The 144,179-nt window shown below is 36.1% G+C and overlaps 7 protein-coding genes and 1 pseudogene across 15 annotated transcripts in view; 1 reads left to right on the top strand and 7 right to left on the bottom strand.

Moving 5' to 3' along the window:
* LOC111991527 (uncharacterized protein At2g02148) overlaps positions 1 to 4,925 on the bottom strand; it is a 15,859-nt gene extending 10,934 nt beyond the window's left edge. For 2 of the 7 annotated variants that reach the window (XM_024023306.2, XM_024023301.2), the window contains exons 1-7: positions 4,788 to 4,924; positions 4,280 to 4,549; positions 3,602 to 3,725; positions 3,043 to 3,384; positions 2,797 to 2,959; positions 2,557 to 2,680; positions 2,099 to 2,155 (exon numbers count right to left, since the gene is read on the bottom strand). In XM_024023306.2, coding sequence (XP_023879074.1) covers positions 2,099 to 2,155; positions 2,557 to 2,680; positions 2,797 to 2,959; positions 3,043 to 3,384; positions 3,602 to 3,725; positions 4,280 to 4,465 — 996 coding nt within the window. In that variant the 5' untranslated portion in view covers positions 4,466 to 4,549; positions 4,788 to 4,924. Of the gene's footprint in view, positions 1 to 2,089; positions 2,156 to 2,556; positions 2,681 to 2,796; positions 2,960 to 3,042; positions 3,385 to 3,601; positions 3,726 to 4,279; positions 4,550 to 4,683 lie in introns of all 7 variants that reach the window. The other 5 variants (XM_024023300.2, XM_024023299.2, XM_024023307.2 and 2 more) reach the window with 4 other exon arrangements.
* A 3,315-nt stretch (positions 4,926 to 8,240) lies between these two features.
* Positions 8,241 to 16,850, bottom strand: LOC111991537 (putative pentatricopeptide repeat-containing protein At2g02150). 3 transcript variants are annotated; one of them, XM_024023316.2, is made up of 4 exons: positions 14,012 to 16,850; positions 13,582 to 13,726; positions 9,757 to 10,020; positions 8,241 to 8,684 (listed from the first exon to the last, which is right to left on the bottom strand). In XM_024023316.2, exon 1 carries the CDS (start codon positions 16,622 to 16,624, stop codon positions 14,330 to 14,332), a length of 2,295 nt encoding a protein of 764 aa, XP_023879084.2. In that variant the 5' UTR covers positions 16,625 to 16,850; the 3' UTR covers positions 8,241 to 8,684; positions 9,757 to 10,020; positions 13,582 to 13,726; positions 14,012 to 14,329. The 3 variants fall into 3 exon arrangements, with proteins under 3 accessions (XP_023879084.2, XP_023879086.2, XP_023879087.2); XM_024023318.2 differs by having other exon boundaries at positions 9,757 to 9,995; XM_024023319.2 differs by having other exon boundaries at positions 9,757 to 9,824.
* A 23,058-nt stretch (positions 16,851 to 39,908) lies between these two features.
* LOC111991538 (zinc finger CCCH domain-containing protein 17) lies at positions 39,909 to 44,095 on the bottom strand. Its single transcript, XM_024023321.2, has 3 exons — positions 43,578 to 44,095; positions 42,278 to 42,388; positions 39,909 to 42,187 (listed from the first exon to the last, which is right to left on the bottom strand). Exons 1-3 carry the CDS (start codon positions 43,806 to 43,808, stop codon positions 40,229 to 40,231), a joined length of 2,301 nt encoding a protein of 766 aa, XP_023879089.2. The 5' UTR covers positions 43,809 to 44,095; the 3' UTR covers positions 39,909 to 40,228.
* Positions 44,096 to 61,142: 17,047 nt separating this feature from the next.
* On the bottom strand, positions 61,143 to 62,051 carry LOC111991508 (uncharacterized). The gene has a single exon (XM_024023283.1). It carries the CDS (start codon positions 62,049 to 62,051, stop codon positions 61,143 to 61,145), a length of 909 nt encoding a protein of 302 aa, XP_023879051.1.
* A 621-nt stretch (positions 62,052 to 62,672) lies between these two features.
* LOC111991502 (uncharacterized) lies at positions 62,673 to 95,884 on the bottom strand. Its single transcript, XM_065777546.1, has 7 exons — positions 95,585 to 95,884; positions 95,230 to 95,382; positions 94,355 to 94,963; positions 73,001 to 73,499; positions 69,567 to 69,648; positions 66,420 to 66,668; positions 62,673 to 62,894 (listed from the first exon to the last, which is right to left on the bottom strand). The coding sequence occupies exons 1-7, from the start codon at positions 95,610 to 95,612 to the stop codon at positions 62,673 to 62,675; spliced, it is 1,842 nt and encodes a 613-aa protein (XP_065633618.1). The 5' UTR covers positions 95,613 to 95,884.
* A 16,777-nt stretch (positions 95,885 to 112,661) lies between these two features.
* Positions 112,662 to 116,195, top strand: LOC112002037 (uncharacterized). Its single transcript, XM_024034208.2, has 2 exons — positions 112,662 to 113,282; positions 115,983 to 116,195. Exons 1-2 carry the CDS (start codon positions 112,858 to 112,860, stop codon positions 116,086 to 116,088), a joined length of 531 nt encoding a protein of 176 aa, XP_023889976.1. The 5' UTR covers positions 112,662 to 112,857; the 3' UTR covers positions 116,089 to 116,195.
* A 37-nt stretch (positions 116,196 to 116,232) lies between these two features.
* LOC112002033 (ABC transporter C family member 10) lies at positions 116,233 to 124,316 on the bottom strand. The gene is made up of 12 exons (XM_024034204.2): positions 124,193 to 124,316; positions 121,799 to 123,854; positions 120,417 to 120,737; positions 120,230 to 120,316; positions 119,271 to 119,858; positions 119,014 to 119,178; positions 118,392 to 118,686; positions 118,006 to 118,220; positions 117,626 to 117,931; positions 117,386 to 117,449; positions 117,059 to 117,298; positions 116,233 to 116,613 (listed from the first exon to the last, which is right to left on the bottom strand). Exons 2-12 carry the CDS (start codon positions 123,686 to 123,688, stop codon positions 116,501 to 116,503), a joined length of 4,284 nt encoding a protein of 1,427 aa, XP_023889972.1. The 5' UTR covers positions 123,689 to 123,854; positions 124,193 to 124,316; the 3' UTR covers positions 116,233 to 116,500.
* Positions 124,317 to 134,342: 10,026 nt separating this feature from the next.
* LOC112002070 (ABC transporter C family member 10-like) overlaps positions 134,343 to 144,179 on the bottom strand; it is a 10,986-nt pseudogene continuing 1,149 nt past the window's right edge.

Here is a 144,179-nt window from a genome sequence, read left to right as displayed (position 1 = left end):
ATAGAGCTTTTGAAGATTGGGAGCTAGCTGCATTTTATTCTCTATTCCAGCTTATCCAAACTCATATTCCTTAAGGTGATAGGAGTGATACTCTTGGCTGGCGGCTAAAAGGTGATGGCAAGTTTGACATTCGGTCTTATTACCATGCAATTCGGGGTGCTTCGAATTCTTTGTTTCCTTGGAAGGGTGTTTGGAAACCAAAGATTCCTAGGCGAGCGACGTTTTTTTTGTGGACAACTGAACATGGTCGGATCCTCACTTCGGATAATCTAATGCTTAGGGGTTGCTCGTTGGCTACTTGGTGTTGTATGTGTTGTTGTAATGGGGAGTCGGTAGACCACCTTCTTCTTCATTGTCCTATTACTCATTCCCTATAGACTTTTATGCTTCAGGCTTTTGGTATTCATTGGGTTATGCCAGGTTCAGTGGCAGGTTTGTTATCTTGTTGGCATCAGTGGCTTGGGAAACTTAATTCGGACATTTGAAATTTGGTTTCAGGGTGCTTGATGTGAATTGTGTGGTTGGAACGAAATCGTAGTTCCTTTGAGGATAATAAGAAGACAGTGGATGAGTTAAAGGTTTTGTGCCAATGTAGTCTTTTGGAGTGGTCTCGTTGTTGGGGTTTTACTGATTGTTCTTCTCTCTCTAAGTTTATGCTTTCCCTTAGCTTAGTTTCCTGATTACTCTTTTTGTTGTGCTGTTTGTTCTGTTTTTTTCTTGTTGTTCATCATCATGAACAACTTGTACTTTTCCTTATTTTCTCATTAATAATAGTTTCTTGATTACCTATCAAAAAAAAAAAAAATACTCATTTGATAGGCAATTAACTTCACATTCCATCAACCAATAACTCCATTAGAAAGACATCCAAACATAATTGTTATTATTGATGATTCCAGCACCAAAATCCATCCCCCTTCTCTTTCACCATAGTTTCCCACTTGGTCTTCTTCAAATATTGCAATAACCCTCACTTTGCATTCCTACAAGCCAAACAAAAGAACAAATTCCTTCACTTCAAATAAATCACCGTTTCTGGTTCGAGAAGGGGTAGTTCAGCATATATAATCCTGCCTAGGCATCTTTGCAGAGATTTTTATTTTTTTTTTTTTTAATAAGTATGGCCTTGCAGAGAGGTTCCAAGAGAACTTCCAAACATTCAATGACAATGACAACTACCCATGTACTTACAGACCAAGTTCAGTTATATATTATTACTTGTTAGAGAATCAATCAAGAAAACTAGAAAAAACCCACGAACTGCTATGTTGTAGAAAGACATCTATATATATATATTAATAGCCAAAGCTCAGAGAAAATCCAATTAGATTAGATTTTAATTGGATTCTCAATTTTGCACCACGTGTCCTATTTAATTTTTAATTTTGTGCAAAGTGAATAATTGAGTGAAAAAATTGAAGAGTCCAAATCCAAATAGATTCTAAATTGGATTTCAATCGAAGTCCAATTTTTCACCACGTGTCCATTTATTTTTTAAATTTTTGTGGCAAGTAAATTATTTGGTGAAAAAACTAAAGAGTCTAAATCCAATTAAATTCTAAATAATATATATATATATATATATAATGAGAAACCATTACATATTTTAGAAATGTATGGTTTAAAAAAAGTGTAAGCTCTATGAATAATTTGAATCTCTTCTATAAAAAAAATGTATAATTGTGATTGTTTTTAATTGTACCCGTGCATATGCACGGGGCTACACACTAGTATATGTAATGCTTGAATCATAAATCTTGCTACAATATTGACCATAACCTTAGCTAATAAGCTTAATAGAGACACAATCTTATCTAGACACCTGACTTGCACCAAATGCAAACCAGAATAGGATGTGAAAAACAAGCAAGGCCAATTTAATAAAATCTTTTTGCTAAGAAAAGATCACAAAGCCTCGACACATATGACTTAGTAATAAATATTTTTAAAATTAGGTATAGCTGGATTCTGAACGTTAGCCAACTCCCATGTAGATGCAGATGTGGCTATTTATAAAATGCAACCATATATTATCCCATTAGGAAATAGATAATTATTGCATAAACTTGAGCAAGAAAGTAACTCTTACATCACTTACAGAACGGAAACCTTGAGCAGAAGCCAATGAAGAAGAATTATCCGGAACAGGAAATGTCTGAAAAAGCACATCAGAAAGAAAAAAGGTTAACTCCACCTTAAATTTACTCAATGTGGCACAGCGATCAGGATGTGTTACATGCCACTGCAGTCACATTTCCCAATCTTTTCTTTACATAATCAATGAACAAATTTATCATTGTTATGAAGACAACAAAAGGTTGAAATAAAACAGACTGTGGAAAAAAATAATAATAGTAATAATCTGATCATCAATTGGTTGTCCTATCTAGAGGATGAATTCTACCTTTCGTCCTTCCTTTCTTTCTTTCTTACTTTCATCCTATTTTCCTTATTAAGGACCTTCAAATTCTTTATAGAAAGCAATTAAGCCTTATAATTTCCTGCAGACATCTAGATGACCTAGTAGATTGATAAATGGAGGCATATCAAACTTACAGGCAAACCAGGGATATTAGACATGGAGTTTGATGCAACACGTCTGTACTTGTGTCTTGGAGAGTAAAACTTATAGTCTCTAGGAGAGACAGCTACTTCACTTCGACCAGTCAACCGTTTGAACCTGCACTCAAGAGCCAAAAAAAAAAAAAGAAAAAAAAAAGAGATATAAAGGCACACCACAAAGAGTGAAGTGGAAATGCACCCCTTCTCAACATAATAAACAAACGTATAACTTACCACTCAGCATCATCAATAGGCATGCTATTTGGTTTTTCAACAATATCCAAACCATTGACTACGACAAAACGAACTCGCTTCTCTTCTTGTATAACTAATTCTGGAAATCTTGTCCTAGTTTCAAGAGAAGTTGCCAATTCTCTTCTTTTGAACGTACATGGTCCTGCAGACAAAAGTATAAAGATACAGGAACTTAAATAGCAATAAATCACAATAAAGTCATCCTAAAGAAGGAAAATGCAATACCTTTTTTAGGAAATTTCTTAGCTAGCCTTCTATACAAACCACCAGCTGCCTCGAGGGCTACTCCAATGGTCTTGTCACGAATACCATTCAATGAAACAAGCCTGCTATTCACATCAGCAACTAGAGTTTCGTACATATTTGCCACGTACATCAAGGGTAAGGCAAACCTCGGGTCACCTTCATACTGGACCTCTCTCGTCTTCCTCTTATTTAGTTTATCTTGGCCAGACTGCCCAGTATAGTCAGCCTCAGAATCAGGCACCTCAGTGACATGATCAAGAATGAAATGATCCACAATAATTTGTAGAAATCTTGACCTAGCTGATTCAATAGGCGAAACATCTGGTTCAAAAATTCTAATCAGGCATCATCCAATTTAAGGGACAAAGAGCACATAAAAATTCAAGTTTTTTTTTTAAAACAATGAAATCAATCATTATACCTTCTATTGTTAGGATATCATAGGGGGACCTTGAAGACAGGCATCATCCAATTTAAGGGACAAAGAGCACATAAAAATTCAAGTTTTTTTTTAAAACAATGAAATCAATCATTATACCTTCTATTGTTAGGATATCATAGGGGGACCTTGAAGACCCATTGTTGTCAAGGCTAGAGCGATCATCATCAACTCCTACACCATGAAGCGGCAAAGAGTTCCTATAGGATTCATGCATACAGTCCTAAAAAAAATATGATATCAACATAGAATTTAATTAATTACTTTGCATATAGGTATAGCATAGAGCTTATAGAAACAAATCCCATGAAAAATTCTCATTAGCCAATGCATTCATCTTACTTTTTTTTTTCTTTTATAATAAATATAATAGGATTTATTAGGAAATTGATTATCACACACTATTTATTGTATATTATCTGTACACATCACAACATTTCACATTTTAAAGGTGAACATCATTAAAAAATAAAGAAATTATAGACATTGCGAGTATAGAGTGCATATCTATCCAGCCCGCCCATGATAATTGTTACTTACCATCAAGTCAAAACACTAATTTGTTTGTCGGGTAGACGGAAACTTTATCAAATGAGCTAACTCGAACCTATGTCTAATTAATATCCCTTCTTCATTTTTAATTAAATAATAAATAGAACAAGCCCTTTTAAGCTTGAACAACAGTAAACTCAGTTCAGTCACTCCTTTCCTATACTTTAAGAAAAGGGGAATTGAAGAAGAAGAAGAAGAAGAAGAGGGAGAAAGTAGAGTACTGACAACGGCATTGGAGTGGTGGTCCAAGGAGTCATCCTCGTCGGTGACGGCGTCGCGATCGACATCGCTAATGGAATCGATGTCGGTGGGGCGAGCGTCGACGGTGTTGAGGTCATGTAAAGGGCTTCCGATGAAGGAATTGGCAGATCTCAGATTGTACTGCTGCTGTACTGGAACCCTACTCCCCATTTATCTCTCTATCATTACAATACGTACCCAACTATCCTTATCTTCTTCTTCTTCTTCTTCTTCTTCTTCTTCTGCGTCTGTGAACTGTGAAGCAGAGAAAGAGAGATTATTAGTGGAACACACATGAAGAAGAAGATTATTGAAGTTGTTTTGCTTTTGTTTTGAAAAAAACAAACAAACAAACAAAAAATGGGAACAGGAAGAGACTAGTAGACTACTACTACTACTTCAACGGCTATACAGACTGAGAGAGAGAGAGAGAGTGAATCCAAGCCTGAGGTTGAGGGTCAGGTCAGGAAAGGTAGAGAGAGAAAGACCGTACCCTGAGGGTTTTTTGGGATTAGAAAACAAGAGCGGTTTTTCCAAGCCTAATTCCGATCTCCACACCACCTCCCAAACCAGTAGGCTTCAATATTACCATTTACTTGCTACTTGCTGCTACTATTACTTACTAGTATTCTAGTCCTTTTACCTCGCTTCTCCCTTGGCTCAATTGTTACTATATATGTAAACAGTTCTTTTTCTTCTTCTTATTTACTATTTTTTGTATTTAAAGTTGTACATCACCGGTTATGATATATTATTTTTATCTTGAATTTTTTATTTTTAAAAAAATTTAGATATTTTATTAAACAAAAATGGCAAATTTTACTTACAAACTTAATTGTAATCAATTGCTATAGCTTCACTTAATATTTGTTTATTGGATATTGTGCTTACCCAAAATATGGTTATTGGGTTCAACCTCTACTTGAGCTCACAATCTATTTGTATTGTGAGTTTTAGATTTTCTATTATGGGTGATTCTGTACTTGGCAACTCAAATACACCTCTATTTTCGCAAGCCTTCTTCCTCACAGAATCTCTCCTTCGTTCTCTTTGAGTATTTGCTCTCTTCTCTTAGTATTCTTCCCAGAGTTGCTAACCCCCCCTTTTTCTCATTCTCATCTCTTATTTATAGCTCAAGATGAGTGAAATGGTTATGATTACTCTAGGTTATTAGTGGGTTTTGAGGTCTAATTCCATTACTTTTAAGTGGGTATTTAATTGGGAATGGGAGTAGTGGCTTTTGAATTGGTTCCCACCCCAAAAGGGACGTTTGGCAACAATATTTTCCAAGGCTATGCCGAGCAGCTAAGATATAGTATTCCCAAGAAATCACGTTTCTGGCCAATATGTGTTGGTCAGGTAGGTCTCTGGCTATGAACCATGAGGTGCACGATTCAAGTATAGTGGTATGGATCTCGGGCCCATGGCCTCAGCAGGCCTTGCTTCGGACAAAAGGGTTAGAACTATGGGCCACATTGTAGGGTTGAAGTTCGTGGCCCAAGTAGGCCTGGGGACCCATGTGCTGTATAGATATGAATTTTGATAAATCTATTATTAGATTACATTTTCTTCTTATATCATTTGTGCTTGAAAAAATTTCAAAAAATTAAAGATAAATGGATATGTCATTAATCAAATGTTTAAATTTTAAGTTTTATAGTATAAAATTATGCATAAAAAATAAGTTTATGTATCGAATAGTAAATAATATCCAATTTAGTAATAAATTTAATATACTTGTTAAGAATACAAATAACATTCAATTATTTTCAAAATATATAGCTACATTAATTTTGCTAATTTTAGTTGTAGTCATTGGCTACAACCAAGTTTGTAGTCAAACTTTATATATATATATTGTGGTGGTCCGTTCCCAATGACCTTAGGTTGGTTGAGCTTAGACCCCTAACTTACTTGTATTTTGGATTAGGCTTATCCCACAATGGGAGGTTCAAGGAAGTGGTTAGTGATAATTAGGTGATACGGTTTTTCCTCAGTGCTAAACTACCTCAAGTTCAGTTCGGCCATGAAGGTTACCACATAGTTGAGCCCCCACTATATAGTCCGAGCCAGACTTTCTTCTCCCTATAATAGATTTTCCTCTCGTCTCTCGTGTCTCTCTCCCCTAATTTTTGTTCCAACCCCTTCTTCTTACCCCTACCTCCTTATTTATTCCCTTTTTTAGGTGGGGTAGTCATGATGGAGGAATATTTGGCATGTCAGTGGGTCCCTTCCATATCGTATCACATGTCAGAGGGGACCTACCTCCTGTTGTTGAAATGACTCCCTAGTAACTTGTGCTTGACGCCAGATTTTATTGCTTAGCAAGCAAATTCCCCTAAGTTATTATCTCCTATTCTCGGCATATCTTGGATATATTCCCTATATACTCAATTAACTTGCAAATGCTCGACTAACTTCCAAATGCTTGGCTATATGGGCTCAAATTGGGCCGAAGTTGTCCCAATGGACATGGGGCTGACACAATTCAGGGGTCGGCCTGCTAATCTTCGTCCGTACACACACACACACACACACACACATATATATTAAGTTGTAATTAGTGAAATATAAGGTAAGACATAAAAAGTGAAATAGAATATTTGTATTCAGTAGACAATGAGAGAGGGAGAAGTGAAATTGGATCTTGGATATTATTTGAGTTATTTTTCTTTGAAATTTATGGTAGAAAAAGAAAATTTTAACTATTTATTATTTACCTTTTATTAAATGGAAGGAGTTATAGATATTTAGAAAGGAAAAATATCCGTTTGCACTCCTTTTCATCTACTATTTCACATTAATATCTATAACTGATATGTAAATGTTCAATATTTAAAAATATTTCCGTTTTAACACGTGAAAGTAGATATGAAAAATAAGTATAATGCTAGAGATACAAACTATTTTATTAAAAAAAAAAAAATTACAAACCATTGATGTAGTGAGTGATTATTAGTAAATAAAAAAAAAATTTAAATTGTGGGTTCAGATGAAAACAAATAAAAAGTTGACCACATTATCATTTTGTAAAAATGTTGTAAAATATTTATAACTGTAGCATTACTCAAAAAATAAATGTGCGAGTATAAAAACTCATTTATGAATTATTATGAGTCTAAACCCTGAACCTATCTTTGGTTGACTTGGCTGTTTAATATATCATTAATATAATAGTATTTGAAAATTAATATAATTAAATATGCTTTTAAATAAAAGTCCCCAAAAAAAAAAGAAAAAAAAGAAAAAAAAAAAGCTTTTACTGAAGTTATGTACATTTGTAATCAGATTTCAATTGTGTACATATTCTAATTGACCAAGAACTCCAAGATAAAATGATAATGACGTAGTATAGTTGTTGAAAACGAAGAGGGAAAAGAGAAAGAAGATTATAGGATATCTTAGGACAGACAAGTTCAAATAGTACAAATGGGTTCTGCACTCTGTTCTGTTGTAGGACCACAGAAACTACAAAGAATGGCCCCTGTAAAACTAAAACCCCACTGCATTTTTGTAGTCAGTATATTATGGGATTATTAACAATGCAATGAAGCTGTGTCTAGGAATTGCTTTTGAAGGTGAAATAGAAATACACCTGGTTTAAACAAGATTCAGAGATCTAATAACTAACTAAACAACTAGCAACATTCATGCAAAAGGAATTCAATCCTAAATACACAAAACTCCCACTCTTCATCTTTACCCAAGGAATTGGCATGCCACCACTCCTTCTCACACCCTCCAACCGTATCTCCCCATTTCAAGAGTACAACAATAAACAAGAGGATATGTAATAACTTACAATTCACAGCAAAAAAATGCCAAGAACTAATAATCTAATGCACAAGGGAACACGTTTTCTTCACAATGAGATCATTTTTCCATGACCAGCGCCAAAAGGAAACTGCATTTGACATTACAAAATCAACATCTTTTTGCTAGTAACTACAAAAAAATATCAAAATATTATTTAACAGTGGGTCACGATTTGTAAGATTGGCATACAGTATAAAAATATATTAAATAAAGGCATAATCCAATTAAAATTCCAGCATCATGTAACATAAACAAAATCCTTTTTGAGGTGAGCTTGGCGCTTATACATATGACTTATGAGCTTCATCCAATCATTTCTTTATTTTAAGTGTTGGACAAAAAGGCCAACCGTTACAGCTTGATGCACATATCTTTTGTTTATAACTTGCTAGAGTGCTGATTTGTTATGTTAGAGCTCATTGTTGCCAAAGTGGCACAGTTTCACCAACTAAATAACTTGCTTTTTCTGTAGATGCTTGAGCCTTACTGGTCATGCAAGTGGGCAGCTAGAACAAGGCCATCGGCATTGCTCATCTATGAAACAAATCAGGTGCTCAAACACAGCACAAATGTCCTGCAGTATGACAACATTAAAGCATTATGATGTTGATTTGCACTTTACCAAAGTATGGAACAAAAGCCTAAGCTAATATAACAAAAGCATTTTCTAACATTAAATCAAACAGAAAATCCAAAAAGCTCATTAAATATAATGCAAAAACCTCCTATTTTCATAAACAATGCTCCCCCCCCCCCCCCAACCCAAAAATTCCCCACTCCCAAAAGGGAAGGAAAAAAAAAAAAAAAAGAAGAAGAAGGTTTTGAAAATGTCAAAAACCTTTTACACCCCACCCCCCAAAAAACACACCCCCCAAAAAAAAACTGAGGTTTTGTAGCTCAGTGGCATTACTTTGTCTCTTTTATAAGGAGAATCAAGTTTGAATACCCCCTCTCCCACTTCTTGCAACAATTGAATTATCAATATAAAAAATAAAATAAAATAATCCAAAATAACATCATATAGTATTTACTAACCTGACTGGTTATATGGTAAGGAAATCAAGAAAAATAAAATAAAATTAATTACCTCAAGAGGCTAAATGGCATTTCTGAAATAAGGAGGAGGTTTGGGACATTCCTCTAAACTTCGACATAGGTTTAGCATAATTTACCTTTTCTTTAGTAACAATACATAAATTATAGTTTTATTTTTTGTTTACCTGAATAAATAAATAATAATGCAAAAGCAAGGTTACTTATGAAAACTCTTCAAAGGTATTTGTGGTAAATACAAGTTTCTAGTAATACCCTTTAGGAAACCCCATAAAAGCCAAAATAAAAGAACACACCCACACACACACATGAAAATATTTATATGGAGAAATCACAGGTGGAAATCCTTTAAATAAAACCCTAACTCTTTAACCCAAAGAAGGATGAAAAGAGCAAAGCATAAAATCAATAATGCCAACATTTGGATTTTTAAGGAAAACCACCTACAATGGCATATTATGCAGGTCCAATACCAAAGTCAGAGTAAAAGATAACAAAAAAGAAAACAAACACTGCAAACAGGGCCAAGAATCATCTCATTACTTAGTGAGTAAACCAAGGAAATACCCAAATGGGTATGTCAACAACGTCACCTGTTTGTGCTTGTGTGCATGAGCAAGGGAGTTAGGGACCGGCCCGCACTTGCAGCTTTCCAGATTTTCTATTAGAAAAATTGCCACATTACTGCCAGAGATATTGCCAGACTTAACATACAGCATACTAGAAGAACCCAAGATACAGGAATAAATGTGGCATTGATCTTCCCTAGACCCTCAAAGTCTTTGTTTGAGTGAATAATAAGGCACATGTAAACACAAATGCCTCTTGGAACCTAGGTGCAAAGCGCAAGCATGCCCCTGATTTAAGTAAAGTGCACAATTTTAAAAAATAATGAGGTAAATTAGAAACCAAATGTTAACAGAGAATATGACAATCAAGTTATCAAGTAATCATATAAAATTTAGACAAAGCATTTTATAAATTCTCTTGTGCATCATGATATTTATGATCAAAATGAAGTACCTGGTAGAATCAAAATATACCCAAAAGGCAAAGACCAAAAAATACATTAGAATGTTAAGAGTGACTTCTATGCTTAACGTAAGCAATGCAATCATCTTCACTAAGCATAAAACCATCATCATTGTCATCACAAAATTTGTAACTCACATCGTCCACTTCATTTATACGCCCCTCTAGTGAGCCCCCTCTTGACCACATGTTAAATATTTCTTCTTCAACTCCAGCAGCTCTAATAACATTACCCCATATCAAGTAATCATCATCATACACAAGAACATCTTCAGCACATTCATTGGGTTCTTCTTCTTCTAGTATTCAAATCAACCAATCATTTCTATCATCTGTATCTTTCATAAAATTGAACCATGTGGTCCCTTTGATTCCACCCCCCCCCCCCCCCCTTCTTCTAGAATTCATGAGGGGTAGGCTAATGTATAGTGTATCACCATAAAATTGGGATTTGTATAACTAATCAAGGATTCAAGGGATCACATCAATAGTATAAAGAGAAATAAGTCAATTATCTTTTCCCCAAAAAAAAAAAAGGTGCAAAAAAGCATGTTTACGTTTACACCAACTAAAAAAGTGCGCCAAAAATACACTTCGCTTTAGGTCTAAAAAGCAATTAACCCTTGGTGCTTTGCACTATAAGCATGCTTTAACAAACAAAAATATCAAGCACATTTTTCCCTTTAAAAAAACAAGCAAAGATTTTTATTTTCTTTTTATTCTTAAAAAGTTTCTTTATTTGCTTAACCAAACTGATGTGGTAAGTGCAAAAAAAAATATTTATTTTAATTTAGTTCTATTTATTATTAGAAGTCAATTGTAATGGATATGGTTGGTTAGGAGTTTAAGGAGACTGCTTGTAGATTGGGTGACGTTAGATGTGGTAAGAACAGCAGAAGTTGTGGTGATATTTTGGTATAAAAGATTGGTAGAGAAGGTATATGTTCAGGTAGGGGTTTACTCACTACTCAGTTTCCTGTTTGTTCAAGAATGTAAAGGATGGATTTCAGTAGATTTTTTTGGGAGTTTATGGCCTAAATGAAAATAAGTTGTGGAATGGGTTGTAAACAGAACTAACAGGGGTGTTTCAGAGCTGGAATAAGGCATGGTGTGTGGCATAAGATTTTAATGTGGTGGCGTGGTGTGATTCCCAAGTGAGAGGTTACATTGTGATTAGATATCTCATGCAATAATCAAGTTTTCAGATTTCATTAGGGATTTGAATTTAGTGGATTTACCATTGGAAGTAGGTTAGTTCACTTGGTCAAATGCCCATGCTCCACAGTCTATGTCTAGATTTGATAGATTCTCAGTAAAAATGAAATGGGAGGAATATTTCCAAAAATGGTTAGAGATATTTGAATTATCAAGATAGAAAGGGTTCCCTTCAAATTTGAGAATATGTGACTTAAGCAGGATGGGTTCAAGGAGAGAGTGACAGTTTGGCAGGAAGGATATATTTTTGAAGGAGGACCTAGCTTTATCAATGCAAGTAAGTTAAAAGGTCTTAAGGAGGATTTGAAGGAGTGGAACAAAATGGAATTTAGAGATGTGGGGATAAGAAAGAGGAACCTCTTGGACAAAATTACAAGGTTAAATAGGAAGGAGTAGATGGATATCAGCCAAAGAGAGTATACAAAGCGAAAAGTTAAAAGCTGTGTTGGGTCATGCTGCACAAATGGAGGTCTCTTGGCATCAGAAATCCCATGTATTGTGGTTGCAAGAAGGGGACAATAACAATAGATTTTTTAATGGGATAGCAAACTCTCATAGGAGAACAATATAACTGGTGAGTTAGAGGTGGATGGAGTGAATGTGACAAAGGAGGAAGATATCTGGGCTGCCATAGTAGGTTTTATGAATCATTGTATAAAAATGCTGAGTGGATGCCACATTTGGATGGTTTGCATTTTCCTTCTATTGATGAAACTGATAGAGGGTGGTTGGAAAGGGAGTTTGATAGAGAGGAATTTTTGGAGGTGATGAGGCACCAAGGCCTGATGAGTTTAATATGGCTTTTTTCCAACAGTGTTGGGATATTGTGGAGGAAGATGTTTTGGCATTTTTCAATGAGGTATTTTCTTATTGTAGTTTTAGGAAGTCTATAAATGCTTCATTTATTTCCTTGATACCACAAGAGGTTGGGGCACGAAGCTTGAAAGATTTCAGGACCATTAGTTTATTGGGAAGCTTGTATAAAATACTAGCAAAAGTATTGGCTAACAGACTTGTAACATTTGCAACGCTGATTCTGCGAATTAATTTTCTAATTCCAGATGAATTTATTGATGAGGTGGAATACAATGCTTCTTTGTTCTAAATGCTACCAAAGGTAATTCTAGAACAATTTTAAATTCTTATCCTTCAACACTTCAAAACTTGAGGTCAAGCTTTCTCTAGTTAAGGAAGTATGATGCTGGAGGCACAAAAAATATTTATTTTAATTTAGTTAAAATCAATTCGTTTTTGCATTGGTCATTTGTATCTTATTTTAGGTCTTGGAAGTTTGGCAGGTTATTAGTATTTTATTAATTTCCTAGAGTCAAGGTAATTTTTGTAATTCAATAATTGAGATTTTCCAAGTCAATTGGAATTAGGGTTTCCAAAATCAACTAGAATTAAGTTTAGTAGTCTAGATAAGTATAATATTGTACTCCTATAGTGACAGTTAATAGTTCAATCAATTGAATAAATTTCTCCTGTAACTTTTCCAATTGTATAGTTCTAATCCCAACCAACCCTACATGCTAACTGCTAAAGATTTTCATCTCTTGCTTGATGCTACCTCCAAACAAGCCTAGATGCCAACTCTTAGGTTGCCTGTCCTTATTTTCATACTGCATTGTTGTGGTTTTTGTTGGATCCCAAACCTTGCCTATCTCCCCTTAAAATTTTTGCTTTTGCTTTTAAAAGCAAACCTAGTACTTTTACCATGCTAACCAACAGTACATAAATTTTTTACATCTGCGTGTTTATTAAGAATAAAAAGTATCCTGGAAGATGGGTAATGCCCAGATTATCCCTTCCCCCCACCCACTCCACCCAACAAAAAAAAGTCTATGCCCTGAATAGCACTTTTTAAGATGATATAAAAAAAAAAGTAATAAATGTCAATAATTTTAACAAGAGCTGTCAAGATGACCTTAAGCAGCCAAAAAAGCCATCCTTCAGGCTACAACACATTTCAAATAAATGATCAGAACAAAATCATGATATGGATAAAGGCAAATGAGATAGAAATTTGATCTAATTTGTTTTCTATACAGAATAGCTTCTTGAGGTAGATGCTACAGCATATATGATAAAATTGCTCGTTGATCATTGTAGATAAACAACAGCGTGAATAACATAAAATGTAGTAGGATTTCAGTAGAGCAGTGATGTACCTTGCTTCTCCTAGCAATCAAAGCAACATCCAATTCAACTGAACTTGTTTCTTGGATACATACAAATGCTTTCACTTGATTGATTCCCCAAAAATTACTTAGTTGAGCCTAGACATAGCATCCTTCCAGCACAAGAACCACCCAGCTGCCACATATTCTATGAAAGTAAGTCCAGGAAATTTTAATTCTTATAAGTAGTAAGTCCAGGAGATATTCTCTTTTAAGGTTTAAAAAAATGCAGGAAGGATTTATGGCTACTAAATTTGGTTAATCTGTATTTATAAACTAATGCTGACTATAATTTATAGTTGTATTACTTATCAAAAAAAATAATTTATAGTTGTATCATATGCTTCTAATTACTCCTTTCTTTCTTTTCTTTTTTCCTTTTTTTTTACCCTGTAATGATGGGAACAAGCTAATCACTCACCTTGACAGAAAATTAAAGGCTGATTTCTCTGATGATGGTCACTTGAGAACTTTAAACCAAAACCCCATTCTGGTGGGAGAATTTGCATGGCAAGACCAGAAAGAACTTTAAATATGATAAACAATAAGTATTAGGAACAGCCTAATTAATCAAGAACCCACAATTTTGCAACATCATGCCATCTAGTCAGAAACCAGTGAGGAACTTTGTATTCTTGGGTCCTTGTACTTCCACTTAGGAAAAGGTATAACCATTATGGGGTTCTGATTCAAATATTCAATGGAGCAACAAACTAAGGATTACCAAAATTGTTCTCTCTCAAGTTTGTAAATTAGGAACCTCAAGATCACCACTGCGAGTAAGTAGACCCCTATTCACCATTTCATTTTGCAAATCAATAGCTTCATCCATATTCCCTAGCTCATAATACTTCCGCAATAGACATATACACAGAATCTCATCAGGAATGATACCCTTCCCTATCATCTCATCAAGAAATTTTCTTGCTTGTTGCACCTGACCACATTGGGAAAATCCCCAAATCAAGGAAGTATAGGCAGGCAGATCAAACTCCAGACCCAAATCAATCATTCTGTCTCGCAAACTCAAAGCTTCCTGGACATTACCATGCTTTAAGTTCCCATCAATTAAAGCGGTGTAAACATTTTTATCAGGAATCATACCCTTGTCCAACATGTCATCAAACAGCTTCTTGGCTGCTTGGATGCTATTATTTTTACAAAGACCATCAATTAGAGCTGTATAAACTGCAACATTAGGCTGAATACCAATGTCAGTCATGTTGCCAAAATACTTAAGTGCCTCTTCAACCATACCCTTTTTGCACAAACCATCAATTAGTGCACAATAAGTAACAACATTGATCTCAATACTTAAGTCTTGCATTTCTTGTAGCAGATTGAGTGCCTCTGTGGTTTTTCCTGCCTTGAAATAAGCATCCATAAGTGTTGTGCATATAAAATGATTTGTACTTAGACCAAAGCCCTTCATTTCACCTATCACAAGCTCACATTCTTCAAGCTTATTTTGGCAGCACAGACACCAAATAATTGTCCCATACAGCAGGATATCAGGCTTGATGCTTTTCTCCTTCATTTCTTTTAAAATATGCATGGCACTCTCCATTTTCTGAGCCTTAATATACCCATGAAAAAGGGCAGTATAAGTTTTCTGGTTAGGAATTACTCCAGCCTTCAGCATTGCCCTAAAAACTTCTTCTGCTTCCTTTATCCTCCCATCTTCACAAAGTCCATCCAGTAAAGCGGTGTAGGTGATAATGTTCAAGATAACTCCTGCCTGCAACATCTCATTAGCCAGCTTCAATGCATCATTTAGATTATGTAATTTACAATTTGCATCAATCAGAGAAGTGTAAGTAAATTCATTGGGCAAAAGACCAACTCGTCTCATGTCCACAAAAAATTTAATTGCCTCTTGCATCATCCCTTCCTTACAAAAAGCATCTATTAACGTGCTATAGGTTACAACATTCGGTTTCAATCCGTTGATCTTCATCTCACGAAGAAACTCAAAAGCCTGAGGCATTCTATCAAATTTACAAAAACTATTAATTAGAGCATTATATGTTATTACATCAGGTTCACAACCCACATCCTTCATTTCTTCAAAAATACAAACCGATTCATCTAACAACCCAACCTTTCCATGCCCATCAATAAGAGAATTATATGTGACACTATCTGGCACAAGGCCCATCTGTTTCATTTGTTGAAACAAGCTTCTAGCTGCCCCCAAATCTCCTTCTTTGCACATATAATCTATCATTATATTATATGTGAAAACTGAAGGCTTAATCCCAGCCCCAATCATTTCCTTAAAAAACTTCCTTGACAATTCCCCTTTCCCTGACTTTGAAAGCCCGTGCAAAAGTGCATTACAAGACCGTGTTTTCGGCAAAACCCTATAGTTCTTCATCCTTAAAAAACACTCACTCGCTTCCTCAAGCATTCCCACCTCAACTAAAACACTAAACAAAGCATCAAACACTCCGAACCCCGGAACACAAACATTCCTCGTCGACCACAACACATCAAAAACATCACAACCGGGCAAAACCCACCTCAACAAAACCAACTCTCTCATAATCTCATGTGCATCAGAGTACATTCTTTTATAAAACAATATATGAATCAAGACACAATACGACTCTGTGGTGTGGCGAAACCCAATTCGGGTTCCAGCCCATTTGAAGAACCTACAAGCTAACTTAGGATCCCCCTTCAATTCCACCAAAACCTTAGACACCCAAATGGGCGCCAAAGCTGAATCAAACAAACTAAGAATCCTATTATTACCATCCCACTGCTCTTGTTGAATAATAGTACGAACTAATTCTTTATTTATATCATCAAAAAAATAGCTGGGGTTTGATTTTGAGGCAAAAGGGTATCTGATTATGCAAAGAAAAGTGGTGAACCAAATCCAAGGGCAAACAGTGAGAGAACCATGAGATGATGAAACAGTGAAAGGGCTTACTCGGTGAGAGGCTCTGCGACCAACGTGGAAGAGAGTGCGCAGAAAGAGTAGCATCTTTGATAGGAGAAAACCAATAACACCTTCAATGAGATTCATTGTTTTGGGTTTTGGATGTACCAGAACAATGGGTGTTCATAGCTTTTTGTTTTCTTTTTGGGTTTTGGGTTTTGAAGGAAAAATGGAAATGGTGGTGGTTTAGGCTAGGGTTTATGGGCAACTAAACTTAAAGTATAGTGCGTTGAGGTTTTTTTTTTTTTTTTTTTTTTTTGAGCAAAAGGACGTCTTGAGGTTTTTGAGCTATCAGATTCAAAATACAGCAAGCATTTGCATTACAATACATTTGTTTCAGTTATGACTTATGAGGAAAACTTGAAAATGGGCCATAACTCCGAGCCCAATTGAGCCAGTTGGTTCTGTTTAGTTTATGTTGGGACTTCGGAGTTTGGAGTAAGAAAAATAAACTGTCGAAATTGGTTTTGCTTTTTGTAATTTTCCGTTTCGGGGAAGAAAAACTTAAATCATGTCTTCATCCAATGAATTCAATTTATTCCATTCAAGTCTTCCATCCAACTTCTTTGCAAAAACAAAAAAAAAAAAAAAAAAAAAAAAAAAAAAAGTCTTCCATCTAATTTTGTATAAAAAATTGCCATTAAAAAAATTTCTCACATGTGAAAAAATCTAAAAAATTAATAAAAATATTTTAAAGAATTTTTTTTGAGAATTTTTTTTTTCAAAAAAACTTTTTTCATTAATTAACTACACACTTTTTTTTTTAAGGAAAAAGACGAAGCAATATTATTCAAGATCACAACTAACAAAATGAAGAAATATCTGATGGAGCAGACTCCATTCAAACTAACAATGGAAAGGACAACCTAGCTCTCCTGAGTAAAGTATGGGCTACAGAGTTACCCTGACTCTTAGTGTGAGAAAAAAAAAAAAGAGTTCTTAGAGTATTTGTAATAGACATGATGTCTTTAATAATATGACCAATGGCCGAAAATGAAGAGCCCCTTGCTATGATAGAGTTGGAATCCATCTTTGATTCTCCTTCAAAAACTGATTGGGCTATTCCTAGTTCAACACCCTTCATGCTGCAAGGGCTTCTAATGCTACAATAGATAGGGGTAGAGAATTTTTTTCTGATAAAGCTACTAGAATTTCACCATTTTCATTCCGAACTATTAGGGATGACAAAACCTACCCAACCTGCGGGTACTCGACCCGACCCGCAAAACAGTAGAGTTGGGTTTGGGTTTTAAGTATCAAACCTAAAACGGGTTCAGGTCGAGTGCGGGTTTTAGTAATACCCACCTCGAACATGAACCTGACCCAATTATAGTTAAATTACTAAAATGCCCTAACTATATATAACCCTATTTTTAAACCGTAAACCTAATCAATCTCAGATTCTCATTTCTCATCTTAGCCGCCTCTTTCCACTCTCAACTCTCAAGCTCAAGCCTCAAGCTCTCACTCGAACTCTTTCCGCCGCCAACTAGTCGACCACACCCTCACACTCACTCACTCAATCAGCTGCTGACCACACCTTCACTCTCACTCTCTCAATCTGTTGTTGTTTCTCACAAGTTTATCTTTCTCAGCTTCTCATTCTCCACTTTTCTTTTCTATTTTTGGGTTTGTTACTTGGTTTCCTAAGACCTCTGCAATAATTTCTTGTGGTGTTGAAGGTGTTGGTAGTGTGAATGGTCGAATCTGTTATGTTGGATAGGTTTTATTTTTTGTGATTTATGCGGTAGTGGATGGAAAACTACGGTGGGCTGAATTTTTGAGGTTTGTAATTGCTAGATTTATGGGTTTTGGTGGTGGTAGGAGGCAGCGTGGCTAGGTTTTTTGGTTGGGTGCTAGGTTTGAGGTTTTTGCAGTACAACAATGGTGAATCTAGTTTTTTAAATTGCATTTGGATTGTTGGGGGTTAGGCTTATCCTTTGGATCCTTTTTTTTTTTTTTTTTTTTTTTGTTGCTTTTAATTTCATAGATCGGAACATAAGATTAGAATCTTTGAGTTTGAGCTAAGTGAAATCTTGTGATTTGAGTGAAATCATGTAATCTTTGAGTTTGGTATCTTGTAATCTTTGAGTTTGTAATCTTGTAATCTTTGAGTTTGGTAATCTTGTCATTTGAAGGAAATTTATATTACAAATTTTTTGATGAACAAATCTATATTACAAATTGGGTTTTATTTTGTGTTTGTGATTTTGGACCGGGCATGATAGGATGGGGCCTGTAGGGACCCTACAGGGCGGGTTTGGGGGTTAAAAAAAAAACCCGTTTATTAAACAAGGCAGGTTCGGGTAACGAGGGTAGGCCTGCAAGATGGGTTTGGGCATAAAGAAACCCACCTCAAACCCAACCCGTTACCACTTTTATGAATTATCACCCCAATCCTAGCTTCCCTAGTATCTTCAAATACCGCCCCTTCATAGTTTGTTTTGAAATTACCGATAGTTGAAGGTTTTCGCTTGACAATCGCTAGTGGTTTCTTGTCATTCGGTGTTGGAGAGTTTTGTTGAAATCAAAGAGTTACATGTCTGCTGACTCAAAGATCCTTCCCACGGGAAGACTTGGTTCCTTAAGTTTGATCTTGTTCCTATGAGACCAAACAAACCAAGCTACTGAAGAAAAAAGTTCCAACTTCCCTGGGTGTTGCCCAACCACTTGTACCAGATCAAGAACTAAATAGCTATGTGGAAAATCTTGGCGAACCCAATTGAATGTTGGATCCCAGACTTGATTGAGCACTAAGCAATCCCAAATGGCATGAAACTTGAACTGATGAACCTAAGCTACAACTCACATTCTCAAGGACTTTCCACTTTTTGAGATTTACCATGGTTGGTAGCGCCTTTGAACAGGCTCGCCATAAAAAAGTTTTAATTTTATTGGGCACTCTCAATTTCCAAATTCGAGACCAAAAAACTTTTTAACTTGAGCTATCCGAGTTTGAAGCTTTGAACCTCTGAGAATCTTCACACAGGAGCTGATATCCTCTCTTAACAGAGTATTTGCCATTCTTCCTTCTAGTCCATGTAATCCAAGCCAGACGATAGGTGTCAAGTGGAAGTGTAGTGATGTATGTAGCTGAGGCATCCTAACAGGCAGGTAGACTTAAACCTTGTTCCTACATGACTCGATCAATTCGATCAGGCATAGTAACACAAATTGGTATTACCTTTATACGTTGGGTTTTGAAAGGCAAGAAATGGTGGTAAATTAAATTGCTATTCCAGCCTCTCCAATCATGATCTAACAAATTCGCCACCACTGCATCCTCTAGAAAAACCACCCAAGGTGAAATTATTTTTGCAGAGTTAGTAATAGGTATCCACTTATCATTGTAAATGTGTATACTCTTCCCATTCCCCACTCTCCACACCAATCCGACATCAATGACCTTCTTAGCTTTCAATATACTTTGCCAAGCATAGGATCCTGAGAAAGCCTTTGCGTCAAAGATAGTCCCTCTAGGAAAATACTTAGCTTTGTCTAGCCAACATCACTTTGTTAAATTTCACTAGATCTTTAAAACCCAATCCTCCCACATTCTTTGACTTACAAAGAACCTCCCATTTTTTGCAATGTATTTTTGGATTGCTCTCCTCATTGATCCCTAAATAATTTTCTGATTTGGGACTTAATCTCATAGCACAGGCCAATTGGTAATTCGAAACAACTTATAGTAATTGTTGGAATAACTTGAACCATCGCTTTGAGTAAGAACTCTCTCCCTGCTTGGGATAATAACATCTCCTTCCACCCTTGGAGTTTGCTCCAAACTTGCTCCTTAATATAATTAAGGCTGGCCTTTTTGTTTCTCCCTACCATAGCAGGTAAGCTAAGGTATTTCATATATTCTTTGACATCTGTCATCCCAAAAAAATCAATGATCTTAGATTTTCTTTCTTCCTCCATTGCTTTACTAAAGAAGATACTGGTCTTGTCTCTGTTTATTTGTTGTCCAGATGCCTATTCATACGAAGCTAATATAGTCTGAATGAAATTTAAATAAGACATATTTGCCCTACAAAACAACAAGCTGTCATTGGCAAAAATTAAATGAGAAACTTCAGGACTAGATTTGCATAAAGAAAAGCCTCTGATTGAATCTTCCCTAGCTGCCTTTTGCAACATCCAGTTTATCCTTTTGGAACAAAGTACAAACAGATAATGGGATAGTGGATCCCCTTCCTTTATCTAATCCCCTTTGAAGGTTTGATGTCTCTCTTAGGTTCACCATTCGCCAAAATAGAGTAGGACACTGTGATAACACATTCAAGTATTAAGGCCACCTATTTATCACAAAAACCCATCTTCTCCATAGTTTTCATCAAGAATTTCCATCCAACTCTATCGTAGGCTTTACTTATATCCAATTTCATAGCCATAAAACCCACATTCTTAGATTTCTGAATTTTCATATGATGTAATGTCTGAAAAGTCACCAGGATATTATCTAATATGGACTTCTTTGACTAGAAGGCACTTTGAGATTCAAAAATAATAGATGTTAGAATTTTCTTATGCCTATTAGCTAAAGCTTTAGAAATAAGTCTGTACAAGATATTACAAGGTGCAATAGGGCAGTATTCAATTACCCGAGTGAGACTTTTAACCTTAGGGATAAGAATGATAAATGTACGATTTATGGAAGGAGGAATAGAATCTATATTGAGGCAGTGAAGCACGACTGTACAAAATCATCCCCAATAATTGGCCAAAACTGTTGGAAGAATAATGGTGGCATTCCATACAGCCTTAGTGCCTTCAAAAGTTCCATTTGCCAAAGAGCTTCTTCTACCTCAGCCCTCCGAAATTCTACAGCCAAATACAAATTCATCTCTTTCGTGACAGACTTCGGTGTAGCCTCCAAAACCTGTTCAAATTGTCTCGAATTTGCTGAAGTAAACAACACTTGATAGAAACCTACCAAAATATTCGAAATGCCTCATCCGTGCACTTCTTTCCTTTGGAATTTTCCAAGCAAATAATTTTATTTCTATGATATCTATGTGTTACTCTGTTGTGGAAATATCAAGTGTTACTATCACCTTCATGCTACGAAGCATGGGTGTGGCTCCAGGTTGCCACACCCGTACCTGTCTCATTTCGATGTGCTAATTCGCACTTGACACACCAATTTGTCTCTTCTTCTTCTTTTTTTTTTTTTTTCGTTGTCGATTCAAGCCAAAACTGACCAAAATCTACCAAAATCCACTAAAGTTGGCCAAGAAACTGGCTAAAACGGCCCCAATTTGGTCTAATTCTATTCGAATAAGAAGAGGAAGAAGAAGGGTCTGCTACCAAAAGATCTGTGAGGAAAAAAAGGGAAGGAGAAGAAGAAATATCTACTACCAAATGATTTGTGAGGAAAAAAAAAAAAAAAAAAGAGAAGAGGATGTGGAGACCTTCAAATAGAGCCTTGGAATGTGATATTAATAAAGCAAGCACGTGGGTAGTGGTGGGACATGGCAATGGAGCTTCTTAGAAGCTTCCTTGTTTATAAACACCCCAACACATTTGTTTATATATAATAAAACCCCCAAATTTTAATATCTTTATTATGATTTTTATAAAACACTATATTAAATTCAACAACATATATCATTTAGCTTAATAATAGCCAAATAATTTAGTAATTGTATCAATTTAAATAATTACTTATCATTAAAAATTAATATTATTATGCAAAATTTATCCCCTAAATATTATCTATAAATATTAAATTGATCCCAAAGGTTTTTTTAACCACTATTGCTCTTAAATTGGTATATGTTTACCATTATTTGAAAAAAATATGCTTAGCAATATATAGAAAATATAAATAAAAATAAAAATTTATTAATAATTTATTAATAAACGTATCCTACCACACCCACATCTTACTTTTTCAAAAATTGCCAAGTCGCCGCACCGCACCGGAACCCAAATCCGCACCGGTGCTTCCTAGAAGGAGCCACAATGCTCAAGAGTGTTGTTTCCACATCTTCTCTTCTTTGATTAGTGAAAGTTCAAAATGCGTGTAAAACACCTTTGAACGTTTAGATCCCAAATTACAAAATATCAATTCAAGCTTATTATCAAACAATTAATGTGCGGAACATGAACATAAGCTAAATATAGAATTGATAAATAATCTAAGCCAAATATAATCACATCCACAATAGAAAATAAAAGGCAAAGATAAAAGAAGAGAGATGCAAACACAAGGACAACACGTGATGTGTTATCGAAGAGGAAACCGAAGCTCTCGATGTAAAACCTCTTCGCCGCCCTCCAAACTGTAAATAATCCACTAAAGAATGTAGTTGAGATACATGAACAGCAGAAGACCCTCCAAGCCTAATCTACCCAGTGTACCTAAGCCCTCCAAGTTTCTTGCTCCAACAAGATTGCGCTGAACCTATTTCTTCTTTAGCTTACCGGATTCCGCTACTAGACCATAGCATCAGCCAATAGACATTGGTTCCTTCCAAACTGCTTCCCTTAGCACCAAATGTACATTCTCACTGACGTGGGTGTGATAAGGTAAGGATTTGGTCAATGTCCTCTCAAGGGTTTATCAATGGAGAGAAAGAGAGTAGAGGAATTTGATGAGTCTCTTAGGTAAAGATTGTGGATGAGGCAATCTTGTTTTCTTTAAGGTTTCTCTCTCAAAATTCTCTCTGGAAGCTCTCTTAATTTCGTGGGTATAAGGGTCTATATATAATGGTAAGTGTTTGGAATATGAAGAGTCAATTTTTGCCAAATAGGGTAACTTGGCGGCTTGGCCTCGCGGCTTGTCTAAGTCGTGAGTTCAAGTCGCGAGGTAATGACCTGGCCAGCCTGGGACTTTTGTCCTGCAATGCGACAGCTGGCGCGACCCTTCAACTTCCCTGTGTGCTTCTCATGTGCCTGCAGTTGGCAACTTGCCAGTCGCGAGTCCTAGCCGCGAAACTTTGCTTCTTTGCACAAACTTGAGCTTTTCTTTATACTCTCTTCACACACTACCCTTACATAAATCCCACATAAATACAGGGTTACTAAGTGCTAAATTACAAGTAAATTGGCATGGAATAAAGCCAACAAGATGGTTGATAAATTTCAACCTTACAATCTCCCCCTTTGGCTATTCTGTGACAAAACCCTAAAACAAACTCTAGACTTAACGTGTGAGTTGGGAACAGTTGGAAAACTCACTCACACGTTACTCTAGAATCTGTGAAGCTTTAGAACCATAAGAACAAGAACTCCTAAAACACAACAACACAATAAGTTCATTGTATGCAGAAAACTTGTAATGCATATGGAGCAAGCATAATACGATCAAGCACAATGGAACAAAACAATAGACCATAGCAAGACCAAAACAAGCAATCACTACATACAAGTGATCACAATGTTCATTCACACTTAGAACGAACATTCGGACATTCAAGTAGACAAACACAAGGCAAATCACTTGAATGACCAACACTCAACCAATGCACAGTACATGAAGTATGTGCATCTAGGAAAAGTCCTATAAGGGCACAAGAGTGACAGTACTTGAAAAGAAATGCATAACATTAAGTTAGAAGTACTGGTTTAGCAAATCACACAGGCTGCATAAAGCATGGTACAAACCACAAAGGCCTACAAGTGTGCATACACAACCCTAAAAACTTACAAAAGCAACATGGGTACAAACCATAAACAAAAACCTTAAAACCTACAAAGGTAGTAGGTACAAACCACACACATACAGAAAAACATCATCAATATATACATAAAACTAAAGTTTTAAAACATAACATATCCATGAGTTTTGAAACCAACCATAAACCACAAAAGTATCAAACTAATAACGAAAACATAAGCATTAAGTAAACTGGCACTCCCCCTCAAAAATGGTACTCCCCCTTAAGAGCTGCCACAAATTCTCCTCCTTTTGGGCATGAATGGCCAAAGGGTCACTGTTGTAACTTGGTGAAAATGCTATCAACTTGTGCTGCTAAAACATTGATTTGGTCCTACATGACTGCCATTCTCTCTGACTGCTCTCTCTGGCCTTCTTTGAGAGTCTTTTCCAATTCCTCAAGGCACTTGTGGAGGTTCTCAAATAACATCTCTAACCTATCAGGTTGAGGGGCAGACTGTGCTTATGTAGTGCTAGGTTTTTGTGATACATGGGGGCATGTACATGTGTATCTGGCTCAAGAGTAGATGGAGTAGTAGGAGAGAAATGTGCACTCTTTGGAGTTTTGGATGAATGACTTCTACTAGCTTGTAGAGTGGACATAGAGATTGGTCAAGAACGAGCAATTATTTTCCCAACTGAGGGAGGAGTGACACCTTCACTTAGAATGAATTTCATAATGAGACTGCAAAATGGAAGGCACCCTCGTGCTACTGTTCAATATAAAAGATATAAAAGATATGGGCACAGATGTCAATGGTGGTGCCTGTGATGAGATCACATAGAAATTGAGCCCTTCCAAGGTTGATATACACCGTGTTGGTCAACAGATAGAGGTTGGTAAACATGATCAACTTCAATGTTGTCAACTCAGGTGTAAACTTGGTAGTACTTGTGGATGTGCCGGCACTAGAGATGTCATGGCCAGGACCAAGAACTTGGAGAATGTCGTGAATCACTGGATGCGATCATCATAAGGAGTTAGGTTAGCATTCTCAGGTCTAGTGATTTTGAGAAGTTCAGCTATGGTGTCCAGACTGATGATGAACTCCATTCCTCTTACCATACAGTGTAGTTCACTTTCAAGATCAATTGTGTTGGCGAAACACTCCTTCACTAGTTCAACCATTAAATCAACAAAATTTCCAAATAGTTCTGCCCAATCTTTTGCCTCGAAGATTCGAGGGATAAAAGTGGTTTCCAAAGTGTCAAATCTGACCTCCCGTTCCACTATAGGAGTTGCCCGGTAACAAAAGCTTGAGTAAGCATATAGGTGCTGAAGAGTTCTGAACAAATCACTATTGAGTTCAGTAAATGGCTGTGATGAAGAACGAACGTGTTCGTTTTGCAATAGGTAATGTTTCCTCTTCTGTCATAACCTCTTTTCCTTTGGAAGATCGTCGAGACATCTGTAAAAGAGCAAACACACAGCAAAGTACAAAATCCACAACACACTCATTTTGTTAGATTTAGTCAAGAGATGAGAGTACAAAGACCAAACAGACTTAGAAGACATAGAATCACAGAACGAGTACTCAGTCAATAATGTGACAGATTAAGCATTTCTAAAGACCTGAAACACACGAAACAGGAAACATATGCTAAACACACAGAGAGTAATAGGCATTACAGCTCACTCTGTCAAAAATGAGTAGCAAAGTGTCACAGACAATAGACATTTCAACACAATATCATGAAAGTGATATGCACAGACAAAAACAATCAAGGTAAGAAAACTCAGATAAGTCAAAACACCATGTGAAGCAACTCTGAACAAGCCATTGGCAACAAAAACCCATTTAACAAACCCATCCAAAAGACCAAAATATTCACAACAAAAATAACAGTCAAACAGATGACATTCACTATAATGAACAACCCAAAACTAAACACCCCAAAGCAGGAGCAAACAAACCCCAAATAGCAGTACCCAAAGATTTGAGCATACCCATGTTCGAACAAATGTAGTACAAACGCCCAACAATTTCTCACTTGACAGACAACACATCAGTATATAAAAAAATGAGAATATTAGAACACATACCTTTTTCTTGAAGATAGAGGATTGGGATTTGAGCAACAATGGCGGTTTGAAAGTTGAGAATACTGAGTGTGGGTGAGGTACAGTTGAGGGAGAAAGTGAATAGTCACATAAAGGTTCGTGGGAAACTTTTTTAAAAACATTTGAAAACTGACCCAATTTTTGCAAAACACGCAATTTTCGCGACTGGGGTGAGTCGCCATCAAGTCGCCAAGGTGAACTGCTAGAACACTCAAAACTAAATTTTTAGAAAAATTTTCTAAGTGTTTTTCTCGGTTAGAAGGTCTACTCGCGAGAGAGTCGCGAAAATCTCTATGTACCCCTCACGACCGGACCTTCCACCCGCGAACAAGTCACCACATTGAGCCGCGAAAACCACAAAAACTCAAATTTTTGAAAAATTTTCTAAGTCTTTTTCGCGACTGCAGCCTTGACTTGCCAGTTATCCGCGAAAAATCTCGGAGTAAGCTCGCGGCTTGGGCATGCCACTGGACCTACCCGCGACTGAGTCGCCAAAACAGGGCAACACTGTTTTTGAAATTTTTGACAATTTATCAAAAACAAAATACTTTCCAAAAACAAACTAAAACACTTAAAAATCTTTTCGTGTTTGATCAAGAAAGATTGAGCTTGTGAAAACACATTTAAACAAGTACAATCACACAAATGAATATGGCATTCATTAAACATAGGCTTGTGTGTTGTGTGTGAATATCAAAAGTGAGATAGTCCTTAGTCTAATGTGAAGCTTCAATGATCAATCCAATCAAAGCATACACAACTAACACTAGATAATGTGACCCATCTCAATTATAGAAATGTGCATATATGACCTCCCACATAAACTTGAGTACAATACTTTAAAACTTTTCATTTGGCGTCATTTTCAATATATCATTTTATCTTTTTGAAGAAAACATATCTTATTGTGAAACTGATGCCTGAAGTTTTCAATATTTCAATTTGATGATTTAGCCTTTGGTTTTTTGGACATCATAAATTTTATTTTGGTCGCTTTCCCTTTTTCCTAGTCAAATACTAATATGTGCGACAGGTTTTTACAGCTCAATATCTCTTTTCATTTAGAGATTTACATTTGGTGAACTCTTTAATTAAAAGCAATAAAATTAAAAGTGGGAAGATATATAGACACAAGTTTATGCATGTCTCAAGATCAACAAAACCATTCACTAATTATTCATGACAAGGTTAAAGATCTATTTACCACAGTCACATAAATTTCAGAATTTCTTTTAATTTATATGAGTGCATGAAAGACAACCTAAGCTTGTTAAATGCACAAAGCCATTAGTACAAAGGTACAAGGCAAAACATGCTTTGAGACAACACTTAACAAAGTTGATCAGACTTTTGAACTTTCTACTTTTTATGTGTTTTTGGATTTTTAACATAAAAGTAATGAAAGATTAATCAAATGCAATGGAAAAACATTTAAACACAAAACAAATGCACAAGCAATAAAACAAAACAAACAAAGGCATAAAGCATGCAACAAAACATATTCACAAAGCATAGGAAGAATTGATGCATGAACATGTTATGATGCTTATGCATGAGTATCCTTCGTCACCCACACATCACGTGCATTTAGGGTGATATCCTTTATGGATTGGGTATGAGAGTTTGGACTATCAAACTTTCGTGTGAAGCTTTCCAAGCAATTTGTGAAAGCACCAATCATCTTCATCATGTCCATCATTCCAGGATCATGGTTTTGACTTATTGATCGCTCACCACCCCAAGATCTCTCATCATTTCTCCTTCCACGTGATTGAGGAGCGCTTGCATTGTTCAATGCTCTCAGCTTATGGCAGTTGTGTTTAGTATGTCCTTGCATTTCGCAATAGTGATAGAGATAGTTCGTTCAAGGACCCTGCTGTGATCTTGGAAGTGATCTTCCTCTAGCTCCATATCTGAATTCTGATTGATTGCGAGACTTATTGAACACTCGTTGATCGGCCACTTTCTTCTTCTTCTCAGCCTTAACTTTCTCCAGAATAGGTTCTTCCACAATCAGCTCTTTTGCCTTTACAAACTTCACTTCTTTGACGACCTTGGCTGATGAGCTACTCCCTCCGGTGTAACCCAATCCGGACTTATCTGAAGAAGGTTTTTGAGATGAAATAACATCTTCTAACTTCTTGGAAGAGACTCTCTCTTTCTTGGCATGAGCTTGCACTACCTCTTGCTCAAGAAATCTCACTTTTGTGTAAGCTTCTGATAGCTCACCATTTAGTGTTTCAATCTCACACTTCGCCTCCTTGTATCGTGCCAGAAGACTTTTGTAATCTTCCTCAGCCCTTTTCATCTTCTTAATGGTTGCATTATCCACCTTAGCATATTCACCGGTCTTCTCAAAGAGAGAGTTGTAATTCTCTTGCAATCCCACTGTTTCTCCAACTTCCTCATCTTCAGAATCCTTAACTATTCCCATAGTCTCCAAATTAGAATTCTCACCAAGTTCCTTCATGAGTGTACTAAAGTCATCTGAGGACTCCACATGTGCAATGGTCATGAATGCGGAATAGTTTCCTTCTCCGTCACAACTCTCTTCAGAATCAGAACTCGAAGAATCTGTATCACTCAGCGTTGTGGCATACGCCTTGCCTTTTCCTCTCAAGAAATTGGGACACTCCTTCTTGAGATGTCCATGGCCATTGCATTCATAACACACAATGTCCGATAGAGATTGAAAATCCTTCCCTTCTTTCCTCATAAACTCTTTCCTATCACCTCTTGAAGATGAAAATTTTCCTCTGTTGAATGGTTTCCCAATGTTCTTCATCTTCAGAAACTTGCAAAAGTTTTTCGCAAGATATGCTACTTCCTTCTCCACTCCATCTTCTTCGGAGGGATCATCCATTCTTTCGGTGATGGTTTTGAAAGCAAGCGATTTACTCGTCTTGTGGGAAAGTAGTCCAAGTTCATATGTTTGGAGAGACCCAATCAACTCCTAAATTTTGATCTCATCCAAGTCTTTACTCTCTTCTATGGCTGTGACTTTTGCTCTAAAACTTTTAGGCAAGGACCTCAAGATTTTTCTCACCACCTTAGTATGTTCAATCGTCTCACCAAGATTGAACTTAGCAATGATAATTTCGTTGAGCTACCCATAGAATGGATCAAACGATTCATCTTCACCCATTTTGAGCTCTTCAAACTTGGTGGTAAGCATTTGGAGTTTTGTGTCCTTCACCTTCTTAGTCCCCTCATAAGTTGTCTCTAAAATCTCCTAAACTTCCTTGGCAACAGTCATATGAGATATCCTATGGAATTCATCTGGAGACACACCACAGAAAATAGCATTTAAAGCCTTACTGTTAGCATTGGCTGCCTTATCTCAAGTAGATTTAGCAGCCTCCGGTCTAATCCAACCTATTTCAACTGCATCCCACACGGTGTCATCAATAAAGCATAGAAATGCCCTCATTCTAACTTTCCAAAAGGCATAATTTTTACCATCAAAAAATGGTGGAACATTTAAGGATTGAGATCTATCCATCTCAAAAAGAGTCAAGGATCACACTCAGGTATTCAAACCACAGCGAGTATACCCGCTCTTATACCAATTGAAAATTCAAAATGCGTGTAAAACACCTTTGAATGTTTAGACCCCAAATTACAAAATATCAATTCAAGCTTATCATCAAACGATTAATGTGCGAAACATGAACATAAGCTAAATATAGAACTGATAAACAATCTAAGCCAAATATAACCACATCCACAACAGAAAATAAGAGCCAAAGATAAAGAAAGAGAAATGCAAACACAAGGACAACACGTGATGTGTTATTGAAGAGGAAACCGACGCCCTCGGCGTAAAACCTCTCTGCCGCCCTCCAAGTGGTAAATAATCCACTAAAGAATGTAGTTGGGATACATAAACAGCAGAAGACCCTCTAAGCCTAATCTACCCAATGGACCTAAGCCCCCAAGCCTTTTGCTCCAACGAGGTTGCACAAAACCTATTTCTTCTTTAGCTTACCAGATTCCGCTACTAAACCATAGCATCAACCAATAGACATTGGTTCCTTCCAAACTGCTTTCTTTAGCACCAAATGTACCTTCTCACTGACGTGGGTGCGGTGAGGTAAGGATTTGGTCAATGTCCTCTCAAGGGTTTATCAATAGAGAGGAAGAGAGTAGAGAAATTTGATGAGTCTCTTAGGTAAAGATTGTGGATGAGGCAATCTTGTTTTCTCTAGGATTTCTCTCTCAAAATTCTCTCTAGAAGCTCTCTTGATTTCATGGGTATAAGGGTCTATATATAGTGGTGAGTGTTTGGAATACAAAGAGTCAGTTTTTGCCAAATAGGGTAACTTGGCGGCTTAGCCTCGTGGCTTGTCCAAGTCGCGAGTTCAAGTCGCGAGGTAATGGCCTGGCCAGCCTAGGACTTTTGTCCTGTAATGTGACAGCTGGCGCGACCCTTCAGCTTCCCAGTGTGCTTCTCACGTACTTGCAATTGACAGCTTGCTAGTCGCGAGTCAGCCACGAGTCCTAGCCGCAAAACTCTGCTTCTTTGCACAAACTTGAGCTTTTCATCACACTCTATTTACACACTACCCTCACATGAATCCCACCTAAATACAGGGTTACTAAGTGCTAAATTACAAGCAAATTAGCACGGAATAAAAACAACAAGATGGTTGATAAATTTCAACCTTATAATTAGTAACCTATTTATTTCTTTTTTAAACCTCAAAACCCAATCCATTCTCCCCCCATGCATTGCTGCCTCATCAACTTGATACAGTTGCTTTTCTTTTTTTAATTAAAAAAAAGGGGTAATATTGCCAATAGCAACCTTACTCCACCATTTCAATTTAGACTGACAATTATTGATTTTCCCTTCCACCTGCATCATAGGCTGACATGTGAGGTCATAAAGCCAGGTTGCTCAATTGTGTCTCTACAACCTTCCTTCTCCAGCTACATATGCTCAAAACGCCAAGACTTTTGTCTACTTTTAGAAATACTAGTAAGGTAGGTAAGTAAAGGTTTGTGGTCCGAGAAACCACTCTCCAAAAGAACCACCTTGGTAGCTAGGAACATTGCCAACTAGTCCATTGTAGCCATCGCCCTATCCAACCTTTCCCAAACTGTAAAATTATCTTGATGCCCATTACATCGAGTAAACTTACCTCCTTCATACCTTAGATCACGAAAGGCACATTCATCTAATACATCTCTAAAATCTTGCATCTGTCTAGCTAGTCTCAATCAACCACCTAATTTCTCATGGCTTCTAGCAATTTCATTAAAATCTCTCACACAAAAGGTCTGTTTGGATACCGCTTATTGCTGAAAACTAAAAACTAAAAATATTGTAGCAAAATAATTTTTAAATGTGTGAATAGTGCCGTGAGACCCAATTTTAAAGTTATATTTGCTGAATTATGTATTTGTGGGTCCCGTGAATAGTGCACGGGACCCACAGAAAAAAACGTAGATGGGTAAAGCAACACAAAGGCGTTGCTATCCAAAGCCATGGAATAGAATGTTTTGCTTTCAACCTTCGTAAACATGACCAAGACACTAGACGTTTACTAGTATCTCATTCACAACAAAAACCTGTAAAACGCCACTCGTCCTCCTTGCCTTTATTGATAATTCCATCAATATGGCTAGAAGAAAAAGTATGCGAATCAAAGTCACAATCCTACTTCCAAAAACATTGCCACACCACACCTCTTCCATCTCTTGAGACTTCAATCAAACCACCAAATTTAAATTTTGCCCAAATTCCATCTAGCCTAACTTTATCCAACCATGTATCGACTAAAACATCACTAAGGGATCTTGTTCTTGGATTAAGTTGTCAAGCTCTTGCTCTGTCTAAGGGTTCCCAAACCCTGATAGTTCCCACATAAGAGATTTATTGGTCTTGGCATGGCTGCAAAGCAACTGCACCATTGAAATAGAATTCTCCTTATACTTGTGAGAAACCACCCTACATTTCCTTGGTAATTCACAACAATTCAATTCAACATGAGTACATTTCGATAGGGGAAAAAAAACTCATTGATGATTCAATAGTAGATTCTATCCTAGGAATTCTTTTCCATGCAAAAGTTTTTGATACCTCCAGCACTGGTCCATATGTGATATTATTTGTTATCTCAGAAAGGACTCTCAGGGGAGCATGTATGGATGAGGGTAGGAGATTAGCATGTACCTTAGGATAGAGTCCATACAACGTGGGATACTTGGTTTGCTTTTCCAAAAAAGGTTCAAGATTACATACCTAATTTTGATTAACACATCCGCCATTTATAACACTTCTTGGAGTGTCAAACTTCCTTAACTCAAGCTCAATCTTTGAAATCTTGCTATTTAGCAAATCTCCATGAATCTTTTGATTTTTCCAACCGAAAAGGAATTTGAATTCAAAAATTTGAATCATCCGGAATTAAATTTTCATTAATGTTTGCCCTAAAATCCACAATTTCCTTATCCTCGGTTTGGACCTCTAGAGAAGAATTTTCTAGAAACACCTTCGCCACCCCACCTCATTTTTGACTCCTCAGAGTAATGGTGGACAGGCCTCCCTTTTTCTTGGAATCATAGAATCCTGACACCATTATTACTGATTTTTTGAAAAAGGGGTTGGAGGAGCATGAATCCAAGCTCCATACTTTTGATCTTCAGTCTCTAATGTGACATTACTTTCTATCCAAAGATCACAATCTTTATCGAAGTGGTTTAGGCACTCATACCAATAAAAAATATTTAGCAACCACTCGTATTTAAATGAGACTCACCCATCCTCATCTTGTTCAATAGCAAAAACACGACCCTGGCAAAGAGGTAAAGCTACATTCTCTCTAACTCATACTTTGATAATACTTCCTCCCTATACCTCTGAATTATCAGTTCATTAATCCACTTCCCCCACCACATTGCACAAATCTTCAACTACTCCCCGATTTAAGTAACAAACTAGAATATCATGGACTTGAACCCAAAGTGATACCTTATCAAACACTGGGTCATGAATCAGGGTATCAATTTCATAACATTGGAGGATGACAAGATATTTTTCGAAACTCCATGGTTCGCTCCATAGGATTTTATCCACCTCCTTGTTGTAATCAAAGATAAAGAGAATAACATGGTCTCCTGCATTTCTCACCTTAAAGACATTCCTAGATCACCAAAGTGGATTGAAAGTCCTTACAATTGCCTCCGTATTGAAAGCTCATTTCATAAGAAATTTTGTGGCAATAATGAACTCCTCTGAACCCCTTTCTTTCTCTAAACCTAATCTCCCTTTCATTTAGAGAGAGATTACTCCAATGTTTTGTTAATCTGTCCATAGGAAAGAATGGAAGAGAGATCACTCAATGTTTCCCTAAAACCCAAAGAAAAATAAACCCACAAACCCTACTAGTAACAGTGTTACTCTAGGGAGCAAAGCCTTACTAGAAGGGATGACAATTCTATAGCCTAAGAGAAGTTGGTCTGACCTAGCTATCGATGCCTTGCGGCTGCTTGACCACCCATCGTGGCGACGTTTGTGCGCTTCTGTGGAGGAATGATATGGAAGTGTGTCGTACCTTGGGTGTGTGACTGGAATATGAGTTAATTTTAAGGAAATTACCAATGGTAAGTGAAATTGCCACCAATTATTGGGTTTTTCTAGGTGTGATTAGTCACCTGACTCTATTTGATTTTATTACCAACCCTAGGCTAAGAAAAATGCCGTTTTTCCTAATCTAATGTGGATGGGTAAAAAATCTTGATTCTTGAGTTCGAAAGTCAGGTTATGTGTGGGGAAGGTGTTAGGCACCCCATAACGCTTGTCCATAGACAGTCCTTTGTTTTGATAAAATCATAATTTTCAAACAATGGCAGTTGAAAACGAGCTATTGGCATTAGCTTCTTTAAGGGAATTGGGCTTTGAGGTTTGAATTTGAAAAGGGTGTGGTCTCGATCGATGCTTTCCAAGAGTGTTTGGAATCGTTGCCAAATTTCCACGACGAAAATCCGGCAACATTTCACCTTGTTTTCGTGGCGAAAATCCAGCAGTGTTTCACCTCAAATGCATCATAGCACACAAAACACTATTCTCACCAAGCTTTCTACGTGAGAATATGGAAACGAGGATGCCCCATTTTCACAGCGAAAATCTGACAGAGTTTCACGTTTGGTGCGCTATAGTGCACCAACAAGGTTTCATGCCTACATATGCGGCACATGCCAACATGCTTGTGCTAGGACGAGTCAGAGCCCCTCGAAGCATTATGCACATTGATACGTGTCACATACACGGGGAAACTGATGTCACTTGGTGACATGGATCAAGATGATCACACCGCGATGACTATGCATACAGTATGACATGAATATGCACCTACAGCAATCGCCTTAAGCACATACTCATGCCACAAGGTCAAGAGCACTCATGGTCAGAGAGGGTCACTCTCGTAGCCATGAGAGTCCATCATACAAAGTGCACAATCACCCACACACATGCGGGCATATATATATATACACACACACACACATACATACATCATGCACAATGCTATCGCAAAGAACAAGAAAATAAAACAGAAATTGCCAACGTTCCAAAGGTATGGCCCAACAACGTACAGGAAATGTAAAACAGACATTGCTATACCCAGAGAACGCAGCCCAAGCATTAAGTATGAAAAGTAAAGGATACAAGGAGAGGGGGAACCCTAATACATGCTCTAGAGAATAGGCTTAGAGAGAAAGAGAAAGAGAAAACCACTCCGGAGGGGCTAGGCCCCCTAATCTATTGAACATTGCCCTCTGTGTGATTGCATCTCCTTGCTTGCATCCTTGCCCATTTTGCTTGCGCCTAGGAGATCGCACTCTTGCTCCAAGTGTCCATGCTCTATGCGTGTATATGTGATGACAAAAGAAACAAACCAGCAGACAAGCAAAGAAACAAGTAAAAAGTAAGCATGCTAAAAGACGAGCTATCAAAAGGTGCCAAACAGGGGCAAACAAACATGTGAAGCACACAGAGAGGCAAACAAACATGTTATCAAACAAAAGAGGGTGTCCTAGGAGGAAAAATGGTGGTTTGGATCGAGTGTCCATAATTCCATTGGATTGGAGTATGGACAACACATAGACTCATGCATGAACATGTAGGCAATTGTGTAAAGTTGTAAAGAAGCAAAGGAAGCCAAACGGGTGGCATAAAGCAAGCAAGACAAGCATATCAACATCGCACAAAGTGGAAAAAGGTGTGAAACAAACACACCAACACCATGGAGGTGTATCTCACAAATGGTAACATCCAAATAATCCACAAGAGGGATGGATGCAACCACGCAAGCAAATGGCCTCAAAGTCCAACAAACACAAGCCCACGAGGGCACAAAGCATGGCAAAGCCTAGATCTAGACATGCAAACATGGATATAAAGCATAGAAGCAAGCAAGCAAACATGAATATGCATAAAGGAAATGATCCAAACCCTTTAATATAGGCCTAGGTGTATGGATATTGGCCTAGACCACAAGATCTAGATCTACACCCCACCAAAAGGACCAAAACACAAGAAAAGAGGGATAGCAAGAGATAAAAAGGCTTTAGAAGCACATGGCATAACAACCAACATGTAGATCTAGACACATGAACAAGGCATAGAGCACTCAAAGATATAGATCTTAAGCCAAGCATGGCAATGAACACATAAACAAGTAGATCCAAGCATGAACATGGCAAAAAGCACACAAACACATGGATCTAAGCACAAACACAAAATTTAGGCATATCCTAGCCGAAGAAGGCTAGGCCAAAATCATCAAAGCATTAAAACATGGTAAAAAGCAAGGAGACATGCTAGGAAGTAAGATAAAGCAAGAAACAAGCTAGGAAAAGCAATAAAGCATATTATGAACAAAGATAAAGCAAAGGGTGTAGATTGTAGCTAAAATGTAGAGAAAAGAGAGAGAATCTACCCAAAACTCAGCTCCAAAATGCCCAATTTTTCCTTTTTTTTTTTAATTTTCATTGGGGGGGGGGGGGTGCCTTTTAGTGGCCGTCGGCCAAGCTCCGGCGACCACTTAGTGGCTGCCGCCTTGTAACGGCTTGATGGAGGCTTTACCGGGATTGGATTAGGTTGATCTCGGTTTTCCTGGAAAGGTATAGATGTGTAGTTTCTGGAAAGCTAAAGAACTTTGAAATCTAACGGTTGGATCAAAAGTTATGGCCTAGGGAAGTGAGCTGATGCGCCTTGCACTGTTTTCAAAATATCTCGACCATTTTGACTTCAATTTCGACCCATGAATAGTCATTGGAAAAGGAATTCAATAATCTTTGTAATGATGCTGGTTTCAACCCATTCTGATGGTCGAATCAAAATCAGGGTTTTCGAGGCCCTTGGGTTAAACTTTGTCAAAGTTAACAAAAATCGCCGAGTAGGTTAAGTTTGATGTAGAAACATGAAAAATGTTATTTTGGGATGGTTTTAACCAACTTTGACTTTAGTCAACCTAGGGTTGACCAAGGTTATTTTTGGTCAATTTGACATAAAATGGCACCTTGAGTACTCTAATGCCCGAACAGGTTAGGCCACGTCAATCTAGATGTTTCCGCGGCCCTTTGGAGAAAATTTAATATTTTTGAGATTTTCAGGATCTGGCACGCAAATTGAGAATGGACAAAACACGATATCTACACCAGCTTTCTTAATGGCATAGAAACTCTTTCAAATACAGCTCAAATACCCATTGATTATTAATTAACTACACATTTAATAGCAATTTTTAACAAAATTGGTCAAAAGACCTGAATTGAATAAAGGAAAAAGTTTGGCTACAACTTCCACTAAAAATCTAACGTTTAATTGTAAGTTCTTTATATTCTTGAAACACATGTCAAATTTTATGTCAATCGGATATAATTTATTACTATTCAATCTATAAAATTATGCATAATTATGCATAATTTTATACTACAAAAACTTGAAATTTAAAATTTGGGATAATTACACTAAACCCACCTGTGGTTTGGGCAAAAATCACTTTGCCTATCCGTGGTTTGAAAAGTATCACTTAACCTACCTGAGGTACATTTCGTTTGTTTTCCGTAGCCCACCTCAATTAAAATCGGGAGTAAATAGGTATTTTTGCTCAAATTTTATATTTCTCTCCTCTCAAAACAAAAAATAGCACAAAAATGGAAGGGAAACAAGATCAAAAGGGAGGGACCAAAACAAAACCAAGATCCTCAATTTCAAGAACAATAGAGTTGAGTCTTCAATTTCAAGAATAGTAGAGTTGAGTCTTCAATTTCAAGAACCATACCAAAAAAGAAAGGTTCAAAATTCTCAATCTTTTTCCGTTAATTTTCCCAATAAACAAACACAAACCTTTTTTTGTTAGTGATAATAGTAATTAATTAAACGAATTAAAAAAAAAATAATAACAATAACAACAACAACAGCTGAGAAGAGTAAAGCTGAGAGAGAGTCTTCATATTCAAGAACCACCCCAAAAAGAGAGAGAGAGAGAGACCTGGCGAAGCTTCGCTTCGATATCTTCGACAGTACAGTTCTATGGGGACTTAGACTCGGAGAGTCTTCGGCGAAGCTTGCGAGGCAATTTGGGCGAAGAAGAAGAAGAGGACGAAAATGATGTCGCACCAATGTCATCCAACGGAAAGTCCATTACCATCGCTCCTCCAATAGCCCCCACTTTCCTTTCTCTTCCTCCTTCAGGCAACGACGACGACGCAAATTTCTCCTTTCTTCGCCTTTGCAGTGGTGGGTTCGCAGTGGTTTGTGGGTTTTGAATCACTAGTTCTGGGTTTGGTTTTGGCTTGAATCACTGGTTTTAGGTTTTGGTTTGAATCATTGATTCTAGGTTTTGGTTTGAATCACTAGGGGTTTTAGTTTGAATCACTGATTTTCGGTTTATTGGTGGCGGATGGTTACAAAGTTCTGGGTTTGTGTACTGATGTCATTGCCGTTGTTTTGTTGATGGGTTTGTGGCTTTTGTTGATGGTCCGTGGTTAATGGTCTGTGGACGGTGGTTATGGGTTCGTGGATTTTATTAATGGTTAGTCGTCGGTGATCATTTGTCGTTGGGTTTCATTCAATTTTTTTTTTTCACTGACTAAAGTCGTGTTCTTCATTTTTTTTTTCTTTTTTAATCCGAAACTCAGGGAAAGGGACGAGTGAATAGAATATCACCACCGTTGGTTTCGATATTGTATTGTTCGTGTAGGTTGATTTGGGTTTTATTTTTTTGGTATGTTCTTCATGTTCAAGATTGATTTGAATTGAGAGAGAGTCCCATATCACTTTTTGATCTTGTTTCTCTTACATTTTTGTGCTATTTTTTGTTTTGGGAGGAGAGAGACATAAAATTTGAACAAAAATCCTATTTACCCCCGATTTTAACAGAGGTGGGCTACGGAAAACAAACGGAACATACCTCAGATAGGTTAAGTAATATTTTTCAAACTACAGGTAGGCAAAGTGATTTTTGCCCAAATCACAGGTGAGTATAGTGTAATTATCCCTTAAAATTTTGATTGATGACATAACTATTCATCTTTGATCTTCTGAAAATTTTGCAAGTATGGACAATATAAAAAGAAAATGTAATCTAATGGCAAATTTGTCAAAATTCATTTCTAATAAAAAAAAAAGGGGATAATTACAGTAAACCCACCTGAGGTTTAGCCCATTTTCACTTTGCCTACCCGTGGTTCAAAACTTATCACTTTGCCCACCCGAACTTCAATCCGTTACCCCCCCCGTTACCCACCTCACCCTCAGACGTTAGAAAAACATATTTTTAAGGAAAAACAAACATAACAAAGATCAAAAAGTTAGGGTTTTTATTTCTTAAGAACGCTTGGGGATCCATTTTTCTAACTTGGCCTGAAATCCCACCACAAATGATCAACCTTGGCCTGAAATCCAAGGCCTTTTCCTCTAACTTATCATAATTGATATACCCAGTTGTGGAATTCACCTTATAAGGCAAACTCTCGAAGTAAATGGAGGTAGCAGAGACCTTCTTCCCACCAGAGGTGTAATACCCATGTGTCAAATGACCCCAAGATGGAAGATCCAAACCCATGATACGATCATGTGGTTGAAGCACAACGGTGTAGGCAGCGAAATTAGCTGGTGAACCTGAATATGGCTGTACATTGACACCTCATTGGGTTAGGTCGAGACGGTATGTTTGGAGGGCTCGAGATCGGCAGAGATTCTCAATCTCGTCGATGAATTCGTTACCTCCGTAGTATCGGTTACCGGGCATGCCTTCTGAGTATTTGTTGGTCAGGGCACTGCCTAAGGCTTCAATCACAGCGAAGGAGGTGAAGTTCTCGGAAGCGATTTTTTGACTAACTGACAAATTCAATGCATTTGTTAAACACTAGAAAGAACAAAGCGTATCCCCAATGTATTTGTACATAGCTCATTAAAGTTAACGGAATAGTACATGCCTCCCTCCTCTTTTTCCCAGATTAGTTTACTGGGACTTGTTGCATGTTAATTTCTCTAGTCTGACTCGTTACTTTAACATAGAAACTTTTTATTGTTGAACAAATAAATATACAAAAAATAAATAGCAAAACAAATTATCTGCAACAACGTCGAGAGACTTGAACACATCATATAGCAGAACTGAGATGGAAAATCCGAGAGAAATAGCAATTTTCTTATTAACTTTCTACTGTTACAGGCATGCACTCTGCAAGCAACTTTATCAAGAGAGTACAGCAAAATGCCCCATGCAAAAATGTAAAATTCCATTCAATCAGATTTTAAATACAATGAAAAAGTTTTGATTAATACAAGAGAAAACTTGATATCCTACTTCTACAAATAAATCCATAGCAGTTATCCTGCTCAATAAGAACCAACCACCGAAATTAAGCGTTGAAGGTCCACAGAAAATGTTTGTGGCAAACAGCAGTCCACCATCTCTCTGTAGCTCTCTCTCCCTCCCCACAATAATCAAGAGAACATGACACCAATTTTCTTGGCAAAGTCATCCCCATCTTCATCATCGAGGTATTCTTCTTCAGGGTCGGCATTATCACCTTCCTCATAATTGTACTCTCCCTCCTCATCAACTTGCTCATATTCATATTCACCATCCACATCCCTCTGATCATCAGCTTCAAGTTCCTGATCCTCAATATTTTCATCAAGAATCATCCCATCTTCTGCCTCAAACTCATTCAGATCAGGTGCTTGTGAAGGCTGGCCAGAAGCTTCATCAGTTTTTTCTGCCACTGTTCCAACTGAGACATCTGCTGTAGACTTGAAATCTTCCTCACTGCCAAACAAATGGCTGAGGGTTTCTTCCTTAGCACTTTGTGTATATGTGTTCTCAGAGCCACTTATCAAGCTTCCCTTGATTTCACTCTGATTGTTGTCTTCTTTATAGACAGATGAATTGCCACTCCCAGAAGCTCCAGCTCCTCTTTTTCTCTTGAGAATCTCACTAAGAGGCTTTGGCCCTTCAAATGAAAGATCACCTTCAGATTGCTGATGATCTTCCAAGTTCTTTCGCTTTCCAAGGGATTGCTGCTCCTTGCCATCTGAACTCTTCACAACTTTCAGCTCTGCAAGACGTTTCGGACGAGCGAAATCACCGCTTTCATCTGTTATTTCTCTCCAAATCCGTGGACCCTTGATATTTCTTCCCTCAATATTGTAATCCTCTTGCACCCGTCCTTTTATTCTGTCTCGAAGCCTTCCCTGATGAGAGATCTGTGGCCTTCCAGGTGACAACCTGTCCCAATTTCTTCCCCTGTCCGATTCCCTTTCTGGACGCAAATCAGTACCATTCACTGGAGATCTCCCAGGAAGTTTTATTCTACCCCGGAGGCGATTACTGAGGGAGCTCTCATTTGCGGGCAAATTAAGTGCATCCCTTCTTGAAGAAGACCGGTAACTCCGCTCCTCAACATGGTTGTTGTGGCCATGACTGACAACAGATCTCAAACCATTATGTCTCCTCTGCTTGGATAAATGATGTCGTAGATCTGACTCATCAACATGATCAGGACTATCAGACTTAGGGTAACCCCTCCGCCTTTCCAGAGGAGCTGGTTCCACGAACATTCTCTCAGATGAAGCCCTGTGCTGCTCCCAGGCATACTGCCCTTGCATGTGATCATATGAGCCATGGCTTCGTGGATCAGGGAACCTTTCTCGATCAACATCAGCTATTGAATTGTAATCAGCAGAATGACTGATATCATACTCATTCACAGGGTTTAAGCTCCTTCCTTCATGACCCCTTGTTCTACCGAATTGATCTTCACCATGGTAGTAATCTGAATCACCAAGCTCATTATCGACAAGAACATCAAAGCCAGGAGAGGACTCCCTTAGAAACTCATCACCATCCTTACCATTTGGGAAGCTATAATCCTCAGGTACATGAGCCTGCTGTGAACGACTGGACCGGCTGATGGAGTTTCCATTAATAACAGGAGGAACATGTGTTGCCTTGTATCTAGAAGCCTCATCATCCAATCTTGAAGGCAGTGCTACATTCCTCTCAACACCAACTACATTTCTTGGAAAAGTAGCTTCAGTTTTTGGAGAAGGTTTAGCTTCAGGAGGTAGTCCAACTGACTTTGAAACATTTATTTGTGGAATCTTCTGCTCTAGAGTAAACTTTTCAGGGCCTCCAAAAGTCTTTTTAGGAGCTGAAGATTCAGTAACATGAATGGCTGCTGGCATCTGTGGAACTTTGTTGCTGGTGGTGGGATTTGGTCCATGTAAGAAGGCACATCTGTCACCTTTTAAGCAAAGCCCCTTTTGGTAGAAAATGCAAGGGACTGCTTGTTTACTGGAACCATAAGGAGCCTGTGCAGCAGGAGTTGCAGCAGTCGGTGTTATAGGCAGAGAAGATCCAGCAGAAGTTGCTGCTTGGGTTCCTAATGCGGCATCAAGAGGCTGAAGAGAAAATAATAGGCAGTTAGCAAACATTATACAAATAAGATTAATGTCAAAGCATTCAAAGTTCAAGTAAGAGCAGAGACTTACTGGATGCCGGAATGAACATTTGGGATTCAAGCAGTTACCATTCAACCAGTACCAGCAATCCCTTGGGTTAAGCCGGGCATAATCACTATGGCGATACTCGCATTCACTTCCCTGTTGATCACAGAAAGGAGTATCAGCAACACTATCAAATCATTATTGATGACACATAATTACTGCTGATCACAAATTTTGCAACTGTACAACATTACAAAGACACATCCATCTATGTATATTGATGCAGTATGAGGGGTACATCATAAAGAAAGTAAAAAGACATTACCAAATAAGTGCTTAACCTATTTGATTCCTACTAAACCATTGTAGATTATTAGATAGATTTTCCTCACACATACGTAGCACTTCTTGAGTATGAAATTGAAGTTAAAGCTCCTAGAATTAAACAAAAACGAGCATAAACATAACCAATAGATGGTAAATTAAATGGGTCCAGAAGCCCAACACATATTGTGCTAGATCATTTTTTTGCAAAGCTTGCTTTTAGAAAAGAGGGAAAAACAAAGACAAACACAGCGTCCATGTTTTTAACTAGCCAATGAAGGATATATTCCTCCTGCACAAACATGGCCATAACTGAGAAAAGAATTTATTCTCTAAAGGCATCATATCATAATCTCCTTTTTTTCTCCTTAAAACGAGTCTCAAATTGTTTAATTACGCAAGCAAAGTGTATCAAAGTTGCCTAGAATAGAATGCGCACACAGCACGTCCACCAAGACCCTCCTTTCTCTGGATTTCAGCATAATCAGATATACCATTTCACAAGAAATATAAATCTGTGCCATTTTAGTTACTAAATCCGACGCAGATAAACTAATTAAGCCCCTCAAAATAAGGTCATTGCTATACAAATCTCTGCACACGGTGAACAAGGTTCAATATACTAATATGAACAGATTGCTATCTGTATATCAATCAGCGTGAACCCATTTGAGTAATAACAATCCTGAGCTGAACCCATTTTGAGTAACAACAATTCTGAGCTATATAACATCAAATTTTCGCATCATGAAAATTCTAGGGTTTGGTTTCTCTCCCCCCTAAGAAACTAAAGATCCACCCAAAACAACACATAAAGACCTTAACAAGATCTGAATTAGACCCAAAATCCAAAACCCAGTTATCTTCTAAATTCAAATTGAAAGCTTCACTCCCCGAATCCATCAATCAGAAACTATAATTATAAATCTGAAACCCTAGCAAGAACAGGTGGAGCCCAAGATCCCAGAAAAAACCCTAAAAAACCCAAGAATCACATAAAAGAAAGAACGAAAAGGCAAACCTTTTTGCATGTCAAAGGAGATGCAAGAAAGTAAACGCAATCGGTGTTGCTCTTCAAGGCCTCTTCTTGAGCCGATGATATTGTTGAAGCTGCTGTATTGGGAACTTGGTGTTGTTGTTGTTGTTGTTGTTGTTGTTGTGATTGTTGAGGTGGTAGCTGTTGTTGTTGTTTCTGATGTTGGTGTTGTTGGTGTTGTTGTTGTTGTTGTGGCTGCTGTGTAGCCGCAAACATGGCGGTTCTTGAAGGAAAAAAAATCCCAAACGGATCTCTCAGTTTCAGATCGAAAAAGTCCCCACAAAGATTCAAACACGAAGCAAGAAACACAAGCACCGATCCAATCTCAGAGCCAAACAAAAACAAGAGCCGCCAGAGAGAGAAAGAGAGAGTTTATGAGAGAGAGAGAATGTGTTTTGTGATGACTGTTGAGGCTTTAAGCTAAGCCTAGTTTTTGTATTTTGTTTTTTTTTCTTTTTTAGTTTTTGGGAGAGAGTTGAGAATAATATAGATGAAGTTATTGTTGTTGACGATGTTGTCTATTTATGTATATATATGTGTGTGACATTCACATTCACATTCTCTGTGTGAAACTTGTGTACGTGGATTGTTCTGATTCGTGCAACTTTCCTGGGTTTGATTTTCGAACGTGTGTGTACACTGTTCTCCCAATGTCATAATCCGGAAAGGAAAAGGAAAGCCATAGGCTGTACATACATGTTTTTGAATGTAAACTGCCCGTTGCTTTTTACCCATTTTTGTGGGTAAAACTACTATATAAAGTGAAGTTTTACTCTCAAATCTTGTAATTCACCTCCTACATTCTTATGCTTTTAATAGAAAAAAAATAAAGGATTTAAATTCATTTTTCTCCCACTATTGAATTATAAAAAATGAAATATCTGAATTTTGAATTTTTTTTTTTATGAAGAAAATTGCTACCCTTCACAATTTTTTTACAATAAATTATAGGTGGCAAGTTGTTATTGGTTTTAGTTTGAATCCATAATTGAAATTACTTTTTTTACCAATAATAACAACTTGTCACTTAATATTTATTTTGAAAATGTTGTGAACATAATATTTCTCATCTTTTATTAATCTTATATTCAAGTTTTTATCAAAATCAAATATTATAATAAATTACAAAATAATCATAAATTTTCATTTAAATATCTTGAAACTTTTGCTAATTGAGTTTTAATGAGAGTAGTATTTTATTTTACTTTTTTTTTTCATTTTACTAATAAAATTTTACTTAAAACAAACTATGTTAATAATTTTAATGTACATATAATGATTGACAAGGAAAAATTATGTTGTACAATTTGTAATACTTATATTGAGTCACATAATGCAAACATAATGTGTATGACCTAATTTTTTATTATTAAAAAATAATGATAGATTATTAAAACAATATAAAATATGTAACTTCTCTTGAATTTATCTTGAAATGGAGAGAGAAAACGAGAGAGTGCGCTCTATGGAGGAAGAGGATTCTTTGGCTTGGAGTAACAAGAAACTAAAAGATCACCACCATTCTTCGAATGGATCACAAAAAAAATCTCATCCTTCCTTCCCAGTGACTGGATTGTACAAAGATAGACTAGTTGGAGCCATCTTGGGTGTGTTTGAACAAACGTTTGGGCTCCGTCAGCATGTGGAATGAGAGGTGGAGTCGAACATTGAGGACGAGGAGCTTTATGAAGGATTTGCAGTGATTTTTCTTTCCAAAGAAATCAAAGCAAGGATCAAAGCCCCATGGGTTTCATTCCTAATCATGAAATCGTTTGGTAAGTCCCTGAGATTCATGTTCTTATCATCCAAGATTAGAGAGTTATGAAAGCCTGTTGGCCACATTAACTGTACCAATCTTGAGAATGATTTCTTTCTTATCAAGTTTAGAGTTCAAGAGAATGTTGATAAGGTCCTAAAAGGAGGCCGATGGTTCATTGGACAACAATTCCTTACTATCCGTCTATGGGAACCCGAGTTCAAAGTAGCTACAGCCTCCTTCTCCAGCATTGCAGTTTGGATTAGGCTACCAAATTTACCGATAGAGTTTTAAGACCATGAAGTTCTGAGAATAATTGGAGAGGCAGTTGGCCCAATCCTCAAAGTTGATACTAACACCACCAATGGGGCAAGGGGAAGATTTGCTAGGCTTTGTGTGCAAGTTAATCTAGATAAACCATTGATCAAAATAGTAATGGTTCGAAAGATGGCCCAGGTAGTATTGTATGAAGGTCTAAATGCACTCTGCTTTGCTTGTGGCAGAGTAAGACATAGAAAAGAGGGATGCCCATATATAATCTGCCCTACTCCAAATAGCAACTATTAAGATGGTTCTACCTCCCAAGGGGGTGCTTCTACATCAGGGAAGGAAAAAGGGGAAGAGCCAAAGGGAGTCCTCAAAGAAATATTAGATATAGAAGAAGATGCTTATGGCCATTGGATGGTGGTTGCCAGGAGGAAGAAACCCTTAAAGCCTAAGTAGGAAAAGCAAATTGGAGGGAAAACTAAAGTTGGTGAAAGTACCTTGATTTCAATTGGAGGGGAGATGGCCCTGACTAGAAAGGACGACAAGCGTAAGGCTCACATGCCTAATGATAGCCCAAGTTTAGAGGTGGTTGAAAAGACCAAAATGTCTTTTCAAAAAAAGAAAGGCACCAAAGGGGGGGAACCAAGGCCAGGTAAGAAGCAAACTAGCAAGTTAAAGCAAGGGGGTAAAGCCAACTTAGTTACTCCGAAACAAAAAGACAATCCCTTTCAATTTAACTCTAGGATAGGCCCAAGTTCTTAGGCCAAGACCACCACATCTTAGCAAAGTCCAACATCAGTTTTTAAGGGGAAAGGGAAAGTGAAGTTGGATTCAGTGTTTAGGTTTAGAGTTTTAGACAGAAAAAATCTCCGAACATAATCTCAGTCATGGATCTCTCTTTGGGAAGGTGGGCAATCCTCTACAAGGGGAAGGTCATAACAATTAGAGACACAGTGATCGACATGATCATGAGAGATCCAATGGACATTATGGGGTGGTTCGACTGGGAATTGATGAAAGCATGGTAGAATCTTTTTCCTTTGACAGAGCAGAGCTACAGAGTGGGCTTCCTCCTTTAATTAAACACCCTCTATCGGACGAGACATGGATGTTGAAACCAAATCCTTGGTGGAGGTTTCTGATGGATAGACTTGTTGTAGTCCCCAAAAACCTGAGCACATCAGCTCAATTTGAGACAACCTCAAGTCCTTACCTCTTAGAAAAATTTATGACAGAGCTAGAAGAGCCGAATGTAGAACTGGTGATAACAAAAAGGAAGATCCTCAAGGAGATTCCAGTGCAATGTGTGTTAATATGTCATGTTCACTGAATCAAGCTCATACAATTCTCAGCACCATTGATCAGCGGGACTATGTTAGTAAAGTCCAATCAAGTGGAAATGGGAATTTTGAGGCACGCTGTGACGATCTTCCTAGAGGACATTCAAACGAAGGTGGCATTGATCAAGAAATGGAGATAGAGGGAGACGGGGAACCGATCAGCATCTAATATGTTAATTGTTTTACTAAACCACGCCCAATCATAAATATTTTGATATGGAATTGTAGGGGTACCTTGAAACCCAAATTCAAGCAAACATTTAGTAACCTTGTCAGCTGGCATAGGTCCATTATTTTGGTGATCATGGAGACCAAAATAAGTGGAAATAAGGTAGAGGAAGTCATCAAGAGCTTGCCCTTTAATGGGTACGTCTTCATTGACACCATCTGTTAGGTTCTAAAGATTTAGGTTTAAATATTTAGAATCATGTTTTTAGTGTGTTGGCAAACTGAGAACAAAACATGTCTAGTCCATGTATTAGGCAATGTTTAAAAGTGGTTGTTTCAAGGTTCAAGTTCAGCTGACTGTAGAAAAAGGAAGAAAGTTTCTGTTAAGCTCGACCGATTGATAATTAGGCTCAATCAATCAAAAATCGTAGGTACAATTTTTCTGCAGAATTTCTAAACAAGCCCAAGCCTGTGAAAACGTTTAAGGTTTCATCTAAACTTCTCCACATATAAAAGCGGAACCCTAGCCACATTTTGAAAGTGCTAAAAAGACTTATGTGTTACTCCTTGTGAGATCTAAGAGGTTTTATACCTTCTAACTACACAAGAATCTATCGGAGCAAAAACTACAATCAATCATTTGGTAGAACATAGTTGCTGCATCAAGATCATTACTGATGGTGATCTGAAATCTTTGAGTGGAATCTCAAAGTCATAAGCAAGGTGACTTGTGTTGGTGTAAATCCAAGAAGAGAAGGAGTCCATGGATTCGGAACTTGCACGTGGTCGTGTCAATAAATTACTACAGGAGGTAGTAATAAATTTAGGATTAAATCTGATTGTAAAGACTTCAATTCTCTTATAGTGGATGTATTTACCTTGAGGATAGATAGGTTAAATTCTCTCCAAGTTTTTACCTTGAAACGGTTCGTTTCATTGGTATTCTTGGGTCATCATATCGTTGTGTTATTTACTTTTCTACATCTTTGCATGATATGATTTTTTTTGTGTTTAACCTAGATCTGAATAATTAATCTAAGTAACCACTTGGTTAATATAATAGGTTAAACAATTTGGTTTTAGGGGTCTAAACATAACAAACACCATCAATTTTTTTGGGGTCTTTGGCTTCTCTAGAAAACTTCTGTGGTTTAGGTGGAGGTGCTTTCTTCTATAGTGTAAGAGATTCATGCCTTGATGCAGGTACAATCTCTATCTTTCTCCTAGATTCTTTGTGTTATGTATGCTAGTCCTAAATATGAAAATAGATGCCTTTTGTGGGCTAATCTAAAAAAGGTCTCTAAACACCATGACTTGCCATGGATTCTTATGGGAGATTTCAATGAAATGGTTGATGAAAATGAAAAACTTAGGGGAAATCCCATAAGCATTGGAAGAGTTAGAGAATACAAGGAATGCATGGATTGTTGCAATATGTTGGACCTTAGATTTTCTAGCCCCAAATTCACTTGGTCTAACCACAAGGGTATTAGGGATCTTATCCAAGAGTGATTGGATAGATGCTAGGTTAATCCCTCCTGGAAAGCCCTTTTCCCATAAGCGAGTGTGTTCCACTTGGCCCGCTTTAACTTAGATCATTGTCCTCTTTTATTGAAACTTCTAGAACCTTCTCCTTCCGGAGGGGAGAGACCATTCCGATTCTAGCCAATGTGGAATAGCCATCCTGAATATAAGGACATAATCAGGGGTACCTGGAGAGAGAAAATCTTGCATAATGTGATTGTTGAGTTTACTATCAAGGCAAAAAAGTGGAACAAAGAGGTCTTCGGAAACATATTTGCCAAGAAAAAGAGACTCATGGCCAGACTCATTGGAATCTAAAAATCTCTAGCCAATTGTCTGAATGCTTTTCTCTTGAATTTACAAAATCAGCTAACTAAGGAGTTTAACCAGTTGTTATAGTGGGAAGAGGAGCTTTGGGCTATGAAAACCAGGACCAATTGGCTAATTGCAGGAGAAAGGAGCACTATGTTCTTTCATCTATCTACCATGATTCGTAGATTAGCCAACCAGATTTCTTGTGTTAAAAACAAGGATGATGAATGGATATATAATGTTGAAGAGGTCAAACAACACTTCATAAAGGGATTTCTAAAGTTGTATTCGACTGATCTTGTCTCAAGTTCATGGGATACTAAGCTTAAGATGAACTATTGTGTGCTCACCAATGAGGAGGCGATGAACATGGCAGTGCCACCTTCTGATGCTGAGATTTTTGATGCCCTAAAAGCTATGAAGCCTTATAAAGCTCAAGGACCTAATGGACTCCACACTAGGTTTTTTTAGAAGCATTGGCTTTGTGTAGGAACTCTGTGAATGCAGAAGTAAAAAATATTTTTAAGTCTTGCGAAATGCCAAAATACCTCAACCAAACCCTCATTTCCTTGATTCCTAAACAGAAAGGCCCAGAATATTTGAGCCACTACAAACCCATTTGTCTATGTAATACTATGTACAAGATCATTACAAAAATTCTAGTGCCCAAAATGAGGCCTTTCATGCTAGCTCCAATATCTCCCTATTAGATTGCTTTGTGGTTGGTAGGCATGGTTCTGATCATGTCATAATTGCCCAAGAAAATTATCCACTCACTAAGGAACCGAAAATGGAAGGAAGGATTCATGGTGATCAAAATAGACCTAGAAAAAGCCTATGACAAGCTCAAATGGTGCCTCATTAGAAAAGTTCTCCTCCATTTTGGATTTCCCACAAACATGGTTAAACTCATCATGAGCTGCATATCGTCATCCTCCTCTTTCTTGTTGTTCAATGGAGAAAAACTTTCATCCTTCTGCCCCGCAAGAGGAATAAGACAAGGAGACCCCATATCCCCCTTTATTTTTTTGCTGTGTATGGAGTATTTGAGCTCCCAAATCTAGGACCTGTGCAATTCTAAACTTTGGACTAAAGTGAAAGCCTTATTGGCCCAAGGTTCTCTCACATTATTTTCACAAACGACTTGATGCTATTTACGAAAGCTTACACCAGAAATTGTGAAGCCATTTCCTTGGCTCTGGGTTCTCTTTGTGAGTTGGCTGGGCAGAAAATCAGTAAGCACAAATCAAGAATTTTATTCTCTCCTTATTTGAATGTACAAACAAAGCTTGATATTTGCCATCACCTAGGTATACAGGCAACCATGAACTTGGGGAGATACTTGGGGTTCCCATTATTTCACCAAGGGAGAAATGAAAATGCCTTTAACTTTGTGATTGAAAGAGTATAAGAAAAACTAGTTGGTTGGAAGGCTAAGGTTCTATCCCCTGCAGACAAAAGAATCCTCATTAGCTTAACCTCCACTCCAATTATGGAGTATTATATGCAGTGTTGTGCTCTTCCAATTAAATTTTGTGAAGCAGTGGATAAGCTAAATTAAGATTTCTTATGGGGCTCAACTCAAGAGAAAAGAAAACTCCACATGGTCAATTGGAGCATTGTCACTTTACTCAAACATATTAGGGGACTTCGCATTATGGAAATGAGAACTAGAAATAAGGATATCTTGGCAAAGCTATGCTAGCAGCTAGCCAATGAGCAAGAGGCACCTTGGGTGAAAATGCTAATGAGTAAGTACTTCACCAATTTGAGAATCTTTGAAAGGGGAAGGAAATATCCCTATTCCAAGACCTGGACAAGGTGTAAAAAGGGTGGGCCAATATTCAAGAGTGGTCTTAAATGGGTGGTCAGGAATGGTGTCTCTACTAATCTCTGGGCAAATTTCTAGTTTCCCTTTAGACCATTGAGATCTATCATCCAAGAGCCCCTAACTAGAGAAGAAGCTAATCTCACGGTAGCTGACATCAAGGATCAGGGGAGCAATTGGTACTAGAATATTCTCTTGTTTGACCTACCCAATGACATTTGTAGAATAATCCAAGCTATCCCTTTTTCCTTGGGCTCAAACTCAAAGAATTCCTCATGTTGGGCTTATTCCAAGGATGGATCCTTTTCACTCCAATCTGCATATATGATTGCGAAAGGGTTAAACCCCTTGAACCCACCTATTGACTCTTGTGAGTGGATATGGAAGATTTCAACAAGACCTAGAATCATGTTCTTCATATGGTTGTGATGGCACAATAGTGTCCTTACTTATCAGGGAATTGAGTCACTCATTCATATTCTTAGAGAGTGCTCCTATGCTAAATCTTTCTGGAGTAAACAGGGAATCCCTACTAAGTGTAAAGGCTCCTTTGACGAAACCACCATGATATGGATAAAGCTTAACTCCACCTCCAAAGCTTTTATAGATAGGTATGGCTTACCTTGGAAGGTCATATGTCCAATGAGTATTTGGCATCTATGGTTAATTCGGAATGCTTTTTCTTTTAGAACGAGAAAAATTAATGAAAACTTCCACATCCAATGTCTAAAAAAAAAGTTGCAAAATTCTTCGCTACGGCAATGGAGGGGAAGGTAAGACCTAAGGAACAACTGAATGAGGTGTCTTGGCAGAAACCACCTATGGGTTGGGCAAAATTGAATAAAGATGGGTCATCCCTATACGCACACACACACACACTCGCCTCATTGCATGCACTTTGCTCGCGCAATGATGCTTTTTGTTTTTTGTCTAGTGTCATAATTTCCCTTTAAAAAAAAAAAGGATAATTTTTTTTTTTTAATAACTAAATTTTGGATAAGTTTGTTTGAAAACATGGATTAGTAGGAGAGTATCCTATTTTGTAGGTATTTTAAGTGGAGTTTTAGATATATTTTTACTAGTTGTCCTCGAGTTTTTTCCTTGTTAAACATAAGGTTTAGGGGTATTTTTGAACCACATAAATGTATAGCCCAAATAGGAGAATCCTCTTATTAATAGTATAGATATATGTGTATATATACACACACACGCACACATGCACACGCACTAGCATCTAAGCATGCGCGTTGCACATGCTCAGAAGTTCTTCTATTTTTTTGGATAAAGGTTAATAATTTGCATCTATCATAAAAAAGGCTAAATTTTAGGGAATAGAAAGATGAATGTGAAGGGAAAAAAAATCCTAAATTTTAGGAATTCTCTTTTGGAATTCAAAATGAAATTTGTTATTTGACATTTATGACCCTATTTCTAAGAGAAGTTACTTTTCATTAATGAATGTATTTTTGAACCATATAAAATTCCAGTTCAAAGAGGAAAATCCTTTTATATATATATATATATATCTATATATAAAAGAAGGAGTTCACTTATAATAAATACAACGTGCAAGACACAATTTTTATTATGTAATATATGATATAATATTGCTTGTACATGAACTTACAGATTATACAATTTTCTTTGCAATTGTACCTAAATAACTTGATTATGGTGTTTATCAAAAAATAAAAATAAAAAACACTTGATTATAGTAGGTTTTAGTTAACTCAACTAGTAAAGTCCATTGTCCTCAAATAAGAAACTTGGGGTTTAGTCTCCTGTTTATATCAAAAATTAATTAGTATCTTAGTTTGATGATAAAGAGCAGTCATCAAGAGGTGGATATCATACGTTAAAAACTATCTCTCAAAAAAAAAAAAAAAACTTGATTATGATATAATTTCACAATCTCATACAGTATGTTAGAGGTCTTATCATTCCACATGGAACACTTATTTTATGTTTAGGAAGGTTTTCATCAGAAGTTTTGTGTTTATTACTTATAGTTAATATAAACTCATTTGAAGATGTGAATTGAAATTATTTTAAAAAGTTCATGTTCTAATCTAAACAATATTTAAAATTTAGGTTTTTATTTGAAGCCATCATAAACTATAGGGGATATTATATAATTTTATAAAGTTTTTTATAAAGAGTATCACAAGGTGAATGTATCTACTTGACTTATAAAGAAGATAGACACATCCGACTTCTAAGATTCAATTTTTATTATATAATTTATGATTTAGTGATTTGGGTCATGATTACAAAGCTCCACATAAACTAGGTGGTCAAGTTGAAAATATTTAATGGAAAAAAAAATTATATGTTCAGTCTCAAATATATTTCATTTTATTTAAAATAAGCTAAATTTCTTCCCTAGAACTTATAATTTGATAAATGTTCATCATATGAGTTGAATTGGTGATGTGATTATCTCAATGTTTACCTCATCATAAATTATGTAATAACATGATTTTCAATATGAATAGAATATTTTCATATTGAAATTAAAAATTTTAATAAATAAAATTGATTTTTTTAAACATCCATGACAAAATTGGAAATATACTATGCAATTCAAGCAGGGACCGAAATAGCATAAGACGGGAGAATTATGTATATAAAGAAGATTTTAAAATATGGATTCAAAATATATATTAAAAATTGGTCTATAACAAAAAAGAACAAAGTTTAGCTACAAAATTGGTTGTAGCCTAAGGCTACAACTTTACTCAATATCTTTTTATTGGAGGTGAATTTTGAGAATTTCACCATTGGATTACATCTCCTTCTTATATCCTCCATACTTGCAAAATTTCAAGAAAATTAAAGATCAATAGTTATGCTATCAATAAATTGTTTTAATTGTTAGTTTTTGTAGTTTAAGATTATACATAAAATATAAGTTTATAGATCATATAATAAAAAAAATATGATTGACACAAAATTTTAAATATGTATTAGAGTGTAAAGAGTATGCAATTCAACAGTTAAATCTTCAAAATATGTAGTAATGTTTATTTTATTGAGTAAGGTAGGCTACAACAAATTTTGTAGCTAAACTTTTTCCAACAAAAAAAAAAAAGCTCGACTAGCCTATTCCTCAATCAACCACTCCTCAAAAAAACAAAGAAAAAATTATTTTAGCAAAGCAAATCACAAATCCCTAACACCTTTAGCCAAAAAAAAAAAAAAAGATATCATGAAACCCAAAAGCAAACCCTATTCTACACCGTGCAAGTCACGACCACACCAATCACCCACCAGGAGCAAGATGCGTTGGATTGCACCTCCACCTTCAGTCCACCATCCACACGAATGCCAAATTGGTAGAGAAAGGCAACTGGATCTCTCTCTCTCTCTCTCTCTCTCTCTCTCAAAATGATATTGATATTCATACCGCTAATGCTATATTCCTAGTAAATATTTGTGGGAATATGAGATTATGAGAAGTTGCCAAGTTAAGAAGTGAAATCAAACATGCCTTTATTGGAAACACCAAGAGTGTCAGTTAAGTTACAAGGCTCGTGACATTTTGTGGATATATTAATATACTTCACATGATTAACTCGACCGATTTATTAAAAAATTGACCAATTTAATTGCTATGGTAATAAATTTTTAGCATTAAATTTTTTTCCTTTGAGCTTTGTGAAAAAATTGAATAATTATTGTTTGTCTAACCACATTGGTGTTATTGGTAGGGTTGTGCAAAATATTTGCTTGTGCAAGTGTAGTACGAGTTGGGCAGTTATGACCATCAAATTAGTGTGCCAGTTGACTCAAATGTTAAGATTTTTCTAACTGGTCAAGAATCAACCCACTCACCTACAATATATATATATATATATATATATATAAATATTCTTTCCTTTTTTAAAAAATATTTGAGAGAACAAATAAAATTTTAAAATAATACACATTAAAAGGTCAACTAAAAAGCTCTATTTTATGGCCCAATTAAAGAAGACATAATTTAAGTAAATGTATATTGTATAAACTTGCCAACCTGCATAACTCGTTGAGTCGAAATACCTAGATTTTTAACCAACTCATTAGTTTTTAAAAGGTTTGTGGCAAATTGGAAATTTTCCAACCCGCCAATGGTAGTTTGGTTAAGAATATTGGCTTCAACTCACCCAATGATATCCATGCACAATCCAGTTACTAGTGGTGTGTATAGTGCACAACATATTGTTTACTTGTTAGACTTCCGTGACCATCACATACCACTATTCATATATCTATATATCCATTTTCTTGTCTTGTTTTTGTTTAACTTTTTTTTTTTTACATAATAGAATCATAAATTTTGAAAATGTTGAAAACATTTTAAAATTAAATAAATAAGAGTCCGATTAACAAGTGTCCTTAGGGTATTTGGTAATAGACCATTTTAAGAAATTTTTTATACTATTTTTATGAGAAATATAAAAAGTTGTAAAAAAAAAATTAATTACTTTTTTATTTTCCCATAAAATTTTCTAAAAATATTTCATAATCCAATGCACTTAGAAGTTAGAACATCCTTTAAATTTTCCCATAAATCAATAATTGAATAAAAAATTGGAAACATAAGGTTATGTTTGGTAATAGTTTTTATTTTCTATTTTCAAAAACTTGTTTTTGGGAATATAAAGAAAAAACAATTTTCTTGTATTTTTGAAATTAAAAACATGTTTGGTTAGTTGAAATTAAAAAGATAGTTTTTTGAAGAAAAAAATAGAAAATACTAAAATATGTTGTTACTAGGATTTGATCTTTAATGTTAACTCATTAAATGAGACATATTTGTTAAATTAAATGCGTGTTTTCATTAACTTTTGAAAATTAGAAGCTGAAAACAGCATTTTGCATGTTCTCAATTTCTTTCACAAATTGAGTTTTGAGAACAGTTTTTGTTTTCTGTCCATTTTGAGTTGCCAAACAAGTTTTTTAGTCTAAAAAATAGAAAATTATTTTTAAAAACAGAAAATAAGAGGAAAAACAGTTACCAAACATACCCTAAACTTTTAGGCAATTATTAATGCATGCTCTATAATAGTATAAATTGCACCATTTACATCTAATTAACTTTTAGGCAATCATTAATTTTTTTTAAAGAGTATTAATTGCAGTATTGACATCTAATTAATAGATAATTTGCAATTAAAGTTTACACAAATATTTGTCATAAATGCCCCTTGACCCACATAACTCTCTATCTCTCTCTCTAGGGTGGTTGAATTGAGTATGTCTCTGATTTGGGGTCATTATGGAGTCAAGTGTGTCTTTTATTTGGGATGGTGGTGGAGTCGACCATGTGGTCCATGTCTCTAATTTGGGATGGTGGTGGATTTGGCATGGACTTTCTGAGTTAAATAAGAATTTGAAAATATTGTGAGTGAAAAAGTGTTTTGGGTTTGTTTAATGGTTGAGTTTTTCAAAAGGTTTGTGTGGTATATGTTTTTGATTAATCCATTTTTTAATAAAATGTATTGGGTATATCATCCTTAACTGGACCCAGTTTTATAAAGGATAAAGTTTCACAGCTTTACAAGTCACGAAACTATTCAAATTATAATTAAATCAATTGAGCAACATAATACTTAGGTAGAATAAATCCCTATAATCGATAAGTGTCTTTTTTCTTTTTTCTTTTTAATTGTTACAAAATTTAGTACATAATTAAACATAGAAGATTTTTGGGAACGTTAAGTTCCGTTTTGATAGACAATTGCGTTGAAATGTTGATATTTTGTTTTTTTTTTTTTTTTAAATGAATATTTTTTAATTAATATTAACAAGAGCAAGTTAAATTTCACAGGCTGCCAGCTATAAAACAAAGAATTAAACACATGAAAACAACAACCTCCCAAACAAAGTCTGGCTAAGGGCAGGTGCTGTCTAACAAGTTACAAGTCTCAAAGATAGCGTGTGTACACAGAAGGGGGACAAGAGTCAAAAATACGTTCTTATTTTTCGTTGTTGCCAAAAGGTAAGTATATATACATGTTGCACCTCGACACGCCAATCCCAATTTAGGATATACATGCATTTTGCACCTCAAAGCCATGCAAGCTGCAAAGCAAATCCTAACTCCCACAATTCTGCTAGAATGATGTTCATCCAAATTAGAGTACATTAATTTGAGAGCCTAATTTTGCAATTGCAACTCCTCGTAAATTTTTTACAAACGCGCTAAATCCGAAATTTCACAACAACTTATATATAAATACACCCATAGTCTAAGTGAGAAACCCAAATAGCAATATATACCATATGCAAAAAATCCAGACCCAAAGGCCCTGGGCCTAGGTTACTTCGTGAGCTCCCATCGATGTAGTTAAATTTGGAGAGAGGCAAGGAAGGAGGCACACATAAGACCTATACAAAGTTTCTTATTTGGTTTCGTCTAGGAGGGTGAAAAGAAACAGAGAATCTAAATAGGATGGAGAGTATTTCATTGATTGAATTGTGAATTACAATGAAATGAATTGAATGAATAAACATCTATACATTGCTCTGTTTATATACACAAGAAAAATAACTAACTCTACTATTGGCGCCAAAACGGTTATTTGAATGTACTGGACTCTGTACACGTGGCAAGGATGAGTAACAACTTCCTATATTTGTGGAACTGACTTCCTCAATGATCCTGGATGAAGAACTCATGATGTGGCATGGATTCAATCATCTCCAAGACTGTTGAATCAATCATGTTCTTTGATGGAAGCTTAGTGGTCTGATTAGTGTGCACCTCATCAACAAATGCTGCATTGACTGCTGCTCCTATGGCTGAGTTAGTGCACCCTTCAGCAGCACGTGCTGCACCACTGGCTAGCTGTGTGACTTTAGACTTGTAGAATATCTTTGTATTCTTAATACTCCCCCTCAAGAGGACATCTCTTGCCTTTGGATCTTCTACACTTATATGTGGATATTCCACCTTAGACACAAAGATATTGATGACACCAATTCTTCTAATCAGTCTCAAAAAACTTTCCACTCCTAAGGCTTTGGTAAATACATCTGCCAACTGATTTCTAGTTGAAACATAGAAAGTTTTGAGTGAACCATCAAGAATCTTATTCCTCACAGTATGGCAGTCAGCTTCAATGTGCTTTGACCTCTCATGAAACACTGGATTTGCTGCTATATGGATTGTTGCCTGGTTGTCACAGTACATCAGCACAGGCCTATCATGCTTGACATGTAAGTCTTGTAGCAGATGCAAAATCCAAGTCAATTCGCAGGTGGTGGTGGCCATAGATCTATACTCAACTTCTGCACTGGACCTAGACACTGTGCTTTGCTTTTTAGACCTCCAAGACACTAAAGCATCACCAAGGAATACATAATAGCCTGTTAAAGACTTTCTTGTGTCAGGGCAGCTTGCCTAATCTGCATCACAGTAGGCTTTTAGGTGCAGATCAGATTCAGTTGGGAAGACAACACCTTGACCAGGTGTTCCTTTTATATATTGAAGAATTCTAGAGGCTGCTTTCATATGTGGTGCTCTAGGTTGTGCCAAGAACTGGCTGAGTCTGTGAACTGCATAAGTGATGTCAGGCCTGCTTAGAATTAAATACATAAGCTTCCCAACAAGTCTTCTATACTGTCCTAGATTGGTAAGCAAATCTCCACTGCCCTTAGACAACTTTAGTTGCTGTTCCATTGGAGTTTGGACTGGTTTACACCCAGTCATTCTAGTTTCTTCAAGGACTTCCAAGGCATACTTCCTCTGGGTTAGGCTGATCCCACTCTTATTTCTTGCAATTTCTAAACCCAAGAAATACTTGAGTGAGCCTAGATCCTTAATGCCAAACCTTTGGTCTAAAACAGTCTTGAGAGAGGCAACACAAGCATCATCATTTCCAGTGATTACCATGTCATCAACATAAACAAGGAGTGCAGTGAATGATGACCCTTTGCTGTGAACAAATAAGGAATGATTAGCCTGAGATTGAACAAAACCAAGCTCCTTTATTGTTACTGACAGCTTAGTGTACCATTGCCTTGAAGCTTGCCTCAATCCATAGAGGGACTTAACCAATTTACATACCTTAGGAGCATTAGAAGAGGCTGAAACATTCTCCCCCTTACTGAGAAAACCAGGTGGCAATGTCATATAGACCTCTTCATCTAAATCTCCATGCAAAAAGGCATTGTTGATGTCTAATTGGTGCAAAGGCCACTGCTTGGCAGCAACAAGAGCAAGCAGTACCCTCACTGAAACTGTTTTAGCAACAGGAGAAAAGGTTTCAAGGAAATCAAGGCCTTCCCTCTGAGTATACCCCTTAGCAACCAGCCTAGCTTTGAACCTTTCAACACTACCATCAGGATTAAGCTTGACTTTATAAACCCATTTGCAGCCAATGGGCAGCTTACCAAGAGGCAAGGAGGTCACATCCCAAGTATGATTCTGCTCAAGTGCTTGGATTTCTTTGTCCATGGCAGCCCTCCAAAGTGGATCTTGAACAGCTTGGGAAAATGAGGTAGGCTCTTTGGGACCAGAACTTACAGCCAGCAGATAAGAATGGTAGCATGGTTCCAAATGAGAATAGGTAAGACATTGACCAAGATCATAAGGAGCACCTAGTGCAGTAGCAGTACAAGCATAGTCTTGTAAATAAGTAGGAGGTCTGACATCTCTAGTAGACTTCCTTAGGAGCACTGGAGGTGCTGAAGCAACTGGTGGTGATGAAGAAGGTTCTGAATCAGAATGAGGCAGCTGTGTAGGGCTAGAAAGAAGAGGATTAGAAGGTAAAGGAACTTGAAAATGTTGATGAGAAGGAGAAGGTGGATCAGTAATGTCCAAGTAGGATGACTCAGAAATGCTAACAGGAGTAACAAAGTTATTAGCATCATCTGAGCAAGAAGCCTCAACAGCAGAAGGTAGAAAAGGGTCTGCAAAATGAGGTGAAATAGAAGCAAAAGGGAAAAAATTTTCATGAAAAACCACATCCCTAGAAAGGAACACCCTGTTATTAGACAAATCAAGAACTTTATATCCCTTGACCCCAAACGGATATCCTAAGAAAACACACTTATCAGCTCTAGGTGCAAACTTAGACCTATGATTTGAAAGAGTTGAGGCAAAGCATAAGCAACCAAACACTTTTAAATGTGCATAACTTGGTGGATTACCAAACAAAACTTCATAAGGAATCTGATTTGACAAAGCAACTGAGGGAATTCTATTAATTAGGTACACAACAGCTAGTATAGCATGACCCCACAAGTTCAAAGGCAAGTGGGACTGAAACATGAGAGCTCATGCTACATTCAAGATGTGTTGATGCTTCCTCTCAACAATGGCATTTTGTTGAGGGGTTTCAACACAACTCAAATGATGCAAGATGCCTCTTTTGGCAAAAAAATCTTTCATGATGAATTCAGTCCCATTGTCAGACCTTAAGGTTTTGATTTTCTTGCAAAATTGGGTTTCCACCATAGTGCAAAATTGCTCTAAAACAGATTGTGTTTGAGACTTATGCTTTAAAAGATAAACCCAAGTGCACCGAGAATAATCATCAACAATGGTTAAAAAATACTTGCAATGATCAATGGTAGAAACAGAAAAGGGTCCCCACAAATCACAATGAATCAATTCAAAGCAAGACTTAGACAAATGAGAACTTTTATTAAAGGGTAAACGTTTTTGCTTTGCAATTGGACAAATATCACAAACAAAGTTCTCAACAGGAACAAAACTAGGTACATCACTTTGTTTTATTGAAGCCAATTTGGCATTAGACAAGTGACCCAATCTGGAGTGCCAGATGTGAACTTGAGAGTTATGAATGGAAGCAGCAATGACAGGTGCAGAAGTGCAGCTCTTGTCCAGCAAGTAAAGCCCATGAAGTTCTCTACCCAGACCAAGTGTGCTCCAATGAGCAAGGTCCTGGATAAAGCATAGGTTTCCAAAAAAAATAAGGCAACAAGCAGTGGACTTAACAAGCTAACTGACAGAAATAAGATTGAAACTAAAGGAAGGAACACATAGGACATTTTGAAGTACAAGATGTTCTGATATTTTGACAGTGCCAACATGAGTAACAGAAGCTACCTCCCCATTAGGTAAATTGACAAAAGTGTTTAGACTAGCAGTAATAGTGGTGAAACATGTGATGGAATGGACCATATGATCCATAGCCCCTGTGTCTATGACCCAATCAGTGGCATGAAAGGCTTCTCTATCAATTACTTTGGCAGAAAAAATAGAATGTTTCAAGGAAGGAGTAAAAGAAGAATTGATACCTGACATGGTATCAACAAAACCAGAGTGAGCATTGCTTGAAGATGACAAAGATGTGGAAGGCACACCAGTTGCAGCAGTTACACCAGCAGCTCCAGAAATCATACTAGAGGTAGCAGCATGTACTAACACTTGCAACATGGTGATTAGAACCTTGATCAGTCCCAGAATTGAAAAGAGCAAGTAGCTGCTCACACTGTGCCTTGGAAATAGGACACTGAGCAGGGGCATTGGAAAGAACCTCAACAGCTTGACCTTGAGGATATGAAACCTGATTAGCATTGGAATTAGGCTTCCCTTTGTGTTTGTAACCTGGTGGATACCCGTGAAGCTTGTAACACTTGTCCACAATGTGTCCAAGCATGTTACAATGGGTACACAAAGGTCTTTCCTTCTTAGGACCACCTTTAGTGCCTGAATATCCCCTGGTGTTGGCATACATTGCCACTAAATCAGGCCTAGAAGTGAAATTAGAGCCATGACTAATACCTTTGTGAGATTCTTCTTGGAGAACCAGAGTATACACCTTGCTCATTGAAGGAAATGGCTCAAGCATGAGAATATGACTCCTCACTGTCTCAAAACTCTCGTTGAGCCCCATCAAGAACCTCATCACATAAGATTTCTCATGTGCAATGTTCAGAACCTTCATTGCTCCACAAGTACAGGTTGGTAAAGGTTCATAGTGAATCAATTGGTCCCAAAGCTTCTTGAATTTTGAGTAGTATTCAGTCACTGATGATTGCCCCTGAGTTATCTGTGAAATTTCTTGCTGAAGGTTATAAACCTTTGGTCCATTTCCTTGTGAAAACACACGCTGTAATTCAAGCCACATCTCCCTTGCAGTTTCACAGTACATGATACTACTTGAAACGTCAAAAGAGTTGATCAACCAAGAAAGCACCATTGTGTTACAACTCTCCCAATCTTCATACAAAGGAGAATCATCTTCAGGTCTTGTAATTTTTCCATTCACGAAGCCTATCTTCTTCTTGGCAGTTAGTGTTAACACCATAGCCCTAGACCAAGATTGATAGTTCCTCATTCCCAAGAGTGGTTGAGTGACCAAGATATTTCTAGGATTCTCACTTGCACTAAGAAAAAATCAATTTGGAGAATTGATCTCTGTGTTGGACTGAGGGACATGTTGTGTGGATTGATTATGCGCAGGATCAGAACCACTTCTTTCAACAGAGGCCATTGATGATATTCACGAAGCTTGAATGAAATTGAAAATGAAAAACGAAGAAGAAGAACCAAAAATCCTACAAGATACAATATCGTTGGAGATGAATTGAAACCTTGCAAATCGGATCTCAAGGAATTTCTTGAAGTAATCTCTATTTGGCAAAAGGAATTTTGCAAAAGGAAAAAAATGAAGCTAGCACATGCTAGTGCTCTGATACCATGAAAAGAAATAGAGAATCTAAATAGAATGGAGAGTATTTCATTGATTGAATTGTGAATTACAATGAAATGAATTGAATGAATAAACATCTATACATTGCTCTGTTTATATACACAAGAAAAATAACTAACTCTACTATTGGCGCCAAAACGGTTATTTGAATGTATTGGACTCTGTACACGTGGCAAGGATGAGTAACAACTTCCTATATTTGCGGAACTGACTTCCTCAATGATCCTGGATGAAGAACTCATGATGTGGCATGGATTCAATCATCTCCAAGACTGTTGAATCAATCATGTTCTTTGATGGAAGCTTAGTGGTCTGATCAGTGTGCACCTCATCAGCAAATGCTGCATTGACTGCTGCTCCTATGGCTGAGTTAGTGCACCCTTCAGCAGCACGTGCTGCACCACTGGCTAGCTGTGTGACTTTAGACTTGTAGCATATCTTTGTATTCTTAATAGAGGGTCATATGCGAAGTGTTAGAGGTATATATTAGACATATATTAGCCTAATGTAATAGGCCCAAGCCCAATCCTGCTTATACTAGTAATCTAGGGTTTAGTCGCCTATATATACTCATGTTATGGTTCATTGTAACACAGATTTTGTACTACATTCTTATACAATAAAGTTGTAACCCTTAAGGGATTTCTCCGTGGATGTAGGCCGTCAAGGCTGAACCACGTAACCCTCGTGTTCTCGGTGTTCCTATTTTATGCTTCCTCTTCCGCATCCATTCTAGCATATACAACATGGTATAACATATTGCGTTTGCTAATAATGTTATTCAACACGAAGTAAAATTATTTAGATGCTATCCACAGGAACGAACCTAGGATTTTAAGCTAGTAAGGGTTGGAGTACAAAGAGAAAAAAAAAAAAAAAAATTGAACTCCAAATAGGCATCCATATAGTATTAAAAAATTAAAAATACTCAAAATCGTTATTTCTAAATACTTTAAGATGCAATCATTTACCAATGAAGACAAACAAAGACAAAATATATTTTTTTTAAATCCTTGGTTGACTATGATTTCTTTTTTTGCTTGAAGTTAAAGCGTTCACAGTGGTAGTACTAAAAATTTTAGCTTTTAGCACATTCAAAAGCTATTTTACCTATTTTACCACCTTACTTTACAATACACCAAATATCAAATGTTTTATTTTTTTATCACTTCATTTAAAATAATATAAACAACACATTAAAATAATAAAGGAAGCGAGAGAACTTGAGTTTTTTTAATTGAAGAAAGAGATATAATCTTAATAAAATATTGTATTTTATTTTTAACAACTTGCTATAGTCAACTAGTATTTATACCAATTTACTATAGTTGCAAAAAATTTAGTTTTAACTTCTCCAATAACACATGATTTTTTGGTTCTTTAGTGGTAAAGTAGTTTTTTTTTTTGCTAAAATAAAATCATAATTGTGAATGTTTTTATTATTTTTGTTAAGTTTTTTTATTGGATAATTGCTATTTTGGTGAGATTAGTTAGACTTATTAAGGAGAATGAGAGCCTGAGGTTTTGGAAGGATACCAATTATAAATATAAAATATATTATAACTAAAAAAAATATTGGACCCAGGGGGGCCCGGCCCCCTTGGGCCCCACCTAGGTTCATCCTTGGCTATCCAAGGAGAGTATTAGATTCATTGTTCTAGTTATTATTACATTACATCCTTATGTTTCGAAAAGTGATGATAATAATATACTTTGTACGGGACACACAACTGAAATCTTGTTTTGAATACAGTTGTATATAACTCATTGTGCGTTCATGGGGCATAAGAAATTACTTTGGAAGGGAGATCAATGGAGAGAAGATGTGACTTTAAAGTTTAAACTAACGTTTTTTGATAGAAGGCTAATTTGTTGCTCTGAGATTTGCTTCTTTGAAAAACAAATGGTCCCTGATTTAATTTCCTACTACCAACCAAAAAGGAATAATTTAGAATAGGTGAGCTACTTAATTAAGGTGGTTGGTAGTGTTGATTGGATTTTCTAGTAGACAAAAGAGGAATTCCCAAATATTTTCCTAAACAGTGATTTGAATATGTACAATATTATTTTTATAGAGACAACAAAGCCTTTTAGTCTTTTATAACTACTTTAACAAAACAAGCCAAACAAACAAAAATGTCATCCACAAAAAGGACGTGAGATAAAACCCCGAAGCGGATGATGAATTTTACGATCATGGACAACTTGGTCGAGGAAAGAGAGAGATGTTTGAGGCATAAAATGATGAGATAAAGGGATAAAGTATCTCCTTTATCAAGATCCAGCTTGCTTAATTGCTAGCTAATATCTCATTTTCCTTTTAGGTGTCTACATTTATGAATTAAAAAGTTATCCGAAGCCATACGTTCCGGGATGAAACCTGAATAACAAAGGTGGATTAATTGGTCCAAGAATGGTTTGATTATGACAACAATAGGTGGATTAATTGGTCCAAGAATGGTTTGATTATGACAACAATAATATTCGCTAACACTATGTAGATAGTGCTGTAACTTTTAAGGACGAAACTGTGAGATGGATTTACCTTGCCGGTGTTTGGGAATTAGCATCAATTGAGTTTTATTAATCTGAGATGACCAATTTAGAGAAATCTCCTCCAATCCATTACATAATGATTTTATATGTTTATTCTTGTGTGTTATTTAAACCAGTCACACAACTCATTAAAAAAAGTCATTCTCTTCAAATGTTGTTGGGTTGGAAGTATACTTTTTCCATCAAAGATGTCACATAAATTATGAAGTAATTATACTTTACTACTCTAATCTATATCTTAGATTACACTTTATACCCTAAACTTTTCACATACACATTTTGCACCTTGAACTATGACCCTAATATTAATGTAAAATGTGCAAATTTGTCCGCCCAAAAAAGTTTTAAGGACACCGGACATTGATTAGCATGCCTGAATTGTAAGATCATTCCTTGGAGTCTGTTGTTGAATCTTCTATAGCTGCAAAAAAAATACAATCTTTAAAGACAATAGAGCATTAACACTGGGGAATGCAAATGCCAAATGTAAATTTGGCATTTCAAGCCCCAAAGTGCTCAACATCAGGGAATGTAAAACCCAAGTATTGCAAAAAAATTTTGCAATTGTGCTATAGTGCAATTCTACAAATACAATTGCACTATAGCACAATTGCAAAAAAAAATATTAATATTTTATCTATCTCTCCATCACTAAAGCTTCACCAAACTGCAAGCCACAGCATAGCCAACCCAGCACCACAGATCAAACACTGAACCACCGTTGTAGCCAGACACCGAACCACCATCGCTACCCAGCAACCCAAGCAAAAAAACCGAGCACCACAACCACGACCCATGGCCCATGGCCACACTGACAGTGACACCCACAATCCACGGCCAAGCCGACGGTGACACCCGCAACCCACGGCCAAACTGACAGCAACACCATCAAGCATGGCCAAACCCAAAAACCCATCGGATCATAACCAACAAAAACTCATATCACGAATTCACGATCCACGACCCACGCTTTACAATCGGAGCACAGACCGACGATCCACAATTGGAGCACAGACCAGAGCACAATCAAACCCAGATAAGTAACAGAGAAGTGAGACAAGAGAGAGAGAGGAAGTGAGCACAAACCGGAGCACAATCAAACCAAAAATTTGTTTTTTATGTTTGCTTCTGGACTTAAAAAATAATATTTTAATAAAATAGTAAAATAATAGAGTTTTGGGATGCTGAAAGTATTGTAAAATTGTATGGTATAAGTGATAAAGTAACTTTTTGAAATGGTAAAATAGAATGGAGTAGCATTTCCTAATGCTAATGCTCTTACCATTTTTTTATTGAATTAAGACAGCGGCGACTGCTTCTGCTTTCGCACACACTTATTATTGCCTTGATTAATTTTCTTACGCATTTGCTACACAAGTTGTTTGTTTATTTTTCTCATATACTAACCCACAAAGTATTCATATTTGAAACACTCCCGGATTTTTTTTTTTTGTTTCTTCCAGTTTTTAAAGTGAAATTCGAGGATGGGATGCGACCAGTTTTGCGAATATATTCTGATTGCTGCTCAGTTTTTGCAGCTTCCTGATTTCTCTTTGCTTCTGCCACTGCTCGCTTTTCTTCAGCCTTGTGCCTTGCAGCTGCTAATTTATTCATAAGCCTATCTTGCGCTTGTCCCCTCATCCTTTCAACCTCTACCTGAAAGTTACACATTGTCAGTCTCGATTAACTGAATGATTTTTGTAATATCATAGATGTGAAGGCAGGACTTGCTTGTATTTTAAGTTGACAAAATTCTAGACAATCATAAATGATGTGCTTCAATATTTACCATCTATTTGATATATTTGAACATACTGAATACTCATGTAACAAGAAGCCTGTAATAAGTACAGATATCAACTCAAACATGTTGATCTAATAGAGGCTATCTAGTATTCATTTTCAAGCTCATTGAAGCGCCAAAGACAGAAAGGTGGCAAACAAAAATAACTAGCTATACTAAAGGTCCAAAAGATTTCAAGGCAAGAAAAACCTTCTTCATGACAAGGCAGGAGGCTGTAACTGATGACAATTCAAATATAAGTACAAGAACTTCTTTTCAATCTCTACCTCAAGTCCCCGACACAGTTGGGCACAAATAAAGCATCAGGTGCATAACACACTTGCATAGTGTAAATGCCCATATTGTGTCATGTCATGACAAGCAGCCACTCCAGGATTCCAAGTGATGACACCCTAGAGAATGCATTCCTTGTTTACAACACATTCCCAAACTTCAAATAATAGTATAGGATCTAGAGCATGTACCAGTACAACAATGAATAGAATAGCATGTTGCCATCTCCTCCCCAATAAAGGGGCAAGGGTGAGGTCACGAGTTCAATCTTTTATGGATGTGTGGGTTGGTTTGCCTACTACAAAAATGAATAAACCAAAGTTGAGAGTAGAATGCCTAACACATGGATCCAGAAATGAAAAAAAGAGCAGGACGCATCATACTGCCTCTTTAAAGAGTTTTTCACAGGCAGGATTTACTTAATGGGAATACCAATATGAGAAGTACGTCAATAAACAGAAGGATCTCCCCAGAATAGTGTAAAAAATCTTTTAGAATCATTCATCTATATTAGAAGGTTCTACTTGGATTTGATTTTCCTTTGTTTAACATGCTCCCATAAAAACTTGTCTAAGAAAATTTAAAGCATTCATTCGAAGGCCAGTGAAATTCCATATCAGCTTTCCAGGCTTTTAGAAAAGCTAACAAATACCTTTTTGGTATTAGAGTGAACCTGAAAGAAAATAATTGTAGAATCCCAATTCTCCGACTATAATAATCACTATTTTTAATGTAATTTGCACACTCAATAGATATGTAAAAATGTACTAAAACTGAATTAGAAGTGCACCTCAAAATGTGATTTGCAAGTTGCAACATATATTTATCAAATTCTCTTCCCCCCATTAAAATTTCCGAAGTACCCAACATTATGATTTGTAGGGTGCTGTAGCTGGCACCTGCATGCCATGTGGCTATTACCACATATCAGTGCTGAAAAATCCCAGATTTGACTCTGACTACCAACTACTTGTCATTGATTCTGCATGTATTTTACCACTATGATTCATGCATTCATCAAGACAAAACACGATTGATAGTGCTTAGTCTAACTCATAACTCATAATAAATTCATTTTCTTTGACATTTAGTTGCAACTAACAGAAGAGGATTCACAGGGTTTGATTTGCCTAGCGTAACAAGATATATGTGAGCTTTGCCATTCTCCTTGATTTTGACATATTATAGGCCTCTTTCTGGTTCTGTGCTCTTAAGATAAAGATTAAAATAAATCTCAATGCAACTCTGCAATTTAATCTATTCTTTATTGTTTATCGAGAACTTCAAATCCAAATAGGAGGCGTTAACAGTTGGCACAGCTTGATTAGCTCAAACTGGAGAGGGAAGATAAAAATAAAAACTTAATTTTGTTATGTACTAGTTCTGCAGGCACACCCACTTTAACATAAAGAGAATTTTTACACCATCTTATGTGAAATAAGATGTTAGTTTTATCTTATTTTATGGCTTCAATATACACTCCTTCACATTTCTAGCTGTCCAAAATAATTTAAGTTTTTATATAAACTAGTTCACATAGCACTATTCAATACCATTGGTATTGCAAATGATGAGTTTGATGCAAGGAACTTCAAAATCAATTAAAATTTTATTTTGTTTTTTGTTTTTGAATTTGAATTTGAATTTGGGTTTTTATTGTTGAGGGTTTCATGGGATTTAGTTGGATATTCCCATATAGTGTAATCCTTGAAACCCTATTTAACTAAGGCTCGGTAAGCTTGAACGACACTAGAATTTGAATTAAATTTTTACGAGCTAAGAATGTGTTTCTCCTTTGTTTGGTGCTGATGCCAAACACACTTAAGTGTTGATGCCTAAGTTTCTTTGCTTGGTGCTGATTCCAGGCAAGCCCCTAAGTGCCAATTCTTAGGGTTTATTATTTTCCCTGTTGTTCAGTTTTCCCCTTTATCCCCTATTCATATTGTCCGGCATCAAAGTTACAAGTCCAACTATGATTAGAATATGACGCATCCATTATATCTATAAGCACAACCAAATATGTAAAGTTTTGATGCTCATGGAAGGTAGAACCTACTAGCGGTATGCCCAGTTGCTGTCTGGTAACTTCTTCTTTTTTTTTTTCAATTGGTAAGTTACACTACAGTTAGTGGTTTTTAAACCTATGACCTCAACCTCTACAGAGCCTGTTGGCAACATGCTTAACCTTTATATTTAAAGTAATGTAGGGCTTGCATCACATCAGTATTGTTTCCACAATTTTAATATGAGAATTGAGTTATTTAGTGAACCATTCACCCTGAGGACTTGGGTGGATATAAAATACCAGATATTGAGGAGGCTATGCAGAAGGATTATATAGAAGCAGAACAACCAAGTTACAGGGTTGATTTTCCTAGGGTTCATATTTTAGACAATAGAAAGAAGACATCTCAAAATGAATGAAACCAGCATAGCTAGGAAAACAAAAGTTTTTATAGAAAGAATATATAGAGTACCTCAATTTTCCTCATTTCAGCTTCTGTTTTAGCTTTTTGATGATTCTCCCATGCCTGAATCTTCATCTCTTCACGTTTGAACCTAGGTAATTGAAGTCAAGACTTTGCCATGTCAGACCACAAACTGATAATTGGTAACAAAAACAACTTCAAGCATATGTAATGCATTTATTTTGACCAAGCATATGGGGTCTCGCCCAGGAGTGAGTAGGGTGTTACTATGGTCACACCCAGGTAGGGAAGCCACACTGGTCACCCCCCTCTACCCCCTTTTAAAAAGCATTTATTTCTTTATATGGCTGATGCTCCTGTGAACAAGTATGCTGCTTCAACAATCCAGTTGACTACAGTAAGAAAATTTGAGCTATTTTCTTATGTCACTCAAAGCACATGTTAGTATTTCCATATGTATCTATATCCAGGAGGCATAGCGCTAAGCATAAAGCATAATACTACTCGGTACAACTCAATAAGCTTCAAAGGTAATTAGATTATACAATGAATTAAAGATTCACTTGTTCCCCAATACCTAATGCTTGATAATAATTGACGAAGGAATGATAAAGAAACTGAGAGTAGAACAAGAGATAAGGGAGAAAAGAAAATCAGAGAAATCTTGTGTATTATTGATCTCAACCAATCTATACAATCGTGCTCTGGTTTATACTTGACAGAGGCTTAAGGGAGTTTCCTATCAGTTAAAACTGTTTATTGCCATTGGTGAACAGTTATATAAGAAAAAAAAAAAAAAAACTCTTTTAACAATCTTCAATAAACACGGTGACCCTATTGAGACACACGTCCCAACCGTTACCGGATCCACTAAACGATTATAAACATTCACGGGAAATTATTGTGTACTTCCGGAGTACTATAAATAGGTACTCCTTCCTCTCACATAAATGATGGGTCCCACTAATTAAATTCATGGTAGGACTCACCATTTATGTGAGAAGAGAGACTACACATTTATGGTACTCCGGGAGTACCTAATAATTTCCAACATCCACTGAGTTTTGTTAGACATGCTTTAATAGCATTTCACAAAGTCATTTACTACCGCCTGGCTTACATGATCTGTCTTTTGTATTTTCTAATGTGTAGTTTTCTTGAATTTTACATACAGGACCTATAGCACTCATAGCAATGGTGCTAAATAGCTATATTGCTATTTTTAGCACCACCAATCACAAAAATGGAGTTGCAGCAGTGGAGCTATAGCCAAAAAATTTGGCTTCTCAACTACAATGCACATTTAAAGATAGATGTGCACTGTAGCTCAAAGGTAAAATATATATATATATTATTTTATTTTGTGTTCACACTGATGGTTAGAATTTTTTTTTTTTTTTTCTTTCTCCTCCTTCCCCATTTCTACCCGTTGCTCCTCTCTCCCCTTAGTCGGTCCTCACACTCTTCATTTCTTACCGTTGCAAGCTTCAATTCCTCCACTCGTTGCCGACCCAAGCTCCTACCTAGCGCCAAACCAAGCCCCTGCACAGTGCTGACCCAAGCCGCTGCTGGGTTCGTGGTTGGGTTCAGTGCCGAAACAGTTTGTGGGTGGTCTCAGTGCCGAAATGGTTGGTGATCTTCTTCCCTCACCTCCACTCCACCGCTGGGTTCGTGGGTGGGTTGCTAGGGTCGTGGTGCGTGGTTGCTGTGTGGGTCTCTTTGGATTGCATATCTGGGTTTTAAGATTTCTAATTGTGTGTATTGTGTGCTCTTGGCTTGGGTATTTTGAGGGTGAGATTTCTGGGTTTTTTTTTTTTTTTTTCAATTGGCTGCTAGTTTTTTGGTTGAGCTTTAGGCTACTATGATGGTGGTTTTTTTTTTTCAATTGGTTGCTAGTTTTTTGGTTGAGCTTTAGGCTACTATGATGGTGGTTGTGGTTTGGTTGTGCCGCGATGGTGGAGGTGGATTTAATTGTGATTTGGTGATTTTGTTTGGTTTGGGTTGAGGAAAAAGATGGGGATTTGGGTTGGTGGTTTTATTTTTCCTTGCTGTGGACTGGTGGTGGTGGTGGTGGTGGTTGTGGGTGTGATTGTGGCTGATGGTAGAGGTGGTTGTGACTGGTTACTAAGTTTGCTGTGGAAGTTTTTATTATTATTCTAATGAGTTTTTTGTATTATTTTAATCAAATAACTAAAAATATAGATCCATTGTTGTGGGGTGTGAAGAGGAAAAATAGATAAAGTAATTTTTGTAGGTGCCAAATAACTAAATTTTTAGCTCCACTGCTGTGGATACTCTCATCTAGGCATCTGTTTGTTTATTAACACAACATTTTTTGAAAAAGTTTTCTGCATTGGTGTTTGCTGCAGCAAAAACTGCAAGTCAACATCTCAAAGCATAAACGTCTCTCTCTCTCTCTCTCAAAAAACTAACTTTTGACCAGCTGTTGACTGAACATTGACTTTAATAAAAAATAGGAAAACAAGTCCTTTTAAAAAATAATAATAATTTATTTATTAAGCTTGAAAGCGATATATAGAAGATACCAAACAGTTTGAGACATATCACCCAAAAAACAATGATATATTGTAGATACCACTCATTCTAAATTCTGGGAACTTGTCAAATTCGATATATGTGAACCTTTTTTTTTTATCAGACACTCCTAAACCAGTCGATTGTTAACACTTGAAATATACTGAATAAAGGTGAGTGTAAGAACATGAAAGCAAACCCTGCCTCACCAGGGGAAAAGCAATCTAAGGGGAAAGAGAGGGATGCCCCTCTTGTATAGCATAAAGTCCTAATTGGCCTTTAATGATAGGGCTGTAAATGAACCAAGTTGTTCATAAATAACTCGGGCTTAACTCGACAAAAAACTTGTTCATGTTTGTTTATCTACAAAAAAGTCAAGCTCGAGCCTTAGATTTAGGCTTGTTTAATGAACAAGTTGTGCCTAAGCAAACACACACACACAACCAAAAAAATAAAAGCTCAAGATATGGGCAATTAATTGGGAGTTAGGACCACCCCTCCAAACCAAATGAGCTCGATAATATGCTTAATATGAGCTTGATAATGTATTTTTGTTGGATCTTGAGTTCAAGAGCTTGATATTGAGCTCAAGAGCTTGATATTGAGCTTAAGTTTGAGCTTGAGCTCAGCTTGACTATTGAATCAAGCTGAGCCAAGCTGGGGTCAACCTTTGGAATTTTTGACAAGCTTAAGTTCAAACATTGGTTACAGGATTGGTTCAAGCTTCAGCCGAGTTTCAACATTTTACTTTTGTTGTCATCTTGAGCTCTAACATGCAATACTTGATAAGCAAGGCTTGTTTACAGCCCTATTTAACTGACCAAAGGAAGGGTTAAAAAACTAAAAAGGTGTGAGAATATATATTAGACATCCATATTGAAATTCCAAGGAGACGTGAAATGAAAAAAAAATATATATATATATATATATTCTATGTACGAAATTACCTGGCCGTATACTTGGCTTTCTCTGCATCCTCCCAAGCTGCTGCACGTGTCTCGATGACACTTTTAGCTGGTCTTTCTCCTGCTAAATTTTTTAGTGAAGTGGACGCATCCTTATCCTCCTCCTCCTTGCTAGCCCAGGCAGCAATGTTCATTTTACCCAGCTGTGTCCCCAGGACCATTATCTCTCTCCTAGTTTTCATTTGTAGCTCCTTTTCGGACAACTCATGCTTGTGAGTATCTGGATGGCCATTTGGTGGATCAGTTGGAGACGAAGCTGGGGCAGCTCTGCTAGGAGTAGATGGTCTAGAAGAAGTTGGGCTGCGCATTGGTGTTGTTGCCCTCACGGGAGTTCCAGTTCTGGAAGGTTCTTGGCTAGCAATAGGAGTCATTTCAGTGCCCATATCTCTCATTGATACAGACCGAGCTGTTGAGGGGGGTGGTAGAAATGTAGTTGCACTTTGTATGGCCACAGATGAATCATGCCGGCTGAGGTTGACTGCTAAAAGTAAAGAAAGAAAAATGCATAGAAACCAGTAAGTTCCAAGTTATTATATGTAGTGCATTTTCTACAGTATCTTGCATGAAAGTAACTTCATATTCAGAGGAACAACACCCACATTGCTTAAAATACAATTTTTCTGTTACGAAATATACTTTTCCCTTAAAGGAATTACCAGGCAGTAGAACAATTTTAACAATAATGGACCAACTTTTCCATGTCTCATTAGCTGTTCATCTTTTATTATATTTCAGTATAAACTGTCTTTTTTATAAAGAAGACTCCATTCCTGTCAGTTCATACCAAATTTTGTACAAGGTAGGTTAGACATTATCATCCCCAGCAACACTAGCACAGCCACTTTATACAACCATCTACCAAACTTAAATTCAAGAGTGTTACTAAACTTAGTAGACGATTCAGAGAATATTGAAAAGTCCACCACTGTGAAAACTTAACTTCGATCTAAGACAAAGAAATTTTAAAAAGCTTTACCAAAATGGGGCCCATGCTCCCCTTCCACAAAAAGGACGTGAGATAAAACCCCGAAGCGGATGATGAATTTTACGATCATGGACAACTTGGTCGAGGAAAGAGAGAGATGTTTGAGGCATAAAATGATGAGATAAAGGGATAAAGTATCTCCTTTATCAAGATCCAGCTTGCTTAATTGCTAGCTAATATCTCATTTTCCTTTTAGGTGTCTACATTTATGAATTAAAAAGTTATCCGAAGCCATACGTTCCGGGATGAAACCTGAATAACAAAGGTGGATTAATTGGTCCAAGAATGGTTTGATTATGACAACAATAATATTCGCTAACACTATGTAGATAGTGCTGTAACTTTTAAGGACGAAACTGTGAGATGGATTTACCTTGCCGGTGTTTGGGAATTAGCATCAATTGAGTTTTATTAATCTGAGATGACCAATTTAGAGAAATCTCCTCCAATCCATTACATAATGATTTTATATGTTTATTCTTGTGTGTTATTTAAACCAGTCACACAACTCATTAAAAAAAGTCATTCTCTTCAAATGTTGTTGGGTTGGAAGTATACTTTTTCCATCAAAGATGTCACATAAATTATGAAGTAATTATACTTTACTACTCTAATCTATATCTTAGATTACACTTTATACCCTAAACTTTTCACATACACATTTTGCACCTTGAACTATGACCCTAATATTAATGTAAAATGTGCAAATTTGTCCGCCCAAAAAAGTTTTAAGGACACCGGACATTGATTAGCATGCCTGAATTGTAAGATCATTCCTTGGAGTCTGTTGTTGAATCTTCTATAGCTGCAAAAAAAATACAATCTTTAAAGACAATAGAGCATTAACACTGGGGAATGCAAATGCCAAATGTAAATTTGGCATTTCAAGCCCCAAAGTGCTCAACATCAGGGAATGTAAAACCCAAGTATTGCAAAAAAATTTTGCAATTGTGCTATAGTGCAATTCTACAAATACAATTGCACTATAGCACAATTGCAAAAAAAAATATTAATATTTTATCTATCTCTCCATCACTAAAGCTTCACCAAACTGCAAGCCACAGCATAGCCAACCCAGCACCACAGATCAAACACTGAACCACCGTTGTAGCCAGACACCGAACCACCATCGCTACCCAGCAACCCAAGCAAAAAAACCGAGCACCACAACCACGACCCATGGCCCATGGCCACACTGACAGTGACACCCACAATCCACGGCCAAGCCGACGGTGACACCCGCAACCCACGGCCAAACTGACAGCAACACCATCAAGCATGGCCAAACCCAAAAACCCATCGGATCATAACCAACAAAAACTCATATCACGAATTCACGATCCACGACCCACGCTTTACAATCGGAGCACAGACCGACGATCCACAATTGGAGCACAGACCAGAGCACAATCAAACCCAGATAAGTAACAGAGAAGTGAGACAAGAGAGAGAGAGGAAGTGAGCACAAACCGGAGCACAATCAAACCAAAAATTTGTTTTTTATGTTTGCTTCTGGACTTAAAAAATAATATTTTAATAAAATAGTAAAATAATAGAGTTTTGGGATGCTGAAAGTATTGTAAAATTGTATGGTATAAGTGATAAAGTAACTTTTTGAAATGGTAAAATAGAATGGAGTAGCATTTCCTAATGCTAATGCTCTTACCATTTTTTTATTGAATTAAGACAGCGGCGACTGCTTCTGCTTTCGCACACACTTATTATTGCCTTGATTAATTTTCTTACGCATTTGCTACACAAGTTGTTTGTTTATTTTTCTCATATACTAACCCACAAAGTATTCATATTTGAAACACTCCCGGATTTTTTTTTTTTGTTTCTTCCAGTTTTTAAAGTGAAATGATGCAATTGTCTAGGTTAGCGGCGTGCATATTAACATTTATTTATTCCATGTAATGCTTGCTATGTCTGAAGTACTTTAAATTTTCTTCATAAGCTTTAGCAAAATTAGGTCTTAGTTTTTACACCAGGATTGTTTGATATCAACAAGATATATAAAAAGCACAGGATATGTGATAAAGAACATGATATACACGAAATATATGCCCAAAAATTGAAGACAAGATACACAGGCAAAGCCTACTCAACAAAAGGTATTTCAAATTTTAAAAGCACCAACCACAACAGGTAATCGAGGATGGGATGCGACCAGTTTTGCGAATATATTCTGATTGCTGCTCAGTTTTTGCAGCTTCCTGATTTCTCTTTGCTTCTGCCACTGCTCGCTTTTCTTCAGCCTTGTGCCTTGCAGCTGCTAATTTATTCATAAGCCTATCTTGCGCTTGTCCCCTCATCCTTTCAACCTCTACCTGAAAGTTACACATTGTCAGTCTCGATTAACTGAATGATTTTTGTAATATCATAGATGTGAAGGCAGGACTTGCTTGTATTTTAAGTTGACAAAGTTCTAGACAATCATAAATGATGTGCTTCAATATTTTTACCATCTATTTGATATATTTGAACATACTGAATACTCATGTAACAAGAAGCCTGTAATAAGTACAGATATTAACTCAAACATGTTGATCTAATAGAGGCTATCTAGTATTAATTTTCAAGCTCATTGAAGCGCCAAAGACAGAAAGGTGGCAAACAAAAATAACTAGCTATACTAAAGGTCCAAAAGATTTCAAGGCAAGAAAAACCTTCTTCATGACAAGGCAGGAGGCTGTAACTGATGACAATTCAAATATAAGTACAAGAACTTCTTTTCAATCTCTACCTCAAGTCCCCGACACAGTTGGGCACAAATAAAGCATCAGGTGCATAACACACTTGCATAGTGTAAATGCCCATATTGTGTCATGTCATGACAAGCAGCCACTCCAGGATTCCAAGTGATGACACCCTAGAGAATGCATTCCTTGTTTACAACACTGTACCCGCACCCGCACCCGAGTCCCGAAACGCACCCGTGCTTCTTAGGCAGGATCTCATGCACTCTCACATGAGGTATCTGCTTTTAGATATACTAGATGATGTCCCGCGCGATGCGCGGATACTTTATAATTTCATTTTGAAATAATTTCAAACTAATTTTTATGATCCATTAAAAATATGTAATCTTGTGGTATAATATTTACTTAATTAGCTTCAATTATATTATATTTTAAAAAGAAAAAAAATAAAAAAAGAAACATAAATTACTATAATATAATTAAGAATATGTGTGTTGTGTGAGTGAATTCACAATTATTTAATTATTTCGGTTAAGTTACAGGCACAATTATTATTGTCACATACTTTGAAAGAGAGTAAGCAATGAATGGTTTGAGAAATAGATATGAAAACTAAATATTTCATCAATATATGGGGCAAAAATTCCCTTAAATTGCCAAATCATTACGAAGTACATTCATCCAAGTAATTCTTGAATCTTTTCAGGTAGCTACAACAAAGATACTAATTGTCAAGGAGCTACATAATAGATTTTTTAATAAATATACCCTCTAGTGCAAGTAGTAAATTCCTGTATGTAAACCACCAAATTATGGCCAACACATGATTTCCCAATTAGTGTATCACTATGGAATAGAGTTTAGAAGGAAGATATTTTTGTTTAACCACAACCATCTTTATTTTTTTTATAAAAAATGAAAAGGTGATATCTCACTATTGTTCAACTTATTAATAGAAGTGTAAGAATTCATTTATAATTAATTTTCAGCATCCTTGAAGCTTCCAATACACATTATCTATGGCCAAATGCACTAAGAAATACATCTTTTGGCACCAAGACCAAGTCTTCTACTTGGAACTCTCATTATGTATTTCTCTAGAATTTACTAAATATATACCAAGATCTAATAATCTGAAAATGTCCCACACATAAGGGACATTTTTTCCACCATGAATTTTCAATCCAAGTGTTGCAAATATTTCATCAGTTATTGAAGCATTGCCTCTGGAGTAATTAAACACTGTAGTTAAGGCTTGAAAGAACTTCTTTTTTTTTCTTTTTTTTTTGATAAGTAAAGGCCTGAAAGAAAATTTTAAATAGGAGACTTTGTAAATTTTCATATAGAACAACTTTATTACAATCATGATCCAAGTTGGAGAACTAATCAATTCAAAAAGAATTTCATATAGTCGAGAGAATTAGTGTTAGTGACAAATTTTGGTAGTAATAATATTTTCAAACGTAGTCAAAGAATGTCATATGCTAAGTTGCAACTTCTAACTGGAACTGATTCATGGTCTAGAACTAAAATAAATTTAAAGAATCAATAGTTACACCAATTTTTTAGGCTGCTTGACAAAACTTAAGAAGAAAAAAATAACCTAGTAACCTTTGGTGAATAGGCATGCCAACCCTTCATTTTGAGCAACAGTTGATGCACAATTGAGATAGGTGCAACTGCAAACAATACAATTATTTGAAATTTGTTGAGTCTTTGGGGACAACGATCCAACCAAGGCTAAAAAAAAGTTCAAAGATTGGAAGGATAAGAACTAATATTAAAAATTTTCAAGTTTATAGAATCTTTATAGAGACTAAGTATTAACAACCAAATTGATAATATGCATCTGGCAAGCTATATATATATATATGTAAAACAGAAAATTATTAAAATTTCTAAGGCAACCATAAAACAATGAAAATTTTGAGTAGGAAAGACATGGAGTAGAATATATACATCATGTATAACAAAGTTAATTTTGGACTTTGCCAATGATAAGCTCTGTATGGGAAAGTTACTTGTATCTACACAGAAAATCTTGTGGCTTCTTCAACATCCAGAAATTGTGTTTCTTTGTTTAAAAATACATTTCTTATTGAATTTAAATATATAAAAAAAATTAACTACATTATGCAAAAATATATATATAAAATAAAAAACCCAAAAGTAGATTCTTTTTTTACCTTGACAGGTCATCCTTTGGCTTGAGGTTAATTTTCTGGGTTGGTCCTATATTCTTGAAATCATCATTCAGAATGTTAAAAGACTACATAGAAACCGAAGTTCAAATTCCATTTAATATTGATAGGAAATTTTTTAGAAATTGTTTTTGAAGTGCTACTTTCTATGGAAACAAAAAGGGAATAAAGCCTATATAGGTAGTAGCACGTACAGATTCAACAAAACATCATTGACACGTGCTAGAAAAGCCTCGCATGCGGAGTTGCTGAGATTCTCAAAGAAGATGATAATCTGTTTTTTTTCCCCTCCAAAAACGAATGAGAAAGAGAGAGACCTTAACATTTTATTTTTAAGAGAAACAGAGATAGAGAGATTAGGTACCTGTTGAAATTGATGCCAAGCATGGACAGCATCTTGGTCGTGAATTTGAGATTGAGATTGAAACGGAAAAGTGAAAGGCCAAAACTCAGAATAGCAAGAGGTAGAAAGCTATGAGTTTGTGTAACTGAGGAGACGTTTGGATTTTGTAAGAGTAAGGGACATGAAGAGAGAGTTGTGTTATGAGAGAGAACTTCAAAGGCACTACGTTGTTCTCTGTACATGGGGTTAATTGTAGCTATTAATTATTAGCTATTAGAGTTTGGCTAGGATTAAAAATGGGCTTGGGCTTGCTATGAACTTTGATCTTGGACAAAACACATTGTTAATTTTAAATGTCAGCCCATGTTTTTTCTAAACTACTCTATCAAAGCGCCACTTGGCATAACCTTATTCTCTGTTGCATGAAGTCTCTCCTTTATATATATTGATATTGATTGATGATGTGAGAAAAGATATACAAAGTAGTTTCCAATCATTTGTTTCATATTATTTTGGTGCGCAGGAATTAAATTCCTCTTCTTCTTCCCCCTTTCCCATTCAATAGATAAAGCTAAAATGTCTTAAAAGAAGCACTATGATGAATGCATATCTCGTTTGCTATACGAACTGGTGAAATAGCTACCGCATTACTAGGGGAAGTATCATTGGATATTTAGAGGGAAAAAGAGGACATGCAAAGATTATACCTAGAAACAGAATCAGACAGGAGAAGTAAAAGTTGCAAATCTAAAATACCAAAAAATACAAAAGCAGTAGTTAAACCATTACGACTTTTGGATAAGTAGGCTTACCTTTCACAGGAGTCTTGAGGCTATATGCAAACTATATGAAAGTAATCATACATGTATCTCAATGTACTTTGAGATTAGAAGCACTCCAACACTTATACATGGGGCCCTCTATTTACTCTCCACTTCTTGTCTTGTGCTGATGCATGGGAAATGCAGTAAAACAAGAATTGATGTTAGTATGTAAATGGACAGGATCAAATGACAGACAATCATCAAACACACTCACATATTGAAGATGTGAAAGAAGAAACAAAAGAAATAAGGGCAAAGGACACTTGAGTGGGAGGTTAGAATATTGTATATAAGTTACCTCCATTGATGAATCACTTGAGAAAGCCACATATTATTTTAGAAAGCTGGCTATATAAATTTACATGACAAAAGCCTGCAGCACCCGCATTAAAATGATGCATTAGGTTCAAAAGAAACAATTCCACATGTAAACTAATAAAGTAGGTGATATAACAGTTCACAAAAGCAGTAATCCTTCAAGACTTATACTTGAAGAAATTTATAGACCCAGTTGCCCACAACAAAGAAATTACATATGGACACCTAGCTTACCTTCTAAATTTTCACTTTGTAGCTACAGGGACCTTAGCTGGACATAACGCCTCTTGCTTCCAGCCAGTTAGAGCATCGAATGCATTGAAATGAACTTGGTGCCACTATCCACATGTTTAAGAATTAAACAACTCTCCCCGAAAACCATCTCTGGCAACTGAGAAGTCTAAAGCTTTTCTTCCTACCTGCAGCACATAACATAACCATCATGACTTAGGTGGTAACATAAACCCCTAACATATATCATCAAACTTCTTCTGGCAACATGAAGATCTCCAATTTTCCATAACTACCACCAAATAAGCCTAATTCCCAATTTGTTTTGGAGAGGCTGATTCCTTAACTCAAACACTCGACCTCTACCAAATAAAATCCAATGTGCATTTGTTTTTTTATGTCAAATTTTGAATCCCAGTTAAGGCGGCATATGATCCTAGGTTCCTAGTATAATGACAATGTCAATAGACTTTACCAATTTTCAATTTCCACATAACTACTCAAAAACTTCTCCTAACATTTTCATCACATTCAAGAAAACCTGACTGATCACCGCTTTTCGACTATATATATATAGCTAGCGATATAGTGAGAGAGAGCAAAATTCAATTTGCACAAGCTAAAATTAACACAGCAACAACGAAATCATTATATGAAACGGTTTAGTTTATGCTCTGAGTTTAGTAATTTTTAAAAGAGAGAGAGAGAGAGAGAGAGAGAGAGAGAGAGACTGACAGCTGGAGGTTGGAGGAGTTGAGAATGGAGAGCTTGCGAGTTTCGATCTCCTAGCCATGGATGCGGAGACCGCAGCGGCCGTCAGACAAGGGTTCATCACCGACGGCTTTGAGTTCCTTCCCTTCCACTTCTACTATTCGTAGAAAAAATAGCTTCAAAAAAAAGGAATCGTCTTGACTGGAATATTTCTGTAATCACAATAACAATAATTAATAGATGCTTGATCTCTACAAAGTATATTAGGTGTTATAAAACAGGTCAGTGGAAGATTTCTTTTTCTTTTTTTCTTTTTTTATAGCTCAAATCAACCAACAATATCAGAAACATTAGTTAGTTCATTTTTTTGGTAACATATATTAACATCTTCCTTTCTAAATATCAAGCTACATTTCAAAATAAAACCAGGATGCTTGAAAATTATATTTTACTATAAAGCGTGATCCCCATAGTGATTTTAGATAAAAACTGTGATAAATGGCAAATCTGTAGACATAACAAAAAACTGGAAGCTTATAAATATAAAAATGAATTAAAGCAACAAAATACCTGTAGAATGAGCTGATTCCTATGGCATGCTTACTCGGTTCAATTCTCCTAGTAATATTACCTTGTGCCAATTTTGACTCTGTTTACACAATGGGTAACGAAGCACATCAAGTACATCACCACATCAACCCAGTTGAAAATAAAAGGATGAAATTTATTGAAATGTAAGAAATTAGATAAAGGGAAAAGGAAAAGAAAAGAAAGGAGATAGTACCAGTGAGTGAGTTGTTGAACAATTGCAGCACCCAAAATCTTTAATTAAGTCCCAATTCTTATGATCAGGTTTCTATGGTTCTTCTTCATCTGAAATTTAATCACCAAAAATTATAGACGTTGAGAGAGAACAATGGAGAAGAAGAATTGAGCTTTTGGATTTTTTGTTTTTTAATTGAAGGTTGGGAGTAAAATGGTAGACTTTTATATACCTTGCTCTTTTTCAAGATCTCCTTTCAAATTGGGAATGTGAGAAATTTTATGCCAATCTTCCCCGATTTGCTTCTTGCATCTTTTTAGTAAGATGGGACATTCTATAATGTATAGTGATTGCAAAGAAGTAAGGGAACTGATTCCTTCTGGCAATGATTCCAAATTAGGGCAACCCCAAATTCCAAGAAATTGAAGAGATATAAGTTTGCAGATCCACTCCGGTATAGCTATCAAACTAGGACAGTGCGAAATATCGAGATTTTGTAGAGAGCTAACATATTGAAGTCCCATTGGGAGAGAGACCAACTTTGGAAGATCATAGAAATGCAAAGTGAAAAGGGTCCTAAGTCCTTGCCATTCCATCTCATCCCAATCATTGGATAAATCAACCACCTCAGAGTTTTGAACATTCAAATATTGAAGTGCAGTAAGATATCGCATGCCTTAAGGAAGAGGACATTTGTCTAGAGTTAGAGTACAGAGAGAAATGAGATTTGGTAGGCACTCCTCTGGCAAAGCTTCTCCCATGTTCTCTATTTCCATGTATCTTAATTTGGAGAGAGGGGCAACAATTGTAGAAGGAGGAGAAGAAGAAGAAGAAGCGATTGATGGTAGATTCCCTGAAGTCTTGTTGTTTATCATCATCCTCTCCAATGACTGCTTCAAGCTACACTCGAATAGCTCCAATCTTTCGAGATATGGAAACAAAGGAAAGGAAGTCAACTGAGGGCAATACCGAATTTGTAAATCAGAAAGACGAGGAAATGAAGGAAGAGAATCCCTCCTTCCCCGCCACCATCCCTTTAAATTAGGGCAATGGCAAATATCAAGTTTCTCCAAAGATGGGTAGAATAAAGAATCACCGTTATCTCTCTCTGAATCTGATATGTGCTCTAAAGAATCCAGTGTGCATAAATGGATAATTTTGAGAGAAGGCAATTGGTCCAACGGTGGAAGATAATGGCATTTTTCACAAGAATGTAATTCAAATTGGACAAGATTTGTGAGCATCCAAAGCCAAAGTGGAAATATCACTCCCCCGTACCAATTTAAACTCAATGCTTTTAGATTTATATGTGGTTGTAAGGCTTCCACTGCTGACATGTCACAAAAAACACCCGTCTCATCAATGTCTACTCCTACCCAGCTTAAGTCCAACCTATCAAGACGTTGTTTCTCTTTTAAATTTGCATCCTTATACTCTAATGCAGCATCCTTTACTTGTTTGAGATTTTCAATTGAGAGATTTCCTCTTAGCTCATTTAGCTTGTCAAGTTCCTTCAATCCACCGTAACTCCTAGGCATTGAATCGATCCTACCCTTACTCATCACAAATCTTGACAATGTTTGTAGATTAGTCAATTGGCCCAGTCCATTTGGCATATGAGTCAAACGCGAACACCCATTAATCTCAAGAAACCTGAGGTTGATTAATTTGTTAATATCTTTTGGCAATTCTTTAAGGTTTTTACACCCAGAGAGTTTAAGTGTTTGCAAATTGTACAACTTGACAATAGAATTAGGAAGCATCTCAATGTCTTTATTCTTAGAAAGATCGAGATATCTTAGATGCTTCAACTTTTTGATAGAACTTAGAATTGTTTTACTCTCTATGTTATGCAAATCCAGCAAGCGTATGAACTTAAAACTTGCAATAATTTCACTGTAAGTTGAATCATTTGATTTTATGGTATTATTCTTTGGTTGACACGGCAAAAGAAATGTTCTTATCCTTTTTGCTTTGCATAATGAGCTTGGAATTTCCGATGATGAGAACAACGTATCTTCAAATGACACATAACGAGTTTTCTCTGCAATGACTTTCACTTTTGAATTAATGGTGGTGCAATCTAATCCTGTTACTTGTATTGCTAAATCATGCATGAGATCATGTATCTTGAATTTTGAAATATTGCCAAGTTCATCTTTTTCAACTTCATGAAAGAATGATCTCCAATACAAATCCATAAAATACTCATCACCAACATCTTCTGGACATTGATTTTCTTCATACAAGATGAAACCTTGCGCCATCCACATATTAATCAAACCTGACTTGTCAATCTTGTAATCCTTTGGAAATAGACTACAATAAGCAAAGCATTGCTTCAAGTGTGAGGCGAGATGACCGTAACTCAACATTAATGTTGGTAAAATGTCACTTTCATTTTGACGTATTTTCGAAAGTTTTTTTTTTTTCAAATAATGACCACTCAATTTCTGATTTTTTAAAATACAACAGACCTCCTATTGTTCTTATTGCAAGTGGAACCCCTACACATTTTTTTAAAATTTCATTCGCAATTTTTACAAAGCTTTCACTCTTCGGCTCTTTCCCCTCTTCAAATGCCGTCTTCTTAAATAAAGACCAAGCATGTTGTTTATCTAAACCCTTTAACACATACAGTTGCATAGGTTGTGTAATCTTTGCCACAAGTTCACTACGTGTTGTTACTAAGATTCTACTGCCTATTGCACCACCCATTAAAATTATTTGCAATTCATTCCATTTTTCACGATCCTCGTTCCACACATCATCCAACACAATCAAGTATCTTTTTCCATTAATTTCGTTTTGGAGACAACTGACTAGCGTGTCCATTTCAAGGTTTTCTGGTTTCTTACTTGTTACACGCTCCAAGATTTTCTCAACAATTATCTTCACATCAAAATTATCAGAGACACACACCCACACTTTTAGCTCAAAATGTTTCTTGATTTGTTCTTCATCACGGAAGACAAGTCCAGCTAATGTGGTCTTTCCTAGTCCTCCGATACCAACTATCGCAAGGACCGAAACATTCTCTTTAGCATTGGGATCCAACAGAGATCCAATAATAGCCTTCTTATCATCCTCCCTCCCTATAACTGCTTCAGCATGTGAAAGAGAATGAGTCTCCCTTCTTGCCTTATGCCTGACTTGTATCTCCTCACAACGTTCATCCAAGTGAAACTGCCTGTCCGCAGCTATAGCAACTAGCCTCTCCCTCATCTCCTTAACCTTATGACCCATTCTAACACCATATGCAAGCTGATTAGATTTGGAAAAGAAGATGCGTACCTTTTTTGCCTTCTTCTCCCGGGTCATCACTTCCCGTCGCAAGGCCTCAGTGGAGATTTCATCCAGCAAGTCATCTGCATCACACATGGTACACTGGTGTTAACTGGTATCGAAATATTTCGTTTTCTTAACTAAATTAAAACAGCCTCAGGTACGCGCGGTATTAACTCCCTTGTTTAAGCTATATGTGTCTTTCACTATTTTTTTTTTTTTTTTTTTTTGATAAGGGTGTCTTTCACATTTGACTATAAAAATGATATTCTATTATAATTTTTTTAATGACCGTTTCAAAACCCGCCCTTCTTATTATTGAAATATCAAAGGTTGAAAAAAAGCTATAGTCAAGAATAGAAGCATTGAAGATGCACATTATAGTGAAGAACGACAGTCGTTTTATATGTCTACTTGAATATGAATAAAATGGTAAGCTACAGGTCATTCTACTTATGATTATATTAGCATTAGTGTAGGTGACAGGTGTTTTTTAATTGGTTTCTTGTAAGGTGATTAGTTTGTATCTTTTCCTCTTACTCTGTTCAGTATATATATGACAGAATCTCTAGAACTTAGTTCATCATGTGAATATAGAAATCATTTCCAAAGTATTGGATCATCTTCAAGTTCTATGGTTTCCTCAAGCAAGTTTATATTAATAAAAAAGAATAACCCATAAAAATAATTTAAAATTTTTTAATGCACCACACTTGTGAAGGTTGTTATGTTTGTGTGTGATAATTGAATGATGAACGGTTGATGGGAAAATTAAGACTTGTTGTACAATATGTATGTATTCAAAAGATATTAGTTTGAGTTTGTGTATATAACTATATATATAACTTTTGGAGTTTTTTTTATTAATTTAAGAAATGTGAATTATTTTGTAGCTAGGTTTCTGTAATTATGAACCTGCACTGAGTTGTTGACAACATAAGCACCTATGTCTAGTATTAACAGTTTATATCTCTAGCTCTTAGCAACCCAAACGTTCTAAGTTAGACAACACTTCTAAACCATGGAAAAGAATAGAAGTTAAATACTTCTTCCCATTATATTTTATTTTATTTTGTTATAGAATTTTTTTTTAATAAATGCTTTCTTGCAAAATATCTATAATATGTGTATTATTAACTCTAGTGCATCACATGAGTTTGCATGTAGTATTAGTGTGTGTGTGTGTGTGTGTCTATTATATATACATATAATATTTTGAGAACTCTTATTATATTATGGGTGTAACGTTAGAGGCAATTGTTAACAAACTATTATAAAAAAGTTTTGATACCACTTTTATGGGAAATAGAAAAAGCTGTAAAAACATTAATTGCTTTATTTTTTCTTTTCCCATAAAAAATTTCTTTAAATGGTTTATTAACAAATACCATTAGGTCATTCATTAACATTTCCCTTATATTATTACCACATGTCAAAGCCAACCTTTTTTCAACATTTGGATCTCAACTCTCAACTAGTTCGCCAATTATAAAATATTTCTTTTAATGAGTATTTTAAATAATAAACCAAGAAAAAATGCAATTGACATAGGATTATTATTGATATTGCCTGAACAAATACCCATCCCTTTGCCAAGTCATCATCTTTAGTATCAGTTTCATTAATCCAACCCCACAAACCCGCCTCCCCTTTTTCAGGTCATAAATGTCTTTGATGCATAGTATCTCCCATTATCATACTTCAACCAAAGAGTGAATCCAATTAGATTCTAAATTATATATATATATATATATATATGATTGTTTTTAAATGTACTCATGCATATGTATGGAGTTACACACTAGTATAATATAATGGACCTGCAAGCACACAACATTTATCACCTTCTACTTCTAGTGTTAAAAATATTTCTAATACAATAAAAAAATTTATAGTTAAAAATATTTCTAACACAATAAACAAATTTATAATTTAGTGATGTTGTTTTGAGTTCAAATCTTCAATTCATCCCTACTTATTGCTGGATAAAAAGAAAAAGAAAATATAAAATATTCATAATATGAATTTAACTTCATCATAGCCAAACGGCCCAATTATTTTATCCATACTCCTATAGAAAAATCATATTTTTTTTAATGGATCTTATTAATTAGTCATTAATAAACCAATAGCAATTAATCATTTAGTTCATGATTAATTTATAATATGTCTACTAAATTCGATCCTTTAATGATAGATCCAAATTGTATTTTGTAGTGTGAGTGATATGACTCATGGTTACATTGGATATGATGCAATAAATGAATCAATCATCGTGCCCAGGGGTGTTCACTAAACCGCACAAACCATAAAATTCGCACCAAAACCGTTCGCAAAATAGCATAACCGCACCGAACCGCAGGTAACAGTGCATCGCACCATATAATGCAGTTCAGTTTGCGGTTTTATAATAAGAAAACCGCATCACACAGCATCCTCTATGGGCCTGTTTGGATAAGCTGTTTCAAAATGTGCGTTTTAAAAATTAGCGTTTTTAAAACGTGCGTTTTTAAAACTCCATTTTAAAAGCCACAAATAAGTGTTTGGTAAAAATGTGAAAAAATGCGTTTTCTATTTTTAAAGTCATATTAAGCGTTTGGATAAGCTGTTTTAAAAATAGTTGTTTTGAGTGTAAATAACCAAAAAGGATTTAACTATTTTTTGAAGGTTATATTGTCATTTTTCCCGTGATCAGTGTTTTTTTATTATTGAAAATATGTAATTAAGCTTAACAATTACATTAATACTAACAACAATAATGATGTTTTCGTTGTTGAAATTCATGGAGAGAAGTTTATAAAATTTAAAATATTAAAAATAACTCATTAAGAAAAAGATATTAAAATGATTAGGAAAATAATTATATTAAAATGTTAATTGCCAACAATATAAGTAATAGACAATCCATTATAATAATAAAAAAGCTCTTATCCGAAAAAATTAAAAACCAAAACACCAAAATAGAAATAATAAAAATATTGTTTACAACCCACAAATGGATCGAGCTATTTTGTCACGAACAAATTTCATCTCCTCATCTTGTATATTTTCAACATTTGCCTGTCTGCTACTACCTTCTCCACTACTATTGCTTCTTGGTCTGTCCAAGTCATGTTCATCCCAATTTGTAGTTCCAAGACATATACAGAAGAATCCGTTGTACATGCCACACTTTCAGATATTCATTTCATACATTCTACATTTGTTTCTAATATTTGTTAGAATTTTTTCCTAAGTAACTAGAATTTATATTCTATTTTAGGACTGCATTGGTGCCATTGACGGTACGCATATCCAAGTTGTTGTTGGAGACGACAAAAAAGCTCCATATTATAATAGAAAGGGTGTGACATCTTTTAATGTGATGGCAGCATGTGATTTTAATTTACTTTTCACATTTGTTATGGCTGGATGGGAGGGTGCAGCACATGATACGCGTATTTTCTTAGATGCTATCCGTCGACAATCTGTCAACTTTCCAAAACCACCACCAGGTATATAAAATTTTTATATATTAAATATGTATGAAGGATATTATTTTTAAAACGCACATTTTGAAACAGCTTATCCAAACAGGCCCTATATCTCTCTCCACTTTTCTTTTTCGTGTTTTACATTTATAGATTGAGATCAGGTACATGCAATTACTTCATTTCCTTCTCAGATTTTTTACATTTTAAATTTTTTAACTTTAACTTTTTACTTCATTTTAATATATATTTTTTAATTAAAGGTTGAGATTCAAAGTTGCAAAAGCAACTTTCAATCTCAATCATTCATTGTTATTGCATCTAATTTTTTTTTTATTTAATGGTTGAGATTGAACAATCTCAACCATCCAGTGTTATGCATCATGTGAAAATGCCTTAGGTATTGCATCAGATAAAATGTCTTAGGTATTGCATATAATCTCAAACCTCCATTTACGAAGATTCTTTCTTCACACAAATTAAAGATCATATGATTCATCACGTGCAATACTCTATCATAATGACTAGGGAGTGAGCTTCACTCATAGGTCCAACATAGAGGTTCCACCCCACCCGTGTGTGAAAGACAGGGGAGGATTTTAATGGGTAGACAATGGCGGGTGCACATATACTTAGGGTTGTCCCCTAACTTTAAAAATATATATTTGTATATTTAAAGTATATTTTTACCTATTAAATTTACTCTCAAAAACATTTTTGCACACACATCCACCTAGGCCAAAATCAAATAACAACACAGATAAGCCTATTTTAAAATCGAACAACACAAATCACAAATATCTCTTTCACGCATGATACTGATTGTGTGCATTATTTTTATTTTTTTATTTTTGTTATAAATTTGTGTGAGTTGTAATGTATGTAAATGTGCACATGTGTGTGTGTGTGTGTGTGTGTGTGTATAGTACAAATATAATATAATTATATATAATTTAATAATTAGAAAATACGAAGAGTTTGTTATATGTGTATATTGTTATCCAATTATAATAACTTTTTGTTATAAAATAAGTGATTCAAGAAAAAAAATAGTAAAGTTTTTTTTTTTTAGAGAGTTTTAACTTATGGCATCCGCTCCTGATAATAGCTCTTTATTATCAGACCAAGATATCAAGCAGTTTTTGGTGTAGGCAGGGATTGAATTCCAGATCTCTTATACAACCATCAAAGACTTTACCAGTTGAGCTAACTGGAACCTACAAAAAAAAAAAATAGTAAAGTTAGTAATTGTTCAAGCATACACTTAGTGTATTGTTTATATACGGATGAGTGTGACTATGTGGGCAAGTGGGTTGATTTTTGTCATCTAGTTTACAATATTTTTATAAAAAAATAATGCCAAATAAATAATGATAACTGCATAAAAACAAAAATGCTATACAAACTTAACAAAATAAAATGGTTACACCTACACATATTGACAATAAATAATAACAACTGATAATAAACTATCTTTACGATTTATAATAAACTATCATGTAACGATTTCAAAATATGAAAACTCGTAAAGAATTCAACTTGTTGTGTTAGACTTAAAATTGAAAGGAAAGAAAAGATGATATTGATGCCTAGAAGTTAAATATGCCTTGATAACAGGTCAAAATATAGAGAGTATAATAAATAACTTCTTGTATCCTAAATTTTTTTGAATCCAACATAATTACATTTTGAGCAAAGTTTAGCAACAAACTTGGTTATAAACTAAGGTTATAACTCTACTCAATATTTTTTATTAGAAGTAAATTTTGACAAATCAATGAATTACATTTTTTTTTTTTATTCTCTATACTTGACAAATTTTAAGAAAATAAGAGATCAATAGTTATACCATTAATCAAATTTTTAAAACTTTTAGATTTTGTATCTAAAATTATACATAAAAAAAATAATAAGTTTATGGATTAAATAGTAAATAACATCCTGTAAAATTGTAATTTACAACTATTTTTGTTAGCTTTAATTTCGTGCCAAATTTGATTGTAATTTCTTCAATCATATTTCCCTGTATTTATGTGAGTTTTTAATTGTAAGGAACAAGTGTGAGAGAGTATGAAGACTAAAGCTTGAAAGGATGAACAAGTGGATTTCGCAAGTGTCTAGCGAGAAGCACAAACACTGACCACATCTAATCTGAGTGTTAAGTGAAATTTTGGTGTTGCTGGGAAGCATTAGAAGGAGCCATTCATTGGCGGATGCAATCGGGTTGAATTGTAGGATTCGAGAAAGTTAGANTTCTTCTGTATATGTCTTGGAACTACACTAAATGTAGGGTCAGAAGGCTTGAAGATATCCATTGACATTATGTTAAGGTGTTTCAGAACTCTATGAAAATGTCTGTGTATAGTCTCACCAGAATGTTGGAATCTTTCTTGAGCCATCCTATAACAAGCTCCTTGTCCAAGTATCATTAAACATATACCTACTGACTCTTCAAGCCTAATATGCCTTGTGTGCTGAAGTCCATATGTATGTTGTAAAACATTACACAATTGAAGGAAAACTTGTGGCTTCATTCTAAACATTTCGTAACATTTCGTTTCATTACCCGTCAAACAATCCATTAACCACATATAGCCAGTTTGTTCAGAATCTCTACAAGGTTGTTTATCAATATATTTCATATAATATGTCACTGCAACATGACATCCAGCAACAGCAAGATCATATAATTCCTCATCATCATATTCATCATTTTCCACATCATAAGACTGATCTTCATCACTATTATCAATATGATCATTGTAATCCATAGGAATATCACCTAAAATATTATAGCAATAAATTAGATAAATCACAATAAAGAAAATGAGTAAACATTTAAATGATAGGTACTATAGTGTGATAGTGTGGTTATTTGCTAATATTTGTAAATGTATGCATTGAGTGGATATTTGTAGATATTTGTAAATAGGCATTGTGACAATTGTAGGCTTGATATTTGTAGATATTTGTAAGTAGGTGTAAAGGTGTGCACAAGTGGTGCGTATATTGCTACAACGGTGTGCATGTGTAGGTATGACAGTTATGTGTGTAAGAGTGTGCAGGGGAATGTGCGTGTGTGTGTGCACAGGTAAATTACTAAACGGAAATAAATTGTGATATAGAGCCAATTAAAAAGAACACACTAATAGCCACATTGGAAGGCTCATATCCTTGGGGTGGGTGTGCATGCATGTGCTAGTGCATGTTTGCAGGTGGTTGGGTGTGGGTGGACAGGCATGTGTATTGTTGTTGGCAAGGACAAGAAAGTTCTTAACCAAGGCCAAAACTTGTATCAGTATCTTCATATGACCTTCAACATATTTTACTAGCATAAATGGCAGACAAATTTCCCTAGCATGAGAGTAAAAGGCAATCAAAGGTCTAAGCCACCAAATTTAAGATTATCTGTCACTCGATTATGTCAAACGTCAAATCCTAAATTTTAAAATATGCAAAAAATAAAAAATAAAAAATTCATTCTTCTATGTCCAACAATTACTTTCGGTCTTCCAAAATTTTCTAATACTATACATGGTTACATGAATCCGTTCTAATCTCTTATAACTCAATGCAAATTTGAATGATCCCACAAGTTTTATAGTGGTAATTACAATTTCTAAAGGCTTTCAATAGTTTCCTTAAACTTCCAGAAAACATTTCCCCTTCATTTAAGAAAGCAAATTTCAACTAGGGAAATTCTTTTTGTTACTTACACAACAGAAGCACTTCGCATGGTTAAAATTAGTTATGGCCACAATAATATTTACTCAACTCAATTTTAGAAATGCTTCATATTTTTTTTCTGCATTACTTTTATGTATATTGAGTTAATGAAAGGCATCTAATTTGAACTTTAAATAACACAATACGACAAAATCAATGGTAGCCATAAAACTTGGCATGGTAAGGAACATACTAGAGTCTCACTGATAGCCTTGTGAATTAGATCCTTTAGTAGGGCATGAACCTGGAATCATGAAAAAATAAAAATGGCTCATCAGGAAGTAGGCAACGTCATTCAACAATGCAATTTTGTATATCAAGCAAAGAAACAACAGAAAAACTTGCATCTGCAGAATGACATAACTTTCAAGGCAGCTGCAGAATCACACTACTACAAACTAGCTGCCCAAAATGCATAGAAACCAGTAAGTTCCAAGTTATTATATGTAGTGCATTTTCTACAGTATCTTGCATGAAAGTAACTTCATATTCAGAGGAACAACACCCACATTGCTTAAAATACAATTTTTCTGTTACGAAATATACTTTTCTCTTAAAGGAATTGCCAGGCAGTAGAACAATTTTAACAATAATGGACCAACTTTTCCATGTCTCATTAGCTGTTCATCTTTTATTATATTTCAGTATAAACTGTCTTTTTTATAAAGAGGACTCCATTCCTGTCAGTTCATACCAAATTTTGTACAAAGTAGGTTAGACATTCTCATCCCCAGCAACACTAGCACAGCCACTTTATACAACCATCTACCAAACTTAAATTCAAGAGTGTTACTAAACTTAGTAGATGATTCAGAGAATATTGAAAAGTCCACCACTGTGAAAACTTAACTTCGATCTAAGACAAAGAAATTTTAAAAAGCTTTACCAAAATGGGGCCCATGCTCCCCACCATAATTGATATCTGAACAGAGGTATCATGTCACCCCAACTTCTTATTGTTCAGTGGTTCATTGCAGAAATATATGTTGAGGAGCTGGAGCCTTGAACAGGAGCTCATAGGAGCGCTACAGATTATATTTGAAATGATCATGTCTGTGCCTTTGGAATTCTTCTCTTGCCAGATCCTTTAATTAAATTTCTTATAGAATAAATTAGACTATAAACTAAACAGACAACAATTGCCTAAGAAGTACCAGAGAGAAGACTAAAGCAATCAATTGGATCTACAAGTCCAATAGGATGTGAAAGTCTACCATAGAGCTCAAAAGTTCTCTCTTTCTCTCTCTCTGGTGTAGTTCAAGCTACTTGCTGCTCACGCTGGTCCGGAGAACACATTTTTTCAGCCAGAACCTTACTCAACTGGCTATAATTTTGGTTACATCAGAGCTCAATCTAACTAATGAAATAACAAGAAAAGTATGAATTCAGGCGGTTTAATTCGGTAATTCCTAACTTGTCCAAACTAAAAGAGATATGGAAATACCACAGAGCAAATGATAAAGTCATCATTCTTAAAATGCATTAGACCCTGACAAAGACAAACACAGATGTCTAGTCATTTTCCTTTAAGCAAATATAAGGTAATCACATGGCCCACAACATTAGATGACTAATTGTAGAAAACATATTACAAATTGTTCTTGAAAACAGAACAATATATTTCCCTTTGGGATTGCATTCTTGGAAGAGTAAATATTTTTCTGCAAAGAATACAAGTATCCAAAAGATCACAAACAAAACACAATACTTCGAAAATAAACATGACAGTGAAAGACTGCTGAGAAGTTGAATCAAACTTAATATAATATATCCTTACTTGCAGACTCTCCAACAGAGTTCTCAATCATGAGGATGGGTTTGCCATATGAATCTGCACTTGGATACGGGTGGTCAGCCTCCCAACTGACAAACTTATTTCCCCCACACTCCAACTTAGCTTGAGTTGTATCAATCCGCTTTGTATCAGGCTCTTCAAAAGCAACCACTCTTTGATCTGGAACTTCAACAACAACCTTCGTGGACGGCTGCCAGCCCCCGTAACCAACATTACCTCCCTTTCGTGATCCAACATTACCTGTCTTTGGCCGGTTTGAAGTCGGGCTCGCTATCCACTTCTGGGCATCATCCCATTTGGATGGCGCCGGCTTAGAGAATGATCCAAGAGGAACTCGCCGGGCACCTCGTTCAGCCTTCTGGAACTCAAAAACTGACGAGGACACACTCATAACATCATGGCCACTATCATAATCCAAAGAAGAAGGGTCTTCTTGGATCCTAATCCTCGAATTTACTAATGTGTTATCTTTCATTCTACGGTCACTAATTATCTCCAAACCTAATGAATCGGCTGTGGTCGAAGCAGCACATTCAGGAAGAACACTCACAACATCTACATCTTTGCAATTATCAGAACCCATACCACCACCTGATCAAAGTTTTCCATAATTAATTAATGGATTTCAGAAACTCACTCTTTACTTAATAAATGTTTCCTATTCTAACCTACCTAGTAAAATAAAGAATCATTGAAACACTTGGAAAAAAAAAAGTGAAAACTCAAGACCCTTTATAACAAAATTCAAAGTTTTAAACTTTAAAGTTTAAACCAAAAGGCACCGCTTGTTTAGATTGTAAAATATTTTCCAGAGAAAAAAAAATTACATAGAAAAAGAGAAAAAGTCATACAAGTACCTGCATCATCATGAATCTGAGCTAAAGAATGAGATCTGGAAGTGAAATCAGATTGAAGCTCTTCTCCTTCCTTTCGCTTCCTCTCCACTCCCACTCCCACTCCCACTCCCAGAAGCATAGTCCTCAACTTTCCTGGAGACAATCCTCCACCCTATAATACCATTTTCTTTTTCTCTTATAAAAAAAAACTAAAAATACTCATACAATAGCAGATCAAATAATTGCATTGGGAAACGTAAAATCAAGAAAAGCAACATTACATAATATTTTATTGTATACTTGTATAATTTATATACTATTGCATTTATTTCACAAAACAAAGAAGAAAAAAAAAGGGGGGGGACCTGAGGTTTCTGAGGTTTTTGGATCCTTTTGTACTCCATGCTTGTGGGTTGTGTGACCTGTTATGTCACAAAGCTAAATTCGGGGAGATTTGTTGGTTGTGTACATTTTTTGTTTTGTTACTTTTTTTCTGGGTTCTCTTCGTTTTCTTTTATAGTTTGGTTTTAAGCTTGAATGGAGTTTTACACTAGTCTCGTGTACAAACAATGAAGTGACGAATACACAGAGCGAGAGAGAGAGAGAGTTTGTAGTTTGTGTCTGTGAACTGTGAAGTCAAATCGCTTCCTTGCTTTCTTTTACTAAAACAGACACAGACAGTACTCTGCTTAAGGACAATACAGTTGTAGCAGCTCAGAGAGTAATAGTACGGCTTCCAGAATCGGCTCCCCTACGGTTCTCTTTGGTCCAGTTCTTTTCAACTTTAATTTTAAAGTGCCGCAAACTTTCACTCGGGTGAGAGGAAAAAATAGTACGTGCGCTAATGGCATTATTATTAGTGGTTTGTGGTTTAGTTTAGATGAAAATTAATGCAGTAGTATATAAAAAGTTACGTTGGAGTGTTGGAGATGCAAATTTTGAAGTTACTGGTAAAAAAAAATGTGATATTAATAATTAGTTTATATAAAAGTTAATAAAAAGAGTTACTTACAATAATAGTTTGTAAAATAGTTTATAGCTTTAACATTACTTTTAATTTTATTTAACTGATTCTTCAATTTTCAAGTTTTTGATTTTTTTTCCTGTTTTTAGTATTCAACCATTGAAGTTGCTTTCAAATACGTTTTTCCTTTTTTATTGAGGTTGTACTTTATACAAGTACCATGATAGCCGAAAGCCGCACACCATGCATTTAATTTAACAATTCAAAGCATTGATTGTTCTTCACTTCTTTGCTTCACATTTTTTTTTTTTTCACTATTAATTTTTCGGGATTTTGAATTTTGATATTTATGTGAATTATAGCATAGTGTTACCCCATAATATTTTTACAACAATTTTATAATAAATATTACATGACATTTTTGTAGTAAGATAATTTTAGAAACTTGTCAATTGGATGACAGTTTAGTACACAACATTTTTATTATTAATTTGATAAAGTTTCATCAATTGGATGATAATGGAGGAAAGTGTTTTTTTTTTTTTTCCTCTTCAAGATTTGGGTGGAGTTTCATTTTCCCAAATGAGAGTGTAATTACTATTAAATTTTTAACCTACCATTAACAATTTGCTATTTAGAATTTATTGTGAAAATATAGTTGTAGTTGTATTTGATATGAATAACTTGTATACCAAAAGTTTTGTAACATAACTGACACCTTTTGATACTTTCAACAAAGATATCCAAAATCAAACCCTCCTACCCAACTATTGATATATTTAAAATTTTAAAATATATATATAATTAATTGTATGAAAATAGTTTCTTTAATTTCTTGATAAGGTCTAAGATTCAACTATTTTTTAGAGAAGAATCTAAGATTCAACTTGTTATAACTATTTTGAGAAGTAATTATGTAATATTTCTTATTTTAATTTTCTTCTTCCATTTTTTTTTCTTGAAACAAAATTTCTTCTCTCATTATTTAGGTTAAATCACATATTGCATCTTCTAACTTTAATCTATTAAGTTAGTATATTTTTATTTTAGTTATTATAGTTTCAACTTTTTTTTCATAACTTGAATCTATTTCTATTGTGATCCTGGTTTGTTCAACAGATTTAATACCACCCATAAAGGCATGGTCAGTCTTTAAATGAAACCACATAAAACACCAACAAAACCCACCTAAGAAAGCCACCTCCAAAGTCCAAACCCTTACACCCCTCAATACATTCAAAATTTCAAACACATTCAAATCCCAATAACATCATCAAACGCCAAACCCAGCATTCAAGCACCTTCAATCAAATCCCAATAGCCATCAATTTCACCAAACACATTAGAGTTTTAGACCATTAAATTTGAGCCACCTTAGTAGAGTAGTCCTCACTAATTGAGCCACCCTTTTTTTTTTTTTTTTTTTTGAGAAAAAATTGAGCCACCTTAGTACATAGTACTGTAGGAAAAATTATATTATGCCATTTCTCTCACAGCAATTGGGTTTCACAACTGTGTGGGACCCAACAGTTGTGAGAAAGATGACATATACACCCGAAACATGATATATTATCTCGTATTGTAGAGTCCCCATTAATTGACCCACCTTACCTCAATCAATGCATCAAACTGCCGCCACCAAGCAGCCTAAATTCGTGAACCACCCAGTCCAAGACATGGTGTCCATTTGAATCATGTCTACAGGTATGCGTTTCTTTTTTTTTTTTTTTTACTAGCACTTCTTGCACTGTTTATTAAGGCAAAACTACATCATTTTCAGCAGTAAATAGTAATCTAAATTTTTTTTTTTAATTTTTAGTAATAAGCTTTTAGTTTTCAGTAAAATAAACGGTATCCAAATACACACATAATGTTTGACTCAATTATATGTTTTTTTTTGTAAATATAAAACCTAATGAGTTTTTTTTTTTTTTTGGTAAATATATGTTTGGGTAAAATACTATTTTGGTCCATAACTTTAATAAAAATTTGTTTTTCATTCCTAAACTTTAAACTTTAAAAAGTTTTTTTTTTCACCTAAATTTTATAAATAGTTTTTTCAATAGTTTAAAGATAAAAATAAAGATGAAAAAAGAATATTTTTTTTTCAAATAATGTAGGGATGAAAAACAAATTTTTAGTAAAATTTAAGGATATAAATAAAATATTTTTAATAATTTAGGGATGAAAAATGAAATTTTCAATAGTTTAGGGACCAAAAATTAACTTCTTAGGCCTATTTGGTACGTGTATTTAAACAACAGTTTTCAGTTTTTTTTTTAAATACGTATGGGTGAAAAAGTATGTGAAAATACGTGTAATATTGTTTAAAAATTGAAAGGAAAATGCTAATGAATGCCCTTAAGACACTAATTAATAATTTATTTAAAGAAAGTTTTTTATAGAAAATAAAAAAAAAATAATTAATATTATATCAAACAGGGCCTTAAAGTTTAAAATAAAAATACATACCTTTAAGAAAGTTTACGGACCAAAATAATATTTCACCCTATATATATTTTTTATGTTTATTTTTTAATTTGTCCAATTACAGTACAATTATTTTCAAAATCTAAATGTAGAGGGGATGACAGTATGACACGCCAAAACAAAGAGATGCTACATGAATCAAAATCACTTCAAGACGGACCCCTCGCTCCATGAGCAACATTTTTCAAGAAAAAATAAAAGGGAGGAGAGAGTCGTTTGTCCAAAGGAAGAAGAAAAGTATGTACGAAGTGTCCAATGACTTTGACCGGACCAAATTAAAGTGATCAAAAGACGATACTGTCATTGATACAAAAAAGACAGCCGAATCAACCTATTGAATCTTACGAATTGAGAAAGATTTCAAATCCTTTCCTACCAGCATCGACCAGAAAACATTCTATAAAGGTGAGACAATGCTGTGAATGTACTGTCACGTTAATGAAGCTAGCCGATATCCGTGCTCTTTGTTGTATTTTTTTTTTTTGCCAGTCATGTTCTTTTTGGTAAATAAGCCATTATCCATGTTACCTCCACTTCACTTTTGACCAATCAAATCTTATTCAAACCCGTGAATTAATGATTAGTCTTCATGATTAATACTTAAAAGAAAAAAAAGAAAAAAAAAACCTTCATGATTAATCTAATAAAAGAATCTTTTTGTTTGGGTTTCATCCAACTGCGTATTAAAATATTTGCACACAAATTTTTAAACACTCTAAAATACTTATATTTTTTAGTTAAATAATGTTAAATTTAAATACACAAATTGGTTAAAGGAGTAATTTACTATTTTTTTAACAAACTTCATGATAAATCTATATTATTTATAAAAGAATTTTTTGTTTGGATTTCATCATCTGCAAACTAAAATATTCTCATACAAATTCTTAAACTCACTAAAATACCCATATTTTCTAGTTAAATAAATTTAAATTTAAAAACACAAACTGGTTAAAAGAATAATTTACTATTTTAAAAAAATCATAAATTTTAGGCTTTCAAATTTTTATCAAGTTTCACGTTGAGAAAAATCCTAAAAATTAAGATACTATCTCTGTAAGGACTCAAAAAGAAAATCCCATGCCCACCTAGAATAGTGGCCCCTAGTCCTTCAAGCCAAGCCCAACACAATGAATTTTTAAGAAAGTGGGCTTGTGAGTCAACTGCAATGCTAAGAAAATTACAAGCTTAGGATCAATAGAACCAAAGCGGTTAATATGAGTGAAAAGATTAACAATTCAGTATAAGCTCCTCCTCAGGCAAGTCCAAGGATGGGTTTCTTATTAATAAACAAGGGTGATGTGTTTGCAGAATGATGCCATACTCTCTCCATATCTTTTCTCTTGTAAGGGGTTCATCCCCTCTTTTTGTGGGATTCTTTTCCCTATATAGTCTCTTCCACTGCATCTCAGCCCTCCATCTGTACATCTTAGGAGAACAATTTGGATGTTTGTCCCATCAAGACCCTTCTGGAGGTGGTAAAGAGAGCTATGAGCTGTGAAGTCACTGTTCAGGTATCTTTTCCTCATAAATGCGGCCAATTTAGTTGATGCAGTGCATTAAATGTGGAGGTAGTAGTCACCTTCCCAGATATTTCCCCCCTTATGTTGCTTGCATGATTCTGTTGTCTTTCCTAAAACTTTACTTTCCAGTGTAGAGAGTTATATAAAGTACTCCCAAGGTGTATTTGCTCTTCGAGATTCTCAGTCGACGGACTAGTCTGCCTTCTCTTCTTGGACTTCTCATTCACAGCTTTCGCTTGTTTCTGAATGATCTTGACATCTTCCCTCCTCGAACTTAGTCCACGTGTTAGACTTTGGTTAACATATATGTGGATCTTTGATCATCCTCGGACAGGGCCCACGACCTAAAAATGTGCTCGGATCATTTACCCCCACAATCTCTATCTCACTTTTAAACATTATTTCACTAAATCCAAAAAAAAAAAAAACTTAATCGCACACTCAAAGCGCGTATGATAAGTCTAGCATACTTAATACTTATATCCTCCTATTATAAAGGGTTCTAGCCTTCTAGGTTTATAACCCTATCTCAAACACAAGTGGATATTTTACAAATTTTTTTTTTAATCTCAACAAAATAAAATTATTTGGAAGTAAAAAAAAAAAAAAAAAAAAGAAGGCTAAAACTACTTTCATTTATCGAGATTTATTTGCCTCTAGCTAAACTTCCATCTCTTAAGAAACACACAAAAATACTCAAAAATCATCATCAAAATTTTCTTTTTATCTCCATGACTCATACCAATATCATACTAAATACTTGTGGGGGGATGAGGATCTAAAATAGTTAATAAAATAAGCAAGGGCATTTCCGAGGAGGTGAACTTCGCAAAGTATCCTTAGAAAGAACTTATCTAACTAATAAAGAGTACGAATCATTGCAGTTGATAAGGGTGCCGAGGACTCCTACTTAACCTCGAAAGGCCAAGAATCAAGAATGAAGGGAGCATGGTACAATCTGAGGGGGGACAAAGGTAACATGGTATTGAACAAGGAAGAGAAGAAAAAGGAAGAACAAGGCAACCATCCCCTCTGCATAAAATCCACTGCAACTACTTAGCTAACCGCATTAATGGGGAAATGACCATGAATAGTGTTCCCATAGTTAATACTTCAGTGTAAAAACCTTGTAGTAAGATCTTGAATATGGGACAAGTATCAAGAAAGTCTAATCATGACCCTCCAAATGTAAGATCCAGATGCATCTTTGCTAAGTTATATAAAGCCAAGAAGCACTTGGATCAACGGGAGGTCCAATTTGGAAGAGAAAAAGAGAGAGAGAGAAATCATCCAATTGTAACATCATCCTCGGACTAAACCCGAGGACAAACACTTAGCCATTTTTTAAGCTATTTCTAGTTGAATATTAATCACTACACATGTAATTTTGATCTAAATTTTGCATTTTGTTTTATAGCAAGTACTTAACGGTTGACCTTGCATCCCATCTCTATAAATAAATTGTGTGAGCGAATAGTAACTAGATTAAAACCAACCCTACATATTTGTTCCACTTTTCGGCTGCCACAATACCAATAAAAAAATTACAAAGAAACTTATAAATTTTTAGTTCTAAAACATAAAAAATAAATAAATAAACAATTAACCTCGTCAATAATAAATTATAATGTTTCTTTCTCTTTCTCTTTAGTTGTAAAATAAAATATATGTATGTCTTTTCCAAACCAATATCCCAAACACTCAGGGCGTAGGGAGGGGGACGTGATCATCTTTTAAAAAATCACCACTCTCCCTTATATTTCTTGGTAAAAAAGAATTATTTTAGTTATAAATTTAAATAAAGGTCCCCATAGATATTTCCTAAAAATGTATAATGCATTTATATAGACCAATAATGCATCATTCCCACCCCCACCCCCTCTCTAATTACTCTTATCCCATAATTAGCTCATTAAATCATAACTCACCTGTGGTTAGATCAGTTTTAATAGCTTGAGTGTGTGTATATAAATAAATAAATACACACACACACACACACACACACAAATACAAGTATACAACATAACACATGTTTCTACAAAAACTTGTAAACTAAATGGTGTGGGGTGTATTGCCAAAGAAGAGTCTGTTACTTAATAGTAACCACTCAGATTGAGGTCCCATGCAATAGCTTCAATATTGGCCATCGATTAAATCTAATATTCAGAAAATTGACACATCATATGTCTAAGTTGGTGTGGGTTCTTAATTTGGATGGTACCCAGGCCTAATGATGACAAAGGGTCCTGGGCCTCCAAAGATGGAGGATTGACTATTGGTGAACTAGGTCAAGTTCTCCGTGGCCTATTGGGATTGTTATATGAACTAGTTTATGCGTATGTCACATAGAGATCCACAAGGCAAAAATGCGATTTCCTCCTAAACAATAAAATATCATTGTAAGCGCATTTTAATGTCTTAAAATGACCTTTTATCCATACAAAATGAATAAAATAATATTATTCATAATATTCACAATGAGAATGATATTAAAATAGAGTATTAGGGTTTATCTTTTATTGTGTAAACATTTAAAAAGAGTTCCTTTACTCGATTCCTCCATGATGGTTCCTTAGGAAAGATGTTGCAGTGATTCCTCCACCAGTGGTTCCCTGAGCGTGATGTCATGGTTCCCAGGGGTATTAGGTCTTTAATCCATGGAACCTAAAATGCTGGTTCCTTGAACCATGGGGCCTTTAATCTAGCAACCTGAAATGCTGGTTCCTAGGCCACAGGATCTTCCTCCATGCTTACTTGATTTTGTCCTTTTTTCTTTACTTTTGTAGGTTCTACGTAAGAACTATACAATACAAATATTCTCAAGTAATTGTTAGTTCCTAGGTTAGGATATACATTCTAAAACATATACATATATGTAAATGAACTTCATAAAAATGAGTCAGCCACGAGAATCTTGGCCCTAATTCTCACAAACTTAGTGCTTTTGCACAAGACTTGTGGGATTTGGAACTCAAGTCCAAGTAGCTTTACTTGGACATTTCTTTCCAAGGTAGTCAAGTGCGGAGGATTTTGTGGAAGAGAGTGATATCTAATGTGTGCATGTTTTTTTTTTTTTTTTTAGAGGCTAAGTGATATTTTGAAGGATCTCAAGGATATGGGACGAAGTCCTCCTCTATGGCTCTCTTGTTTTATTTTTTCTTTCTCCCTCTCCCTTGTTGAACTCTTTAATTCCCTTAGTGGACATGNTCATTTTGTCTTTGCATTACATGGATTAATTCATTCATTGCATATCATAAAAATGATCTTGAGATTCTAACAATCGCAACAGCGTTTTCAGTTTTCAAATCGGATCATTGGATTGAAAGATATCGCATTATCAAGTTTGCACAGTCAACATGCATTGTGTCAAGATAAGGTTGACTACACACAATTAGTTTAAATTAATTCTGATTGGTTAAACAATTAAAATTAATTAGATAATTCTATGATTGGTTGATAATTAGTGTTTAAAATAAGGATGCATGCATGGGAATAAAAGGGATGGTTAGATAACAATAAAATTGTGGATAATCTAAACTTTATCAAGATTTATTTTAAGGTATTTATCTTCAAGATAATTTTTCTTAAATAGCCTGAATTATCCTGAAAAGAGATGAAAATTCATAGAAGAGGATGAAACAGCGTCTGGGTACAAGGATCGGCCAAAAAACCTAGAAAAGGAGTCCAAACAGCACCCGAACACAAAAGAGTGTTCAGAGCTATAGAGCCATAGGGCTGAATTTTCATGTGATGGGCTTTGGCCCAGCAGCTCTCGGGTGACGATAAGGCACACCCTTTTTGACCTTTTCACAAAAGGATGTGTTCGAATTCAAACCCTAATCGCTCGTACCTATTTTTTAGAGTCTTCTAGCCTCTATAAATAGAGACTGAAGCTCATAATTCAGCATTTTTTTTTCCATGCTTTAAGAGACACACGTTTTGGGCTCCAAACAGCTCATATTTTTTAATCTCCTCTCTGATTTTTTGTTGAAGTTGGGGTTTTTAGGTTTCAAAGATAACTGAATAAGTTTATTTGAACCTTAAAACATCCTCTCAAGTAGAAGAGTGCTCATGCAAGAGGTTGTTTTCTAAACCCTTTTATTTTTATGCTTTTCTTATCATGATGATGTATGTTTAATTGTTTCAAATATTCATAATTTGGTTTATAAAACATGTTCTTGATTTCTTTATTGTTGGTATAATTTGTTTCTTAATTTTAAAGATCTACATGTAGTCAACTATTTTTCTTCAAATAAAACGGATCTGCATCTTTCTTACATGTAGATCTGAATTTTTCTTCAAATAAAATGGATTTGCATATTTCTTAGATGCAGATCTGAATTTTTCTTCAAATAAAATGGATCTGCATCTTTCTTAGATACAGATCTGAATTTTTCTTCAAATAAAACAGATCTGCATCTTTTTTAAATGCAGATCTGAATTTTTCTTTAAAATAAAAGGGATCTACATATTCCTTAGATGCAGATCTAAATTTTCCTCACATCAAAACTGATTTGTATCTTTCTTAGGATACAAATCTGATTTTTCTTAAAACATATGCAGATTTTTGAAATAAAGAAAGAGATCATGAATTGTTGTTTGTTTTGTTTGAGTCATGTAACATGAAATTATGTTGTGAATGAGATCCTCTTAATAAAAAATGTCTTTTTCAAATATAGAAACAAATCTGATTTTTCTGTTACATAAAAAAAACCATTTTTTTTATCATCATCAAAACAGATCTGATCTTTTACAAAACTCAAAACCATTTTTTTTTTATCTCTTAAAAACAGATCTAAATTTTTATCGCCAAAACCACTTTTTTTATCTCACAAAATAGATCTGGTATTTTGACAAACCAAAATCAATATTTTTAATCACCAAAACAGATCTAAATTTTTTTAAAAAAAAAAAAAAAAAAAAAACAAAAGAAGAGATTTCATTCATAAAAAAATTTGTGTGATTTAATTTTTATTTCACATGTTCAACATATCATTCATGACATGCATAACATAATACATTGGCCACAAGAGTCTAGAAGACCAGACTCAGTTTGGGTGGAATGGGTGCCTAACACCTTCCCATTTCGTAACCTAGCCTCTGGGTTTAGGTCTTTGGTTTAGAAGATCTAGCCTTATCTTTATTTGTTTTTGGTAGAATGTAACTAGGACAACAGGCCATGTAAATATTTGGTAGATTGTAACTAGGACCCAAAGCTATGTAACTTTTTAATTTTCTTTCAGATATGTAATTTTATTCAATCAATCAATGGAACTATTCAGTCATGTATTTTGTAATTAGTATTTTTTTTTCTTATTTTTTTTGTATAAAGAAAAATAAGTGGCGACTCCATACCACTTACCCAGAAAGAGAGGTATCTTAAAAGGTACCCGAATCTCTTTTTTAAGGGACGCTTTCATCGAGGTCTCTCACAAAGGGAAAACTTCAAGATCCTTCTTTCACCAAAAATCACTCCCTTACCGACCAAACCACTTCTCCCTTACTACCAATTCAAGATCCCATGGGCTTGGACCATGGGTTACAAAGATGATACATGGTTTGTTGGGTACTTAATGGCTTTTTCTGGGGACCTAAACATACACCTTGGCTTTCCCATGTGTCAGCCAAGGTCCTTTTCTCAAGGTTTTAAAAGGACACATCAAGGTCTTGGGCCTTGATGTTTACTCTTTTTGGTTTGGCAGTTTTCAAGAAATGGCATAGATTCCTCATTGCAATGGGTGAGCTTGGAAAGTGTCTGACCATCCTCCCACATGTCCTCTGCCCTGACCAAGATCCCTCGGTTCCTACGTCAGGTACTAAACCTGAGGACACCACTTGTCCCTTTCACTTCTCTCTGCCTCTTGATTTCGACAGGACATCTAACGAAATTTCCATCTTTCAAGGATACATATGAGTGGCTTGTTCCCAAACTATCTTCTGGGTCGCCCACATCCTTCTCAGGATCTTCTAGATTGTCCACGTCCTTCTCAGGATCTTCTAGGCTTTCTCTCAAAGGATCCGCTTCCTGGATGATTGAGATCCCACTCGTGGCCTTAGTCTGGATCCTCTTCTTTTTTACTTTTTTCTTTCTTTTTTCTTCTTTTTGGGGCTTTTGGCCTTCATGGTCCTTCTTAACTTCACGAGTTGGGCCTTCTTTTGTTAAGACCCATGGTCTTTCTTTGCTTTTCATGGAACAGGCTTCCTTGTCACATTTTGGTCTTCAACAGTTGGCGATCTATGTGCTTCAATTTCTCTCCTTTCTCTTCTCTTTTCACTTCAGAAAATCCTAGCATTCATTCTATGGGCCGCATTTCAAGTTAGACCTCATGGTATACAAATAAGGGTTCCCTCTTGCTAGTGCTACCTTTACTCACCCGTAATTTCTTTAAATAAAAAAGAAAAAATAAAAAAGAAAAAGAAAGTTAGACACACAAAAAAAAGGTACTTTTACTTATAATCATTGAATTTTAACAAGTGTATTTTTTATTTTTAAAAATTGTGTATTGTAATTCATAATAGATATTTACATTTCTTTAATCTATTTAATCTATGACCTTAGACCCTCGTTAACAAAACCTAAAAACAATAGCTAGATTTCACAAAAAATGAGATTAGAAGGTGCCCAAATTATGGTGTAAGCATTGTAATTACTTTTCAATCTAGGCAATCTCAAAGAAAATTCTCATCAAGGCTATGACCAACTTAACGAGTTACATGGGAATACATTACTACCACATTTTGGGTCTGTTTGGGATTCACTTATTTTACTGAAACTGAAAACTTTTTACTGAAAGTACTGTAAATAAAGGTAAAAGTTAGCTGAAATAATACAGTGAAACTAATGCATAGTACCAAAAAGTGCAGTGGGATTCATGAATAGTAGCAAAAATAAGCTGAATAGTAAAATAAGTTTGTAAAAATAACTTGCCAAACAGACACTTTATCGGCTAAAAAAAAAAAGAAACTTCAAACAAGTTTGTCAAATTGAAAAGAGGTTTGCCTTATCTCCTTGTGAATAGTACCAATCTTTTCAATATTGAGTTTGCCTTATTTTATAGATAAGGATTGTTATTTTGGCTATCCCAATTAATTAAAAGATAATACATTAAACTAATTCCATTTTAATTGAGATTTTAAAACTTCCTTAGTAGAGTTAAAATTTTGTATAGGTGAATAATGAAGTATAGGATACTTTAAATTTTATACACAAGTTTAGCAAGATTTATCATTAATCACAAAAAATTAATTAAATATTTATTTGTTATGTTGTTAAAATGACACTAATCATATTAATTACCTTTTATCGTAAAATTCGTAATAATTTTATTAACCAATCTTTGAATGCTATATAGATTATACCAAGCGTTCTACTTTAGAAACTTTAGAAGATTACAATAACAATACTATATAGATTATACCAAGACAGTGGCGACTCCAAGAATTTTGTCCAGGGTGTTCCTGGACAAACCAGAACAATAACCTATCTTATTCCACTTTGAACAAATTTCAGGTCATTTCGGTCTATTTAGGGTGTTTTGGGACATTTCGGTAAATACCGGCCGAAATTCAAGATTTGGCCAACATGAAGTTTGTGCTTTAAAAAATCGCTTACCCTCATCTAAGGGTACTTTGTCACTTAGTTATTTTTAGGTGACTAACATCCTGTTAGGGAATTTTGCCACTTAGGCTTCGTTAGTGACTAATATCCGTCTAAAAGAATTTTATCACTTAGCCGTTTTTAGGTGACTTACATCTAGCTAAGGAATTTTGTCACTTAGGCTTCGTCAGTGACTAATATCTGTCTAAGGGAATTTATCACTTAGCTGTCTTTAGGTGACTTACATCCAGCTAAGGAATTTTGTCACTTAGGCTTTGTCAGTGACTTACATCCGTCTAGCAGAATCTCATCACTTAGCCATTTTTAGGTGACTTACATCCAGCTAAGGAATTTTGTCACTTAGGCTTCGTCAGTGATTTACATCCGTCTAATGGAATTTTATCACTTAGCCTTTTTTCTTTTGAGTGATTTATATCCAGTTAAGGAATCTTATTACTTGGGCTTCGTCAGTGATTTACATCTGTCTAGCGGAATTTTATCACTTGGCCTTTTTTCTTTTGAGTGATTTATATCTAGTTAAGGAATCTTATCACTTAGGCTTCATCAGTGATTTACATCCGTCTAGTGAAATCTTATCACTTAGCCTTTTTTAAGTATTCTAGGCTTGCATACAATACGTTGGAATATTGGCTGAATAATGCTTTTATTGCTTTAAAATGTGAATACAATTGTACTTTACATCTATTGTTGGTATTTCTTCAAATGCTCGATATTCCATGGCCGGGGTAGCTTCTTCTCGTCCATAGTCTCCAGGAGATAGTTGCCTTGCCTTGAGTAATGGATGATCTTGTAGGGCCCTTCTCAAGTTGGTCCAAGCTTCCTTTGGGTTGGATTCTTAGTAGTTGGCATGACTTTGTGCAGAACGAGGTCTCCTATGTTGTAGTATTCAGCCATCTTCTACTGGTATTTCGTCATCTTCTATGATGCTCCGTCTCTTACTTCATCCAAACAATCCAGGTTGACTTTCAATTGATTGTCGTTGTTGTCTTCACTAAAAGCTTATCTTCTCATGTTGGTGACTCCTACTTCGACTAGAATTACTACCTCGGTGCCATAGGTGAGCCTAAAGGGAATTTCTCTTGTCGGGGTTCTTACTGTAGTCCTATATGCCCATAAGACATGAGACAATTCCTCTGGCTATGTGCCCTTCGCCTCCTCCAGCTGTACTTTGATGATCTTCAGCAGCATTCGGTTCGTCACTTCCTTCTATCCATTGGCTTGCGGATGTCCTGAAGACAAGAACTGGTTTTTGATTCCCAATCCTAAGCAAAAGCCTTTGAAGTCTTGGCTGTCGAATTGTCGTTCGTTGTCTGATATGATTGTCCATGGTATCCTGTATCTGCAAACTATATTCTTCCATACGAAGTTTTGGATCTTTGCCTCTATGATAGTTGGTAGTGCTTCTACTTCAATCCATTTTGTAAAGTAGTCAATTGCCACCAATAAGAATTTTACCTATCTTTTACCTTGGGGTAGTGGGCCTAAGATGTTAATTCCCCACTGGGCGAATGGCCATGGGGAGGTATGGGTGTTAACCTTTCTATTGGGATGCGTTGAACATTCCCAAACCTCTGACACTTGTTGCATCGTTCAACGAACTCTTTTGCATCTTTTTGCATAGTAGGCCAAAAGTAACCTGTTCTGACGATCTTACTTACCAAGGATCTTGGGCCGGTGTGGTCTTCGCATATCCCTTCATGGATCTCCTCCAGGATGTACTTAGCTTCACTTTCCTCAACACACTTGAAGTAGGGCATAGAGAACCCTCTTTTGTACATGGTGCCGTTTAAGATTGTGAACCTAAGTTGCTTTCTTACTGACTTTCCTAGGCTCCTTGATGCCTGATGAAAGTCGATCATCTCTGAGGAAAGATAGGATTGAGGTTATCCAGCTATTTTCTCTTTGAATTGCCAAGGTGTGGAACTCTTTGTGTGGGTTCTTCTTTTTTTTCTTTTTTCTTTTTTTTCGTAGTAAAACAGCACACAAGCCCAAGTTAAAGAGCAAGCACCCCAAGCCTAATGCTTTAAGGGGTTGGGCTTGGTTCACCGCAGCTAAATTGGGCTGATTTTGAACCAAGTAGGATCTGCACAGGGTGCAGATCCTACAACACATACATACTAACATACCACAAGCATATACGTATTGAATAGCAAGGAATAGTAAAGAATTAAATAAAGATGAAAAAAAGAAAGGAAAACAATGTAAAAGATGTTAGGGGTCCTTAAAAAAATGTGAAATACTTCATTGTTTTCTTAATTTTTTATGATACATCATGCTTACTAGAATGTGTTACAAGATTCAAATAAATTCAAAAATCATAGACTTGGATGGCTCTTCAAGCCTCTAAGACTTGTGAAGTTTGAATCCCGTTAAATCCAAGTGTGTTCTCTAGTGGCTATTTGAGGATCCCGGGCGTTGTTTTCCCTCTCTTTCTCTCCTTTTTTGAATTATGACGGAGTTTTCTCAAGTATTTTTACACCGATTCACTATTGTTGAATATGTCTTTCACTGTTGGCTGCTTAACCTTTTATAGTGCCACCCTAGGGTTTCTGAGGTACCATCGATTCCGTCAATTTACTCCCCTAAGTACTAGAACCAATGTTGTACCAGCAATATTGGTGGTTGGTCCCTTCCTCATTCCTTATTATTTTCTTCTTTTGAGATTCTTTCTTCAAAAGTCTCTAGCTGACTTTCCCATTCTAGGGGTCCTAAAAGGCTGACCTTTGGTCTTTCCTTCTCCAAGGCTTCTAGATTCCACTTTTTTTGACCCACATTTTGGCTGCTTTCCCTTTTGTTATTTTTTCCAAGTGAGCTGATACCTTTCTGCCATGTTGAAAGATCCCCAACCCTATTTTGTACATGGCGTCATTCAGGATTGTGAACCTGGGCTGCTCTCTTACTGACTTTCCTAACCTCCTTGAAGTCCGGTGGAAGTCGTTCATCTCTAAGGAAAGACAGGATTGAGGTCATCTAGCTATTTTCGCTTTGAATTGCGAAGGTGTGGAACTCTTTGTGTGGGTTTTTTTTTTTTTTTTTTTTTTTTTTTTTTTTTTTTTTTTTTTTTTTTTTTATATATATATATAATCATAATCTTCATACACAATGAATAGTTTTACCTCTTATTTAATGTCTATGTTATGCAAATCATCAACCAATAAATATATGATAATAGAAAAAATGTTATAGACAAGATTATGAAAAATATGATGAAACTTTTTTTTTTAACTCTTTATAAATTCTAGGGACTAAAATAATATTTTATCTAAAAAATTAATACGCGCAAAGCGCGGGTCTGCGACTAGTTTACTATTAATAACCATGACAATATGACGATAAGTTTTATTTTTTATTTATTTTTTAAAAAAAATACACTATGTAACAAAAAAGTAACACAAATATATACATGACAAAAAGAAAATTAATGACAGGTTAATGGTAAATTATTAGTACAAAAATATATACAAAACAAAAGAATGATTCATAACAGTAAACTATACACCATTATACATTTTAAACAAATATAACTTGTAACTCAAAAATGCTTAACAAGCAACAACCATAAGGTTCATAATAGTGTACAATATACACTATTAGTTGTGCCTACTGTGAATGAAAGGGTATAGGGAGAGAAGAGTGATACTATAAGATGGAGAAGTGAATAAGGTTTTGAACTTTTGATTTTGTATTTAACCAAAAAATAATTGTTTTAATGCGAAACTAGAACACACTAACGTTAGGCTGTCTACTTACTTCATATAATATTAAATTATTACTATGTGATGATGCAGAGAAAATTAGTAGGCTGAATGCTTCAGACTTTAATGGAATAATGATTGTTTGGGAGACTTGAAAAGAAAAAGACACAAGATCAAAGGAGACCAGGGTGAACCGGTCAAGAACCCTTTGATGTTTAAGTTATTTTTTCTTTCTCAAAACTCAAGAACTCCTACTTTTTGGGAATAGTCAAAACTTACTTTCATTTGATGTGAATGAGTGTTTAACTGATGATGCAGAGAAAATCAGTAAGCTGAATAATGATTGTTTGGGAGACCTAAAAAGAAAAAGACACAAGATCAAAGGAGACCAGGGTGAACCAGTCAAGAACCCTTCGATGCTTAAGTTAGTTTTTCTCTCTCAAAACTCAAGAACTCTCACTTTTTGGGAATGTTAGAACTTACTTTCATTTTATGTGAATGAGTGTTTATATAGTGAGTGTTGGAGCAGTTACTTGATTGGTAACTTCTTCAAACCATATGGGAGTTACAAGATTTAGACATAACTCCAACTGCTGTGGAAGTTAGAAGATTTAATCTTATCTTCTGTAACTACCATTGGAGGTTGAGAGTTTAGTGAGAAGTTAGTGTGGTAAACCAAGATCTCGTTTACGTTTGAAAATGGTAACATGGTTCTATTCACTAACCCTTTAGAAGTAAATCTTTCTAGGAATGGGGGTCATCCAAGCGCCTTCTTGATGGACGACCCTTACGTCCATAAACAACTGTCCTATAGAGGATGTCCATTCTCATCTACTTGACCTGGATGACCCTTATGGACAAGTTTGGAGTTGGTTCAATTCTTAGTTCACCATCACTATGTATTTAATAATATATATGAGTGCAGTGCAATGCAGTTTTCTTATCATAAAATTGCAAACCACACCGCACAATATGGTGCAATTCATTGCCACTGGTGAAGTGAAGCAATTAATCCATTTTACAGACAATTTTGGTCGGTTTGGGTGTAGTCATATGGTTTGAGTGGTTTGGTGAATAGCGTCTCTCTACCAATAATACTCCTCTTCGAGAGATAAAAATAGTTCACAAAAAAATATAAATATATGAACACGCTACTTTGGGGTGTGAGTGCTTACAGTCTAACCTCTCCAATACTAAACTCTCAATGATGAAGAAGATAATGAAACTCTGCTTGAGTTAAAAGTTCAAACTTTCCCAGTTCACTTCCACACTCTCCCTCTTAAAACTTAGCCACCACACTACACCACACCCACACCTCCAAAATTTTCAACTCCACACGCTCTCACTTTCCCAATAAATATGTCCACCATTTCTGCCTCTAATAAATTCTTCACCACCACGGCTGATACCTTCTCTTCCATCACAACGACTCCTCCATCAAATTTCCCAAAATTCCCCACCTTTCACCAACCCAAGCTTTTCCCAAAACTCCTTACTACTCCAACTCCACACCTCCTCACCCACTCTTCAAGAAAATCCCTTACACCAGCATTCTCAAAGTCCTCTGAGGAAGCAGAGGAGCTCCCAGCAGAACCAGAAGACGAGTGGCTGAACAAGCTCCCGGAAAAGAAGAAGCCCCTCTACTCTCACAGCTTGCCTTGCATTGAGGCTTGGCTTAGGAGCTTGGGTTTTTACCAGAGCAAAGAGGACAGGGCCGTTTGGCTTGTGGAGAAGCCCGAGTGGCACGCCCAGCTCTCACTGGATGTCACCGACCTCTATATCAGGTTGGTTTTGCGTTTTTGTGCATTGGTGTTATGAATTATGATTACTACATGGGTTTTTGCGCTTTTGTTGGATAGTGTTGGGGTTATGTATGTCTCTATGTGTGCTTGTATGTGTTCAATAGCTATTTGTATTGGATATTTAATAGTTTATCTGATTTTGGTGATGTGGGGTTTTGGAATTTTGGGTGGTTGATTGATTGGTGGTGTGGTTAGGAATGTGGGGTTTAAAGGTCTAAAGAAAAAAAATGTTGGGCTTTTATGACTTTGTTTTATTTTGATTTCTTGTCAGGCTGCTATAACATTATGTACAAAGCATATGAACCTTAGGCCATAGTTTGTATTTGTTTGATGATTGAGGTTGTTCTGGTTTTGATGTTTTTATTTTCCTTTTTCCCAACTTTAAGTAGATTGATGTTGGAGGTTGGAGGTTTTTCAGACACAGGGATAATTTGCAGCATTCCAATTTGCCGTTTTTATATATATAATTCCATAGTTACAATAGGGGAGGGGAGATTTGAACCCTAGACATCTCCATTAAAAACACTAGGAGGTATTACCATATTAGTTGAGCTACAAGGCTCTTGATTGCATTCCACTTTTCCATTTTATGGTTCTGACTAGTTCTAGGATTTGAGATGGTTGATAGATCGGAGGTACTAGGAGACTGGAGTGAATCAATTGATATTTTATGATTTCATATTTTGCAGGCATAGGTGTATCTCCATTTACAGTAGTTATTAAATATTGATTCATTGAATATTAGCCTTTTGCTTTTACGTGGGGTGGGGATGTGAGGGAGGGCACAGCTGCACAGAACCATAAGAGCCATGAAATTTATTGAATGAGAAGAGATTTCAATGACCTGTGCGTCAAGTTCTGTAACTTAGCTATGAAATTTATTTAGGATGGACCAAATCACTTCAACATGTTACAAGCTGCCTGTAGTTCTAGCCACTTAACCGTTTATATTTGCATCTATGTTGAAATTTGAAAACTAAGTTCAACGACTTAGATTAGACAAAAACCATGTCTGGGTGGTAGCTAATGAATTATTCTATGCACAATCTGTGATTGGAGATATTACTCCATCTCTTGCAATAAAATAGTATAAGGTTTAAATATTATTGAAGTTTGGTTGAAACCTCTCTAGAACTGCACATGTTTCTAGGTGCACTCACTTTCAAATATATGTGGGTTAGTGCCTTGAAAGTATCCACATGAACCTGTAAGCTAGTTAGAAAAGAGAGGGTTATGGTAATGGATGAGATTGAGAAGTTTCAGCTTGTTGGCAATGGTTGAGGTTAAAGAAGGGAGACAAACAGCACAGCATTTGATGTTGTTGGGGTTCCCCAGCATCAGCTCAAGTGTGTGTCTGTAAACATACTCTGTCTCTCTCTAGTCTACCTAGGTTTTATTTAACTCTGCTCATGTGCTGCAGGCTGGGGTATGATCCCAGGTCAGATCATAGGTCACTCCACATCATTGTAGCTTACTTAAAGTTTTAGAGAGCGGATGGATGTTTCTAGCATTTTTACTCTGTCTAGCTACTTGGAAGCACACCATTTATTGCATGTTATTTATGGTCTGTGCTGTATTTGAGTCAATACATAATTACCAACTATTGAATCTTTCTTGCTAAATATTTAGTTCCAAATACTGTTTTGTTTTTCTGTGTGATAATATAGCAATTAGAGGTACCCTGTTATTGCTATTGCTGGACCCATCCTACTTTCATTGCATTTGATGATTAGTCCCATGTCTGTGAAAGCAAGCTTCTTGATAGTCCTGTTGCTTGCCTTTGAATTCTCCTTTTATAGGACTGTGAATTAGGCTTTAGCTACTGAAAACTTGGAGCATGTGATAGTTTCTCCATATATCCAACGGAAACAAAGATAGGGATTTTAAATCATCACCATATATATATATGTAGCTTCTGTCAGTTTTATCTAGGGTTTAGATGTATTCTTTTGGATAGGATAAAATGGCAGAAAAGAAAATATGTGGCTGACCCTAAGTAGTTTGCTGAGTATCCATAGTTGACCTCAAGATTTTGGGACTAAGGTTTGATCGTTGTTGTTGTTTGATGTTTACTTTTGGGATGGGTCTTGGTCATGTGTATCATAGTTTTATGTCTTTGGATATCAGAAGCTATCAGTCTCAATCGTTCTCAGCAGAAGTAATGTTCTAAAAATTGTTTCTGGGAAAATACACGTTGATAAAAAATGGGAATTCCAAACATCTTGGTGGTTACAGGCCGCTTTTGATAAAGGTTTGAGGAAAAAACAAATTGGAATATAATGAGGTATGAGGATGAGGAGAGCAAATATTTATTTATTTTTCTTGCTTTTTAAGAAGAAAAGAGGAAATATATATTAAGGGGAGAGAGAGAGAGAGGTCAGTGTTCTAGTTTTGAATGTTTTTGTTTTTTTAAATTATTCACCTAATATATTGAGAGGTTAAAAATTTAACTGGAGGTCCCCCAACTTCTCTCTTAATTAAAGGAAGAAGGGTGAGGGGTTGGGGTGTCAGAATTGGGTTTCATACTTTCATCATTGGCTTATATTGAAGTCCTGTCATGGCCGTTCATTTTTGAGGATTACGAGAGTAAAATAGGAGTTAATTTGGAAATTGGAAATGAATTCACTTTTGTCTTTGATTATTTCATCTGTTTCTGAACCTTGAAAATTGCATTTGATGCAGGTATATGAAGAGGGGACCTGGGAGTCTTGAAAAGGATGTTGAGAGGAGATTTAGTTATGCACTGAGCAGAGAGGATATTGAGAATGCTGTACTTGGAGGACCTTAACTCCTATATTGATTAATCTTGCGATCATATTGTTTTATCAGCTGAATTTATTAGGTAACTTCCTACCGAGTCCTGATTTGCATGACTGGTGGACGGAATTAGAATCATTGGTGCTTTTCTATTTTTTATTTCCTTATTATTGAATGCAAAATGAAAGTAATGTTTCATGCGATAAACATATTATTTAATTGGGAACACGCCATTATTAATTTGTCTGAGACTTGGGGAGAATGTGGATGCCCCCATAAGGCTTCAGCTTTTGTGGCTCCAAAGTTATATACATCCCAGTAGGAAAATCTATAATTTCCATGAAGTTGTGTCAAACAGAACTGCCCAAATGAAAATCGTGCTGAAAATACATTTCCACCCTTCCCATGGTTTTTGAAGTCTGCATGAGAACTTATCATTAGACCTAGTGCAGTTCTGCAGACTGAGAATGGGACCAATATTCCTTCACAAGCTGCCTGAAGAGCGAACCTTCTCTCTTCATTAACTTCACAGGTGTATCATATTCCACTAGTTTTCCTGAAACAGAAATGGAAACATCTTCCTTCAGATTTTTAAACAAGGATATTTCAATATGGAAAATGATTTTCTATGGAACATCCCTTTCACTTTGCATGATTTTATTTGACCTTTAATTTACTTGACTTTATTTGACCTTTAATTTACTTGACTTTACGCTAAAGATCAGATTTTTTGGAACAGTGCATATTATGCATGTTTTTGACATGAATCCACCAACTGCAATATGACACCTACTCATTGATCTTTACAGTATAAAATTTGGTGGAATAACTACAATTCTCTTTAAGGAACAAGTCTTTCATAGTGTAGAAGGATTGTCTTTGGATTTATATTATTAAGTTTGTGTGGTCAACTTTAGCAAAGAAATTATAGAAATATTGAATATTTTGTTCTTTAATTTTGGAATCCATCACAGTCGGTTGTGGCATTTATTGTAACTTACCATCACTAATGGCAAGAACCATTGTGCAATCCATCACAGTTGGTATCCTGTGTGCCACTGTGATTACAGTACAATCTGCAAATTCAGTCCGAATAGTTTTCTGCAGAATCATATCAGTAGCATTATCAATTGATGCGGTTGCTTCATCAAGTACCAATACCCGACTTCTCCTCAAAAGTGCACGACCTAGGCAAAATAATTGCCGTTGCCCCATGCTCCAATTAGATCCATCTTCCACAACTGAGTAGCAGGTTCACAGTTGTTAATGTTCATCATAGTTTAAAAAAAAAATCAGTACATGTCACATTTTATAGTATGGAAACTAACCTAAGGAGTCTAGGCCCTCTTCTTTCTTCTGAACAGTCTCTTGTAGTTGACACTTTCCAAGAACCTTCAAAAATGAACATTGATAGATTAGTCTGTATTTGCAACCCTTGCAGAAATGTACAACCTTAAAACACTAATCACCACTTTATACCAGCATTGTTTTACTAGTGTTAGATCCATTAATTTAGTACAAAGCAACCATAGGCAGGAAAAAAAAAAAATAAAAAAAATAAGGATCACCTCCCAAATTTCTTGGTCGGAATGCTGACATAAGGGGTCCAAATTATATCTGAGAGTCCCGTTAAAAAGAGTTGGGTCTTGCGGTATTATTCCAAAACGTGACCTTAGGTCATGAAGGCCAATTGAAGAGATTTCAATGCCATCGACTATAATCTTCCCTCCAGCTGGCTCCACCAGACGGAAAAGAGCACCTATGAGAGTAGACTTCCCACTGCCAGTTCGGCCAACAATACCAATCTTGTGCCCTCCTTCAAAAGTGCAACTTATACCACAAAGAATAAGTGGTGCATTGGGCCTATATCTGACCTGTTTTCATATCAATTTTTTCAGTATGTACAAGAACACTTCCTTTGATTTAACGCCAAGTAATAATCATTTACCTGCAAATCTTGTATCTCCACGTTACCCACGGCTGGCCAATTAGTTGGGGGGCGGTTCCCTTCTATCACTTCAGGGGCTTCACTGGGAATATGCATGTATTGATTTAGCCTTTCTACAGAAATGATGTCATTTGCTACACTGCACTGCTTTTGAATTGAACGGACAAGCATCATGTTTAAGGAAAGACCATAAGAAAGTGCCATCCCAATAAATCCTGCGTTTGCAAATAAATATCATATAAGAGGGTCAGTAGTTCAATTTCATTCTAAGAATTTGATTTCCAAAAATTTCTTCCTATAAAAGAAAGCTGACATATAGATATAGTCACCAGAATGACAAATGACTGCAATGGTCATTCTTCCAAAAATAAAAAATGTATACTCACCAGGGCTAAATGTACTGGGAGGAAGCAAAACCATGCAAAGTGATGCGGAGGCAAGAACAGCCGCACTTACTATTTCTATCCATTGAATCGACCACTCATTTGCTGAAAAACTGTGGAAAAAAGGACTAGCATTTGTGTCTATGAGGCCAAGATTCTTTGTGAAGAATTGTTGTTCCTTATCAAAAGCCCTTATTGTCATGGCTCCTGCTGCAGACTCAGCCAGATGATTTGCTACAAAGGACTTGGTCGTTCCATTTATCCGCATCAATTCTTTTGCAGATGCAAAGTAATATCTCTGGTAAAAAGAAATGCAACTTTCTGTTACTTGTTAAAACAAAAGAAAAATCAATAACATTTTTGTTGAATAAAAAGTAAAAAAGGGTTCCTTGTAGACAGCAAAAGAGGATAATTGCTACTCTATAGTCAATACAATGGATCCAATTAGATCATCATTTTCCAAGGAAAGGAAAAATTGTTACTTTAGTACTTATATACTATAGGAGCATCATGTAGCCAAGGGTAATAGTCACAGATTGTCTAAAATATTGTTGATTTATATGGCATATGAAAGAGAACTGCTTCCAGAAAATATTATTCATGAAAGGACCTTGTATAGTAATACCTGTAATCTAGTTGCAAGATAAACCATTGGTATAGAGACAAACAGGACCTGCCAGGTGACAATGGCTAGTACTACAAGAGTAGAACAAGCATTGCTGGTAGATGTAACAGAAAAGACAAGGCTGAATGGGACATCAAGATCTATGATACTCAGATCATAAGAGACCTGCGCATATTGACAGGACACACGATAGAAACATTAGTTTTAGAAATCAAACAATAGGACATTGACATTTTAGAAACGTTCACTATGCCTACCCGACTAAGTATCCTTCCCAGAGGTGTGGAGTCGTAGAAAGACATAGGTGCATGAAAAAGCGAGTCTAATAGCTCTGAAAATAAGGATTCTGAAGATCTAAGACCCAAAGCAACTGTGGAAAGAGATCTACCTAATAAAAACAGTACTGAGGCCAATCCAATCACCATATAAACCAAGACCAATCTAAGTGTGCTAACATTAGAATTATCAATGTTAGCAGCCATCCAAGAATTCTGCAATATCTGAGCAGCCACAAATAAAAGTTGAGAGAGACAGGCAATAAAGAAGTACAAGAACCCTTTGTTCTGATTCAGATATTGCATGTAAGGTTTGAGGCCCATATCTCCTGTTTCTCTTTCTTCTTGCTTAATCAATTGATCACCTTTATATGCTTTTGATTCCTTCTCTACATAAGTGCTCTTAATCTCTCTGGATGATGTTCCTTGTCTATGGGTAGAACTAAAATCTGTAAGCCTTTCAGAACCTGCCGTCTCTTTGTGTGCATTAACAAGGTCTTGAAATACCTTGCTTGAGGCCAACAACTGCTGATAATGAGCTTCTTGTAGGATTTCCCCATTTGACATCAACTGTCCATAAAATCACATCAAATTGTTGTGTGGAACTAACCAATTCTAACTAAGGAAAATATCAATAAACTTTTACATAAAAAGTAAAGTAAGGATCGCTATGTTGTGCAGGTTAAGTGAATCTTTAAGTGCATGGTTATGGAATAACTAGAGATTTAAAAAAGAGAACCATGGTAACCTAATCTTCAACAGGTATTCTGTCATCTTACACAGATATTAGGGACTTTTTCCCAATGAATATAGACATGGTTGCTTTGAGAGACCTCCAAAATAGTTTTAGTGGTTCTAGGGGGAAAAAGACTAAATTCCTGTCATTAACCTCACCAAGTGCTCTGTGTACTTCAGTCTATCATTAACTTCAGTATACTAACCAAAACAGAATTGAAAGCAGGCAGGAAGTCAACTTGATGGGTCACAAGTAAGACCGTCTTTGTTGAAAGCGCTTCCATAACATATTCCTGTCACAGTTAAGTAAGCTTGCACTTGAAGTTAGAAATTGAACACAGATAGATAGTAAAAATAACAAAGATGTGGAAGGTGCTGGGAAAATACAATTACATTAAATATGCTTGTAGCAGTCTGTGCATCCAATGCACTGAATGGATCATCCAAGAGATATATGTCAGAATCCTGATAGAGAGCACGGGCTAGCTGAACGCGTTGCTTCTGACCACCACTCAAATTAATACCTCTCTCCCCTATTACAGTGAGATCACCAAATGGAAGCAACTCAAGGTCCTTAACCAATGAACACCTCTCTAGTGTTTCTCTGTATCTGTCACTATCCATAGCAGACCCAAATAAAATATTCTCCTGTATTGTCCCACTTTGTATCCATGCTGTTTGAGAAACATAGGATATCTTCCCATAGACTTTTATCTGTAATTTTAATAAATGAATCAGATTACACAGTTAGAATACTTTAACCTTTTCCAATATTAGATGGGCACTACATTTATGTTCGATGGATGTATGCTTGGGAAATGTTGGAGTGCATATAATAAGAGACAGGTCTTAAAAATTTTGACTTGGTCAGAAATTCATAGGGACAATAAACCTGTTTGATGTGCTATAAAGATTGGTATTTTGAAGGCCTATGATTCCATTAAATGGGATTTTGTTTTGCTCAGCTAAGATAATAAACCTGTTTGATGTGCAAAATACTTGATTGCGGTCAATGGAGGATTGGTGGGTAATTTCAAAGGGAAAAAAATGGTTGATACAAGGGGATGTGACTCCTTGTAATGGCCATGAAAATTTTTTACATTGAATGGGGTTTGGGTAGTGGATTTGGGTATCATCCTATGCGTGCTAAAATATAGCTCACTGATTTGTGCCTCACGGCTGGTATGGTTTTCCAAAAACTTTCCTAAGCATGCTTTTGTATGCTAGTTAGCTCTGTAAAACAGGCTAACAAAGGTAGGCTAGCTCAGCTACTTGGGTTTTCAAGGGGAATGTGATGTGTTTTGTAGGAGTAAAATTGAAGCTCAAAACCATTTATAAATGTTCCTTCACTAAAAGAAATTGGGAAGTTATTTTAAGCAAGTGCCCAATGAGAAGGCAGGTTGGTGACCAGTGCTATGAACTGGACTGCACTGTAAGGAAGCTAAATGGTGAAAAGCTTCAGCGAACTATATGCAAGCTGGCTTGGAGTGCTGTCATCCACCATATGTGGCTTGATAGGAATGCTAGGATTCACAATGGAATAGTTTGGTCAGAAGTTGACTTGGAGCAAAGTTTTGTTGCTGAATGGCTTGCTTGGAGTGAGAATGTTACAGACTATTCAAAATAGCGATCTTTATAATTTATGGAGACTACCTATCTCTGATGTTTTCCTTTAATGAAATTTCACATACATAAAAAAAACAACAAAAAAAAAAAAAAAACAAAAATTTGACCTGAATTTTTGGAAAGAAAGTAGAAGAGCTGAAGTAACTTACGGTTCCCTGAATCTTTGGAACTTCTCCGAGAATTGCTGCTAGAAGGGTTGACTTGCCTGAGCCAACTTCTCCACATATAGCCACCTTTTCACCAGGTCTAACCTCCAAATTTATGTTTCTTAGAGTAGGCTTCGGTGAATTCTCTTCCCACGAAAATTTGGCTGAGTTAATAAAAATGGTGTGATTCATGCTTTCCATGTTGCAGTTCTGCTGGACATGTGCACTCTGCAGCTCTGGTGCCTCAAGGAATTTCACAATCCGTGCAAATGCAACCTTCGCTTGAATTGTCACCCCGATAACATCAGGAATAGATGCAATAGGATCCTGAACAAGGCGAAAAGTTGCTACGAAGGTGAAAACATTATTTGCATGTAGTGGAACTCCGAGGAAATAACATGCTACAAAGGTAGCAGATGAGACCAAAACAGGGGTTGACCAAAAGAGAAGGCTATGATATGCTTTGTCTAACTGCACTGCAGATAACCATTTGAACTCCACCTTCCTTAAATTTTCTATGACTTGCTTGAAATGGGTTTCCCAAGCATACAATTTCAGAACCTTCATGTTCACTAGAGTCTCAGAACTAGCCTTCAGTCTCTCATCCTGTGACACCATTAGCTTAGACTGAGACTTATGCTGTAACTTTCCAAGTGGAACATTGCAAAGCACGGTGAGAATGATCACTACCAGTGCCGCAATTGTTGCTAGCCCCACTGCGTGGAAAAGAATTAGCAATGCAAGACATAGCTGGAGGATTGTTGTCCAAGTTTGGTGGAACCAAAATGGAAATTCTCCAATCCTGTAGGCATCTACTGTGACATAGTTCATTATCTCACCACCTGAGTGCATCAACCTCGCAGAGTTGGATAATCTTAGTTGTTTGTTATAAATGGCTGCTAAGAGCAATGACCTCACTTTTAGGCCAATAAGCCTGCTCCGGAAGTACCACTGCCTTTGCGAAATGGATTCTATGCACTTTGAAAAGAAAAATGATATTGCCAATAAGTGACCTTCATACTTGAAACTTTCTTTTCCCTCCGCAACCAAAATGAAGGCGTTCAGAAGTAGAGGACCCATAGACAGTGTGACAATCTTTAACACAGCAAAGCAACCAGACAAGAAAATTTCTTCCCAGTGGCATAAAATTATTGCCCACAGGATTGATGTTTGGGATGATGGTTCTGCCCTTTTCTGCTTATTCAATTGCTCCAAGAATAGCAAATAACAATTTTCTGCTCGATCTGCCTCACGTAACTTGGGTATATCTTCATCCTCAAGGGTTTTCTCCCTGCCCTTTTTCATCAATGGATTCAACCACCAAAATGAGATTTTACTGAAGAATCTGGCTTCAGCAAAAGGAGTAACAAGTACTCCTGAACCACTTTTACTGATGTCACTGGCCTCAAAATTCAAGGGAGTGTTGAGGTCATCTTCATTCGATCTGTTTTCCCTCTCTTCGTATATATACTTATATGAGCACAACAGCAACAAAATTGCTCCTGGAAGGGACAGAATATCTAGAACTGTCTTTACTGGAACTTTTTGGCTGGAAATGGCAGTGACCAGGGACAACACACAGACAATCCCAGCAAGCAAGAAGGCAAGAATGGACAATAGTCGCAACAGCCCTCTTGAAAGTTGTTTCCCTCTAAGGCTCACGACTAAGCCCACCAACAGCCATATGAAGCCTTGAAACAACACCAGTAACCACTGATCCAAAGGCAGAGCTATGTGGGTTTTCCTCAAATTCTCCTCTAAAATCCAGAAGGCCAAGCATAAATACACTAATCCGAGACAGCCATTGAAGATTGCAGAAACTATCTGCAAATTTGATAATCCTTGAAATTGGCCACGAATGTGATTTGTTCTTGGTGACGACTTCTGAACCATATTGTATTAGATCTTGAGTATTAGCAGAATGTCAGAACAAATTATCAATGTTTGAGTGACACATGAAGAGGGATGACAATCAAAACTAGAACAGTAGGTTTTGCCACCATTGTCTGAACAGCCAGAGCCTCGATCAATCTTTTCTTTTATCTTCCCTCTTCAAACTCTGTGTTGAATACAAGACAGACTTAAATATATAACAATAAAACAGTCAAAGCATATCTCTTTTGTACTGAATCTATCCTAAGAAAAAAGGATGCGCGTGATTGATCATGCTTGAGAGAATGCACAATCTGCACCCATCATGAAGCTAGTGACATGATCAAGTGGACTGACAACCCAAGATGACATACAAAACTTCCTTAATAGAATAAAAACTAGTTCAAAGAATGGACATGAAGTGAACCTCCATTGAGAATTGTCTGCTTGTGAAAGATGATATGTATATGATTACATATATAGAAAATTAACGAAAAAGTTCATGATTATGAAGGACATATATACCTCAATACACCAAAGCAGGCGCTTTCTCCTTTTCTTAGCTAGCCGTTTATGGTATACAGAGAGTCCGTGCAAAACTTCCTTTCAGAGAGCCTTCATCATTGAGGGCGTTTGGATTCAGCTGAAAGTTGAGTCCACGTTTTGCCTTTTTTTTTTTTTCCCTGAACATTAAAAACACATGATTTTACTGTACAGGAAAAAAAATACTGTTTATACATTGTTTAGTATTGTTTACAGCACTGTTTACGCACTAAAAAATATAAAAAATGGGTCTCACAGTATTATTTACATATTTAAAAATTATTTTGCTACAGTATTTTCAATTTTCAATTTCAACAACAATAAATTCAATCCAAACTGACCCAATTATGTTCAACAACTCATAATCTATAACAAAGCTACATGATACATATTTTACCATATGAAAGAAGAAAGAAGAATAAGAGAGAACAGTACACATTATTTGATATAGACATTAAAAATTTTAGTACTACGTGGTTGACATTGACATAAATCAAAAACTGGTCTCCACCGCTGAAGTTGACATTACTACTGGTGTACTGAGTAGAAAGTACTAACTCATGCATTGTCCCCATTGTAACGACCCCGCCCCAATTGTGTAGATATTGTCCGCTTTGGGACCCATACCCCTCACGGTTTTGTTCTTCCCCATGTTGCGCTAGGGAAAAGGCCTCTACACATTGAAGGGAGATCATTCCTTATAAACACATTTTCATGTGCTTCCCTAGGCGATGTGGGATTCCATGGATTGCAAGACCCCCTTTCGGGTCACTACAATCCACCCCCCTTACGAGCACACGCGTCCTCGCGTGTGGGACCCACACTTCCGGCTAGGGCATGGCTCTGATACCATCTGTAACGACCCCGCCCCAATTGTGTAGATATTGTCCGCTTTGGGACCCATACCCCTCACGGTTTTGTTCTTCCCCATGTTGCGCTAGGGAAAAGGCCTCTACACATTGAAGGGAGATCATTCCTTATAAACACATTTTCATGTGCTTCCCTAGGCGATGTGGGATTCCATGGATTGCAAGACCCCCTTTCGGGTCACTACAATAATCTGTAACGACCCCGCCCCAACTGTGTAGATATTGTCCGCTTTGGGACCCATACCCCTCACGGTTTTGTTCTTCCCCAGGTTGCGCTATTGTAGTGACCCGAAAGGGGGTCTTGCAATCCATGGAATCCCACATCGCCTAGGGAAGCACATGAAAATGTGTTTATAAGGAATGATCTCCCTTCAATGTGTAGAGGCCTTTTCCCTAGCGCAACCTGGGGAAGAACAAAACCGTGAGGGGTATGGGTCCCAAAGCGGACAATATCTACACAGTTGGGGCGGGGTCGTTACAGATGGTATCAGAGCCATGTCCTAGCCGGAAGTGTGGGTCCCACACGCGAGGATGCGTGTGCTCGTAAGGGGGGTGGATTGTAGTGACCCGAAAGGGGGTCTTGCAATCCATGGAATCCCACATCGCCTAGGGAAGCACATGAAAATGTGTTTATAAGGAATGATCTCCCTTCAATGTGTAGAGGCCTTTTCCCTAGCGCAACCTGGGGAAGAACAAAACCGTGAGGGGTATGGGTCCCAAAGCGGACAATATCTACACAGTTGGGGCGGGGTCGTTACACCCATTACCCATACATCAACAACTCCCTTGTCGTGGCCTAACTTAACTAAGCTCTACTAGAAATGAACATGGGCATATTGGTAACATAAATCATGCATTGATGTATGCAACGACAAGTATATTAGCTGGGTCTTTTTCTCTCAATGGACGCATGAAAACAAAATTTCATTTTTTTATAGCGTCACTTTCAGATTTCTGAAAAAAGTTGATTCCCATTTGAAACAAAATAAGTTAAAACCTTGACTACGTGTTCAAAACGCTTACTAGAAAGTAAGGATTACAAAGCCAGGTACAGAGCTTATAGATAATGATGATTTACATAAGCTAGAACTCTCTGGAATAATTCCTTGAATCTTCTAAAGAAGAAGTTTTTAGTGAAATCCGTAAGAATAGATTTTTTCTCCAAATCCTCCAATTATGTGGCAATGGCACTTTCATTTATTTAAACAAGTCAAATTATTTATTAAAAGAAAAATGTTAGAAATATAAACTATTTTATAAATATATTTACAAATTAATTATGCGTGAAATTCGTGAATTTCCCTGCAGGGGGCTTGGAGCGTTTGTCATCCTTTCGATCTCGGTCCTGTCGGGCATCTTCTTGTCGCTCCCTTTTTCTAGGCTTTTCCTCTCGGGCCTGCAAGGCGTCTTCCGCATTCATGTATTTGGTTGCCCTGTAAAGTACTTCCGACATTGTTTTAGGGTTGTTCTTGTATAAAGAGAATAGGAATTTGCCCTTCCGCAGCCCGTTCGTGAAAGCCGCTACCAGTATTTTGTCGTCGGCTTCGTCTATTGATAGCGCTTCCTTATTAAAGCGCGTTATGTAGGCTCTCAGCGTCTCGTCCTCCCGTTGCTTAATACTCATTAGGCAGGCTGTGGACTTCTTGTACCTGTGCCCTCCAATGAAGTGCGTAGTGAACTGAGTGCTCAGCTCCTTGAAGGTGCTGATGGAGTTTGGTGTCAGTCGGCTGAACCATACCCTTGCGGGGCCTTTGAGTGTTGTGGGGAAGGCCCTGCACATGATCTCATCTGCTATCCCCTGAAGGTGCATTAGGGTCTTGAAGGTTTGTAGATGGTCCAGAAGATCCTTCACGCCGTCATAGCAGTCTATATGCTGCATGCGAAATTTGTGGGGTAAGGGGAAGGAGTTCACGGCCACAGTGAAGGGCGAGTCGGTGCGGTTGACTAAATTGTCAAGATCACTGGAAACTCGCCCCTTGAGCGCGTTCATCATAACCTCCATATGTTCCCTCATTGCCTGCATCTCTGCAATAATATGTGGTGGAGTCGCATCCGTGAGGGATGGCATGCTCAAGTTCTGCCTCTTCGACTTGCTTGGGGCGTGGCTGCCTTCAAGTTTCTCTTGATTTTTCTTTGGAGCGCTGGTCCCTTCCTGATCTTCTTGTTGGTCATTCAGTGTTGCATTCTTCTGGCGCAGCTGTTTTTCTAAGTCGTGGTTTTGTTTGGTGAGACGCTCCACGGCGGCACCGAGAGTTCGAACTTGTCTCTCGAGGGCAGTCGTGGGTGGTTCCTCTCCTTGAACGTCGTTAGTAGTCGCCATCGAGCAAGTGAGTACCATGCAACCCTTTAGTTCGGAAAACGGTAGTATGGCTTAATTACTTCTTCCCCACAGACGGCGCCAACTGATGATGCCGAAAATATCACCAGTGAGCCGCACGTACTCGCACGCCCAAAATGCAACCTACACAACACAAGAAAGGGAAAAGACCTAAGCAGAGAGCACCGGTGTGGTGCCGGCCAAATACTATTTGGCCGGCACCACACCGGTGCTCTCTGTAGAGCACCGGTGTGGTGCCGGCCAAATACTATTTGGCCGGCACCACACCGGTGCTCTCTGCTTAGGTCTTTTCCCTTTCTTGTGTTGTGTAGGTTGCATTTTGGGCGTGCGAGTACGTGCGGCTCACTGGTGATATTTTCAGCATCATCATTTCCCAACACCTGAATGCATGAGTGCGGCTGTGTGAGGATGCAACATGATAAAGAAAAAGAAAAAGAAGAGGGAGTGACTTGTGACTTATGAGAGTAAAGAAAACAAGAAGAATGAGATACAAAATGAGTGAAAATTTCAGATGACCTATGTATCAATTATTTTAAATGTGATATGATTGTAGTTGTTGTGGAATTCAAATATTATTAACTGATTTTATAATTAATGAATTTTTTTGGAGTTAGTCCCTTTTTTTCTTCTTCTTTTCTTTGACAGGTAAGATAGATTTTCAACCTATTGCCATTCCTTGATGATCATTCTTTTTCTTCAAGTCAAAACATTAACTAGTTTTTGGTGTAAGAGAGGTTTGAGACTAATATTTCTTATTCGACTACAATAAAATTTAAGAGTTAAGCTATCTGGAAGTAACAAGTTAGTCGTTTTTTCCCTCAAGTTGAAAGAAAAGGGTTTTCATAGAAATCCAATCATGCTGTTCTTTTTTGTGGTTGATTCATTTCTTCATTGATTCGAGATATTGGCTTGGTAATATTTTTATGGAGTGGTTAAAAAATTGATTGGATTTTCTTGATTCTAATCCAATGGTCACAACATTTATAAGCACCAGGCTTTCCCTGGCCTTCCAATTCTTCATGATCCACTCTGTGCTGTCCTTTTCATTTTAATTTTTTTTTTTATCTCACTCTGCATCAAATAATATTTACTCAATATATAATTTTGATAATGATGTTTGTAAAACTTTGTTCCTCTAGACTTATTTAAAACCTTAGCGCATGAATCGTTATCATAACTAAATATAATTCAATATTTAGTTAGATTACTTGTTCCTGGTTTACTGGAGGAGATCTAAGTGGTGTCGGTGGGATTCCAAGAAGGCGTGAGAGGAAATGATGGAGTTGCATTGGAGACATAACTTCTAGTTGGAGAAGTGTCTTATTAATGATGATGATGATGTGGTGATGAATGATGATGATTGTGAAAAAAGAGGAAACTAGGTAGGGATGTGAAAAAGGCTACAAAAATCGCTTAGTCTATCATTAACTACTAGTTATTTAACAGTGATGATGTGGAAAATACTACAACCTACAAGTATTATTGCGAAGAGCTTTTTAATTCAATTGACACCTATCCATATGATGTTTCAATAAAGACATTCTTAGTTCAAATCTCCCCTCTCTTATTGTAAATTATTAAATTATAAAAAAAAGAATTACATATTGGCTATTGGATCTTTGGGATATTTTCCAATATTGATAAGTGGTATTGATATCATACTGAAAATTTTTGAGCTTATTTGCTTAGTACAACTTCTAAAAAATATTATAGGTACACCTATAACGTATGTCAACTTTCAATAAATAAGTAAATAAACTTTCAGCGAAAAGCTAATCCAAACACACAAGAAGCATAACCAATGGATACTTGCCAATAAGGGGCTGTTATTTGATAATCTACAGTAATTCCTACCAAATATGAGTTTGGCAAAATTTGACAACCACAATATCTATAATATGCGTTACTGCATTTCAAATCCGTTACTGCATTTTTAAAACCTGGCTACAAGATGGAAGTCCTTTAACCTCATCAGTCATCATTATCTGCAAGTTGTTCAATGAAAAATGCTGAAGTCATGGAAAGTGTGCTACAAGCGATTAAAAAAAAAAAAAGGCTACATGTCATTCTGAAAAACTGTAAGTGGTTTAAGAAAAATTTATCTACACTTAGTTTGGCAAAAAAATGGGGTACAAGTTATAGAAGGAAAGAGTGCTACATATCTTTTAGCACAAAATCACATTATTCAAGTATAACAAAGAACTTTATTTGTGGATTATGTGAGTATGGATCACATATTCTTGTCTATTGTACGTTTTTAGATTCCTGTAAACTAGATTTTTTAACCTAATTAATTAACCAAGTGAATACTAAGGTTTATTATTCAAATCTAGGTCAAAACAAAACAATCATATCATATAAATAATGCGGAAATATAAAGAACACACGATATGATAACCTAGGAAAACCAAATTTGTAAAAAAACTTGGGGAGGATTAAATTTAGCTATCCTCGAGGTAAAACAGATCCACTATGAAAGAATTGAAGTTTTTACAATAGAACTTAGACAACTAACATCCTATTGCTACTTCAAGTAGAAAACTTACTACCACAATCACGTGACAGTTCCGAGTCTACGGACTACTTTTTTTTTTGATCCATTGCAACTACAAGTTCTCCTACTTGTGACTTTGAGACTCCACTCAAAGGTTTCAGATATTCTTTAAGTTTGTTATACAGCAACTAAAGCGATCGTCAAGTTCTTGACATGAATCTTGATCTTGATAACCCTAAGTGTGTATGAAGGTAAACACCTCTAGATCTCATAAGAGATTCAACACACAACACATCAAAGACTTTAGAGAGTTTTTAGGTACAAAACTCTAGATTTACAAAAGAGGCACAAGATGCACTCTAATATCTCTGAAAAGCCTTGAAAACCCTACTTAGGGTTAGCTTATGATGTCCTTTAAATACTGGGAAAAACAAATCGCGATTTGAGCTTCAAACGAATAAGTTATGGCCTTTTTATGTTTGCTGATCTACGACTTTCGATCAATCAAATCTAATTTTCGATCGATCGATCCTTACAAAAATTGAATAGTAATTTCTTGTGTAAGGTTGAATTTTATCAACCATCTTGTTGGCTTTATTCCGTGCCAATTTGCTTGTAATTCAGCACTTAGTAACCCTGTATTTAGGTGGGATTCATGTAAAGGTAGAGTGTGAAAAAGTGTGAAAAAATGTTCAAGATTGTGCAAAGAAGCAGGGATTCGCGGGTGACTCGCGACTGGTAAGCCGCCAAAATGCAGCACACGAGTGAAGCGTGCGAGAAGATGAACAGTCACGCCAGTTAGTGCACTACAAGACAAAAATCCAGCCTGGCCATTCTGTTATCTCGTGGCTTGATCTCGCGAATTAGTCAAGTCGCGAGGTCAAGCCACCAACTAGCTCTGTTTGGGAAAAACTGACTCTTCGCATTCATTTCTCACCCCACTATATATAGACCCTTATACCTACGAAATGTAGAGAGCTTCCAGAGAGAATTTTGAGAGAGAAATCATAAAGAAAAACAAGATTGACCCATCCCTAATCTTCACTTAGAGACTCTTCAAATTCCTCTACTCTCTTCCTCTCCATTGATACATTCTTGAGAGGTTCTTGATCAAATCATTTTCTCACCATACCCACATCTATGAGAAGGTCTTTTGGTGCTAAGGGAAGCAGTTTGGAAGGGACCAATAGTTATTGGTTGATACTATGGGCTATAGCGGAATACGGTAAACTAGAGAAAAAAAAGGTTTGGCGCAACATTGTTGGAGCAAGAAGTTTGGAGGATTTAGGTACCTGGGTAGATTAGGTTTGAAGGGTCTATTACTGTTCATGTATTCCAACTACATTTTCTAGTGGATTATTGACCGCTTGGAGGGCGGCAGAGAGGTTTTACGCCGAGGGCTTTGGTTTCCTCTTCGATAACATATCGTTGTGTTGTCCTTGTGTTTGCATCTCTCTTCCCTTAATCTTTGCCATTTAATTTCAGCTGTAGATGTGATTTTATTTGGTTTAGATTGTTTATCAATTCTGTCATTAGCTTATGTTCATGTTCCGCATATTTATTGTTTGATAATAAGCTTGAATTGGTAATTTGTAATTGGGGGTCTAAACGTTCATAGTATTTTTAACGCTATTCGAACATTCATCCTGTAATTACTCGATTCCAAACTTAATTTATACCAAACTTTGAGCAAGTCTAAACTTAGACTAAATGTTTTAATCATGGTTTGCCAACATATACAAATTGAAGTTCTAATACATTAGTTTCTAAAGTCTTAGAACCTAACATATACCACAGACTAATTCTTTTTTTGATCCACTGCAACCACAAGTTCTCCTACTTGTGACTTTGAGACTTCACTCAAAGGTTTCAGATCTTCTTTAAGTTCTTTATGCAGCAACTAAAGTGATCATAAAGTTCTTGATATGAATCTTGATCTTGATAACCCTGAGTGTGTATGAAGGTAAACACTTCTAAATCTCATAAGAGATTCAACACACAACACATTAAAGACTTTAGAGAGCTTTTAGGTACAAAACCCTGAATCTACAAAAGAGGCACAAGATGCACTCTAATCTCTCTAAAAAGCCATGAAAACCCTACCTAGGGTTAGCTTATGATGTCCTTTAAATACTGGGAAAAACAGATCGCGATTTGGGCTTTAAACGAATAAGTTATGACATTTTTACGTTTGCTGATTTTTGCTGATCTACGACTTTCGATCAATCAAATCTAATTTTCAATCGATTGAGCCTTGTAGAATTTGAATAGTAATTTCCTGCAATTACTTGATTACAAACTTAATTTAAACCAAACTTTGAGCAAGTCTAAACCTAGACTAAATGTTTTGATCATGGTTTGCCAACATATACAAATTGAAGTTCTAATACATTAGTTCCTAAAGTCTTAGAACCTAACATATACCACATACTACTTTTTTTGATCCACTGCAACCACAAGTTCTCCTACTTGTGACTTTGAGACTCCACTCAAAGGTTTCAGATCTTCTTTAAGTTCTTTATGCAGCAACTAAAGTGATCACAAAGTTCTTGATATGAATCTTGATCTTGATAACCCTGAGTGTGTATGAAGGTAAACACTTCTAAATCATAAGAGATTCAACACACAACACATTAAAGACTTTAGAGAGCTTTTAAGTACAAAACCCTGAATCTACAAAAGAGGCACAAGATGCACTCTAATCTCTCTAAAAAGCCATGAAAACCCTACCTAGGGTTAGCTTATAATGTCCTTTAAATACTGGGAAAAATAGATCGCGTTTTGGGCTTTAAACGAATAAGTTATGACATTTTTACGTTTGCTGATTTTTGCTGATCTGCGACTTTCGATCGATCAAATCTAATTTTCAATTGATCGAGCCTTGTAGAATTTGAATAGTGATTTCCTGCAATTACTTGATTCCAAACTTAATTTAAACCAGACTTTGAGCAAGTCTAAACCTAGACTAAATGTTTTGATCATGGTTTGCCAACATATACAAATTGAAGTTCTAATACATTAGTTCCTAAAGTCTTAGAACCTAACATATACCACAGACTACTTCTTTTTTTGATTCACTGCAACCACAAGTTCTCCTACTTGTGACTTTGAGACTCCACTCAAAGGTTTCAGATCTTCTTTAAGTTCTTTATGCAGCAACTAAAGTGATCACAAAGTTTTTGATATGAATCTTGATCTTAATAACCCTGAGTGTGTATGAAGGTAAACACTTCTAAATCTCATAAGAGATTCAACACACAACACATTAAAGACTCTAGAGAGCTTTTAGGTACAAAACCCTGGATCTACAAAAGAGGCACAAGATGCACTCTAATCTCTTTAAAAAGCCATGAAAATCCTACCTAGGGTTAGCTTATAATGTCCTTTAAATACTGGGAAAAACAGATCGCGATTTGGGCTTTAAACGAATAAGTTATGACATTTTTACGTTTGCTGATTTTTGCTGATCTGCGACTTTCGATCGATCAAATCTAATTTTCATTCGATCGAGCCTTGTAGAATTTGAATAGTAATTTCCTGCAATTACTTGATTCCAAACTTAATTTAAACCAAACTTTGAGCAAGTCTAAACCTAGACTAAATGTTTTGATCATGGTTTGCCAACATATACAAATTGAAGTTCTAATACATTATTTCCTAAAGTCTTAGAACCTAACATATACCATTTGTGTTTGCCATTAGCTTAAAAAACTAGTTTTTTTTACTATTCAACTTATTTTTGTTACTATTTATGGGCTCCACTGTATTATTTTAGCTCCCTTTTAGCTTTATCTACAACATTTTTAGCAAAAAGTTTTCAATTTCAGCTAGAGTGAAACTACTGCTAATATTATTAGCCTTTAATTTTGAATGGAATAGTAGTTTCAGACATTGTCATCAATCTGTTGAGACTTTGGACACGGCAAAAGCCATTGTTAAGGTTCAACCCCAAAGCATTGTTGCAGTCAGGGAAACAAGTGAATACATGAATAATCCCACTTTAATAAACGGTGGAGATTGTAGTTTATAAAAGTGGAGCTCCTTAAAGTTTTAATGGAATCCATTGAATTTTGGAGAAAAGGATTTGTGCTACTCAAATATGTCTCAATACATTATGCAACCCAGAACATGGCATTCCAATTCTCTTTTTCTTCTCTCTGGCCCCATTGATATTGTACTGTTATAAATACTAAGTGTCCGTTTGGCATAATTAATTTTGCCAATTTATTTTACTATTCAGCTTATTTTTGCTACTATTCATGGGTTCTACTATATTTTTTGGTACTATTCATGGGTCTCACTATACTATTTTAGCTAACTTTTACCTTTATCTACAGTACTTTCAGCAAAAAATTTTCAATTTTAACAAAATAAGCGGATCCTAAACAGACGTTAAATATACTTATTTTCTCCTCATTTCAGACTGCATAATCACATTGAACCTAACAACGTAACCTTTTGTGGCTCTGGCTTGGTACCTTTCTTGACAGGTTGCCCAAACAGGGAACCTTCTGTCTTCATTAACTTCATTGGTTCATCATACTCCATTAGTTTTCCTGAAATAGAATAGATACATTTCCTTCTGAACATTGAACAATATGCCAAATTTATTGCTTCATGCATCTCTATTAAATATCACAGTTTTATATTTGGGTTTTTGTTACTTAATTGTATATGCTATGTAGTATGAACTTCAGATCCTTCTATAAAATGCATACTGCATATACAGTTGACACACATTGTCAAAAGAAATGGACAAGTACAACATGACTCATCTGCATATTGTGAAGTCAAAAGTGAATTGCCTTATCTATTCTGTAAACGTTGTGAAGTCAGATCTAGCTAATGATTACGTCTAAAAAAACACCTTAGTTGAAAATTTTGGATTAAAAACTTTAGAAATTAGCTAACATTAACATAATGAAAGGCATCCACAGAAAAATAGACGATTTGGTGCAAAAACACACGGAATATTCTATAGAAAAGGGTTGAAGTAATATATGTGACTCACCATCACTAATAGCGAGAACCATCGTGCAATCCATCTCTGTAGGTATCCTGTGAGCCACAGTGATCACGGTACCATCTGCAAATTCAGTACGAATGGTTTTCTGAAGAATCATATCAGTTGCATTATCAATTGATGCAGTTGCTTCATCGATCACCAATATCTTACATCTCCTCAAAAGTGCTCGCCCTAAACAGAAAAGTTACCGCTGCCCCATGCTCCAATTTGACCCGTATTCCACAACTGCTATGCAAGTCCTTTGTTGATAAAGATCAAAATCTAAAAACACAGAACATTCTGCATATTAAAAAATATTGATATGTTACCTAAGGAGTCTAGGCCATTTCCTTTCTCTTGAAGAGACTCTTGTATCTGGCACTTCCCAAGAACCTACAAATGGAAAATTATCAATTAGGGCATATTTGCAATCCATGTAGAAATGAATAAATAAAAAAAGTATAGTTCTTTATAAGCATTGTTCACCAAATGGAAGATCCAATAAATTGTTCTGATGTTAAAGCAATCAGAAGTGGAAAAGGACCAAAGTAATACCTCCCATATCTCTTGGTCAAAATGTTGAGACAAGGGATCCAAATTGTATCTCACAGTCCCATTAAAAAGAGTAGGATCTTGAGGTATTATATATTCCAAAACGTGACCTCAGATCATGAAGTCCAATTGTAGAGATGTCAATGCCATCGACAATAATCTTCCCCCCTATTGGCTCCACAAGACGAAAAAGAGCACTTATAAGGGTTGTCTTCCCACTGCCAGTTCGGCCAACAATACCAATCTTGTGCCCTCCTTCAAAAGTGCAGCTAATCCCGCGAAGAACAAGTGGTGCATTGGGACTATATCTGACCTGTTTCAAATAAATTTTCTCAGTATGTACAGAAACCTTCCTCAAATTTAACATTAAAGGAATTATCGTTTACCTGCAAATCTTGTATCTCCACTTTACCCACAGCCGGCCAATTAGTTGCGAGCCGGTTCCCTTCTATTACTTCAGCTGCTTCAATGGGAATATGCATGTATTGGTTTAGCCTTTCTACACAAATCATGTTATTTTCTAAAGTGCACCGCTTTTGAGCTGTACGGACAAATATCATATTTAAGGAAAGACCATAAGAAAGTGCCATTCCGATGAATCCTGTAGTTGAAAATTCATATGGTCATTTGTAAAAATAACCGTATGATTGCAAGGGTCATACTTCCAATAAATATAAGGTATACTGACCAGAGCTAATGGCTTGTTTGGAAGTTTAGAGAGGGAGGAGAGTAGAGGGGAGTAGAGGGAAGGAGAGTAGTGGGGAGGAGAGTAGAGGAGAATGATTCACCTCCACCTTATTTGGATGTTTTTAAAATTAGTAAGGGGGAAGGAATTAATTAGCCCTTCCCCTTGTGTAATTTTGTTGATATAATAAGGGTAAATTAGGTAATTTACTTGGTCAATAGTTTATGTACTCTACTCCCCCTCCAAATCTCTCCAATTTGGGGGAATTAAAATTAGGAGGCTAGAGGGAGTCCAAATCCCTCCAAACTCCTCCAAACCCCTCCCCCTTATCCTTTAAAAAACTTCCAAATAAGGTAATTGCATTACTCTCCCTCTCTCTACTCTACTCTCCCTCATTTTTTAAACATCCAAACATGCCATAAAAGTCCGGGGAGGAAGCAAAACCATGCAAAGTGCAGTAGAGGTAAAAATTGTTGAACTGACCATTTCTATCCATTGAATCAACCACTCATTTGCAGAGAAACTGTGGAAAAAAGGACTAGCATTTGTGTCAATGAGGTCAAGATTCTTTTTGAAGAACTGGTCTTCTTTCTTAAAAACCCTTATTGTGATGACTCCTGCTGCAGACTCTGCTAGATGATTCGCTACTAATGATTTTGTTGTTCCATTGATCCGCATCAACTCTTTTGCAGAGGCATAGTAATATCTCTAATAATGTAAAAGGCAATTAAATATACTTACTAAAACAAAAGAGAACTCAATGACGTTTCACTTGTTTTGAAAGAAGCCACCCCCTACCTCCCCAAACAACAACAACAACAACAACAACAACAACAACAACAACAACAACAACAACAATTTTTTTTTTTTTTTTTTTCCCTCCTTGAAGAGTGCAAGAAAGGACAATTGCTACTCAGCACAATTAATCCAATCAGGTGAACATTTTCATCTAATTCTTAAACCTTTTCACTACATACCATAAGAAATGTTGGGTCCAAGAATGAAACTAGCTTAGAAGTTCTATACTCTTATCCAAAACACATGAATCGGTTACTATAATACTAAGTTTCATTATTTGGTGGCATATATTTCATCAAGATTTTCTCATATTACTTCGATGATTTCATTCTAGATTTTAAATTCTTATTGATGCAAAGCAATTCCAACATCCAGAGTTTGTTTATATGCATTGTAATAAATCTCACTTCATGTACTTATGTCTTACAGTTTCATGCAGCCAAGGATGATGGTTCCAGACAGGGACGGAGCCAGGACTTAGAGGAAATTTGGGGAGGGGGGAATTGCCCCCCACGTCCAACTACAGCTCCGTCCCTGGTTCCAGATTGTAACATAAACAAATGGTATTGCGACAAACAAGACCTGCCAGGTCACAACAGCAAGTACTACAAGAGCAGAATATCCATTAATGGCAGACGAAACATAGAACTTAAGGCTAAATGGGACATCAAGATCTATGATACTCAGATCAGAAGACACCTGCACATAAAACAAGGACAAATTTGGAAAAATGAGTTTTAGCAATCAAATGATAGGGACATTAACATTGTATGTTTGCGATGCTTACCCGACTATGTATCCTTCCTAGAGGTGTGGAATCATAGAAGGACACGAATGCATGAAAAAGGGAGACTAATAGCTGCGAAAACAATGATTTCGAAGATTTAAGACCCAAAGCAAGTATAGAAATGGATCTACAGGATATAAAAAGTGTTGAGGCTAATCCAATCAGCATATAATCCACGACCAATCTCAATGTGCTAACATGAGCATTATCAACGTTAGCAGCTATCCATGAGTTCTGTAATATCTGAGAAACCACAAATATTAGGTGAGAGAGACTGGCTATGAAGAAGAGCAAAAACCCTTTGTTTTGATCTAGATATTGCTTGTAAGCTTTAAGGCCAGTATCTCCTATTTCTCTCTCTTCTTGCTTAATCAATTGTTCACCTTTACATGCTTTTAATTGCTTCTCAACATTAGTGTTTTTAATCTCTCTGGAAGATGTTCCTTGTTTATGGGCAGAACTAACAACTGCAAGCCTTTCAGAACCCGCTGTCTCTTTGTGTGCAATAACAAGGTCCTGAAATAGTTTGCTTGAGGCCAAAAACTGATGATAAGGAGCTTCTTGTAAGATTTCCCCATTTGACATCAACTGTCCAAATAATAAATCTCACACCAAATCATTATGTGGAGCCAACAAATTCTAACTAATGATAATATCTATACCGAATTACATAAAAGGTATAGATCGATATGGTCTGCCGGCTAAGTGGCTCTTGTAGTGCATAATTCTTGACATAACTAAAGATGATTGGAGTTCAACCAAATCGTGATGAGTGATGGGGAGATCGAGAAAATAATAGAACAATGGTAACTGATAAACTACTATGAGACCAGGTTCAAAATCAAGCCTACCTATGCCTTGATAAACTACCATTTGCCCCAAAAAGTTTAAGTTGTTAGGAAATTGAGAATTTAATCATTTGACCATTATTCAAACAATAACAAATTTAAATTCTTCAGCCGGTATTTGAAGATTTTTAATAATAGATACTGACAAAGTGGCCTTTAGATACCTCAAACATAGTTGCTGTTGCTTTAAAAAAAAAAAAAAAACACACGATAACTCAGCTCAGCTCTCTGTGTACTTTAATATGAAATTAGGTATACTAACCAAAACAGAATTAAATGCAGGCAGGAAGTCTACTTGATGAGTCACTAGTAAGACTGTCTTCCTGGAAAGTGCTCCTATAACATATTCCTGTCACAAGTTAAGTGATATCACACATGAAGTTAGTAATTGAACCAAAATAAATATTAAAGAAAATAACAAAGATATGGAAGGAGTTTTGCAAACAAAATTACATTAAATATGCTTGTTGCAGTCCGTGAATTCAAAGCACTGAATGGATCATCTAAAAGAAATACATCAGCATCCTGATAGAGAGCATGGGCAAGTTGAATGCGTTGCTTCTGACCACTTTAATACCTCTCTCCCCTATTACAGTGAGATCACCAAAGGGAAGCAACTCAAGGTCCTTAACCAATGAACACCTCTCTAGTGCTTCTCTGTATCTGTCACTATCCATAGCAGACCCAAATAAAATATTCTCCTGTATTGTCCCACTTTGTATCCATGCTGTTTGAGAAACATAAGAAATATTCCCACAGACTTTTATCTGTAATTTCAATAAATGAACCGAATTGCTTAGTTAGAATGCTTGAATCTTTTCTCATTTCAGATGAGCACTACATTTATGTCATATGGATGCATAGCTATGGCTGGGAATTGAAGTCTTGGACTACATATGATAAGAGACAGTTCAGGCAGAAGTAGAGTTGTATTTTGAGCTTGAAAAGAAAGTATAAGATAAAAAGAGTAGTAGTCACTTACGGTTCCCTGAATTTTTGGAACTTCTCCGAGAATTGCTGCTAGAAGCGTTGACTTGCCTGAACCAACTTCTCCACATATGGCTACCTTTTCACCAGGTCTAACCTCCAAATTTATGTTTCTCAGAGTGGGCTTCAATGAAGTCTCTTCCCATGAGAATTCGGCTGAGTTGATAAAAATGGAGTGATTCACATTCTCCATGTTGGAATTGTTCTGAACATGTGCATTCTGCAGCTTTGGTGCTTCAAGGAAACGTGCAAATGCAACCTTGGCTTGAATGACAACCCCTATGACATCAGGAACAGTTCTAATTGGATCCTGAACAAGGCGAAAGGTTGCTACAAAGGTGAAAACGTTATTTGCATGCAGAGGAATTCCAAGGAAGTAACATGCTCCAAATGTTGCAAAAGAGATCAAAACAGGAGTTGACCAAAAGAGAATGCTATGATATGTTTTCTCTGATTGCACTTTAGATAACCATTTGTACTCCATCTTCCTCAAATTTTCTATGACTTTCTTGAAATGGGTTTGCCAAGCATACAATTTCTAAACCTTCATGTTTACTAGAGCCTCAGAACTAGCCTTCAGTCTCTCATCTTGTGCCACTGTTAGCTTAGACTGAAACTTATGTTGTAACTTTGCAAGTGGAATATTGCAAAGCACGATGAGAATTATCACCACCAGTGCTGCAATTGTTGCTAGCCCCACCGCACGAAAAAGAATTAGTATTGTAATACATAGCTGGAGGCTTGTTGTCCATGTCTGATGGAACCAAAATGGAAATTCTCCAATTCTATAAGCATCTACTGTAACATAGTTCATTATCTCAGCACCTGAGTGCATTAACTTGGCAGAATTGGATAATCTCAGTTGTTTATTATAAATGGCTGCTAAGAGCAATGACCTCACTTTCAGTCCAACAAGCCTGCTTCGGAAGAACCACTGCCTTTGTGACATGGATTGTATGCACTTTGAAAAGAAAAAGGCTATTGCCAATACATATCCTTCGTACTTGAATTTTCCTTTTCCCTCATAAGCCAGTATGAAGGCATTTAGAAGTACTGGACCACTAGACAGTGTGAGAATATATAACAAAGCAAAGCACCCAGATAAGAACATTTCTTTCCAATGGATTAAAATTATTGCCTGTAGGATTGATGTTTGGGATGTTGGTTCTGCTCTTTTCTGCTTATTCATTTGCTCCACGAACAAATAATAACAATTTTCTGCTTGATCTCCCTCACACAGCTTGGGTATATCTGCATCCTCAAGAGTTTTCTGCCTACCCTTTTTCATCAATGGATTCAACCACGAAAATGAAATTCTACTGAAGAATCCAGCTTTGGCAAGTGGAGTAACAAGTCCTACTGAAGAATCCAGCTTCTGTTTTCGCTTTGTTCTTCAAAGTCTCTATTGCATACAAGAAAATAATTATTTGTAAATATAGAATACTTGTCATTTTATTACTGATAGCTACATGTGTCATGTAGCTATGGAAGTGCAGGTGTGCTGAGCATTGGAAATGTAGGTGCATGTCAAGGACATATAGCTAGACAAGGTTTCCTTATTTTCATGAAAATTAATATTAATAGAGTTCATTCTGACAGTTACTGGATGTGTTTAGCAGGGTTAATCTCATCTGAGTGGAAAACTTTGCATGTTCTTGTTCTCAGATTAGCCTGGAATGCTTATATAAATCATATGTGGAGGGACAGGAACAAAGAGCTCATTATAATATACAACAACAAAAACACAAAGCCTTAGCCCTAAAATTTTGAGGTTGACTATGGATCCTCAACAACTTAATTAAGATTGGCCATATGTATTCTCTTGAGCTCATCATAATTAGACATGGCAAAACGGGCGGGTCAATTGGGTTGCGGGTCAAACGGGTTGCGGGTAAAAAAAGGAGGTTATTTTAAGTGGGTTAAAAACAGGTTTGGGTCAATCGGGTTGCGGGTAGGGTCGGGTTGACCCATATTTTTCACATGAATTTTTTTATTTATTTATTTTTTAATAAAGAAAACAACATATATTTGCCATTTGGAAAGTCATGCAATAAATTACTTAATGTAAAATGTATTACTTTGAATTCACCACTTATATCAAGAATGAACTCAGTTAAACTTATTAATATTTATTCAATAATTTTAAAATTATACAAATCCTAACATTGCTATCTAAAACAAAATAACACAAAAATAAGTAAAGCAAATACACAAGTTTAATTTCTATACAATATCAACATCCCAAAATATAAAACAAAATTACAAATGACTTATTGAATAACTCTTTTGACAAAGAATAAAAACATATAAGAAATTTATAATCTCGAAAATTAATTTTATAATCTATTATTAATTGTAGTTAGCACTTTATTTCAATTTGAGATATACATTAAAGTTTGATAATTTACTTATTCATACATGGTCTCTTTTATGAATATCATATCATCGTTAAGCAACACACACTCTAGGAAATATCATAATTTATTTTGAAAAGCCGTTTATTTTAGACATAAATTGTTAAAAAATAGGTCTAAGCATTCATAATTTATGCTGATTTGATACTTTGGCTTCACTATTTTCATACTTGTAAATGTTTCTCACACATGTCTACAATTTTAAATCTATGTTTTTTACTCTACTGTAACAAGATTATCTTGGCATGTACTTTGTTATTTGATATCTAAAAATCTTTACTAATTACAGAATGCTCAACCATTCATCTTTCAATTAATTTGCATTTTTTTTTTGGTTAGGAAACGAACTTCAATAAAAACTAAACAAAGCCATCAGTTACAGAGCATGCTCTGTTTACATATACCCCAACAGAGTCCTCATCTAAAATGTTTCTAATGTCTACATGCTGACAATCAAAGGAAATAAATTCATGCTCCTGGTCAGTGCTCATTCTGGCTAGCATATCCGCACACCGGTTGGCTTGGCGATAGCAATGCCTAACTTGAATTCGACGAAATCGGCGCATCAGTTGTCTGCAGTCATCCAAAATGGGTGAAATAACATTATTGTGGTAGTTTGGGTTGAGAAAGCACTCCAGAACAGCTTTGGCATCAAGTTCCACTACAATAAAATGAGCATTCAAGTCACTACATAAAATGAGCCCCTCCCTAAGCCCCTATAATTCAGCTACAAAACTGGTGGATATTCCTATTCGCTTTGAAAATCTAGCAAGCCATTTGCCATTTTTATCCCTCACCACTCCACCACAACCCGCCAGGCTTGGATTTCCCTTTGCAGCCCCATCCGTATTGAGTTTAACCCATCCTTCCGGCAGTTTCTCCCATCTAACCCTCTTAATAATGATGGTGCGTGTCAGGCCTCTAGGGGATGAAGCGCAAAACACAAACTCCACCGCTTGATTCACTATCTCCATGGCTAGCTTCGGGTTTGGATTCTTCCTATCAAAGAGACACCTATTTCTTGCCTTCCATATATTCCAAACAACAAAGGAGAATATCGTTTTCCATGGAATATGTTCACCAGCCTGATTGTTCCTTGACTTCACATTATTCTTCAGCCACTTCTGCAAATTTGGCAGCCAAAACTCATGGTTTGAAGACTGCACTCCCAGCTTCCTCCATACATTCTTAGCCCAACCACAATCCCTTAGAGCATGCAATATTGTTTCAACTTCTTGATGACAAATGGGGCAGCAACCATCATTAATCACTCCCCTTCGCATAAGGCAAGTCTTCACCACAATGCTCTCATGAGCACAATGCCATAAGAAGGTTTTGATACGTGGCAATGTCATCAACTTCCAAATCCAGCTAGCATCGAAACCCACATTCATATCAAACCCCATGGCAAGTTTATAAGAACTCTTTAAGTCAAAGTCCCCTCTAGGATTGTGTAACCACGCTATCTTATCATTGCCCCTTCCTAATAATGGCATCGAGGTTGCTTGGAGCATCAACTTAATTTCTAGTGGAAAATCAAATGGCATACGGCTCCAATCCCACCCTATGTTCACTTCCCAACTAGGAGCTTCTCTAGGAAGAGGGCCTCGAATGAGCTGCCGGAGCGGACCCAACCTTGTCCAATTACCATACCAAAAATTCAGTTTGTTATCCCTTCCCACCATCCACATACTTCCTTTGGTGAAAACCTCCCTACCTTTTTTAATGGCTGCCCAAACACGAGAGCAAGGAAGCCTATCAGCATTAGGAGCATTTACACTTCTGCTATTGCCATACTTGGTTTTCAAAACTTTAGCCCAAGGGGCTTCTTTTTCAGTGTTTAATCGCCAATTCAGCTTTGCAAGAAGGGCAATATTTCTTCCCTTTGCCGTTTGAAGCCCAAGACCACCTTCATCTTTAGTTCTCGTCACCTTTTGCCATCCAATCCAATGGATCTTCTTGATTGTCTCCGAGGAACCCCAAAGGAAATTCTGATTAACCCGATCTAAACTATCAAGAATTTTCCTTGGTAGATGAGCACATTGCATCACATAGGATGGAATAGTTGCTAAGGAAGCTCGGATGAGTACAGCCCGGCTAGCCAAAGACAACAAATTCGCCTTCCAACCCGCAAGCTTTTGCTTAACCCTTTCCAAAATGAAATTATAGTCTTGGGAGGAGGCGCCTGAGTG

The sequence above is a fragment of the Quercus suber genome, unplaced genomic scaffold (assembly GCF_002906115.3).
Source record: "Quercus suber isolate HL8 unplaced genomic scaffold, Cork oak 2.0 scaffold_158, whole genome shotgun sequence".
Classification (NCBI taxonomy): Eukaryota; Viridiplantae; Streptophyta; class Magnoliopsida; order Fagales; family Fagaceae; genus Quercus; species Quercus suber.
Note: the sequence above shows the minus strand (reverse complement) of the source record. Positions and strands in the feature narration are given on the sequence as shown.

Excerpts from the sequence above, each read along its gene's own strand:
- LOC111991537 (XM_024023316.2), bottom strand. The coding sequence starts at position 16,624 with ATGAATCTCATTGAAGGTGTTATTGGTTTTCTCCTATCAAAGATGCTA.
- LOC111991538 (XM_024023321.2), bottom strand. The coding sequence starts at position 43,808 with ATGTTTGCGGCTACACAGCAGCCACAACAACAACAACAACACCAACAA. Across the intron at positions 42,389-43,577 it reads CTCCTTTGACATGCAAAAAG|GGAAGTGAATGCGAGTATCG; the intron begins GTTTGCCTTTTC and ends TGTGATCAACAG. Across the intron at positions 42,188-42,277 it reads AATGTTCATTCCGGCATCCA|CCTCTTGATGCCGCATTAGG; the intron begins GTAAGTCTCTGC and ends TTTTCTCTTCAG.
- LOC111991508 (XM_024023283.1), bottom strand. The coding sequence starts at position 62,051 with ATGGTGTTAACACTAACTGCCAAGAAGAAGATAGGCTTCGTGAATGGA.
- LOC111991502 (XM_065777546.1), bottom strand. The coding sequence starts at position 95,612 with ATGGAGTACAAAAGGATCCAAAAACCTC. Across the intron at positions 95,383-95,584 it reads CAAAAGGATCCAAAAACCTC|AGGGTGGAGGATTGTCTCCA; the intron begins AGAAACCTCAGG and ends AAATGGTATTAT. Across the intron at positions 73,500-94,354 it reads CTCTGTTGGAGAGTCTGCAA|CAGTCAACCTCAGCCGGCAT; the intron begins GTAAGGATATAT and ends CTTTACTTTTAG.
- LOC112002037 (XM_024034208.2), top strand. The coding sequence starts at position 112,858 with ATGTCCACCATTTCTGCCTCTAATAAATTCTTCACCACCACGGCTGAT. Across the intron at positions 113,283-115,982 it reads GTCACCGACCTCTATATCAG|GTATATGAAGAGGGGACCTG; the intron begins GTTGGTTTTGCG and ends CATTTGATGCAG.
- LOC112002033 (XM_024034204.2), bottom strand. The coding sequence starts at position 123,688 with ATGGTTCAGAAGTCGTCACCAAGAACAAATCACATTCGTGGCCAATTT. Across the intron at positions 120,317-120,416 it reads CTGCTACAAGCATATTTAAT|GAATATGTTATGGAAGCGCT; the intron begins GTAATTGTATTT and ends TAACTGTGACAG. Across the intron at positions 119,179-119,270 it reads TGGGAAGGATACTTAGTCGG|GTCTCTTATGATCTGAGTAT; the intron begins GTAGGCATAGTG and ends CAATATGCGCAG.